At 37.6% G+C, this 144,179-nt stretch overlaps 6 protein-coding genes, 1 long non-coding RNA gene, 1 other non-coding gene and 2 pseudogenes across 10 annotated transcripts; 2 read left to right on the plus strand and 8 right to left on the minus strand.

Moving 5' to 3' along the window:
- Positions 1-20,712: 20,712 nt before the first annotated feature.
- Positions 20,713-22,071, minus strand: LOC104605401 (gamma-glutamyl peptidase 5-like). The gene is made up of 4 exons (XM_010270147.3): positions 21,647-22,071; positions 21,400-21,564; positions 21,162-21,329; positions 20,713-21,034 (listed from the first exon to the last, which is right to left on the minus strand). Exons 1-4 carry the CDS (start codon positions 22,043-22,045, stop codon positions 20,936-20,938), a joined length of 831 nt encoding a protein of 276 aa, XP_010268449.2. The 5' UTR covers positions 22,046-22,071; the 3' UTR covers positions 20,713-20,935.
- Positions 22,072-34,177: 12,106 nt separating this feature from the next.
- LOC104605400 (gamma-glutamyl peptidase 5-like) lies at positions 34,178-35,719 on the minus strand. Its single transcript, XM_010270145.2, has 4 exons — positions 35,214-35,719; positions 34,957-35,121; positions 34,681-34,848; positions 34,178-34,593 (listed from the first exon to the last, which is right to left on the minus strand). Exons 1-4 carry the CDS (start codon positions 35,529-35,531, stop codon positions 34,495-34,497), a joined length of 750 nt encoding a protein of 249 aa, XP_010268447.1. The 5' UTR covers positions 35,532-35,719; the 3' UTR covers positions 34,178-34,494.
- Positions 35,720-62,971: 27,252 nt separating this feature from the next.
- LOC104605399 (gamma-glutamyl peptidase 3-like) lies at positions 62,972-64,523 on the minus strand. Of its 2 annotated transcripts, none has more exons than XM_010270144.2 (4): positions 63,968-64,523; positions 63,707-63,871; positions 63,420-63,587; positions 62,972-63,328 (listed from the first exon to the last, which is right to left on the minus strand). In XM_010270144.2, the coding sequence occupies exons 1-4, from the start codon at positions 64,286-64,288 to the stop codon at positions 63,233-63,235; spliced, it is 750 nt and encodes a 249-aa protein (XP_010268446.2). In that variant the 5' UTR covers positions 64,289-64,523; the 3' UTR covers positions 62,972-63,232. The 2 variants fall into 2 exon arrangements, with proteins under 2 accessions (XP_010268446.2, XP_088749869.1); XM_088893743.1 differs by having other exon boundaries at positions 62,975-63,328; positions 63,972-64,187.
- Positions 64,524-75,193: 10,670 nt separating this feature from the next.
- On the minus strand, positions 75,194-76,558 carry LOC148789783 (gamma-glutamyl peptidase 3-like). Its single transcript, XM_088893855.1, has 4 exons — positions 76,094-76,558; positions 75,806-75,970; positions 75,553-75,720; positions 75,194-75,470 (listed from the first exon to the last, which is right to left on the minus strand). Exons 1-4 carry the CDS (start codon positions 76,409-76,411, stop codon positions 75,375-75,377), a joined length of 747 nt encoding a protein of 248 aa, XP_088749981.1. The 5' UTR covers positions 76,412-76,558; the 3' UTR covers positions 75,194-75,374.
- A 10,635-nt stretch (positions 76,559-87,193) lies between these two features.
- LOC104605398 (gamma-glutamyl peptidase 3 pseudogene) lies at positions 87,194-88,398 on the minus strand (annotated as a pseudogene). The gene is made up of 3 exons (XR_016079732.1): positions 87,930-88,398; positions 87,412-87,827; positions 87,194-87,327 (listed from the first exon to the last, which is right to left on the minus strand). The product of XR_016079732.1 is annotated as a gamma-glutamyl peptidase 3 pseudogene (transcript).
- A 7,014-nt stretch (positions 88,399-95,412) lies between these two features.
- Positions 95,413-96,318, minus strand: LOC104605474 (low affinity inorganic phosphate transporter 1 pseudogene; annotated as a pseudogene).
- Positions 96,319-97,321: 1,003 nt separating this feature from the next.
- LOC104605396 (gamma-glutamyl peptidase 5-like) lies at positions 97,322-98,789 on the minus strand. The gene is made up of 4 exons (XM_010270142.2): positions 98,286-98,789; positions 98,029-98,193; positions 97,750-97,917; positions 97,322-97,654 (listed from the first exon to the last, which is right to left on the minus strand). Exons 1-4 carry the CDS (start codon positions 98,601-98,603, stop codon positions 97,556-97,558), a joined length of 750 nt encoding a protein of 249 aa, XP_010268444.1. The 5' UTR covers positions 98,604-98,789; the 3' UTR covers positions 97,322-97,555.
- Positions 98,790-114,222: 15,433 nt separating this feature from the next.
- On the minus strand, positions 114,223-115,609 carry LOC104605395 (gamma-glutamyl peptidase 5-like). Its single transcript, XM_010270141.2, has 4 exons — positions 115,099-115,609; positions 114,841-115,005; positions 114,606-114,773; positions 114,223-114,504 (listed from the first exon to the last, which is right to left on the minus strand). Exons 1-4 carry the CDS (start codon positions 115,414-115,416, stop codon positions 114,382-114,384), a joined length of 774 nt encoding a protein of 257 aa, XP_010268443.1. The 5' UTR covers positions 115,417-115,609; the 3' UTR covers positions 114,223-114,381.
- A 6,559-nt stretch (positions 115,610-122,168) lies between these two features.
- TRNAK-CUU (transfer RNA lysine (anticodon CUU)) lies at positions 122,169-122,241 on the plus strand. The gene has a single exon. It is a non-coding gene; the product is annotated as a tRNA-Lys (tRNA).
- Positions 122,242-128,223: 5,982 nt separating this feature from the next.
- On the plus strand, positions 128,224-131,276 carry LOC104605394 (uncharacterized). Its single transcript, XR_736612.3, has 3 exons — positions 128,224-128,519; positions 129,010-129,103; positions 130,792-131,276. It is a non-coding gene; the product is annotated as an uncharacterized LOC104605394 (long non-coding RNA).
- The last annotated feature ends 12,903 nt before the right edge of the window (positions 131,277-144,179 follow it).

The raw sequence follows: 144,179 nt of genomic DNA on the forward strand, positions 1-144,179 counted from the left end.
TGGGAGGGAGGAGAATAAGAGATGGGCTACGGGTTAATTGTTTTTGATAATCTTTGGATTCCATACTGCTAACACCGTTAGTAGAGTAATAAATGGTTTTCAAAACTGGATCGGACCAGATGGTTGGACCAGAAAAACCAGGAACTGTGTCAGGTGATTGGTTTCGATTATCCCCAAAACTGGAAATTTGCCCAAAACTGTTGATTTTGGTCATCAAACTGCTGACTTGGGCAGTTAACTGTTCAAACTGTTCGAACGGTTTTGACTATTTTTTGTTTTTTAATTTTTTTGTTAGAACAGGCCGATCGTTTGACCCGGTAATCGGACCCCTGACCGGTTCGGTCTTTGGGTCATTTTTAAAAACCATGTACCATTTTACCTTTTATTATATTTGACCCACTTTTGAATATTTCAGAAATATCCCTGTTATTATTTGACCCAAGACCCATTTTTTAGCTTCGTTTGAATACTTTTGAGCAGCACAATGGCAGCAAAATGTCTCTCTATCTTATATATAAGGTAGTTGGATGCTTAAGGGCATTTTAGTCATAAAGTATGTTTAATAAGGCTGATTTTCCATTCAAGGAAAGTTTGGTCATGAAAATCACATTTATGCTGATGTGGATAACTTCTGTTAGTGTAAACAAATAGTGTTCTAATGGATGGTGAGTTTTGGAAAATAAAAACTTACTCACATGGGGTTTCCCGGACGTTTTGAAATGTTATTATGAGTTTAAGAAATGCTGAAAAGTCATGGTGAATTTTAGACAATTTTCCTATATAATATGTATACTTGCAATAAAGTTCTATTTTGATGAAGTCTATTTATGTGGCCCAATTCCAAACCGCCATGTAGCCCTGAACAAAGCATTCAAGGAACTTGTTGATGACTCAAATTGGTCCAGCCATCTACCTGATTAACCGGTTTTTATTAGACATCTCTATGTGCCAAGGTCTTGATATGGATGATCACCAAGAAGACTGGATTAGGCCCGAAGTCTCTCCTAACAAGATTAGGACTCCTCGGTGAGCATGGCGCCCCAAGAAAGGTATGCACATCATAGCTCTCTTTTTTTCTCTACACCTCATCATTGGAGAGTTCTAAGGGATTTTTGACTTTCTTGTAGACGTTTGAATGATGCTTACCTGTCAGCACATACATGAAAAACGGTGATGAGAATCACCTTACCAAACAGCATAGTGTTGCTCTCTACCTATGTGGCAGAAGCGTTTCTTTGTGAAAAACAGGTCTTCGAAGCATGGGCCTTTTTTTTTGAAAATCGGTCCCAAAAAGCGCCCACGTTTCCAAACACCATGTTAGATTGCAAAGATATATTTGACTAAGTCAGCTTTTCTAAGAACCGATAGTCAAACCATTTTGGTTGCCGGTCCTAGTTAAATGGTCCAACCCTCTGATCTGGTCCAAGTTTGACAATACAGGTTTGTCACAATATGCATTACTATCTTATATAAAACTAAAACAGAGGGTATCTTAGGTTCTTGATTGTGTGTTCCTATTAAGGTGCAATTTGGGCGGGTTTGGGTTGGAGTTTTGTCAAAATTTGAATGATGCTTGACCAAAAACCTAGTTTGATAAAGTACAAAATCTCAAAATCAAGCACCTCACTTGCACCCCTATTGGGATCTCTTGCCGTTGAAACACATTTCAACCATGGTTTTCAAACGGGCATTGATCTGGATGGTTGGACCGTTCGGCCTGAGAACCATTCAGACAACCGATTCCGTTTTATCCCAAAACTGGTCCCTGACCAAAAACCGTTGAATTAGTTAATGACCTGTTAACTCAGGTGATCGAGTTCAACAGTTTTTGGCCATTTTTTATTTTTAATTATTTTTTTAATTTTTGTCAGAATGGATCGTCCGTTCGAATCTAACGATCAAATTGTCAACTTAAAAACCAATGATCAAAACAGTTCCATTTCTGATCATTTTTTTAAAACCATGATTTCAACACTCTATGAACATGATCTAACACCCGCGCATCAAAATACCTTTTATCATAATGTTTTTACACAATAATGACTATAAGATTAAATATGTTAATAATGAAAGTACATGTATACATACTTACACATCATGGTTGAACAACCTCACCAAAATCATTCATATTGGTTCATCTAAATCTGACGTTGGGAGTTAGTTTTAGTTTTGAATCCAATCTCACATATTCAATTAGATATTTAACTAAATTGCCACAACAATATTGAAATAAAAAAGAAATATCCATTCAGTAATGGGTGAACTGGATGAACAGAATGACTTGTAGCTTTGTCTTTATATAGGATAGTCATACAATCAATCATTATATTTAGGGATACAGTGCTCATGAGTTATTCACTAAAATATTCTAGGCTTTCTAGCTATTTTTGCAACCAAATCTTAATCTAAGGCTATGCATGTTTGGTTTGATAGATAATGAGAGAGAAACAAAAAGTTGTTGAATTTTACAAAATTCTTTAGGCTTAGTTTGGAAGGAGTTATGTAAAATGCAAAACCTTATATTTTGTATTATTTTTTATGTATTTATATTGTATATATTTGTATTTATACTCCTTTCAATTTTCTATTATTGCTCTCTTAATTACTTTCTACGAAACCAAATTGGATTAATGAATAGATTGCTCTATGCTCACTTGTTGTTCTTCAATCAAAGGTCTTGATTGATGCTTCTCGAGTGTAAAATTTTTAAAGCTTATATAGACCATTCCTTTTGATCTTTTTTTCTCTCTACTTTTTCTTCTGTAACAGCGTGTTTGATCAGATAGAAAATAAAGGAGTAACAGAAAGTCGAGGGAAGGTTCTTAAAAGGATGTTTGTGAAACTACTTTAAGAATTTTCTCTCAACTTTCTCTGAATATTCTCTTTTATTTTCTGTCAAATCAAAAACAGCCTAAAGGTACAAAATGAATCTGGTTTTCATGCCTTCCAAATTAATATGAACATATCTCCACAATAGCAAGAACCGATATGAAAACATTGACAATAAAATAAATGGAGAATGAGTGATCAATTCTTTAGCCCCACTGTACAGGGGATGAGGGTAGTTAAACGAAGACTTGACTTCGATTCAAGTTTTTGTGGGTCTCTCAACCCGAGAGCTAGCCCGACTGACCCAGCCCGCAAATGGCAAGATATGAGCCAAGCCATTGCCTTTGCTCTTTGATATTTACTTACTTTTAGTCCTTCTCCAACGTCAACTTCTAAGGCTTGCCGAGTACAAGACTCATAAGCTATTCTCCAGTGGGTTTTCTGGGCAATTCTTGGCCCGAAAGCTTTTAATCTGGTTTTCATTTCTGGGGCAGGTGGTAACTGCGAAAAAATACATGATTAGGCCAAGAACCTGTACGTGCAAGAATGGTTAGGTTTAAGCGGTTTCAATAAAAGAATGTGTAATGGGTTGTGGTTATGATGTTCGTCATTCTTACTTTAACAAAATTGAGCAAACGATGTGATAATCGTCTCAGGCATTCGGTTCTCTGAAGCCTGAAGTGTTATCCCCTATTTTTCTTTCTGGTAGAGCTATTCAGTTAGTTGGAGAAAGAGGAGAAGCTGTTTTTTATTTGATAAAATTTACTGTCATTTTTAATATATAGAAAATGTGACTGGAGGAGGTTTGAAACGTCTATGTTAATATCACTTGCACAGGGTAGATTCACGCATGAGTAGGTGCTGACATAGCACCCTCTGATTTGATGTACAGGAAGATGTGTAGGAGATCCGGACTTGAATGTCCCTAGAATAAGTTACTCAAGCAGGATTTTAGTCATGAAGCTTCTGATGAATCAAAGGTGAGACTTAACTTAGTAGCCACATGATGTCTCAGATCAGATTGTTCAACTTAACTTTTGAATTTAGGGCCCATAAAAGCCGAGAGGATCCATGATTGGTGCAATGATAAGGAGTGGGAACAGAGAAGGATGCAGGTAAGGCTCAATTTGGAAAGAGGAGCGCAAAATATTGAGAGTGGGTTATTCTTGGGAATTCATTAAAATCCAAAGGTGGCTTCGAGTGACAAATTTGAAATAAATAAATAAAGTGAGAGTGGGTTGTTCTTGAATTCCATGAATTTAATGAATTATCGTTGATTAGTGTAAACTTAGAACAAAGCATTCGTACTACACTGAAATTTCTTATGATTTGTAACAGTTACACTCTCTCAAGATTTGTAAAATAAATGAGCTGCTCCGAATTTGAAATTTCTTATGATGATATGTCCCAAAGGTTTTTAAAATTGAATTGGACAGGAAATGGTTTTGGGGTCTAATTCCTAGGTTGAATAGTCTGACCATTTGAATTGAACGGACAGTTAGTTCTGACAAAAATATAATAAAAAGTTAAAAAGGTCACAAATTGTTATCCGGGTTGATGGACTGTTCAGGTCAGCAGTTTGCCGACCAAATCAACAGTTTTTTACCAAAAAACGATTTTGATTTAAAATGGAACTGATTCTTAAATTTTCTGATCCGACCACCCGGTCCGGTCTGGTCCGATTTTGAAAACATTGATAATGTCCCAAGAGAATGAGTCCATTATTCTATAGTTCTTTTATTTCCATAATCACCAGCAAGCTAATGCATGCAATAAGTAATTGTGCTTGGACGGATCAATATTTTTCGATGTGCTGTGAGTCCTTGTTGTATAAGGACACCAAAACCGACAGTATATTGATAGGGCATTATAGATCTCTTTCGAACTTTCTATAGAGAGATTGTTTGAGAACCCCGATAGTCACGATTCACGAACAGATTTGGACTCCTTTTTTGAATTCCGCAAACGGACTCAAGATTACAATATAAATACAAAATACAAGATTTTATACTTTACGTAAGGCTCAGTTTGGAAATAATACAAATATAAATATGTACAGACCAAATACAAGGTTTTGCACGGTACATATTTGTATTTGTGCTATTTCCAATCTAAGCTTATAAGGTTGTGTTTGGTTGCAATGCAAACAAATTTATACTGATGCAAAATCATAACGGCGCAAATGATTTGAGTGTAAATTCTGACCTATTTTTGTTTCAAACAAATTTAAGCTTATTTTGTTTGATTGTAACACAAATGAAGTAAACTAAGACATGAAGCAGGATAAAGTAAAATCCAAAACAAATTGATGTGAAAGCTTCTTGAAGGATTCATGATGACAATTATGTATATTTATCATAACAATTAACACCTTCGTAATAAATTAGATGGTGATGATGATGTATAACAAGGATTCTTCCTTTGTTTTTATTTTTTAAGTGATGAAAGTGATCTCATGAGATTGGCCCTCCTAAGTTATCAACGATTCTAGTGCTCTTTATGAATCCTGGTAGAGGCCGTCGATGATTTCATCTCATTCATCTCCGTGTCTTGGCATATATTCATCTTTTTAATCAATTAAATTTGTGTCTTGTTTTGATTAGACTTAAGCAGAGGGCCGATGGAATAGGGTTGGATTGCAGCAGTTGTGGTGCATCACAAATGGCTAACCAGTCCTGTTCTGGACCTTAGTGCAGTCACGAACTGACGGGTCACCATTTATACAAGAAGTTGCAAGTTGTCAGGCCATTGTGGATATTAACAGCTCAAGTACTTCAATTTCCTGATCAGTTGCTCCTTGGCTCTTTGAATAATGTATTTGTAAATTTTTGATGCATGGTTGGTCGGAAATAGGAAGATTTATGTGCTGAATAACCAGTATCCTCTCTTTCTTGCACTCTTTTTGCCTACGCCAGAGAATCATCACTTGGAGCCACTCTCCGAAATTCCTCATAACAATACTATAGGTACAAGTGTTGTTGAGAACATGGTTGATGCACTAGGGGATAAAATTGAAGATTTTTCTCTTCCTGATGAAGAGGCACTTGATCATGCATCTTCTAACATGCAAGGTGGAGATCAAACTAAAGATGTACAGTCTATTCCAATTCATCATTCTCCAGTGCCACCTCTTCCAACTATCATAATTCTTCTCCACTTTGTTCAAAAGGGGATTTCATAGATCAGGCAATGCCAGACTCTTTAACACATTCCTAGGGGTCTATCAATCCTGTTGGAGATTATATGGCATGTGCGCGCTTCATTAATATAGAAGGGATAAGAAGCTTGTTAAAAGATGAGTTGGAGTCTGTAGCCCAGAAAGGTTTCAACTACATGAACAGTTGGCGGATGTCTAAGTTTCCTATTGCGATAGAGGCCCTTGAAGAAGTGTTTCACCTTGATGCTTCTCCCTTGATCCAAGAGGTTGATTCAGTATTATCACGTGTAGAGAGGTAGCTTGCTTAGAGAGAGAGAATTAGTAGTGCTCGAAAGGCAAAAGGAGAAGAAATTATAAATTCTATCCATAAAGATGGTTGCACATGAGTTGAATACATTTTTAATTAATAATCAGAGAAATCAAGTCAAAACAGACATTGCTGCTATTGAAAATAGGAAGCACCAAGGATAAAAGCACTTGAAGATGAGAGACAAATGTTGGAGGAGAAAAAACAGAAGCTTATAGAGAGACATTATTCCTTGATGTCTCAAGAAAGTACTCTTACCCAAGTCCAGAAAGAATTTGATGTGGCACTTGCAACTACAAAAGCTCAATATGATGAGCTAAAGCAAGCAAAGGTGTGATGAGAGCTGAAGTTTTAGATGCATTCAAGGCCCTTTCCAAAGCAAATTGGGTTTACAGAGACCCCAAGAAATAGAATAAATAATTCCTTTCCGCATTGTAAATGATATACTTGAGCAATAAAATTGGATTTCCTTTTTTGTCTTTGAAAAATAAACCTTTATGCCGAACATTTCTTTTTAAGTTGTTTACAGTTTATGCTCATGTGGGCCAAGAGTATTACAATAAAAAGACTTTTTCTTGTTAGGGTTTTGATTGGTCCATACCATATATTTTCCACATCATAGATTTTCCCATTGCTAGTATATAACAAAATTTCGCCAATATAAAGTATAAACCCGAAAGGGCTGCTCTGGCAATCAACTAGAGCACCAGATTTGTGGGTGTCAATATTAGGTTATATTGACAATATTTGCCTATCACTACAACTATCGGTCAATATATATATATATATACATCAACGGTTTTTTCCATTAAGAGATATACAAATGGTTTTTTCCATTGGTATAGGTTTTGCTTTTAGTAGGGCTGCAACTTGGGCCAGGTTGGCCCAAACCCAACCTGAAAAAGTTGAGTTGGGTTGGGCCGGGTTGATGATCAGGTTAGGGTTAGGGTTGAAATTCTTGAACCCGACCTTAGTTCGGGTTGGGTTAGGGTTGACCCCCCGAGCAACCTGAACCCAACCCCTTATAGTACTAGACTACTAGTCTACTAGTCTATAACTCTACTACTACTATATATTTATATCACATACACTGATTTGTTTAGATGCATGATAGTTGTATAGCCCCTACATACTATCATGCCTTTCTTTAAGTTATTCACAGGTACTTGACTACTTGTCTTTTCCTTTTGTTTTGTAATTTTTATGTGTGACCTATTAAATAGATTCAAATTAGTTGCTTGATCCTATGAGTTGTTATTAGTGATTTTATTTCCATAATTTTATGTTTCATTATTGTTGATTTCATGAATTTATATTTTTGAGAAAAATTCTATCACAAGTCATAACTCATGATAAATAAATACTTATTTTTCTACTAGATTTTAAGGGATTGGATGGTTGGGTTGGGCCCAACCCGAGCCCAACCCGAGTTAGGGTTGAATGAATTAGTTAGGGTTAGGGTTAGGGTTGAGTAGGTCAGGTTGGGGGTTTAGAACATAGGGTTGGGCTAGTGTTGGCCTCAACCCAGCCTAACCCAACCTGACTTGCAGCTCTAGCTTTTAGTCTTTTCTCTTCCTTGCCAAGAATTTCATCAAACTATTACAAATAGTTCTATGCAAAATATGTTCATCCCTAGAAGTGTCAAGTGGATTGGATTTGGTCCAACCCAATCTAGTCCAATGTGAATGTGAGTCCACTTACAAATGATTGGACTAAATCCATTCCAAATCCAACCCAATCCATTAAAATGTAAATGGATTGGATTGGATTCAGTCCAAACCAAATGAAATGTAAAAAATTATATAAAAATCAGAACATATAAAAAATTATAAAAATATATTAAAATGAAGAAAATCTGAAAATTACAAAAAATATACCCTTTTGGCATTGAAAAAACACTTTTGTAAAAGTGATTACATAAAAGTACTTTTGTAAAAGTACTTCCCTACAAGTGCTTTTATAAAAGTACTTTAATAAAAGTGCTTTTATAAAAATGCTTTCATAAAATTACTTCTATAAAATGACTTTTGTAGAAGTGCTTTTATAAAAGTACTTTCGTAAAAGTGCTTTTGTAAAAGTGCTTTCTTAAAAGTACTGTAAAAATTCTTTTGTAAAAGTGATCACAAAAGTGCTTTTGTGTAAAAGTGCTTTCGTAAAAGTATTTTTGTAAAAGTGCTTTTCTAAAGGTATTTTTCATAAAATTACTTTTATAAAAGTGCTTTTTGTAAAAGTGTTTTCGTAGAAGTACTTTCATAAAAGTGATTTTGTGTTGGTTTCAGTTTTGTTTTGGCTTCATTAAAGTATTTTCATAAAAGTGATTTGGTTTAGGTCCAATTCAGACCAATAAAAATATGGATCAATTTATTTTGGATTGGCCCAATCCAATAACTATAATGGACCATCCAAATCCAATTTGATAAGGTTTGGATCAAATTGGATCCAACCCGAAACTAATCGATTGACACTCCTATTCATCCTTATTGTACAACATATAGAAAAACACTTGTACATTAAAACTAAAGAAACACAAACCATATTATAACCTAAATTCTCTGAAAAATCAATTAACACTATTCTTTTACATTCATTGAGATGGTAATACAAGTGACTAATTTTACTAAAGAAATGAAAAAAGCTTGGTTGACTTACCCACTCAAATCTAAATATTTGCATCTTATCAATCTAAGAGTAAGCGAACTAACATGAAAGAGATACATACAAGTGAACAATATTGTATTTTTGAATTAAAAGTAAGAGAACTAGCAACAATTGGCCGATTGTGTAAAAGGAAGTGGAGGAATTCATTTTCACATGGGAACCACCACAGAGTGGAGAGGCCATCAATTTATTTTCTCAAATATGATATGTTGCATGTAGCGGTGGCATACAACCAGTAGGTAGCATGCTCATGGCTTTGTCGTATTGCTCCATCTTTTTCTTTTATTTTCCTTAATATATAGGACTTTCTCTTCATGAAGTTCATTCTTTTCTATTTACAATTATAAATGCAAAGAGAGAAAATAAATAAAATAATGTGGAAAGAAATGTTTGCAAATCAAGGTTTCTGAAATGGTTTGGATGGCTGAAGTAGAGGATAAATTCCAACTTTTTGTTTTGACAAGGATAAACTCTAACTAATCAAATAAGTAAATGGAAAACTGAGAAATAATGAAATTAATGTCCACCAACAAAATAATGAAATGTTACTATCCTACTGTTAACAACACTATTGCTTAACACAACAAGCTGTGATAATCAAACTTTGATTGTTTCCATTTTTTTTGGGTACCCTAGGAGTCAGATTGCTAATATGTATTTGTCTCTTACTTATGGAAGGAATGGATATCAAAAGAAAAGTCAAAACTCAAAAAAGTAGGTATATGGTTCTTAATAGATGCCTATCTGAACATAGATCACTCTCTTATATACATAGATCTACTCATGGGTCGGGCTGAGCTTTTACTCTTCATTAATAGAGTTTTTTCAAACCTAAACCTGAGCCTGGCCTAACCAACGGGCCTACAACTTGGGATCATGCCCGACCCTCATAAAAAGGTCAAAACCCGACTTAACAAAATGATTGATTTTTTCCCTTTTATTAAAGACTCTTGAAAGTTAATAAACCTTTTGGAGCTCCAACAAAATCAAGTTCAGTCTAACTATTTTTGAAATTTCTTTTCTTTTTTCGTCAGAAGGAGAGAAGGGAGATGTTGCTGGCGACTTTTCAGCTCATGGTGATAACAATAGAGGCAGAATGCCTAGAATAAGTTCAGTAGATATAATGGAGATGTGGGCTAGTTAGCAGAAGCCAAAAAAGCTCTACATACAATTTAATGGTTTTTGGAAGTAAACTGCAAACTTGATATAACTACTGAAGATAAAGAGATAGATAGAGGAAGATAACGAGAGAGAGAGAGAGAGAGAGAGAGAGAACCTAGTCAGTGGTCACTACCAGAGAGAGAGGTTGGTGGCACCAGTGCCTAAGACTATGAAAGTGAGAATGAGAAGACAAAACTATGAAAAGAGGGAAATTGGGAAAGGTTAGTCGAGTTAGGGAATAGGGATTTAGAATTTAGAAACTATTCGGGTCAGGCTTTTTTGACAAATCCCGAGCCTATCCCTAAAAATAATCGATTTAGGCTTTTAGGCCCGAGGTCAAGCCTGCGACCTAAAAATCATGTTCAAGCCCATCAAGGGGTCAACTGGGCCGGACTAGGCCATTGGGCTACCCGGCCCATGAACAGGTCTATATATATATGATGAAGACCTAGTATTTTATGGAAAATCATTCTTTTAACATTACAAACCTCACTTAGGTATGTCAATAGACCGGTGACCCGATATTGGTCTTAACCCCACCCAGTCCAATATGAGTCCATTAGGATCAGGTCCAATGCAATCTGATGAATACTTTAGAACATTCTAGACTGGTCCAATTTAATTTTTGGACTGTCCAATCTGTTTAAATTGCTGAAAAAAATGGAAACTAAAGTCAATACATGATGCATAATGCAGAATTGCTAAAGAGGACAAACGTGAATGGATTTCTATAGTCTCAGTTTGGAAGGAGTATAAATACAAATTTGTACAGTGCAAATACATTAAAAATACAAGGTTTTGCACTCTATATATTTATATTTGTACTCCTTCCAAATTGAGCCATAAGGACAATAGTTTCATCATGGCTACCATCCACAAGTAAATACATATGGATTTTAACTTCAAGTTTAAGAAGGCAGGAGGAAAAAAAGGAACCAGCCATTAGACACCAATTCATTACGAAAATCTATGAAAAGGAGAAGAAAAAAAGATAAAAAGGAACCAGACATTATCATAAACCGTAATCCATTTGTAAAGCACTCACATCTCATGCATGAGATAGTACACTTTTCCAGTAATCAGTTATCATTTACTAGAAATGGGCTCATTAAAGATTTGGAAAGCATCTTGAATTCAAAATATGAGTGTCATCGGGAGATGTTGTCAATGCACGTTAAGATGTGCATGTGGGGCATTTGTGGTTAGGGGTGGATTCAAGCCAATCTGAGCTGAATAGTATCAGGCTCGAGCTCAGCTCACTAAGGTAGTATGAGGCTTGAGTATGAGCTTGAGTTCAGTTCGATCTAGAACTTTGAGCTCAATCTCGACTCGAGTAAAAAACTCATACTCAATTTGAAAAAAATGTTTTATAAAAATAAAAAATATTTTTATTTGATATTTAAAAAATTATGAATTATAATAATTAATTATTATTATATATATATACATATACTATTTTTATTATATATTATTTTCTATAATTTTATACTTCATTATTATTATTATTATTATTACTATTATTATATGTATGTATGTATGTATATATGTAGCTATTCAAGCTCGGCTTGAACCTCGATTGAAACCAAGCCGAGTTCAAATAACTCGTGAAGAACTTGGCTCATGGCCACCCTTACTTGTGGGGTGCTGATGTGAAATCAATACCACACTATTAATAGAAGATTGGGACCCAATCTGCTAATACACGGCATGGCACAAGGCGAACCCCACCTGGACAGCCTATTAGCCATGTTTGATAAAAAGCCTAAAAGGTAAAAAAGAAAAATGACTGTTAGAACGCCAAAAGCATGGCTTTCCATTGAAGCTTCAGGCTTCTCGCTCCAAAGCAATTGAACTAAGACTTCAACCCTCCCAATCCTAAGGTGACATCATAAAAGATCCTATGGTTTTCTTCTTCTTCTTCTTCTTTTGATTTTTTTTTTTTTTTATTGTCACCAAAACTCCTTATGTGCTCTATAGAACTTAAAGCAACTATCATCAAATAATAGTAATCAAGAATGACTTGTATTAATAAAGACGAAGATAAAACAACAGCACAAGGGGGGTTTTGTTGGAGCGAAGGTGAGCAAAGTGAGGTGATTGTGATTTATTTTTATAATATTTTGATCAATTATACATGAATTAGGGCATCGACAATTGTAAATAATAATTTAACAATATAAATACTAGCTTTTTGTTAGGATTGTACTGATTTGATTGAGAAATAGTGGAATTTCATAGGGATCCTCTGTGGAAATGGTAGGGGTGCAAGTCTGGCGGGCTGGGCTGGGTTTAAATTCAGGCCAAGCCCAACTGTAAGAATTGGGCCTAAGGCCCGACCTCGATACCAAGCACAAATTATCCAACCTGGGTCCAAACTCTGTGTATGCATTTATTTATAACTTATAAAAACTATGCATATATACATGCAAAAATCTGTCTATATATCAATATATGTATCTATAGTCAGGCCAGACTCGGGTTGGGATAAAGTCGGGCCGGTCCTGAAATGGGTTTGGGCTATCTAAGGGCCAGGCCTGAGCCCAGCCTGCAAAATAAAAAAAAAAAAAACACAAACTTTTGGGCCCAGGCCCAGCCTGTGTAAAATTATGGGCTGGGTGAGTCTGGACTAAAGTTGGGCCCGCCCACATTACACCCCTACTTTGTGTGGGCGTAGGCTCGGATCACATTAATTTGTATTTGTTCTTCTCTTTCACCTTTGATTACTTTGATATTCATATCATTTGTTCTCTTTACTCAGTACAAACAAATGAGTTATTGATGTTCCTCTTTAATTAACTACTATGAAATCTACAGCACTAAAAAGTCATGCCTCAATTGGAATTTTCCCCTCACAAATTGCAATGGTCCTCGTGGCAAATTGTGGACCAAAATAGGACCATTAGAATTCAATTTTTGACAAAATAAGGCCATTTTTCTTGATTATATTGGGACTTCATTCTTTCTAGATGGAGGCAAAGGCAAGAAATTTCAAGTTCTAAAGAACAATCTCAAGTCTCAAGAAATTATTCACATCTTCAGTGACTCCAATAAAGCAATTTGTTCGAATGTGGCAATGAAGCTGTTCATTTTCCAATCTCCAGTCTCTGTTGTGTTTCACTTGGAAGTCAATTTCATTTTCTTATGAGTAAAATAGACTGACCTTTGAGATATACTTCCGGTCGTGTTTCATGAAACGTACTTTTGGGGGCCCATTTCTTTCTTTGGGTTCAGTTTGTTTGTTTTTGTTTTTATTCTTTGAATGAATCTTTCAAGAAAACGTTTGTTTGTGGTTTTGAATTTCATTTGCATTAGCACAAATAAAAAGGAGCGAAAGTAGGTCAAAGTGAAAATTCTGGTTTGTTTTTGCTTTGGATTTGACTTGTATCTTGTTTGTTTGTAAAATAACGTGATCCCACTTTATACCAGAGATGATGTATACGAGTGCATATGAGGCAGAAAGTACAAATTTTGCAGTAGGTAAAAATATAATTATAGTCACAAATAAATAAATGCAAAGCTGAACTTTGTGTAAAATTTTTAGGGTGAATGACGGTCCAGCCCAGGGTCAGAATTTGTTATTCCAAAATACTGTTGGGGTAGTGCCAGTTCGGAATTAATGCCAATTTATGAGACAGCATTGGTGCATAGAATGTGGGTTATTGACATTTTGAATGTTTATAGCTCTGTAGTGAAAATAAAAATTTTACATTAGGCCTGTCAGTACTTTTCTAAAATTTTTATCTGATTCAGATTTGCACCACAAACAACTTAAAGGTGTATTGTGGGCCATACCGGGCACTGTCCACCTTTGTGGACTGTCTGCACTGTAGCAGGTCGTGCCTGCCTTGCTCGGAACCCCTCAAAAGGGACGTCCAGCATGAGCCCAGGTGTCTCCATACTGGGCTGTGGGTAACATGTTTTTTCTAAAAAAAAAAAATTTAAAAATGAAAGGTTAAAACAAATTAACAAGATAAACAATAAATTGAAAAAAAGAAAATATTAAAATTTATTCTATATGAATTTTGTTGCCATGCCATGATGGTCCATGGGCTTCAAAACCCAAGACCGGCAATAACATGGGGTTTGGGCTGGGTCTAGCATGGCCCGCTTGCTACAATAGGACCAGGCCATGTGGGCCTGCAGCGGCCCGACCCACTTTAGATCTCTAGATTGCGTTATTTTTCAAAGTACCTAACTCCACAATTCAATAGGCCTTTTCATCCAAACATGAGGCAACAATTGAGACATGAAGGACCCTGGTCCATATGTCCCAGACTCCCAATGGTTGTGGATCTTCACCACTTTTTGCGGTGAAAGTTTGTTTCCACTAGTATTTATATCCAACAGAGTATATGGCATAGTACCTTAATTTAATAATTCATAAAAAGGGAGAGTGAGAAAAATACCACCCAAAGAATTATGGCAAGTTGGGCCAAATGGAGGAGTGCATTTGGACTTTTGTGGATGGGAGAAAATCATTTATATTAAAAGGAAAATCCTATAAAAACGGTTACAAAGCCAGCTATGTTGGGATGTCAAGAAACAATATATACAAAAGAATGATTGTGGTAGAAATACAAATGTTTAGATGGATGAATGGAAAAACTAAAAAGACTAGGATCAGGGATGAAGACATTCGAAATATAGGAATAGTTCCAATAAGTGATAAAATCAGAGAGAGAGAGAGAGAGAGAGCTGCATAGAAGACCACCAACAACTCCAATTAGAAGTGATTTATTATAAAGTGCAAGGGGCTAGAAGAACTAGGGGTAGACTAAGCAACATGAATAGAAGTAGTAATAAATGATTTGTGCACTAATAATTTAATAGTGGATATGGCTTTAAATAGAATGAATTAATGAAATAGGATTCGTGTAGATAGTTGGGATAAGGCATAGATGATGATGATGATGCTATTTACATCGAGACAAAGTGGAAAGGCCGAAAAACAAAGGTTCTGTTGTAAAAGGGATAGAAATAATAAATGATGTATTCTTCGAACAAATTTAAATCCATTATAGGAAAAGCAAATACAACCTTAATCTGGAAAACGTGATTAGAGATTGCAAAGGAAATTTCATTGCTGGCTTCTCTTGTTTCTACAAGCATTGTACCTCCTTGGAGCAGAAGTTAAAGCTCTTCTAGATGGTCTTCAACTATGCTCAAATCTCAATTTGAATAATATTTTGGCTGAGAGTGATAACATTGTCTTAGTGAACCTCCTAAATTCAGGTTTGATGACTCCTTGTAGTGTGTATTATCAAGTTCAAGAAAATTTCCCAGTTGGCAGCTCGGCTTAGGATTTCCTTTAATCATATCTACACAGAGGCTAATTGTGTGGTAGATTATCTTGCGAATTTTGGAATAGATAGTTCCTCAAACGCAGTTTGCCTATTTTTATTCAATCAATCAAATATCCATACAAGGTAGATCTTTAATCCCCGTAGATAACTCTGGTTTACCAATTCTCAAGCACATGTAATGTTTTTTTCTTTTTTTTTTTTTTTGTGGGATGATTTTTTTTAGAGTTTAGAGAGTGTTCCTTGTACTTTGGGCTTGGGGCAAGGCAGGCTATGCCCTCCCCTTGTATCTTTTTGATAGTGATTTGCTTTTAATAAAATTTTAAGGTGCTTGTTCCTCCACCTGAAGTAAAATTGGGAGAACGATGATTCAGTCCAGGGTCAAAATTTGTAGGCTCAAAATATTATTGAGATAGATGCCAGATCGAAATTAATGTCAATTCACGGGCGGTCATTGATGCATAGAATGTGAATTATTAACCTTTTGAATGTTTATAGCTCTGCAGTAAAAATAAAAAATCTGCATTGAACAAATCCGTACATCTCCGCTTTGTATATCATATTAAGCAGGCGCTTAAGCAATCCAGTGGTTTAATGGTTTTGGCAAACTGTTAAAATAGCTTTATTTGGCCTTAACTATCAGAAGATGATTATTAAAGAAAACAGCCAAGGAAATGTTGGCACGTGGAGAGTTAGCTAACCGGATTAGATGGGGACAGGGAATGAAATGACGATTTCCTGTCATTCTCAGGAGTCGGTTGATCCACATTCTTGATTTCTTGAAAGAAATGTGAACTCAGCCCATGAAAAATTAAAAGTTAAAAGAGTGGGCTGGCCCACGTTTGAATCGCTGAAATTAGTTAGAAGACTTCAATTTCCTTTTGGGCTTGGTAAGGTCCAAGCCTAATAGTGATCGACCCAATAATCCACAGATGACCTGACCCCGAGTCCCCAACCATTGCTAGCCGTTGGTCAACAAGGCTCATTTGGACCATTGAAATATTCTCCGCTAGACTTTCTTAGGGCTTTGAACTATTTTTTGGCGGGACTGATCAATCCACCTGTTTCCCGGGCTTGAAGTTCCTAAGCCCAATCTGATTCCAATATCAAGGCTTGATTTGGGCCTCAGGCTCAGGGGATCGGTGGTCGCACTTTGGGTTCCACAAAATTTGTCATGTGTAATCAGGTATTTTATATTTAGAAGATCTAGACCGTCCAAAAAATGGGTCCCACTTAAGTGATTACCTGCCTACACAGCTTACCAATATTAGATATACCTATCAATTATAGCATTATTAAAAAGCTTTTTGTGTATATGTGTTTGTTTGGGCTAGGGTTAGTTATTCTAAACTCAGGTTCTAAACCTTGCAACTATGGGTGCTTTGCACCAAAATACATTATAAAACATGCATTCATTCAAAGATTTAGGTGTTGTTTGGTAAATCTTTTTAAGTATATCTTTTAATAATAGTACAGTAGTCTTGAAAGACGGATCGAGTTTTTTGGTCTTATCTTTTAAGATCAGGTTATTCTGTAAGTAATTTAATTTCTCGGGCATTTTTATGTACAGAAAGACCAAAATCTTCATTTGAGGCTTTCCAGTTTTTGGCTCTTTTGACCTTTTAACATGTTTTCCCTTTGGTCTTTTGAACTTCCCACAGACTGAATGATGTGTGGAAAAGATGACTAAACTTCCTCTTAGAATTTTTAAGGCAATATTCCGTCTATAAAGATCAGCATTACCCAAGCTGACAGGTGGCCAAGGAATAGAGTTTAAATGGAAAAACCAGGAACTGGTCACCTAAACGGTTCCATTTCACCCCAAAATCGTTGATTTGGTCAATAAACCATTGATCTAGACAGTCAAACCATTGACCCGGACAATAATTTTTGGTTGTTTTTTTATTTTTTATTATTTTTTGTCAGAACGAATCGTCCATTTGGATCAGACAGTCAGACTGTTCAACTCGATAACTGATCTCAAAATAGTTTCCTGTCCGGTCTGATTTTAAAAATCTTAGTTTAAATGGTTAACGGAAACACAACTAAGGTTAGATTAGATGTTGTTTGGTTTTACAAGTCAATTTGTATGAAAAAATTGCTCAGTTTTCTCTTCCACAGAAGACACACGTAGGAATCACTCTTCCCCACTTCAGTTATTTATTTTTTCCGGCCTTGAGGAGAAATCCATTTTAGGTGGAATTCATGTATCTTTTCTCTAAAGCTAAACTTAATTATTTTCTAATTAAGACAGTACGTAGTACAAATGCAACGCCATTCTCATTACGTTAACAGGAAGAAAAGCTATCAAGCTGAATATATATGGGCGATTCCTTGCAAGTCTGGTCTTCTGGGCAGCCGAACCATGTTTGTCTGAACAAGAAATTTTGGAGGGAGAAGACAAGACCTTCGATTCCGTGTGGATTAGGTTGTTTTTGTTTATGCCCTCAAGTATTTCTCAGTTCTCACGTTGGTAGAATTCTGTGCTATTATTCTGCATCCAAATATAATATATATTATATATATATATATGCCACGTGGCTAAAGAAGTTCTAATCACGTATTTTTCTGCATCCAAATGTATTTGATGGTTAATAAGCAACATTATCATCTTCCTCTTTCTTGTATTTTTTTTATTGGTTAGTGACATCATATAAATCAGGATGATGACCATGGGAATTTGGCAAAAGATTTAGTATCAGCTGCCAACCCTCCCAACTTATTAAAAATGAGAAAATGGAGAATTGGCCGAAAAGAACATAAATGAAAGTAATAAGAAATGATTTAAATACTTATAATTTAATAATAAATATGACACTCAACAAAATAAGATGGCTTAACAAAATTCATATCACTGATCCCAAATGGTTGGAAAAAGGCTTAGATGATGACGATTATTGACATCATACAAAAGTAGAATTGAACTTAGTCTGGTAGAAAATGAATCCAAATGAGTCCAAATTGATTTGACATGAAGAACTCTTGACAAAATTGAGATCAAATTTATAGTTTTCTAGAAATTCTCAATAGACCATATCTATTTGGGGATTGTTATACATCCATGCTCGTTTCTTTCTATGAAATCAAATGGCGTCTTTGAGAAGGGAATACTGGAAATTTAGTAGTGTGATGGATTTGTTCCTTACAAGGGCTGCTAGGAAATAAATTAAATGCTCATTTGGAAGTCTTTAATGCGGTGGCTTTTGGTGTTACATAATTGAAAAACCCGAAAAGTCATGAAGCCATATTTTGTAAAAGTTTGGAAGTGAGCTAAAAATTTGACTTAAACTCTTTAGGTAACTTATTTGAAGCATCCCAGTCAATGCACCTCAATCTATGCAGAAGCTAGTCCTCCGAAATACCCATTTAGGAGGGAGCTAGCCTAGCAGCTTCTAGCTTTCCAAGGTGGATCCCATATGAACAGCTAATAAGCCATGTTTAATGAAAAATCTCAAGAGCCCAAATCTGCCGTCAGTCCCCTACAACTTCTTCGAATGGTTTATTAGGAGAGCTCAAAGCAACTTAACTAGCTAGTTTTAACTAAATCTTCAACTCAACCCTTCTAAACAGCATGAAGAGCTTGTGTTCAAGAAAAAAGGCAGGCTTTCCATTGGCAATGGGGTTGATTCGAGGCGGGGATCATATTTTCCATCTCTGTTCCCGATTCTGAAATTAACTCCATCCCCATTCCCGATTCTCGCGGGGTATAAAATTTGTCCTCCATCCCTGATCTTCAACAGGAATGGGTCTTTTGCGGGGATCCAAATCCTCAAATTTCTTTTAGATAATAGTTTTTTTTGAAAATAAATAAAAATTTTAAATTATAAACAATATTTTAAATATATATATATAATCGGGATCGGGGCGGGGCCCCACCCCCCAATCCCCATCCTTAACCCCATCAGGTCAGGGAAATCGGGTCCCCGTCGAGGATGGGGAAAATTGCCATCCCTACTCGTGACAATTTTTTCTGACTTGTGGGAATGGGTCCACATATTTTTATTATTCTTCATCTTTTTAAGTTTCAGCCATTTTCAGACAAGCTGGGCCAGGTTTTAGATCAACCGAAACCCAACATAAGAATTAGGCCTCCTAAGTCCCAAGCCTGAGGTCAATCCTGAATTATTCAACCCGAACCTAATCTGCCTTAAAATTTGATGCACTCAAGTTGGGTTAAAATCAGGCTCAGGTTGATCAATTAGTCACACTAAAAATTAATTTACATGCAAGTGTAGTGGGTTGGGTTGGAAATCCAATCCCAGTCTATGTAAAATTGCAGGTTGGGTCTCCAAAATTGCACCCCTAAATAACATAAAGTAGGGTTAATTATTTATACATACCCTATATATTTGAATATATTTAAGAAACTACTTATATATCCTTAACTTTTAAAATCAACTTAAATGTACCTTATCAAGGTTTAGTCTGACAGATAAGATTTTAAAGCCAAAAATACCATTAACTGTTCATTAAATTTTCAAAATATGCCATTTTCTTCTTCTTCTTTTTTTTTTTTATTTTCTTCATTAAATGTTCAAAATGTACCATCCCGCTACCATGTTGCCATCACTTCAAATCCCAACCTAAATAATTGTCCATCCCACCAAGAAATCCAACCAGGCCCATCTGGGTATTCTTCAGTCCAGCATGTGTCTGTCCAAGGTTTTGATCCAGTCCCATCTGGACACCCTTCGTTCTAGCATGTCTTGCACCAGGTGAACCAGGGGTTGGACACACCTGAAATGCACCATGAAAGTCATCACCACTGGTGCGGTTTTTATACAACAATTGCAGTGTTCAAGAAACTAGAACTAATTAGATATTGTCATCTCTGTCACCTGCTTTCCGTTCTAGAAAGTTAATCACCAATAATGTAACATAATGAATACTGAACTTAATCACCAAATACAACACCGGAGGCCTTATTACGACAAAGTTAATACGAAGACTTTTAAGGCCTGGTATGTTTGCTGTGTGTGATTTCATTTGCACAGGTGTAAAATTATAGGAATGGAACTGATTTAAGTGTAAGTTGGGATTTATATTTCTTTAAGACTTTACCTTGTTTTGTTTGTTTGCATATTGCAGATGCAGTCAAATAAAATTTGAACGAAACGGAGCCTACGAAACATATCCGAAGGAATTTGACGTATAATTCTCAGAAAATTCATTGATAAATAAATATGGTAGATTTCATTTTATTCTTTTTCTATTTGGTGGGGTTTATTCGTTTGGATCATAACTCTGAGCATAAACACGTAAGTAAGAATTACGAAAATAAGCTTTCTTAGAAATATATTTACGTATTAGTAAGGCCCAGGTACAACAAAAATGTTATACAGTGGGTACATTATTAGTACAAAATATTCCATTTAATTTGGTCTTTATTGGAAGATCAAGATCGATCAATCCCTACTGCAGTAGGAATCTTCATCTGACCCAGACATGGTGCAAATAAGACATTTGCATGCACTTATCAATACAATTTATAACAGAGCCAAAGTCTGTGAAATCAAAATATATCTATCTTCCCTTGAGAAAACTCCTGCAAATCTTCTCCAAAGTCTTCCTGTCAGGTTCAGCCATCTCAACCCTTGATTTCGTAAGCTCAGAAAACTCCTTCTGGCAATTAGTTAGTTAGCAGAGGTTTAATTAATTAGATGACTAATTATTGAAAGGAAGTTTCTCAAGGAACTAATTAATTATGAAAAGCTATATATAAACATTGATCTATATAATAAGCAGTTACCTCTATACAGTTGTTGTTAGCAAGACGATCAATGAGGTTATACAAAATGTCTTTGGTGTACTCTGGGTGGCCTTGAATTCCTAGTATGTTGTTTCCAAGTGTGAACATCTCCACAGCTGTCTTGTCTGAGGAGGCAATCACCATTGCTCCAACAGGGACCTCCCATACCTGATGTTCATTTACAGTTTATAAGTTGATGAGAGAGATCTAGAGAGAGAGAGAGAGAGATGAAACATACTTCATCTTGATGGCACTCGATGATGGAAAGAGAAGGAGGGATTTCCTTCAGACCACCAAGAAGGCTACCCAGTTGCAAATCCTCCGCCAGTTTGACTTCCCTCAGCCCAATGTCCCAACCAGTATAAGCTCTTCCTACCTTACCACCCAAAGCTCGGCACAAAACCTAAAAGTAACGAAACAAAATTTTAAAAGAGGATAAACAATAAGACTCACAGAGAGTATAAGACATTTGGAAATTAACATACTTGGTGTCCAAAACATATCCCAAGGACATTCTTATGCATAGCGTACAGTGTTTGTATCAAGACACAAAGTCTCAAGACCCAGGAGTCATTTCCATGAGCATCACAAGGGCTCCCACTGATAACAAAACCATGGTACTTGGGAAGCTCATCAAAGTCAGGGAACTCTCCATCTACAACCCTGAATAAGTCCCACTGCTCTCCTTCTCCCCCAAATGCATCAACAAACACATTGAAGTACCCACCATACACCTTCTTCACGTAATCAGAATCCTTAGCTGCTAATAATAGAGCGTATCTCTTTTCCCCAATAACCTTCATTTTCAGTTTTGAAAGAGAAAGAGAAGTAAGAGTCTTTTGAAGATGATTGAGAACCTTGAACAAGGAGAAGAATAATGGCATATTTATATGAGATGATTTCAGGTCTGCAATAATGAAGTAATTGACCAGAAAATATACATTGAACTTGCTTTTCCCTTGGTTATAACCAACTTTTAATTGTTTAATATATGTTTCATTAACAAATTCATTAAGCTTATTTTAACTTGTGTAAAATAAGATATAATATCTTGTTTCTGGGTCGTCTAGGATTTGTAGAAACTGTCTTGTTAATTTCCAACATATATATTAACTGTTTATAACTCCAATTTTCGTTGGTCGTGTGGCTCCCATTGAATGGGTCCAACCTAACAGATTGACTGGACAATTAGCTTGATCATGAGCAGTCTTTTTACTGTAGACTTGATTGCTTGGGAAGGATGGATTAAATAAATGTCGTTTTGATGAGCAGGTTGTAACCTGCCGTATATGAAATTAAGTTTTGACTTTACTGAATATATGAAACTCTCTCTCTCTCTCTATCTATATATGTTTCACATATTATGGACTCTCCAAGTAATTTATTCCTTTTTCAGATTGCCAAACTACTCCAACTTTGGCAGGATATTGGATGGGGTTCAGTGAAGCTTGAAAATCGATCCTCTTCTTTGATCCAATTATTGTATTTTTTCTGGATGTGAAGAATGATGAAGTTACTACTAAAAAATTCTGAAAAAAGGGGAAATTTTTTTTTTGGCTTTTCAGACTGTAACTGGCCACAAATGCCCATCTGATGCCGTAGGCTCAGTTTGAAAGGAGTACAGATACAAATATGTAGGGTGCAAAACCTTGAATTTTGTATAATTTTGTATTGTATATATTTGTATTTGTACTGTTTCTAAACTGGGCCAAAAGAGTATAAATACAAATATATAGAGTGCAAAACATTATATTTTGTATGTATTTGCACCATACATAATTGTATCTATACTCCTTCCAAACTGAGCCTAAATTGAAAAGAAAAAATGGAGCAGTTCTATGGTGCAAAAACACATATTGAGTTGCAAATGTTGAACCATGGCCAATATTTTGCTGATTTTGCATCCAGCTTCCAGCCTGAGACTGTGTTTGGTTGCAATGCAAATAAATTTGCATTATGCAAAATCATGGCAGTGCAAATGATTTGAGTGTAAATTAAGACATGAAGCAGAATAAAGTAAAATCAAGAACAAAATTAAACAAGAATTTGCATTTTTTACAATTGCACTCCCATGCATTTATATTAATGCAAATAAGTTTTCGCTGCAACAACCAAATACAGCCTCAGGTGCAAAAGTTATAACATTGGTTTAGCAGGTATATGAGGTGCAATGCTATAGAGCTCATGGTGCATTTCACTGTAATAAAAAATGAAAAAAAGAACGAAAACTTGTTCCTATATATCATTGTGATAAAATAATTCATTTGACTAAATCCTACCCATCTTATTACGTATATATCTCTTAACAGAGATTAATTATTAAAAGCAAAAGGACTTTTACCAGCCCTATATTTGGATTATTATCATAACCCACCGTTCAGCGGGTACAACCATGGTGAAGATTAGTTGGTCTAAAGTCTCTTAATATAATTACTTGGAAAGTTGCATAACATTCTGTTAAAACTCTTTGAAAGTTCTAAAACATGAAGACTGAATCAGATGGCCAAAAAATCTAAAGTAATTTGGGCAATCCGTGGTCCATACCATGGTCTGAAAGCGTTGAAATCACCTTTTGATTTTCCGATGAACATGATGTTTACCATGTGTACATTGTCCCTTGAAATACCTCCATTGAAAAAAAATTAAAGACAACTTTTAACAGTTGTCAGAATATTTATAAAATGCTCATTGAATGTGCTTCTAAGGGTGTCAATGAACTGGCTTTGGATTGGATCCCGTCTAGTCCAAAATCAATTTGGACGGATTGGATGGACCAATAAGACATATTGGATTGGACCAATCTGGTCCAAAATATTTATTAGATTGGATTAGACCTGGTCCGTCCATAACAAATTTATATTGGATTGGGTTGGATTAAGTTAATATCTGGTCCATTAATATAAGACAAGAATATATGTGCCAATGAACCGAGTTTGGGTTGAAACCAATCTAAATCAAAATAAATTTGAACAGATTGGGCGGTCCAGACATTGAATTGGATCGATCCAAATTAGTCCAAATCATTCATGAGATTGGATTGGACCTGATCCATTTAAAAAAGATTCACATTGGACTGGATCAGGTTGGGCCAAATCCAGTCTAATTGAGACCCTTGTGTATTTCTTATGTTGTGCCTACTGGATCCAATCCCATCCAATGATGGGTCCTGAACTTCTCATATTTGCCACGTGCTAAGTTATGGGGACCCCAGATTGTCCATGCCTGAGCCAATCCCTTCAATAAATCGATCACTTGCTCTAGTGATAAATTAGTTAAATTTAATTTGTTTTTTTAGCTTTAGCTATATTAAACATCTACTACATTTGACAGGGACAAATTTGACCATAATCTTTTATGAATGTCAAACGACTCCAACCTATGTTTGAAACCGTGTCATGGATAGTTCTAGGCTTCTAGCTTATATTTATATATTTAAGACATTTAACTAGGTGGTCCTAATTGATGCTCTCTTCAGAGTTTGTAGTTAGAGAAGGTCAATACAAGCTTCTTCTTGTCTATAATTCTATATACTCTTCAGCCTTGTTGGGATTTCCTTAAAAGGACAACATAATTAATAATTTATTAAAGAATAAAATAGATTGTCAAAATTCCTCCAGTTATCGATATACATCTAACCGTCCAGGTGGAGAGAAGAAAAAAAATGAAAATTTAAAATAAAAAGCCATTGGCCGTATTAGGAACTGTGGCTGAACGTGAGTATATATATTCAAAGACTTTCTATTGATTATTAACAGTGAAAATAAAGACTTTGGAGTCCGGACTGATTTCTAAGTTCCATACTTCCATCCCATCAGTGATTAACACATTGCACAGCGAGTGTTTGGGGGATGTGACGTGCCAAATACTCATGTCTATTGAACAAAATTGCGGAAATTAATACCTAATTTCACTTTCAGAATGTATGGAACAAACACTGCTTACTTACTCTCTTTTATATTATTTTTTGATAAGTTTTATTTTAATATTAATTAAAGGGATGAAAAACAAATTGATTTTGGAATTTTTAGTGGTCATCCAACTAGACAACCAACAGGACTCGGCCCAACTACCCTCCTCCTTTCAACCCATAATAAAATAATAATTGACCATATTAAATACCCGACCCAGAAAGGATTAGACAAATTACTATTAACGGCCTAATTGTTGATGCCAAATACATGCATGTCGACCTTAGACTTCGTCTTAACCTTGACTGACTCTGGTTCACTATGTGACTTTTAATGTGGACAAAAACCTCTCCTTTTCTGCACCTTCTTCCATAGAAAATGTAAGAAGGAAAACGGGTCAGTGATTTGCCGATTGACATCATCTATTTGTCAGGCTAATTCCCCAATTTTCTTTTAGGCAAAATTTACAAAAACAATCCAAATGTAATCAATCCCATCCCAGAACATTCTGATTTTCTCATAAATGAATTGATAATGAACCCATCTATCTTCATCTTTCGGTAGAAAAAGAAAATGGAAAACTTAAAAAGATATCAGAACGGCCGTCTGGTTTCCGTGTAAAAGAACTGATAATTAGCCCATCTAACTTTGGTAAGAGAAACACAACAGTAATATAAACACCGCCAGTCAAGTTTTCACTAGGCAATGTTTTTTTTCTCTAAATTAACTAGAGGACCATTACCATTAGGTCCCAAATTTAATGTAGGGTTGTATTAGTAATTTTAATTCTTATGTTACAAAAAACCGTTTATGATTTTGACAGGGAAGGTTTAAGTCCAATAGGAACAATGAGGGGATGTTTCAGTATTTAAGAGAAACCTCAGGGGAGGGGAGGTTCAAGTCTTTTACTCTAAATAAAATGAATTGAAATAAATTTTTGATTTAAAACTAATTTCAATGAGTTTTGAATTTAGGACTCCTTAGTAAAATGCAATATTAAGTTGTCCTCATTGGTATAAGAAGTGATCTGTTAAAAGTTGAAAGGACCAAAAGAACCATTTTGAACTACCCACAAACTGTTTCCACATCCATACCCGCAAGGCACTACTATCGTGCATTCATGTAGACATGGATGTAAGAACTAAGAACAGATTGAAAAGGATTTGAATGGAATAATAAGAAATGAGTTAAGAACGATGAATATAACACTAGGATGGTGATAGGATTCATGTATTAATGGCGATGATGATCAATTGATATGATATGAAAATTTTATGTAGAAATATGAAAGTATATTTAAATGTTTTGCATGTGAGGTTCAAATTGCTTTAAGGTGGATTTTTAATCCGATCGACATTGACCCAATATGGAGCAAAAAGAAGTAAAATTTCAGGATGGTTTTATTGACCTATGACTAAGGTAATTAAGTATGGGGTGACCGTGAGATAACCTCTTTTCTTTTGAATGCTTTCAGTTCAAGCAAGCAAAAGCTTGAAAGCTAGCTCAAACCGTGGAGATTTCAATAGGCCAGTTATAAATGCCCCATTTAAATGTTTCTTGTTCTTCCATTAATACCTTCTAGATGACGGAAAACCCTAAGTAAACAAGTTCAGATATTGTTATAAAGATGGCACTACAGGTCAATATGGGAGGATTGGTGGTTACGGTTCAGAATAAATGAACTCAAGGCAAAATTCAGGTCAATATGGGAGTATGAAAGCTTTAAAGGCCGATCCGGCGGCATAATCGTTTTCGTCTCCAAGTTTATAAGTCAGCAATTTGACTGCCTGTATTGGATGGGTCAGATGGTCAGATCGTGACACACACAGGTGTACGTGTGCACTCATAAACTTGTATTATATTAATTAAATAATGTAAAATTATATATATACGGTTTATATTATGTATTTCAGTTTTTATTTTTTTTGACAAAAATAGTAGGATAAGGAGCCTAGGACCTTGGCAACATATAGATCTCAAATACATACCCAAATAAAAAATAAAAGCACCCCAATGGAACAACTTAGTGTTAAGTTTTGGCATGTAGAAATTTTAATACATTTTATTGTGTAACCCGTGATTCAGTTACTAGGTCGAATGTGTTAATGCCTCAACCATTTAGGTTAGACAATTTTTGTCAACTTTTGAATCTTAGAAAAATTGGACCCAAAAAACGAGATCAGGCGATGTCTCAAATTATTCCATAGTCTAGTCAACAACAGTTTTGAGAACATATTTGCCTTCTAGTAGTGAAGGCTATGTGGTAAGTGCATGACCATAAATGAATGTTGGAGGTATTTTTAGAGGTGTAAAGTGGGCTGTGTTGGGCTGGTATGGCACAGCCTGCGTAAAGTGCGGGCCAGTATGTCCTCTCTGATGAAAATTTTGGGGGTCAGCCCAACACTGCCCATGGAACGGGCCCACACCCGTGGGCCAAGCATTGGCCCAAGTCGGGCCATGGATCAGGCCAAAACTATTTTTGCCTATTTATTTAAAAAATTTGAAAAAAAACTTAAAATTTTAATTTTATATCTTTTAATGTATACAATTGCTTACATATACAATAATTAAGTAAATTAGTATAATAAAATTGAAAAAAAAAATTGTTTATTTTATTAATATATTATATACTATATATTATTATATAATTATAATTTATATAATATATTATATATTATATATATAAATATTATGTATATATATATGGGCTGGGCCGCAGGCCGCGGGTGGCATGGCTTTCTTGATTGTGTCGTGCCGTACCGACCTGTGGACTTCAAACCCCAGGACCAACACGACATGGACCATCGTGCTGGGCCTGGTACGGCCCTGGGCTATCGTGCTATGCTGTGCCGGGCCAGTCCAAAATCGTGCTGGGCCATGGGCAGACCAACTTGATTTACACCTCTAGGTATTTCCTTCAATTAATTTGGTAGTCTGTGTCAACACTATATTATCAGTGTAGACATTGACATGACCTTTAAGGTTGTGTTTGGTTTGTAAGAAAAGATAGAAACAAAAAGTAAAGGGATGGAAATGTGGAACCTTATACAGCTTTCCTACCTTTTCCTTAATTTCCCTACTTTTCATTTCAAACCAAACACAGCTTAAGGGTCAATGGTGGTTCGATCAATTGGTCTGAAACGTATAACATTGGTGTAACCCATTGGTGTCTATGAAGGTGAAAGTCGGTTCAGTTGGTGAACTCCGCAGATGTAGTTCTCACTGACCATCTCCTTCAAAGATCTAGTTAACCTTCCATTCAGACAAGAAAGGGTGATTAAATTTTAATTTAATTGATGTGGGTCTCGTTCATTAGGATATTGCTATGTTTTTTATAAGGAAAATTATAATATTACAAATTAAAGGGTGTATAGATAAATGAACTAAATTAATCAAAAAACCAATTTTCTTTGAATAAATAAATGAATAATTATATAAAACATATTTGTCACCCACAGCATATTTCAGCACTTTCCTTCATAGTCAACAATGTTTAAATCAAAATTAGGGCCACAATTAGAACCAGTCGAATTCCAACAAAGGGTATATCTGAATTTAAATATTCAACATGATTTTGATAAGGATAAACCAAATCCAAGATAGATAATGCCTAATTAGTTCATTTTCGATTTAGCAATAATAATTGGATAGATATATAATACAAGGTTTAAAACTTCGACATGATATTCAATGCGTATGAAATAGGGTGTCTTAATTTTTCCATTATATCACCCCATATCGGTAGTGGTGTATTGGTAAGTATCAGTAGTGTATCAATAGTGTATCACTCAATATGTTACAAATTCCTTAAGGGAAAGCTTCCTTTCACCTCAAAAAGACTTTAAAATAACAAATCCCATTTCTAGATTGTGAGATCTAGACAAACACACAAAAATAAAACAAGTATCAGTTATAGATTGTGATTTCTTATGATTAAATTATTTATGTTGGTGTATGCTTTTGTGTTAAAATCATAGATTTTTTAGTGTTATGAGAAGAGAAAAGAGTATATCTATGGATGATCTCATATCAACAAAATAATTGAAATTTCATATTCAATACTGCTTTTCTTTTCCTTTTTTAATTTTTTTTGTAAGTTTTGGAATTAAAAAATAATAAGCATTTATATTTTCTTATGATTTTTCCATAAAAACTAAGTATGTTATATATCTATGAATGAATCCGTAGAGAAATTGAAATTTCTTTCTCAATATTTTTTTGACTTTTTGTTATTTTTGAAATTAAAAAATAATTAATAATTATGTAAATAAGAAATAATTATGAATTGTATATTCACTAAGAAGTTATGCTGATGTATGTTTTATGGTTGGATAGGATATGTGGACTTTCCCCACATATCCCTTAGAACATACAAATTATAATTTACAAATAGTTAAGCATATGGTATTTTAATAAAATTTAAATACCAAAAAAAAAATTATCACTATCATACTAGGTAATGCTTTTTATTTTAGGGAACTAAAATATTAAATTCATTTATTGTAACATCTTAGAAGCAAGAAATATGAATTTGAATGTGAATTGTGAATTATGAAGTGTGAAGTGTGAACATGATAATTAGATACTTGGATAAATTTGAATGTGTTCTTGTACGTTGATTTTGATGTATTTTTCGTAAAGCCCACTAGGATATATGATTCTTATGTATGCATACCCCATCGAAGCTTTATGTTTAGTAGTGTCAAGGTTTCAAATTTCGATACGATACTCTTGATATGTATCTTTAGAGGTTCGATACAAGATACGGTGGAAAATCAGCGGTATTGTTTTTTTTTTCACTGTATCGGACCATATCGGGGGTATATCAAAGGTGTATTAAAGGGTGTATCAAGCATATTGACCAATACATTATGAAAAAGATATGACCAAAAACTAAAAAAAATAAATAAGATGTATCAAATGTATCGAACAGACGATCAAACTGCTGACCCAGAAACCGGTAGCCAAAGCAGTTCCGGTTCTGAATCAATTTTTAAAACATTATTCCAAACAATAAAAATAAGGGAAATTACCTGATTGAAGTTAACTAATAATAAGGTTGAATTTTGGCCCAACATAAACTAAACAGTGGGTTTTGATCTACTTTTACGGATGCGAATCAATAGCCTAGACCTTGAACTAATCGTCTTTCATCTTATCTCTATCTAATTATTGAAGCATTACTAAATTCAAATGCAGAGAAAGAAAGAAAGAAGGAAAAATTTAGTTTGAATGGATTTTGATGGTCTCCCAACTCGACAGGGGGTAATGATCCATTCTCATCCAAGGAAAATTAATAAAAAGACTTAACGGAGGGAGTATCCAATGCAGATACCACCTGTCCTGGACTAGACCTGTTTATGGGCCGGGTAGCCCGACGGCCCAGCCCAGCCCGGCCCGCACCCCAGCCGGGTTTGGTCATATAATTAGGCCCGCGGGCCTGACCTCGGGCTTAACACAGTAAGCCCGACTGTGTTTCGGGCCGGGTTCGGGATTTGTCAAAAAAGCCCGGCCCGGCCCGACTCAGTATTATATATTTTATAAAATATATAATATGTATTTTATATATTATATAAAATAGATAATATGTATTTTATATATTATATAAAATATATAAATAATATAATATTTATTAAAATATATATTTATAATTTAATATATATATATTTTATTTTTTTCTTTATAATTTCAATCTATCTCTCTCTTTATTCAGCTGCTTCAACATTAATAATAATAATAATATAGGCTAAATTTCGGGCCCGGGCCCAGGCTCGGGCTTCGGGCTTCGGGCTTTTTATGAGGGCCGGGCTCGGGCCCAAATTGTAGTCCCAATGGTCGGGCCGGGCTCGGGCTCGGGCCTTAAAAAAATTTGTTAATATAGTAAAAACCCGGCCCGGCCCGGCCCATGAACAGGTCTATCCTGGACAACTACACTCTCTACTAACCCTCTAATTGTTCACTACGTTTGGTTTAATGGATATGGAGGGTCGTCTTTGTTTTTATATGGGTCCCAACTCGTTTTTCTCTATATCTTGTTTTTTCTTTCTTTGTTATGATTAATTAAGAGCAAAGTGAAGGAATTAGACATAGTAAGGGTAGGTCTTTCTTTAATATTGTTGACTACAGTAACATCATAAAAGCTTCAATTGGAACTTCCAATGTTTCAATCCTTTTTCATCAATCCCAGTTGGATATTGAAGGATATATATTTTTTTTAATTTTTGTATTTTCAATTATAATTATGAAACTGAAAAGACAATACCAGAAAAACTTATATATAATCAATCAACCAAAATCATAAGTGATAAAATCATAGTTTGCAAAACTGGACCGGAAAAACCGGGAACCGAACTGGTGACCGGTTCCGGTTATCCCCAAAACCGAATTTTCCATAAAAACCGTTGATTTTAGTCAATAAACTGCAGATCCGGGCATTTAACCATTTGAACGGTTTTAACTGGTTTTTATTTTTTTTGTCAGAATGGGCCGACCATTCGGGTCAAATGGTCAGACCGTTCAACCCAGTAACGGGACCCCTGACCAGTTCAATCTCTTAATCGATTTTAAAAACCATGGATAAGCTCATGTAGATTTTAATTTTAAGATCAATTAGGCAATTCCATTCATTCCCTTGTCTTAGCAGTGTCGAAATGGGTCACCATTGGGTGAATCATCCATCCTCTGACATCATTGAAGGCATATGGTTTGAGGATTTATGCTTTACTCTCTCATAAATTTTTATTGTTTTTTGTTGAATGTATTGTCCCAAACCCCCAACTGTATAATAATCTTATAAAATTTGATGAGGTGATCGAAGGAATCAATAAAGAAAATCCCAAAACAAAAGCTCATTTTCCAAATACATAGGCCACCTATAAAATTAGGGCCCCACATTGCTAATGGGAGCGACTGATTCTCCTGAAATATTTATTAGGTTAGGCATATTTTGGGAGTTGAGGTTTCCTACAAATAAAACATGTTTCAACACCCTACCAACATGATCGATCCAATACCCTCGCCGTAAGACTGGAATCCGTCATAAAAGTTGGAGCCACTGTGTATAAGATGTGCAGCGTCAGATTGGTAGAATTAACTTTGGCTGTTGGCCCCAACAATGTATGCTGTTGGGAGCGTTTTTAGGCTGGACATGTTCACCAATTCATGCCCATGTCTATGACATCCTCAAAAATGTTCTCAACAGGGGCCAACAGCCAAAGTTTTTCCATTGAGAGATTCCTACTCACATCCTTCTTGCAAAGGTTTACATATGTCAACGCCAAATATTTGTTCATGTTGGATGAAACAAAGGTGACTCACCTTCGGTTCATGAGTTCTCATAATTTCTCTTAACAAATCCCCTTGACCAACTCTACCTGTTTGAAAGAGTCATGTCATGTCTCCGGACTTTCATCTTATGGGTGTTAAAACATAGAGCCAGCAAATTAATGTCGTATATTTTAATCAATTAAACTCTAGTTGATTAAACTACTTATTAACATGGTGTTTGGAAGTATAGCCATTTTTTGGGACTGATATTCAAGAAAAAATTCCTATGCTTTCAAGACTCATTTTTTACAAAAAAAAAAATGCTTTTGTTACGTAGGCAGTGAATAACACTATGCTGTTTGGTAAAATGATTTTTATCACCTTTTTCGTGTATGTGCTGACAAGTAAATACCACATAGGATACAATCAGTCAACCGTTGGGGAAACGATTCACTGATGCATAAAACTTAATGCATCGATAGGGTTCCAATTTTCAAGACATGCCTGATTTTTTAATAATCGATCGAACCAAACAATGAGATATATGGACGTTTGTTGAAATGCCTATGTAGGTTCGACGTGGCACCATTTTTTCAAAAAACGGCCACGGTTCAAAACATCCCCTAAACCATTTTAATGATTTTCGTAAAATTTGAGTTGTGATGCACACGTGAGTTCTTCTTCTGCCATGTCACCACGTGGCATACAATTTATCAAAATATAAAAAAGTTGGATCAGGAAATTAGTTTCATCCTGGTTTTTGGATAATTTTGACCATCCAAATCAACAATATTGATACATCACACATTACATTTTATTATTTATTAATATAATAATTATTTCTTTTCATAAGTTTGTATCCCTTTTTCAACGTAATAGAAAATTAAGGTCCTTTTTGCTAATATTTGATGGTGCTGTATTGAAAGTATAAAGCACATGTAATACTTTTACTCTATTTTCGCCAAAAGAAAGAAAGCCCTCTCAAGTCTCAACCAGCAAGGCACTTGGTAACCATTTGGGAGGGCTGTAACAGAGACAGCTTATAAGCTATTTTTGGTGAAAGATCCAGACAGCCGAATCAGCTGTTGATAGGGTTGAGCATTGTTAAAATCGAAAAACCGAATAAAAAATGTTGCTTTTGGTTTTTTAGTTTTTGGTTATTTTGGTTTTGATTTTCTGATTTAAAAATTCAGTTAATTGAATTAACGGAATCTTATTCTCTCTCTCTATATATATACTGTTGAAATTCAGTTTTAACCAAAAACTAAACTGAAAATTTAAATTTCAATTATTTTAAATTTATGATATTTCAATTTTTGTTCAATTTTTATTTAAAATTTTGATTTATTCAATTCGATTTTTAACAGAATAAACAGTTTATTCACCCCTAATTGTTGAGCGGCAGTTGAAGAATTTGAATCTACTAAGCACAAGCACAATAGATGGCTAGCCACTTCACCTAACCACACATTGAGAACATCTTTTATATTTTATATCACTGATACTCTCGATGTATGGCTAGATGAACGTGACCAACAATATGTTGGGCTCTTTGCTTCGGTTTCTTTGAATAGGATACAACCTGACCAAAATGGGCATGGACCGGATCTGTAACTATCTATGAAGATCCAACAAAGGTCCAAATCTGTTTTCCTTAGTTAGTTAGGAGTAGTCTTTATCATCATCACATTATCTCTCTACATATACACGTAAACATATTCATTCTTAGCAAACTTTATGTATTTTCTTTCTCCAACATACATCTTGGTCAATTATTTTCAATCTCCCAATTCAGGTACCACCATATTGCTATACAACGATTACACATTCTCATATCCCATTTATACAAAGCATTCGATTTGTGGGCCCTTATTAGAACACTGGCCCATCATTAGATTATTGAAACAGATCAGAGACTACATCAGATGTCACTCACTAGTCACCACCCCAATAAGATAGGCTACAATCTACTGGATAAGTCCATGATGATGGACTTATTAATGTTAAACATAATAACTTTATTGGTGATCATCTACGCAAAGAGCGTAAACAACGCATTTACAGCTTCTTGCATGAACTGTTGTGGGGATTTTATGGACACAAACATACCCAGAAACCTAGAACTCAAGAGGATTAATGTTGTGCAGGCGAAATATATTCTATCTCCCCTTGAGGAAGCTCCTGCAAATCTTCTCCCATGTCTTCCTGTCTGGTTCAGCAGACTCGAGTTTTGATTTTGTGAGCTCGGCGAACTCTTTCTGGTGATTGATTAACAACCCAAGATTAGAGATGACTTAGAATGAAAGATTGCTTGATATGAATTAAACAAGTAAACAGTTGCGTACCTCTATACAGCTGTTGTTGGCCAGACGGTCTATTATGTTATACAGAATGTCCTTGGTGTATTCAGGATGACCTTGAATACCCAATATATGGCTTCCAAGGGAGAACATCTCTACACCTGTCATGTCTGAGACGGCAATCACCTGAGCTCCAACTGGGACCTCCCATACCTGAATTAAGCTTACATGCAGCTGTATAAGTTGTTGATTAATTTGTATATGGAGAGAGAGAGAGAGACAGAGACAGAGAGAGAGACGGAGACAGAGAGAGAGAGAGACCTCATCTTGATGGCACTCAATGATGGAAAGGAAAGAAGGGAGTTCCTTGAGACCACCATCAAGGGTACTTGGGTGCAAATCCTCCACCAGCCTGACTTTCCTCAACCCAATATCCCAGCCACTGTTAGCTCTCCCAATCTTACCACCAAGTGCTCGGCATAAGACCTAAAAGAAAATGAAAAAATAAGTAAACCATTAACAGAAACTTACTGTGTTAATTGTATGGAATACTTGCACATCTGTATATTGTAACGTACTTGGTGCCCAAAACATATTCCGAGCACTTTCTTCTCCATGGCAAACAACGTCTGTATCAGAACGCAGAGTCTCAAGACCCATGGGTCATTTCCATGAGCATCATGAGGGCTGCCACTGATCACAAAACCATGATACTTGTGGAGCTCATCTACGTCTGGAAACTCTCCGTCCACAACCCTGAACAAGTCCCATTGCTCTCCTTCCTCCCCGAATGCAGCAACAAACACATTGAAATACCCACCATACACTTTCTTCACGTAATCAGAGTCCTTGGATGCCATTAATAGAGCATATTTCTTCTCCCCAACAACTTTCATTTTGTGTCGATATTGTCGGTATTGTCGATATTGTTGGAGAGAGAGAGAGAGAGGGGATAACTTTTGAAAACGAAAGACAGAGGATTGAGAATTCTGAAAGAGGAGAAATGATTCTGAGTATACGAGAGAATGCGTTAAGGGGAGGGAATTGGGGTATTTATAGGAGATGGATTCACGTCTGAGATCAACTAATTGACCAGAAAGCAATGACCATGCCCTTTCCTTCCAAGTTCGCCAATCAGCCAATTTTCTAATTCTTACTCATTTTCTATTGTTTATTACTCATTTTCTATTGTTTACCTCAGTGATGCTACGTAGGAAATCTTGATTCTGGGTCTCCTCAAGCTGCCTGAAAATTCACTGAGCCCACATAATTGTCCTTAAACTACCAATAGAAGGCCGTGACCCACGTTGGGTGGGTCCATCTTCAACCTCTAGCTATGGAGAAAGACTTAGAAAATATATCAGCCATAAATGTTTGTTTCATACTGGGTTAATCTGAAGAAGAAAGAAAGAAAGAAGAAAAAAATTGACAACTAATGCAAAGGTCAGATGGTCAAAAGTGATTTTGATCAATCTGGAATTTTTTTTTTTTTTATCCAAGAAGCAATTTCTTTAATTTTTACAACCCAGAGGGTAGAGACTAGAAACCAGAAAGAATTTGACTTCGTGAACATTAGCAGCTGATGGATGACTATTGAATAATGAATACTGGGGGGCCGTGGACCTAATAACTTTGCCAATTTTTTATAGTTTTTTTTTTTATTTGTACTATTTTAATAATAATTTGGAAAATTGGTTGAAATTCTGAAATTTTGCCAAAATAAATCTCCTCGAAATAATATGAAGTTGTACCAAAATATATATTCATGGTGGTATGAACTTGGTTCGGGGTTGAGTTTGGTTTCAAATTACCCTGGTTGGACCCACCAAATATTCACAGAAATTAATTATAAATTATTACCAAGAAAGGGGAAACACCATATTTCTTAACCAGTTGGGCACCGTTTGTTTAATTTTGTTGTGTTATTGAGGAAAATTTTTTCAAGTTGAAATGTTTGAGCTATGCCTTCTCTCCTTTTACAATGAAAACTTTTTGTTGGAAAAAAGAATTCTTTTTGTTGAAATATTTTACTCTAGCTAAGATGATTTTATGCCTTAGAGACAAACAAATGCAGCTTTAAGGATTTAATTAAGGTCTCCAACAACCAACCCAAGACTAGCAATATTTAACCCACACTTTCAGGATAGATTTGTTATCAAACTCTAGCTACTCTGCCAATAATCTTTTACTGAAATTTTCAAAAGAAGAATGTCAACTCTGAGTTTGAATTATAAATTGGGAATTCTTGTTGATTTGGTCATTCAATTTGTTAGCCTTGATTGATGTTCTACTAGAGTTTGATACTGGAGGGAGTCAGGACAAGCTTCAAGCTTATATTTATCTTCTATTTAAAGGTATAAAAGGTATTAATTAAAGAAAGTTGGTACAAATGAATTAAAGGAAAGACAAGGGTAAGCTACACTTAACCATCCCCTAAGTTGCATCCCTTGGGAGGCTCCGAATTGGCAGAAACAGCTCATTTGAGCTGCATAAACATTTGTTGAGACGTAGAATTCACCCTTTTATCTCATTAAATTTTCTTTCAAAACCCAGCCTTTGACCTATTCTTAGATGTCTACCCTATTTGCATTCAAAAATAACAAGCTCTCCTCTGGTTCATCCAAGTGGTGATGTACCCAAGATCAAATCAATGGTTTTTCCTTGTACCCTTTGCAATTCTCTCTCTAACAAGTTTTTCAAAAACCAAACCTGACCATCTCAGAGAACCCAATCAACCAAATACCCAGTTGAGAAATAGACACTACCTTAGTAATTACTATTTATTTAGTGATGGAGGGTGATTTGGCCCGACCTGTAGCACGGGGACACGTGGACATGACCTGGAATAAGTGACGACTCAGCGTGACAGTATGGCAGCATGGTCATAACTCGGCGTAACGAATTCGTCGGAGCCCAGCCTGGCAACTTGGTGAACGAGGCAACTCGCCGGGAAATAACACACAGCTCACCCTGAATCCTCTCAAGGGTGGGGCGCCCCGAGCTCCCCCCAAGCGAGGGGCCCCGAGCTCCTCCTAAGACCCGAGCTCTTTCCAACGAGCTCTGAGCCCTTCCTTCCCGAGAAGGGAACACCCCGATCTGCAGTTAAGTATCCCGAAGTGGAAACACTTCGGGTCAGCACCATTGGCTCTCCTAATTTGTCTCTAAGGGTTCGCCTCAAGTAGAAGCAGCTCGGTGCACCACCAGTACCTCGGTACAGGGTAGCTCGGTAGAAGATAGCTCGACTCAAGATAGCTTGGTGACTCAGAAAATATTAGCTTGACAATAGTACCTGCCGAATCTGGAGGCTACGCCCACGTCTCTCGTCAGGCGGTGTCGTGCTTGCCATCTTTGAAACATGTCTCACATCTGACAGGTCCGTACCCTGCAACGGCGGCCTGTGCACGCCACCTCAGCTCTGGCAGTAACGACTGCGGTAGGGAGACAGAGGCGGTTACGCCTGACTTGACAGAGGTGGTTACGCCTGATTTGACAGAGTTCCAATATAAAAGAGCCCCTATCCCCAAGGGGCGGAGGTAATCTTTGATTCCGCACTATCTGCACTCTTAGCCTTCTTTACATTCTCTAAAGCTCTCAGAGTTCTAACTTAAGCATCGGAGTGTTCTCGCCGGGCGAGCTCCCCGAGAATCCTTCACCTTCCTCTTCTTCTCAGGTACCGTCCGTCGCCAGCTAGGAGCCAGGTTTCCGCCAGCTAGGTGTGCTCGGATCGCGCTACATCATTTGGCGCCATCTGTGGGAAACGCTTCAAAAAGCCTTCCTCCAATCTCAGCAACCTTTAGAAAGACTTTAGCATCCATGGCTTCTTCCAGCAACGCTGGATGTAGCACGAAGATGAACACCACCGAAGAACAACCCTCAGTCCCTGCGGTGTGCATAGGACAGTTCATCGTCCCCCTTTCTGCCGATGGAATCCCTAGTCTGAATGTGCCGCAGACAGTGGCACCCGTAAATGCTCCCCTTCCTTTCTCAGTTGGGACAACTTTCACCGAACCCTCTATTGTCCCTTCGGCGACTAGCCAGAACCAGCTCGAGGACCTGGTGCAATGCATGCAGGCCATGCAAGCCCAAATGCAATAGTTCCAGCAGCTTCAGCTCTATCAGCAGCAAGTGCTGCACCAAGTTTCCCCCGCCGTCAGAACGAGCGCCTTCTCGCCAAGGAGAGACCTCCCAGACTTAGAACCCTCTCAAGAGTCAAGTCTCGTCCCACGACAGGAAGGAGAGACCAGCTACCCCTGCCTCACCGCGAGCAGTTAGGTCGGGAGGGTCCCAACCTACCAGACCCGCATCACCTCGGCTCTTGGAGTTCAGAGCCCCACTTGTGGAGAACCGATTCGAGGTCCTGGCCGCAGATTCCAGGCAAAACCCCTCTGTCCGTAGTCATCACCAGCAGTCCAAACCGATCCCTACAAAGACTATTCCTGACAACACAGAGGCGAGCAACACCAACGCGGAGCCCACAAGAAAGCAGAGGAGGCGCCGCCGAGCTCGCCGAACTGCCACTCACAACCTGCCCGAGCTCAAGGGCAAGGAAGAGGTAAGCTCGGGCAAAGTGAAAGCCACTCTGCTCCTCTCAGTTCCATCCCCCCTATCTCCAGAACTTCTTGCCCTCTCCATGCCTAAGAACTTTAAACTTCCGCCCCTGGACAAGTATGATGGGTCGTTCGACCCGAATGACCATGTTGACGCCTTCCATTCACAGATGCACCTGTCAAGTGCCAATGAGTCCTGCATGTGCGTGGCTTTCTCCACCACTTTCAAAGGGGTACCGCACATGGTACAAGAACCTCGCGCCTGAATCAATAAGAAGCTGGATGCAGTTCGTGCAAGTCTTCACTTCTCACTTTGTCACCAGCAAGCGGTGCCCGGGAACTCAGGAGAGCCTCCTTGGCATAGTCTAGTAGGAAGGGGAGTCCATCCGGAGTTATATCAAGCGGTTCAACGACGCATGTCTGTAGATACCGCGCCTGGACCCCGTAGTGCGGCTTGCAGTGGCCAAGAGAGGAGTGACACACAAGGAGTTTAAGTGGCACATAGTTGTCAACCAGCCCGCGACTGTAGCCGAGTTCCTTAAGCTCGTGGACAGGTTTATATGGACGGAGGAGGAAATCAACCAGAAAAAAGAAGACGTGCCCGAGAAAAGAAAGAGAGAAGGTGAGCCCTCAAACCAAGTGGACAGCAGGAAGAAAAAAGACTTAGCTCGGGGGGCAAAGCCAGGTCAGCCTTTCCGAGCTCTTGCAGCAGAGCGGACTGACTACACTCCCCTGAACGCGAAGCGGGCTGAGATCCTGATGGCGATCAAAGACGCCCCCGTATGTCAAGTGGTCACCCCGTCTGAGAGGGAACCCCAATGAAAGGAATAAAAATTTGTATTGTAGCTTTCATAAAGACCACGATCATAGTACCAAGAATTGTAAAAACCTCCACGACGAGATAGAGGAGTTCATCCGTCGCGGATACTTGAGAAATTTTGTACAGAATAATAATAATAATAATAATAAAGCAGGTCGGCAAAGGGAGCAGAGTAGGGATGCTCCCGAATCCAGCAGCAGGCAGGCAGAGTAGTCTCGGAGGCAGCCCCCGGAAGAGAGACCAGTTCGGGGGACTATCCATGTAATAGTCGGAGGTTCAATCGTTGCGGGCTGCGCCTCAGGCATCAGCTCGCGAAGCCGCCAGGGAAGAGCAGAATCCCCCGAAGCGGCCAAGGACAGAAGACCCAATCCGCTTCGTAGAGGACGATGCACGTGGGGTCCATGTTATGGGCATGCCAGCCGGAAGCACACTGCGGCGCAGTCATAAGGCAATAGCACGCACAGCGGGCCGCCCAGCCGCACACACCGCCTGGCAGCGTGCAACACGCACCTGTTATGGGCCACCGCCCGGCAGCGCGCACCGCACCACACGGCAGCAGCAGAGGCAGCAACACGTAGTCATAGGCAGCAGCACGCACAGCGGGCCGCCCAGCCGCACGCACCGCCCGGCAGCGTGCACCACACCACACGGTAGCAACAGAGGCAGCAGCGCGCACCGCACGACAGCACCGACCGCGCACACAGCCGGCACCGCATGGCAGCGGCACCATGAGCCGCGCGCACGCACTGCGCGGCAACGGCACCGCGCACACGCACCGCGCGGCGGCAGCACCATGAGCCGCGCGCACGCACCCGGGCAGCAACAGCAGAGCGGGGCCCACATGACAGCTCATAGGGGTGGGCCCACCCTTATCAGGACACATCAAAGAGAACTCGCCACCAGCTTTCCTTATCTTAACCTTTATCCTTATCTTATCTTATCTTTATCTTATCTTAAGTAAGAGTAAGTTACCATTAGGAGTAGGTAATTAGGAGTTTGAGTTCAAATTGGAGTTTGAGTTTAATTAGGAATTCCCTTCTGTAATCTCCTATTTAAGGAGCCACGAATTGAAATAAAGCATTCAGTTTTCCAGCCAAGAAAAGAGTGAGGAGAATTTGGGTGGTCTCTTGGACAAATCACCCCAAGGGAGAGTTCGGGTGGTCTCTTGGACAAATCACCCACTAGATAGGCAAAATAGGGTCAGTGCGTAAGACCAAAGGCAAGGGAAGATCAGGGGTTCCTGCCGTGGAACGACCCGTGACGCGATCCTACGCTCGGGCCCATAACATCTTGGTATCAGAGCCAAACGTCATGGGCGATATGGAGAAGTTGTCTTCCAAGGTCCACGAACTGGAACACCAACTTGCAGAAACCAGCATGGAGGTTCGTGAAGTCAGGGAAGACGTCCGGGAGATGCGACGCCTGCTGGAAGCATTCCTCTCCAATAAAGAAATGAGTCCGGAGGGAATCGCCAACACAAACAGACGCCGTTCGGACTGGGCAGAGGCATGCAGCGAACAACAGATCGCTGCCCCTACAGCCGTAGTTAATTCCAAGGATCAGCGCACAGAGGATGAAACTATAAAGTCTCCTCTTTTGGCCAGGGATGATGACACGAACATTATAGTAGAACCTGCTGAATGCGCTCCTTTGACGAAGGCAGGTGGGCTTGGCATTGTTGCTGGGGCTTTACCGAAGGCCTTGGCTCAGCGTGGACATAAAGTTATGGTTGCGGCACCACCGTATGGTAACTATACAGAAATCCAAGAAACAAGATTGCGCAAGAGAGGTAAGGTGGAGGGGCAGGATATAGAGGTAATTTTCTTCCAAGCTTATATTGATGGCATAGATTTTGTGTTCATGGACAGCCCTATGTTTCGTAATATTGAGGAAAATATATATGGGGAAGGCTGAGAGGATATTTTAAAATGCATGGTCCCCTTCGGTAAGGCCGCTTTTGAGGTCCTCTACTGTACGCATACCCGGTGCATTCTTATGATCCACAACATAGCACACCGGGGTTGTGGTTCAGTACGTGATTTCTGTTATGTGGACCTTCCACAAAACTACTTCAAACTATATGACCCAGGAGGTAGGGAACACTTCAATGTCCTTGCGGCTGGCCTGAGTGCAACAGAGCATGCAGTCACTGTAAGCCATGGCCACGCCTGGGAGCGGGAAATAAAAGAACGTGGCTGGGGTCTGCATCAAATAATCCAGCGTTATGCACTGAGAGACGGGGCAGTCCCTGTTGTTCATACTGTTGGTGGACTGAGAAATTGTGTGCAGCCGTTTGATCCATTCGCAGAATTCCAAGCCATGTATTCAGAACACGAGCTTGAGGACAAGCTCGTAGTCCGGGAGGGGTGTAATGTTATGGGCATGCCAGCCGGAAGCACACTGCGGCGCAGTCATAAGGCAATAGCACGCACAGCGGGCCGCCCAGCCGCACGCACCGCCTGGCAGCGTGCAACACGCACCTGTTATGGGCCACCGCCCAGCAGCGCGCACCGCACCACACGGCAGCAGCAGAGGCAGCAGCACGCACAGCGGGCCGCCCAGCCGCACGCACCGCCCGGCAGCGTGCACCACACCACACGGTAGCAACAGAGGCAGCAGCGCGCACCGCACGACAGCACCGACCGCGCACACAGCCGGCACCGCATGGCAGCGGCACCATGAGCCGCGCGCATGCACTGCACGGCAACGGCACCACGCACACGCACCGCGCGGCGGCAGCACCATGAGCCGCGCGCACGCACCCGGGCAGCAACAGCAGAGCGGGGCCCACATGACAGCTCATAGGGGTGGGCCCACCCTTATCAGGACACATCAAAGAGAACTCGCCACCAGCTTTCCTTATCTTAACCTTTATCCTTATCTTATCTTATCTTTATCTTATCTTAAGTAAGAGTAAGTTACCATTAGGAGTAGGTAATTAGGAGTTTGAGTTCAAATTGGAGTTTGAGTTTAATTAGGAATTCCCTTCTGTAATCTCCTATTTAAGGAGCCACGAATTGAAATAAAGCATTCAGTTTTCCAGCCAAGAAAAGAGTGAGGAGAGTTTGGGTGGTCTCTTGGACAAATCACCCCAAGGGAGAGTTCGGGTGGTCTCTTGGACAAATCACCCACTAGATAGGCAAAATAGGGTCAGTGCGTAAGACCAAAGGCAAGGGAAGATCAGGGGTTCCTGCCGTGGAACGACCCGTGACGCGATCCTACGCTCGGGCCCATAATAGTCCACTACCCCCACAATGATGCACTCGTCATAAAGGTGAAGATTAATGAATTTGAAGTCAGGCGTGTCCTCGTCGACTCTGGCAGCTCGACAGACATCCTTTTCAAGGCTGCATTCGACAAGTTCCAACTCCAAGAGAGCGACCTGAAGCCCGCAAATACTCTCTTGGTAGGCTTCAGTGGAGATGAAGTCAGGCCCTTGGGAAGAATTACAATACCTGTGGAAGTCGGCACCTGGCCCAGCATAGTAAGGCTCAACCACGATTTCTTAGTGGTCGCAACTCCCTCCCCGTACAATGCCATAGTAGGTCGGCCGATCACCCATGCTCTACGAGCAGTGGTCTCCACTTATTATTTGGCAATGAAGTTCCCCACGAACTTCGGGGTCGGGGTAGCGCGAGGTGACCAGCTTGAGTCTCGCAAGTGCTACGTCGCCGCCCTCAAAGGGAAAACCAAGATGGCCGACGACCTCAAGCTGGAGCGACCTACGGAGCAAGGCAAGGAGCGAGCTGCACCCACGGAGGAGACGGTCTTCGTTCCAACTTCGGCAGAGGACCCAGCCCGGACACTCCAGATCGGCGCCTCAGTCCAGGAGCCCCTACAATCTCAAATGGTAAGTTTTTTACTTAAAAATTTAGATGTTTTCGCATGGTCCACGGCAAAAATGCTCAACATTGACCCTGACATCATAACTCACAAGCTTAATAATGATCCTGTAGTTAGGCCCGTTAGACAGAAGAAATGCAACTTAGCCCCAGAGTGTTGGAGAGTAGTTGATGAGGAGGTCAGGAAGCTCTTCGCAGCCGACTTTATAAGAGAAGTCCATTACCCGAGCTGGGTGGCTAACCCCGTTCTGGTAAAAAAGGCTAACGGTAAATGGCACATGTGCATCGACTATACTGACCTGAACCGAGCTTGCCCAAGGGACTACTTCTCACTCCCCATGATCGACCGTCTGGTGGACGCGACCTTAGAGCATGAGTTGCTGAGCTTCTTGGATGCCTACTCAGGCTACAACAAGATTAGAATGGACCCAGCCGATGAAGAAAAAACAACTTTTGTAACTGAATTAGGCATGCCCTTTGGACTAAAAAATGTCGGGGCCACCTTTCAAAGACTAAAAAATAAATTATTTGAGCCATTAATTGGTAGAAAAGTGGAATGTTACGTAGACGACATGGTCGTCAAAACCCAAATCTCGCAAGATTTAATACAAGACTTGCATTATGTTTTTGAAATTTTGCGTAAGTTTAACATGAAGTTGAATCCAAAAAAGTGTGTTTTCGGTGCCACCTCGAGTAAATTCCTAGGGTACATCGTTAACTGGCGTGGCATTGAGGCCAACCCGGATAAAATTAAGGCCATCCTAGATATGAGACCACCCCGGAAATTGAAGGAGGTTCAGAGGCTGAATGGTCGTATAGCCGACCTGAGCCGCTTCATGTCCAAATCAGCAGACCGCTGCTTGCCTTTCTTTAAGGCAATTAAAAGCAAAGGCTTTGAATGGACCGAAGAGTGCCAGATCACGTTCGACGAGCTCAAAAAGTACCTCGCCAGTATACCGATCTTAACCCGACCCGAGGAGGGTGATGTTTTGGAGCTGTACCTCTCAGCAAATGACGAGGTAGTCAGCTCGGTACTAATAAAGGAGGTAGATCGGGTCCAGCGGCCTATCTACTATGTTAGCAAAGTGTTGTAGGGAGCTGAGACAAGGTATCCAGAGATCGAAAAGCTAGCCTATGCACTGGTCATTGCAGCTCGGAAACTCCGTCTGTACTTCCAAGCTCATACTGTCGTCGTCCTTACCAACAAACCATTGAGGAAAGTCTTACTCAAGCCCGAGGTCTCCGGTAGGTTGACGAAGTGGGCCATCGAGCTCAGCGAGTACGACCTCCAATACAAGCCGCGAACTGCTATCAAGGCTCAAGCCTTAGCAAACTTTGTCGCGGAATGCACTTTCAGCTTCGAAATCCCCAGGCTAGTTGAACACGAGGTCCCCAGTTCGGGCGAGCCCGAGGTTCCCAGGCCGGTTGAGCTCGAGCACCGTGAATTAGCAACTAGTGTGACATCTCTCCCTGTTAGACCAAGCGTGAACTGGGATGAGGAGCCCTGGATCCTTCACGTAGATGGCTCGTCGAACCAGCATGGCAGTGGAGCTGGGATCGTTCTGTACGGGCCAAGCGGTGTGAAACTGGAGTATGCACTACACTTTGAGTTCGCGGCATCCAACAATGAAGCGGAGTACGGGGCCCTACTATTCGGGCTGGCTCTAGTGAACGAAGTGAAAGCCAAACACATTGTCATCTGCAGTGATTCTCAGCTCATGGTCAACCAGGTTACGGGTGACTACGAAGCTCGCGAGCCAACCATGATTGCTTACTTGGCCAAAGCAAGAGGGGCTCTACTCAACTTCCAGTCACACTTCATCCAAAAGATCCCGAGACCAGAGAATGCTGAGGCCGATGCTCTATCTCGGTTAGCTAGCACCAGTGATAACACCATGAGAACCGTGTATATAGAGAACCTACCTCGGCCTAGCATTCTCGGGGGGGCAGAGGAGGTCGCTCCCGTCATTCAAGCAAAGTCGAGCTGGATCGATCCACTCGCGAGCTTCCTGCTACACGGAACCCTCCTTGCAGATCGTAATCCTGCCAGAAGGGTAGAGCGTCAGGCAGCCAAGTACGACATAATAGACGAGAGGTTGTACTGAAGATCTTACACGCTCCCCTATCTGTGCTGCTTGCGACCTTCCGAGGCCGAGCTCGTGCTCTGTGACACTCATGAGGACCTGTGTGGTGGACACTTGGGGTGCAGGGCTCTTGCCTAGAAAGCGCTACGACAGGGGTATTACTGGCCAACGATGAAGGCAAATGCAATCGAGCTCGTCAGAAGATGTGACAAATGTCAGAAGCATGCCAACATCCACCACCACCAGCCTGCCGCCGATCTAAAATATCTTACCAGCTCGTGACCCTTCGCACAGTGGGGGATTGACATACTCGGACCATTCCCGCCAGCAATAGGGCAGAGAAGGTTCTTAGTGGTGGCAGTTGACTATTTTACCAAGTGGGTAGAAGTTGAACCTCTCGCGACGATTACAGCTTGGAATGTGCAAAATTTCTTCTGGAAGAGTATAGTATGCCATTTCGGACTACCCCGAGTACTGATCTTCGACAATGGTAAGTAGTTCGAAGACATCAAATTCCAAAATTGGTGCAAAGACATGGGGATACAACAAAACTTCACCTCGGTAGCACATCCTCAAGCAAACGGCCAAGCAGAAGTCACGAATAGAGCCATTCTCCGTTGATTGAAAGCACGCCTGGATCGAGCTAAAGGACTATGGGCAGACGAGCTACCCAGTGTTCTATGGTCCTACCGGACCACGGTGAAGACTACGACAGGAGAGACTCCCTTCAACCTCACTTATGGCACCGAGGCAGTTATCCCGGCTAAGATCGAAGTTCCCACGCTACGACTAGAAGCGCATGACGACAAAGCAAACGAAGACGAGCTACGCACCAACCTCGATCTGCTTGATGAGGTACGGAACCTCGCATACATTAGGACTGCGGCCTACTAGCAGAGAGTAGCTCGGTACTATAACGCCAGGGTCAAAAGGCGGAACCTTCGCGTCGGAGACCTAGTCCTTCGTAAAGTTATGGTGCTTGAGCCCGGTGTTGGTAAGCTCGGGCCAAATTGGGAAGGACCCTACCGATTAAAACGGGTGCTCGGGGAAGGAACGTACGAGCTCGAAACCCTAGAAGGGAAACAAGTACCTCGGGCATGGAATATTGTCAATCTAAGGCAATATTACCTATAAATTACCGAACAAGTACCTCCTAGAGCCTAAGGGGCAATATGCCGAGCTAACGATGACCTCGGCACTATAAGACCTAGTCGCCTTTTCGGCATGGGCGGACCCTAGGAGAGTGAACTATAAGTCACTCCCCCTAGCCTAAGGGCTAAAACGCCGAGCTAACTAAGGACCTCGGCGCAATGTATGACTTAACCGTCGCATCATCATAGGCTTAGTATGCCAAGGACGTAGGCAGCTTAGGTGCAAACCCTACGACGCATAGCCCACCTCGGTGTACAACAGGTTGGACCCGCTAGGGACAACTATCAATCCAAGTAACCGAGTAGACAGGTCGGGCACATGCCTTACTATGTCGTTCACCTCAGTGTACATTATAAAATCACCCCTACCAAGCACTAGGAGACAGTTCGGGGTGACGACAGGTGAGAAACCCTACTTCGGACACTTAATAGTTCAGATAAAGTAGTCACTTTAGGGAAAGTATAAAACGTACAATACTTAGCAAAAAAGCAAACTTCATTGACTGAGAGTTCTATACAATGAGCTCGGTAATAGAAGAAGAAAAGAAACTAAAATTGAGCTCGCAGGCTCAAGGTACAAGGACTGCACAGACTATTTTGGGGGCTCGTCGTTTCTACTCGGGACCTCCTCAGGAGCTTCAGCTAGGTCGGTGGCATCTGCCTCTTCGTCGCTACTCTCTTCAGAATCCGAGTCCTCTATGGCCTGGCGGGATATGTCGTCCGTGATCCGCGAGGTGGTGATGGCGCTTGTGTCGAGATCGGGGTATGTGTGCCTTATCAACCACCTGCTAAGTTTGAAGCCCTTACAATAGGCCTCAGTCAGCACGACATCGAACTTGTCCGATCTGACATAGTCTATGGCGGTCTGAACCTTGGTCTCCTCAATGGCATGGTTGAAGATCTCAGTTTTTTCCTCAATGTCAGCCTTGAGGAACTCCACCTCATGCTTCAGGACCCCTTGGTCCTCAAGGCCTTTCACCTCGAGCTCTAAGGCCTCCTTGTCCGCCTTGAGGGCGTTCACCTCTCTCCTCAGCCCGTCCCTCTCGTGCATTGACTCTTCCTTCTCCGCCAGCAGTACTGCAATGAAATTCTTCTGAGCTGTAGCATCGCTCTCCAGCTGGTAGATTTGACCACGAGCTGCCCTCAGATCGGTGTGGGCCGTGTGAGATGAGTCCTCGGCAGCCAGAGCCCGCTTCAGGTGCCTTTCAGACTGAAGGGTCAGGGCGTGCACGGTAGAGTTCACCTAACAAGAGAAGGTCAGTTAGTACCGGAGAGGTAAAAAAAAAATTTGATGTGGTAGAACTTACCACCATAGAGTGGGTGGCAGCCCGGGCTTCGAGCAGAGCAGGAGTGAGCTCGGCCCAATCGGAGACCACTTCAGGGTAGACAACCCCCTTACTCTTCCGAAGGCTGCACTGTGGGATCAAGATGCTACATCCTCCCTCTTGACTCCCTGAGCTGGAAATTGTTGTCTTAACTGCGTTACCAGGCTCGATAGAGGCTTCAGTGGTAGCATCAGTGGCTTTAGTATCGACCTCGGGCTCCATAGCTGCCTTAGAAACAAGCTCTGCCGCCGTTTTGGGCCCCGGAGGTGGTAAATTCTCCTCCTCCAAGTCAATGATTGGAGGGGCATCAGGAAGCTCAGGCTCAGAAGTAGGAGCCTACGGAAGCTCGGGCTCAGAGGCGGGGGCCTGCGGAGGCTTGGCGCGAGCTTTCTTAGTAGTTCGCTTCTTTCTCTTCATTTGGCAGAAAAGCCTCTCCCCCTTGAGCTTCTCTTCTTCCATGGGTCCTGCAACAGAGCTCGGCATTAGTAAACTCGAAAGTACTAGCTATCTAAGCAAGGTACTAAGTAAGACAACCTACCCGGGCTCAAGCCGTCTTGTATGAGCTTGCTCTCGACGATATAATCCTTGTAATTAAACCTGAGCTCAGCCCATGACTGGAGTGTCTCCCTTGTCTTCTTGTCCAGTATAATGCCGGGGTCCTGAATAGCCACCCTCCATTGAGTGGGGAAGGGCCACCCCGCGGTGTTCCGGACTACGAAGTTTCATAGTCCGGCTTTCAAGCCGGGACTTTGCTAGGAAGCTTTTGTGTAGCAACTTGAAGCCTGAGCGAGGGGACAAGTAGTAGGCCCACCTGTGCTCGGGGAGAACGCTTGAAGCGCTCTTCTTTATTGACAGTATGGAGCAAAAAATGTCTAAGTCTAGAGAGAGAGCGTAGTCAAAGCAGAGGGAAATGGTCTTGACCACGTTACGGATGGAGTTCGGGTGGAGCTGATCTAGGGCGATGTTGAAGTGTTTTAAGACCTCTACAATGAGAGGGTGAAGAGGAAGGTGGAGCCCGGCTATAAGTTGCTCCCTAAAGATCACGATCTCATCAGGACCGTGCTCCCAAGGGTAGTTACCCAAGGGCAAGCTGTAGGTGTACTCCCTGGGGAGATTATACTGCTAGATAAGATACCGGAGTCTCTCCAGGGTCATGGTGGAAGGACCGAACTTATTCGACATTCGACCTTGGTGAGAGGTGGACACCAGGTTACCCGAGGCCTCTCACGCCTCGTGAAAAGGCTGGACTTCGGTAGGGACACCCTGAGCCGAGGTACCCACCTCGGGCTCATCTGAAAGACTATCTACACTAGACATGATAAACGAAATGAAAAGAAAAGGGAAGCTCGGGGGACTCACCAAAGAAACACAACCGGACTGGGAAAACTGGACGAACTGGAAGACTCAAGCTAGAGACCTCACACGCGAGCTCAAGGCAAATGCTAAGAACTTATGGCAAGGAAAAATGATCCGGGACCCCCACTATTTATAGTCGCTACGCTCGGGCACCAATGATCAAGATCAAGATGATCTGACGGCACTCAAGAAAACCGGCTACGCGACCCTCGAGACGAAATCGGTTTAGTGCATTTTTTTGACGTCCGCGGAGTCCATAAATCGTGTGACGTCCGTGCGTGAACCGTATGCGACCCGGGTTACTCTTGATTGAGCCGATCAGCGAACCGGTCCGACCGATGGGCTGCCTAACGAGATGGCCTAAGCTTCGAGCCAAATCCACCCGACACACCGTGAACTCCCCGCGCTGGGTCAGAACCCCCAGCACGGGGAGTGGGGGGCAATTGATGGAGGGTGATTTGGCCCGACCACGTAGCACTGGGATGCGTGGACATGACCTGGCATAAGTGACGACTCAGCGTGACAGCATGGCAGCATGGTCGTAACTCGGCATAACGAACTCGCCGGAGCCCAACCTGGCAACTCGGTGGACGAGGCAACTCGTCGGGAAACAACACCCAGCTCACCCTGAATCCTCTCAAGGGTGGGGCGCCCCGAGCTCCTCCCAACGAGCTCTGGGCCCTTCCTTCCCGAGAAGGGAACACCCCGATCTGCAGTTAAGTATCCCGAAGTAGAAACACTTCGGGTCAGCACCATTGGCTCTCCTAACTTGTCTCTAAGGGTTCGCCTCAAGTAGAATCAGCTCGGCGCACCACCAATACCTCGGTACAGGGTAGCTCGGCAGAAGACAGCTCGGCTCAAGATAGCTCGGTGACTCAAAAAATATCTGCCTGACAACAGTACCTGCCGAATCTGGAGGCTACGCCCACGTCTCTTGTCAGGCAACGTCGTGCCTGCCATCTCTGAAAGATGTCTCACATTTGACAGGTCCGTACCCTGCAATGGCGGCCTGCGCCCGCCACCTCAGCTCTGGCAGTAACGACTGCGGCAGGGAGACAGAGGCGGTTACATCTGACTTGACAGAGACGGTTACGCCTGATTTGACAGAGTTCCAATATAAAAGAGCCCCTATCCCCAAGGGGCGGAGGTAATCTTTGATTCTACGCTATCTGCACTCTTAGCCTTCTTTACATTCTCTACAGATCTCAGAGTTCTAACTTAAGCATCGGAGTGTTCCCGCCGAACGAACTCCCCGAGAATCCTTCACCTCTATCAGTTTTCATGCCCCACGGTCCACACGCATTAGTGAAACCAATGTTTGATAGCGCCCCTTGGCCCTAATCCAAGAGGCCATTTATTGAAAATCCATTGGATTTCAAATTGTTTTTACACATCACTATTAGACTTTGGGTCCTCGTTTTCTTGGTTGTTGCCTTGCTCTGATGAAAAAAATTACTGTAAAAGGGGAAGTTGTAGGAAAGTCTTTTAAGGTACTTTATGAAATCCCTTTAGGTTAAATTTGGTAGGAGTATAAATACAAATATGTACTGTGCAGATATATATAAAATAATATAAAATATGAGATTTTGTACTTTATAAATTTGTATGTTATATTCCTTCCAAACTGAGTCTTAAAACTTTCTGATGACTTTCTCCTTTTCATTTATTTTCTTATAAAGCAAAATAATTTATTAATCTAGAGATGACAATTTGACCCATCCATGTGGAGCCCCACTCCATCCTGCTCTAATTGGGGTGGACTTTTTGATTATTAATCAGGGTTCCGGGTGGGTTTCAGGAAAACCTCAAGGTTTGGGGATCGGGAACAGGGCAGAGCGGGGTAGGGGGCAAATTCAGAGATCCCCATTTCTCATAGGAACAGGGATGGGGTTATGATTTGTAGCCCTGATAGGGTTCAGGGCAGGGCATTTGAGTTCGGGATTAGAGAGGGGACATGCAAAACTAGGCCCCGATCCGTTGGCATTCCTGTGCTAACCTTCTAATTTCTTAATTATGAATACAAGCATACAAGACACAATGCATTAAGTGCAACATGCAGTTTATCCATTGAGGTTACATAATTGAAATTGGAAGGAAGTAATTTTCCATAGACTAGTCCTTGTTTATTCAATGATTTTAATAATTAATGCCATTGCAAGCAAATGGTCCAATTGGTGGTACGTGAACCGAAGGCAACACTTGACGCCATTAATACTGTCTATTTACATCCCAGTCTTGCAAACCATGCATGCATCAACAGCATTCATCACTCTTCAAAGAGATAAGGAGGAAAATCCCTACTTCTGAATAAGTTTTGTGTAATTTGTATATATCCAAGATTTCATTCTTTCGCTTAGAATATGTTTGGTTTGAAAGAAAAAGTAGGAAAAGAAAGGAAAACATAAGGAAACCTATCAAGGTTTATAAGGGTTTTCCTACATTTCCCTTTCTTTTCCTACTTTTTCCTTCGAACCAATTAAGCACAGCCTTAATTGATTCCCTTCCACATCAAAGCCAACTTGACTCATAAGTGATGGGATATTATGGATAACTTTTTGTGACTGCAATGAGCTGTATATGGGGGTGCAACTCGGGCCTGGTTGGTTTGGGTTGAGATCAATCAAAGCCCAACTTGATGTGCCAAAACCTCAACTCTAACCCTAATCCAACCTGATCATCAGTCCAAGGTTATCAACCCTAAACAAACCTAACAATTTTGTTAAGACATGCATAAAATACAAACTATCGTATTCATGCAATCACACGTTATATATAAAAATGATACATAGGCATCATTTAAAGTAATACTTTACAATCATCCTTCATGATCAATGTTCAAATTATTGATATGCACGATATGCAAAGATTGTGTATCGTGTGATTCAGAAAGGCATTACATTTCCATTTCGAAAGAAAAAAAGGCATTACATTTTGTTTAAAGAAATTATTTTGGTATTCAGTCTCTTTGTGTGTAGATTAATGGTCTTATTGGTTTATGATTGGTGTTTGTTTTTCTATTTTTGAGCCTTGTATTTGGTCAGGATGAGAGGGTTAGGTTGTGTTCTGTTGTTGGGTTTCGGGGCAAGGTGGGTTACGTCTTCTCTTGCATTGATTTACTTCTCTTTTGATAATGGTTATTAAAACTTTTAGGTGATTGGGTATTAAAAAAAAGGGGTTTTTACCGTTCAGCCCACCCCTAGGTGAAGCTACTAATAGACTAGGGGTGGACTTAATCCTGCCCGTGAATTGATGCCAAATTCACAGGCAGGATGTGGTTTAGGGGGGGGGGGGGTTACTAGTAGGATAGGAGGGCGCTGCAAATTAGATTTCTGAGGGTGATTGTAGTCCAAAAATTCCTAAAAAAACAAGTTTTTACACATTGAACTTAGACATCTCTAAGAAAACTCCAGATCTCCTGCCTATGAGAACTCTGCCCACATCTACCCACAACACACAACCCCCTGAATTGGCTTCGAAAGTGGTCACAAGTCCAAATTCCCAATATTTAATGCGTCTATAGGATCAAAAACAAATACATATAATACGATACACACTGCTACATATCAAGCCTTTTTTGGAAAGCCAGAAGGTGAATTAATTCATTCATCAACAATAGAATTTGCAGGGATAGATGCATACTCAACAGCCAACCCTAATTAGAATTTTGGGATCGATACTTAAAACCTTGTTCATGATCGGCTCAATTTAAAAGGAGTACAAATGCAAATTTATAGAGTGCAAAACCTTATATTTTGTATTATTTTATATGTATTTATACCATACATATTTATATTTATACTCTTTCTAAACTGAGCCTAAGTGTAAGACTTGAGGTTCAAAGTGCCCAAGGCATCAACCTAAACTAAACTGACTCTATCAGGTAGGCATTTCCAAGTTCCAACCCTAATCCTAATCCCATCCTATTTTTTGAGTTGGTTAATTTGGATAGGCCTAACCCATATTACACCCCTACAGATCAATCGCCAGTAAAATGTACTCCATGGTCATCCTAATATTAGATCATACAAATTCTTTATTAAGCAAGGTATTAGTTATAGGAAGCAATATTATTTATTTAGAAAATCTTGCAATTAATCTGCCATAATAACCTGACTACAGACACAAACAGGGTCCAAAATAATAACAATTCTCTTTTAAACATTGTTTTGGAACTAGATCGAACCATCTGCATCAATCAGAAAAAAGTGAGTTGCACATATTTCCAATTCAATGGCTTAGAGTGACTTTGACACAGCTATGTGGTTAAATTGCTCTATTAACTAATCATGAAACTTCGAACCAGATAGCTTTTCGGTAAAATATGTCTCCTCTAATTTTCTCAAAGTGGATTTTAACAAATCTTTTCATGGGCCATTAATGTCTTATAGTTAAATCCCTCCCATCTTTTTTTTTCAGAAATTCTATGAACTAAATCATATGGGTCAATGTATAATGAAAAGGTGGAATTTAAATCCCTCCATCTTTTCATGGGCCATTCTATGAACTAAATCATATGGGCCATTTTAAACTGTATTTTAAATAATGACTTGACTGTGATTTTAACCTAAACCCAAGCCTGAAAATTTGCGGGCTGAGTATAAACAATCACCCCTAGTAGACAGCCCAAAAATTTTCAGGCCACTTTTCATCATTAGACATGGTCCAAATGGATATTTGTCAAGCCCAAATTTACGGTACAAAGTCCAAGTCCATTATTTGAAGGTAAGGGCTCAAGGTGGACCAACCATTAATCCTTGATGTTTCCTAAACTATTCTCATGAGAAAGTATATATCTAGAGAGATTCTGGATAAAAGGATAAAACAAAGTTTAACACATAGAACTTAAGCTATACAAGTAGTCAATCTTCATGGTTAATTCTAGAGAGAAAAAAAAAGGAGAATCTTTATCTCCAAACCAAACAGGATCCACAAGTCTAAAGTGATTATTGGCTGAAGCTTCAAGTAAAAGTTTTCAACTTTTCATATAAACTTTCACCAAATTGGTTAATAGATCAAACATGCATGATTCTTACACCTTATATCTATAAAAAGGTTTCACTCCTAACCTCTTTTTCCTCCGACACACGCAATATATCTTTAGGAGAAGAAGAGAAAGCTCTAGCACCTCCATCATTTGAAGACCTTAAAAGAGTTCTTTCATTAGTAGAAGTTTTAGGGTGCAACTTGGGTTTAAGCAACACTTTTGCCTAGGGTTCAATTTGGGTTGAGTTGAGATGGGAATTTGTTAAATCTTCAATGGGCCCAAGTCCTAAACTGAGTTTGATGTTGTTGAAATTCTTCAAATCGGGCAACCCGACCGACTTGTAGCCCTAATTTTGACAAGATTTACAGGAACAAGCTCTGTGCCTTCAGCATTTTTTGCATATATTACAGTTACAGATGCAAGGTCTTCGATTTTTCAATGATCAAGCTCTTCAGGTATCCTACAAAGAAAAGAATCAGAGATATTCTCTGGTTAAAAAAAAGACTAAATCATGGAAATTTTCATCCCACTTTTTAAACATTAAAGTTAGTTTATATTTGTCCACATTTTCTCTCTTGGTTCTTGAGACAAAAACTTTATGTTGATACACATGTTATTAAGGGTGTCAATGGAGCGATTGGACCCCGTCCAGTTCAAAATCAATTTGGACGGATTAGATGGACTAATAAGAAATATTGGATTGGATCAATTTGGTCCAAAATATTTATTAGATTGGATTGAACCTGATTCATCCGTTACAAATTTATATTGGATTGGGTTGGATTAAGTCAATATCTGGTCCGTTGATATAAGATAAGAATATATGTGTCAATGGATCGCGTTTACGTTGAAACCAATCTAAATCAAAATAAATTTAAACAGATTGGACGGTCCAGACATTGAATTGGACGGATCCAAATTGGTCCAAAACATTCATTAGATTGAATTGGACCTGATCCATTTATAATGGATTCACATTGGACTGGATCGGATTGGACCAAATCCTATCCAATTGACACCCCTACATATTATAACCTCTTTTACAAATCCATTTCTATGGACTTCTTGATACAAAAAAGGAAAATGAATACAATTTTTTATGCTATAATGCAAAGGCGTAAACAACATGTTTACAATCTGTTGTATGACCCCAAATTGGGCTTATTCAGACCAAACATTATCTGTAAGAAGTAAAACAAAACGATGACTGCAAATTTAGAGAAATTCAATTCTAGCTATCTCCCCTTGAGAAATAAAACAAAAAGATGACAATTGTTGATAAGACGATCAATGAGATTATATAAAATGTCTTTGCTGTATTCAGGATGCATGGCCTTGAATCCCTAACATGAGGTTTCCAAGAGCAAACATCTCTACTCCTGAGTCCTGTCTTGTCTGAGAAGGCAAATACCTCAGCTCTAACAGGAACCTCCCATACCTGTTGCTTACAAACAATTAATGTATAACTTGATCACGTAGAGATACAGAGAGAGAGAGAGAGTGAGGAAATATGCCTCATCTTGATGACACTCAACAATGGAAAGGAAATGTGGGATTTCTTTCAGACCACCAACAAGGCTACTTGGGTGCAGAACATCAGTCAACCTGACTTTCCTCAACCCAATATGCGTCCCAACCACTAGATGCTCTTCCTACGTTGCCATCCAATGCCCGGCACAACACCTAAAAACAAATAAACAAAAGATTAGCAACAGTTAACTAAACTTGTATTTGGTACTATATATTGCTGTTAATTTGCACCAGAAATTAGCAATAGTTAACTAAAGATTAGCAACGTCTCTAGATGCGTCTAAGAGAGAAGGAGATTGGAATATTTATAGCTAGGACAAGGTTTCATATGCCAGATATCAACTAATTAATTGACCACAATATTCTAATCTTAGTCTTTCCCTCCGCGTTCCCTTGAGATCAAATGAAGTAATGAACTACTTTATTGAGCCAACAGGACTACTGCCTAATAACACCCATTTCGGGTATCCTGACCCATGATTGACTGGCTCCAACCCAAGAAATTTAGTGGTGTTTCATGTGTTTTTCTAATTGAATTCAGTCTGGAAAGAAAAGGCTCCACAACTAAACAATTCAAACAACTAATAGGGACAATTGTCAACTCATGCTTCTCAATTCTGTGTAGGCAATTACACAATTAAGTTGAAAGGGCTAGAAGGATTAGAGATAGAAGAAAAAGTGTAAAAATAACAAAGAAATGATTTAAACGCCATAAGATATGACATTGAATTGAACGGATTGACAAAATATATAGGATTCATATAACTGACCCATATATATATAGATAAGTTTGATCAAAATTTTCTTCTTGGATACAGTCAAATGGGTAATCATAGCTGGTTTGGTCTTTCAACTTAGCAGTCATTATTGATGTTCTCTTTAATTGATAATGGTAGAAATCTTAAATCCCCCCCCACCCCACCGCTCCAATAGACAAAACGGTTCGGGTCTGGTCCTGATCAAGGTAAACACAATCCCAGCCCAATAAATAAACGTGCAAAACCATAACCAGATCAGAACCGGTCCAATATTAATTAATAGATGGTTGGTTTGGGTCTTAATCCATTGACAAAACCAAAACCCACTTCTGATCCAATTCTAATCAACAGACATATATATAAATATTATATATATATATAATCGGGTCGTCAGTTGTTTCAGACTTGCCCTACCCATTGACGACGCCACCATTTTACTTGGCAGAAACATTTATTTGATCATTTAACACTCAAATGGGTTGTGGCAAATTCAAACCCATTATCTATAGGTCCTTATGAGGTGCCAAGATAAACGTCCAGATGGGGTTCCAAGCCCATAAATGGCCGTCAAGACCCAAATGTGAACTCAAAGACTTCCTCTTTTCCCCGTGAAAGATTTAACTAATTGGTTTCCTCGTTACTCACAACTTTGCCAAATACTCAATGATTTGAATTAAATTATGAAAATACCCTCATTCCTGTTGGACATGGACTGTACAAAGACTGTGACTTATCAGTAGAAAATCTCAAGGGGAGTGTTTGGGCACGTCCCATTCACTAAATACATCCTGTGAATCAGCAAGAAGATACAGAAACCACAGTTTCTTTCCACAGGCTTCCGTCAGAACTTGTTTTTGACTAATGATTTGGGGTGTTGCCCTGCCCAATTCATTCCTCAAGCTCTGATTGTTTGCGGTGTGAATTTGAATTAGATACAAATTTTGTACTCAGTTCAACTAATTTTGTATGTAATTATTTGTAATTATGATTAGGAGTGTTAATGGACCCATTTTGGATTAGACTCCATTCAAATTAAAGTCAATTTGAACAGATTAGACGGATCAACCAAACATATTGAATTGGACAAGTCCAGAATAAATGATTCAAACTATTTATTGGATTGGGTTGGATTGAGCCAATACGTGGTCGATTAATAAAAGATAAGAATATAGGTATCGACGGACCAGGTTTAGATTAGAATTAATCTAAATTAAAATAAAATTGAACAGATTGAATGGTCCAAACATTGAATTGAACCAGTCCAAAATATTCATTGGATTGAATTGAACCTGATTCATTTGTAATGGACTCACATTAGAGTGGATCGGATTGGACCAAATCCAATTCAACTGACAACCCTAATTATGATCTGCATTCCTATATATCTCATAAAAGAATTGTATTTTATATTTCATTTGCACCCAAATAAAACGCATTTCCATTCTCTTTCATATAAGATGGGAACTTCGTTATTTTATTCTATGTTTTACTTTTCACAAGAAAACTAGACAAAGTCAGATCGTCTGAAACCAAGGAAAACCAGAATTTACACTCATCCTACTTCCATGACCAATGCCAAAGAAACCTGCACCGTAAACAAATTAAGCCTCAATTTGTGTTCATTTCTTGATTTTCATTTTATAAGACAATATTAGTTTTGTTTAATATTCATTTAGTTTTATTGGTATAATTTATATGTTATGCTTTACCATCTTAGGGTAGACAACCCCAATGAACCTAACATCTTCTGCAAAATATATTCTCTTGACTAGAATGTGTTCGTATAGCTTGATAGAGTCATTCATTTGAATACTTCCCTAGTTCCTAGTTTATGTTAGTAATTGGTTATTTGATTTACTAAGGCTATGTTTGTTTGGGGTGGAAAATGGAACCGGGGTAAACTTTATACCCTGGTTCGATTTTACTAGTGTTTGGTAAACATGATATATTGATTTAAATTTACATCGATAATCAATGTTATAAATACATCAAAATTATCAATGTATTTATTACATCTTTCTCTCTCTCTCTCTCTTAGCAGTTGGTAGTGTCTATCGGCGGCATCAGAGCAAATCCAGCCACCCCTTCCCCTTTTCATTACCAGTTGCAACTCTGAGCAGGATCAATTCTCTTCCTCTTTCACCGCCACCACCTCCAATGGGGTTTGATTGGGGGAACTTGGAGGCCAATTCAGATGGGTGCTCTCTGCTTCTGGGGAGCGATCTCCATTTGGGTGCAACCCCCATTGTTTCTCTCTCTCCCTCCATGGTTGCAACATCTCGTTGTGCTTGGGCGTTTTGCTCCCATTGTGCCTCTGTTGATAGCATGGGGACTTGGGGATTTGGTAGACTGACGGAGCATAGGGAAGTGAAAGGCAGTGGCACAAATCGATTTTTGGTCCTCATCGATTCAGACAATTCGACGAATTGGTTTGGAGTGGACGAGGAGAAAAGAGGATAGACCGGCGGAGGGAAAAGATTTTGCAATTGGGGTTTCGGCAAAGGGAGAGAGAGGTGCAAATCCCCCAATAGATAGTTGAAAGCAATAGCAATAGGAGTCTCTCTTTCTCTCTCTTCAATGTTATCTTTCTCTCTCTTACTTTTATTTGTTGCAACAGGCTTTTGAAGATCATGCTCAATGTTGGAGTGAAAAAAATAGAAGAGGGATTGAGCAATCGAAGGCTAGCGTCGCTACCTTTTACATCGATCATCCAAACATACAAGAGTGTAAAATGAGTATAAAGTCGATTTGCTTTTTACACTCAGAAATCTAACCGTGGTTAAACTCCATCAGTGTAGTTTTGTATTTACACAACAAACAAATGCAGCCTAAGTGACAATCCGCTTTCGTTTTATTGCTTGTCATCATATATTGCAATTAGTAAGTTCACTGGGTTATATCTCTAAAAAAGAGAATCATTGATTTTTCTGTTAGGCTCAGTTTGGGAAGAGTACAAATGCAAATATGTACAGTGCAAGTACATACAAAATAATACAAAATATAAGGTTTTACACTCTACATATTTGCATTTATACTCCTTCTAAACTAAGCCGACTCAGTTTGGAAGGAGTACGAATGCAAACATGTAAAGTGCAAATTAGGGCTGTTCATAAGAATGCCCAACCCAATCAAACTGACCAACCCAGACCGACCCAACCCGAATCGGCCGGATTTTCATCAGTACCGGTCGGTTTCGGGTTGGGAAAATATATAAACCGATATATCGGGTCGGTTGTCGGTTTCAGTTTTCTTGTGTGAAAACCGAAACCAACCCGACCCGAACCGAACTAGTCTTCTACTAGTTCGGTAGTTCCTAATTTGAGTAGTTTCCTACTTAACTATAACTAGTCTTCTACTAAAACTAGAAGGTCCATTAGGCAATTACAATTAGAATAGGCAATCTATCCTAGTTTCTAACTTTCTATAATCTTTTACACCAAATAGGCAATTACAATTAGAATTCAATTAGGTGTCCTTTTGTACAGGAGAAAAATCAAAACCGACCCAAACCGACCCAACCCGACTTAAACCGACCAAGTCAATTTGGCCTATCAGTGGGTCGGTTTCGGTTTCCACCTCAGGTAACCCGACTAGGATGGGTCGGTTGGAAAAACCCCAATAAACCGACCCAACCCGACCTGTGAACACCCCTAGTGCAAATATTGGATTTTAATCTCATTAGAGATTAAATCCAATGGGGTTTGATTGGCAATTACATGAAAAATTACACCTGCACATATGTTTTAAAAAATAACTTTTTCTCTTACTAAAGCTAGTTTTTAACTTGTTCTACATTGCAAAATTACAAGACTTGTTTTGATTATTTAAATAGTAGCTTATTTACACTCCTTAGAAATAAAGAGGAGAGTATGGAGGTTTGCTACTGCACAACACGTGCGTAGGCGTGTACACGCATGTGTGCAGCGCAATGAGGCGCTTTAGAGGCGCACTTTTGGTGTGAGGCTGACCATTGATGTTTTCAACAACTACGGTTCAATCAGGTGTGATCAAGAAGCACAATTCAATGTTAACAGTCATTAACTATTAACTACCTTTTAACAGTCACAATGTTTAAAATTGTGACTGTTCAATGAGCCTTTTCTGAACCAACACCTTTCTCTACTCCATAACTCTTCAAAAATTATTTAAGAAGCGTGAATCAAGCTTTTGCACACACAAAGTTTTCAAAATCACTTTTGTCTCTCTCAATCTGATTTGCTACTGTCTCACAGAAGGTTTCTTCCGAGACTCTTCAACTTTGTTAGTTGCAGACTCTCACCCAAGGCTCTGTTGTATCCTGGGAACAGATTTGCCTGTGACACAACAACAAACTCAGTGGAACTGAGTGGGGCAAATAACATTTTAAAGACAGTGTCTTCAGATGCGCCTCAGAGCTTCTCCTCCAAGTTTCAGTGACCCCATTTCCCAACTGCAAATACATACAAAATACAAGATTTTGCACTCTACATATTTGTATTTGTACTCCTTGCAAAATGAGGCTTAGGTTTAGTTTGGAAAGAATACGAATGCAAATACATACAAAATAATACAAAATACAAGGTTTTGCTCTACATATTTGTATCTCAGTTTGGAAAGAGTACAAATACAAATATGTATAGTATAAAAAAGGGTGTCAATTTAATTTGTACAGATTGGATGGACAAATAAGACATTGAATTGGACCAGTCCAAACTTAATAGTCCAAAGTATTTATTGGATTGGATTGGATTGAGCCAATATTTGATCCATTGGTAGAAGATAAGAATATAGGTGTCAACAGACCAAGTTTGAGTTATAATTGATCTAAATTAAAATAAATTTGAACAGATTGGATGGTCCAAAGATGAAATTGGACCGGTCCAAAATGGTGTAAAATGTTCATTAGATTGGATTGACCTGGCCCATTTGTAATGGACTCACATTAGACTGGATCGGATTGGACCAAGTCCTTTCCAATTGATACCGATAAGTATAAATACATACAAAATAATATAAAATACAAGGTTTTGCACTCATTCCAAACTGAGCCTTGTATTTGTATTGTATACATTTGTATTTAACCTCTTCAATGAATATAGTTCGTTATACCTGTTGTTTACAACAGTGCATTATATAAGTTGTTGATTTCAGAGAGAGAAAGAGAGAGGCTTTTGAGACTATTTTATTAATCTTACCGTAGCTAACATAAAATATTTTCTAGCACGTTGATTACGTGAATTGGACCCATAGAACTGTCCATTAACTTCCATTTCCGGGTGTCCTGACCCATGATTGACTGACTCCAACCCAGCTAAGAGGTTGACTGGAAAATTTTCTAACCAATGGCTGCTTGCTGCAGGAAAGAGAAGGCTCCACACAAGCAGTATTCCAAACAACATACACAGATATCCATTTCAGTTTCACCCTCAAACATAGCTTTGGACAGTTTCAAAAAGAAAATTTTTGACCCTGGAAGATATCCAACCATTGTCCTTTTGGGTCATCCAAAGTGGTCTGCTAAAATCCCACAAGCAAACTCCAGACTAGAAGTAGCATAAGCCGAGGCCGTTAAGGACCAAATGTGAACTAGAAGACTTCCTTTCATGGTAAAAGGACTTACCAATAAGTTATTTTCATCATCAACCCACCAGAGCCAGCCAAGTATTCTCTCATTTGTAGACGCAGCTTAATTACTTATTAATTATTAGTTATTAAAACTTTAATGGAGTATACTAAAAGCACAGGGCCCGGCTGAATACAGCCTGATCAATAAAATGCCTTCATTCTTTCTTGAATTCCATTGAAGATTAGATAAACAGAATGACAGAAATTGTCAACTGTCCTCTACAGGTTCTTTGATATTGACACAAGTTGACTGGTAGTTATATTAGAAGAGAATTTCAGTTTCAGTTTCGTTTTGGTTGTCTTTCGTCAAAATCTATTAATTTTGCACTTGGCCCTGTAAACTCCTCAATGCAGTAGAAAAGGATTGATTCACTGAAACAGTTTAAACTACATTGCTAATTATCCAGTGGTATCACAGCAACTTCTGTTACAGTTCTTTTATAAGTCCATGAAGTTGGACTTCACCTATGCTAAACAAAACAACATTATTCAATTCAATTGTTCAGACAAAGGTGTAAACGACTCATTTACACCAGTATCTTTCTTAGCCTATTAAGCTACAACACAAATTCAATGTCAGTTAAGTCAATCAGCCCTCAGCCCTTGAGGAAGTTCCTGCAGATCTTCTCCCAAATCTTCCCGTCTGTTTCAGCCATCTCAAGTCTTGATTTTGTGTGTTCAGCAAACTCTTTCTGTAATTAGTTAGCCCGGGATAAGATACTAAGACAAAGTGTTCATTAATATATATGTTTGAATAATATAAAGAGATAAACTTAGACTTACCTCTATACAGTTGTTGCTGACAAGACGATCAATGAGATTATATAAAATGTCTTTGGTGTATTCAGGATGACCTTGAATGCCCATTATGTGCTTCCCAAGGGTGAACATCTCTACTCCTGTCTTGTCTGAGGAGGCAATCACCTCAGCTCCAATTGGGACCTCCCATACCTGATCATCTTTTATTAGATACAGTCTGTAATCTGTATTTTGTTGCCAAGATAGAGAGAAAGAGGAAGAAGAGGAGAGAGAGAGAGAGAGAGAGAGAGAAAGAGAGAGATGAAGTATACCTCATCTTGATGACACTCAATGTTGGGAAAAAAAGGTGGGACTTCCTTTAATCCACCAACAAGCCTACTTGGGCGCAAGTCCTCTGCCAGCTTGACTTTCCTCAACCCAATGTCCCAACCAGTATGAGACCTTCCTATCTTACCACCCAAAGCTCGGCACAAAACCTAAAAATAGGTAAATAAATAGATTATTAATAATTTCTCTTATTAATAAGATAACAACAAAAACTAATGAAAAAAAATCTTTTATTAATTAATTACGTACTTGTGCCCAAAACATATTCCAAGCACGTTCTTCTCCATGGCATAGAGTGTTTGTAGCAAAATGCAGAGACTCAAGACCCATGGTTCATTTCCATGAGCATCATGAGGGCTGCCACTAATCACAAATCCATGATACTTGTGAAGCTCATCCATGGCAGGAAACTCTCCATCCACAACCCTGAACAAGTCCCACTTCTCTCCTTCCTCCCCGAATGCCTTAACAAACACATTGAAATACCCACCATACACTTTCTTCACGTAATCAGAGTCCTTAACTGCCATTAATAGGGCATACCTCTTCTCCCCGATAAACTTCATTTTCAGATAGATTGAGAGAGAGAGAGAGAGAGAGATTAGAAGATCAAAAGGACAAAGGGTCACTTTTGAAAGGCCCACAAAGGTGGCAACCACTGGGGTTGCCAAACTAAGGAGGAGAAGAGCAGGAAGATTGGAGCCCGGATTGAGAGGTTGAGACCCTAAAGCAAGGAGAGATGATGTTACTATGGGTTTTGAGGGAAAGATAGTGGGGCATTTATATGAATTGTTGGGTGAATCAAATGACACGGTTTCTTGGGTCCAATCAACAAATTGCCTACAACTTGCATTTTCATTTTGGGTGGGTCGTGACTCACCATTGAATGAGTCCAGCCTAAGAGATTGACTGGAAAATCAGCTTGAACAAATCAGAAGCCACGTCTTGTTACAATATATAGAGTTTGATGGGGAACAGGAAATTGAACAAAGAAAAAAAAATGCAAAGAAACGGGTTGAAAATCATTTGATAGTTTTCATTGATACATTTGTACTAGAACAAATAAAATTGTACTAAAAATAAACAAGGGGTGTTTCCTGCATATACTTTGAGGGAGATAAATTTTGAATGCGTGAGAAGTCATAAGCCAGTAAATTAACACAAGCTAAGATTAGAGCATTCCAAGTTGAGAAAGTGTGGGTTAAATAGACAACACTAGCACGCTGCACGCTGCACAGGAGCAAGCTGATATCGGAAGTTGGGAACCAATTATAGAACTGGCAATTGGGTTGGGTGCGTCGGGGTCGGGTCAATACATTTCGGGTTGATTTTGGGGTTAGGGTTGATCCATGGATTAATTCGGGTCATCCTAAAAAATAACTGAAATTTAAAAAAATAAAGAAAAATTATATGAAAAATGTCAAAATTAAAAGAATTAACTTTAAAATTCTAAATATAAATAAAAAACTTGAACATTTAATAATTTAAAGAGTAAAGATTAAATAGAAAAAATTAAAGAGTAGAAACTTCTAATAATGCATAAATAGTCCCAATTAGAATTGGCAATCGGGTCAACGGGTTGACCCATGACCCAACCCAATGCAATTTTTCCGGGCTGGGTCATTCTCATGTTCAAATAACTAAATATGAGACCCTAACCCTATTTTTTCAGATTAGATTGGGTTGGGTTTACGAGTTGGATCAACTTTTTGCCAGGTCTAGAACCAAATGTGAAATAAGATCGGTCCATAATCAACATAGCACAGCTAGCACGTTGGCTGACCCAAGAGTTTTGAAGGAAATTATGAAAATACCCTCTTGCCGTGAGACTCGGATTAAGGAATCGCTCTGCAGTCGGCAATAAAATACTGAGGCCCAAGTCAACTTAATTATTTTTTAAGATGAGGCTTGACGTTAAGGCCCATGTCAACAAAGACCGGGTTCTAATTGAGCCCAGGAATGACTTTGCTCTCAGTCTCCACATTTCAACCATTTGTCGTAATGGGAATATTTGAAAGCTACACTGCACATTATTAAATTGGGACCCCTTGCATCTGCTTCAATTTGAAAGAAAATCCTAGTTACTACATTATCAACACATGATATATGGTCTGACTTGGACCTATTCATGTGCCAGCTAGTCGGATGGGCCAGTCCGGTCAAGCCCATTCTTGGTCAAGTTTCGACAAGATTTTAGACCCACAGGCTCGGGTTCAAGCCCAAAAAACCAGACCCATTCGACATTTTTTTAGTTGGGCTCAATCTTCTCAAAATAATCTGGCCCAAGCCTGAGCCTAAACCCAGTCCAAGAAAATATTATATAATAAAAATGCATATGATATATATTTTTTACTTTGTTTTTCTTCTCTTTTCTCAAGTCATGGTGAGATTTTTCAATATTTTTGGGTTTTGGACTCATTTAATATAAATAAATCACTTGTATTGCTTAATAAAAAAAAATCTTCTTATCCAATTTTTTGTTCAGGCTTTAGGCTTTTGAGGACCAGACCTGGGCTGAACATAAATATAGACACAAAGCCCAAATCAGCCCGACCCGGCTCATGAACAAGTCTACTCTGACTAATATCATGATTTCTCAGTTTCCACAATCATAACCCATCAAATCAATTCTCTGTCTCTCTTTCTTCGGGTAAATGAAAAAATGTTTGAAGAAGTTACATAGTGGAGGTACCTGCATTAATGCTTTCATATAGGGTTCATCAAAAGGCTAAATATTCTAACTTTTCAATACTTATGTTAAGTTACTAGTAAATGTGGGCATGTGTTTCACATGACAATTTCAAATGATCTTGACAACTATAATGACTATTGTGGGTGGGGTAGGGTAGGGCAATATACAGGCCTACCTGAAAGAGGAGTTATAGAGGGAGATTAAAGGAAACTGAGAACACAAAGTGGCAGAGCTTATGCAAAAGAGGTATAAGACTAAGGTAAGGAGAGCTTTATGTCAGGTAACAAGAAGAGAGGAAACTTCCCCCAAGTGATAAAGTTTTTTATTCAATTAGATCTAGAACAAATGAGCACAGGTAGGGTTTCTCTACATGTTCCTGTAGAGATCCCATGGTCTGGGTTCCCACCCTTTTCATCGGGATTTGCACAAGAGCATAAGTGTAGCTATTGCCTTCCTTATAGAAGCTTGTAGACAAGATATCATCGCAGTGCAAGGAAACGTTCACTACAACAAAAGGTACATATACCAACAGATATTTGTGCTGACAGCCCCAATCTGTTGGTATAAATGTTTTTACTGACGGATATGTACATCATCACTACATATCTTATCTTATACCGGCGAAGCTATTAATCTGTTGTTGAAATCCAATGACATCCTTTATTGATCGTCAAAATCCTTTGGTATATGTGCTTTTTACTTATGGATATTTGATCCATCATTAATGTAATGTATATAATTGACCGAAGCATTAGACCATTGCTAAAACCAAATGTAATCCATTGCTAGGTTTTGTATAGTATACCAATGGATATTAATCCATGGCTATAGGTTCCCACTCTACCGATAGAATATATAATCCGTCGCTATATAAGTTATATAATATATTGATGGTGAATTAGTCCGTCGCTAAAGTTAATGTTTACAATCATTATATCTTATAAAATACCAAATAAAACAGATATTATTATGTCACTATATAACTTTAATCTATTCCATCAAAATTTTATTTTAGATATATATCATACATATTTTTTATTTTTTATTATATATTGTACATATTTTGTATTTTAGGTTTACATTTTACGAAAAAAGGCTTTTTTTGAAAAAATAAAAAATCATAAAAGAACCCTGATTTTATGTTTTATTGTATATTTATATTTTACATATAATACATAAAACAAATTTTATATGCATACTATATTATATATATATATAACTATTTATACATAAATTACATAGGTCCACAATCAATCTTGGCTCGGCCCATGATTACCTTGTGTTTTTTTTTTCTTTTTGAGCAATGGAGTGGCTTGAAACCAATTTTTGAACTTGTCAACTCAACCCATTCAAACCATCACTTGACCATGATTATGGAGCCTAGTGTTTAGTAAAAGTCATTGACTTTGTAAAAACACCATTTGATTCGAGTGGTTAAACTATTGATCCATTCAACCCAAACAGGTAACATGTTGCACACTAAATGTATATGCAAACATTTAGAGGTCATAACTTTATATCAATTTAGATGATCTTTATATTGATTGGAGTAACTTTTAATTTGAGATCAATATTCTACAGGTAATATATGCATTATTTTATATTTAATTTACATTTTTAAATTCTAATTTTTATTTGTACTTATAAAAATACTAAAAATTGTGAATTGACGCCAAAAAGGGACATTTTGGTGAAAATAAGTAGGCAAGTGTGTAACAATGAGGATGATAAGCTAAAGCTAGTTGTGCTTTGTGTTGTGGCGGTGATTCAGTACTTCATGTCATGAGATCGATAAAAACTATGATAATGAGGTTCTTAAGTTGAAATTAGTTTGCTTTGAGATACGATGATGTTTTGTTGTTTCATGTTGTAGGGTAGAGTGCTCGTTGCAATTCAAGGATTGTTTCATTATGGGATTGTGTTGTGTGAGATTTAGGCTTAAGTTGCAATGTGAGTGCACCATGGCCACTTGTTTGAGTGTCTTCCAATGCAATTCTTATATTCTTATAGTGCCTAAATTTATATAAGTTCGACCACATGAACAAAGAAACACAACCTATTAAAGAATGTGAGACAACCAAATCTATGCAAGTCCAACAATCTTATTCAACCAAGTTGACCTCCCACTAAATAAGGACATCAGATCTGCTTCTCACACAGGGCGCTTCACACCGACCTCACATACACATCTTACCATGCATTGGGAATATCTCCCATACTTATAAGTTATTATTCATGGGAGATGTTCTCAATGCACGGTGGATGTGCTTGTGAGGTGCCCATGTGTGAGGAGAAGATCCCGTTCCCTAAATAAGTAGAAAGACAACGAAGTTGATCTCAAAAGTAGGGGGCAAGTGATGTAGCCCATCAGTACAATCCCATTAAGAGCTACCATGTGTCTTAGAATGAAACACTCAAGAAGCTCACCGATGATTCAGACCTACCTAGCTTGCTAACCAACCCAACTAACTAGTTCACCTGTACACCTACAACATGTTTAGATCCCAATAAGGATGACATCAAAAAGCTCCAGCCAAGCGCAACAACCAGCTCTTAACATGTTTATAACTCCTTAGCGGGCACTATACCTCCTCTAAAAATAGGCAAGGCATCCCTAAAGAAAGGTAACACGATATAGCGTTATCTTTGCTCTCACCTCGTCCTTGGCTTCCCTAATTGATTAGTCTCCTTAGTTCGGTCCAACAACCCGCTGCTCACTTATTGATTTAAGCATCAGAGAGTTCTCCCTCGTGAACACGCCGCAGGGGCCCTTTCTCTTGTAGGTGCCTTGGAAAGCAGCTCTATTCAACCTACCTCATCCTTGGCTTGTCTAGTTCCCAGCTACCCGGCTACCCCTCACCTCTCATATCTCTATTGCCTAGATTCAAACTGTAGCCATTCTATGTCATTATTGGCAAGAAAAAAAGGAGCAAATCCATTTGTTATTTGGGTTGTGCCAAAATCAAACCCATTATCTGAGGTGCCAAGATAAACGTCCAGATGGGGTTCCAAGCCCAAAAATGCCATATGTAAGCCGTTAAGACCCAAATGTAAACTCAGCAAAGACTTCCTCTTTTCCCTGTGAAAGATTTTACCAATTTGTTTCCTCGTTACTCAAAACTTTGCCAAATACTCAATGATTTGAATTAAATTATGAAACTACCCTCATTCCCGTTGGGCATGGACTCAAAGACTATGAGTTATCAGTAGAAAATACTAGAGGGAGTGATTTAGGCATATCCCATTTTTTATTGTTAGAGAATAAAACCTATTCAAGGACCTCACTTAACAACATTAGCTTTTAGGTTGAATGATTTGGGGTGTTGCCCTGCCCAAATCATTCCTCAAGCTCTGATTATTAGGGGTGTGAATTTGAATCAGATGCAAATTTTGTACTTGGTTCAGTTTTGCTTGCAATTATGTGTAATTATGATCTGCATTCCAATATATCTGATAAAAGAATTGCATGTATTTTATATTTCATTTGCACTCATATAAAGTGCAAATAAATAACCGTATTGCCAATTCCATTCTCTTTCATATAAGGTGGGGATTACATTATTTTATTCTATATTTTACTTCTCACAAACAAACTAGACAAAGTCAGATCCAAAACTAAGGTAAACCAGAATTTACACTCATCCTACTTCCATGCATTTACACCAATGCAAAAGAAACTTGCACTGTGAACAAACTAACCCTCAACTTGTGTTCATTTCTTGACTTCCATTTTTGTTAGGCAATATTAGTTTTGTTTAATATTCATTTCGTTTTATTGGGTATAATTTATATGTTAGGCTTTACCATCTTAGGGTAGACGACCGCAAAGAAAATAACATCTTCGGCGAAATACATTCTCTTGACTAGAAAGAGAATATACAAGTGCAGAGAAATACACCATGAGATATTCATACAAGATATTGGATTGGATTGGATTTAGTCAATTTTTGGTCCATTAATTGATATAAAATAAGAATATATGTATCAATGGACCAGGTTTGGGTTGAAACCAATCTAAATCAAAATAAATTTGAATATATTGAATGGTCCAAACATTAAATTGGACTGGTCCAAATTGGTCCAAAATATTCATTGGATTGGATTGGACCTGATCGATTTATATTGGACTCATATTGGACTGGATCATATTGGACCGAATCTAGTCCGATTGACACCCCTAACTGTAGAAAAGATAAAAGGCTACACAAGCAATATTCCAATAACACACATAGATATTCATTTCAGTTTCACCCTCAAATAGCTTTGGACAGTTTCAAAAGGAATAATTTTGACCATCCAACCATATTGCCCTTTTGGGTTATCTAAAGTAATTTGCCAAAATCTCACAAGCAAACTCCAGACCAAAAGTAGCATTGGTCGAGGCCCTTAAGGACCAAATGTGAACCAGAAGACTTCCTTTCATCTTACCAACTCATTTCCATCATCAACCCATGCACCAGAGCTGGCCAATTACTCTCTCATTTGACTTAACTGTACAAAGATAAAAAAAGAGCAAGAGAAAGACTTGACTTTCAATTTCGTTTTGGTGGGATCCCCAAATCCCAACTTGACAGGGATTAATCCACTTTCTAACAAATAAATTAGAAAAAGGAGATTGCTACAAAACAGCTGCATTGTTGTGACAACAAAAATAAAATAAATAAATATGTCTACTTTATTTAGACTCAAGGCCCATTTCGAACAAGATATCACCTAAAATGGTTGAGTTGATTTCATATATTGAGCCGCTTTGAAAAAGCCATTAAAAGAAACGTTTGAGAGGCTAGGCATTCATAGCTTTTGGCTATCCAAGGTGAATCGCATCATTTAGGTTATGTTTGGTTTGAAGGAAAAGGTAGGGAAAGGAAGGGAAAGTTAGGAAAATCTTTATAAACCTTGTATAGGTTTCCTTACCTTTCCCTTCCTTTCCCTACTTTTTCTTTCAAACCAAACACGGCTTTAATGGTTCATGCAGGCTCAGTTTGGAAGGAGTAAGAATACAAATATGTACAATGCAAATACATACAAAATAGTACAAAACACAAGGTTTTACAATGTACATATTTGTATTTGTACTCCTTCCAAACTAAGCCACAGGGTTCAAAATATGAATACATATTAGGGGTTTAAACAATACAACACTATTTTTCTATTTTTTTTTTCAAAATTTTAGGAGGGGGCGGGGAGGGGGCAGTCTTAACAAGGTCAATTAGATAGGTTATCAGTCATCCTCATAACCTATCTAATCTTTGTGTTTTTGGTTGCTTATGTTTTGTACATCTTCCCTCTTGTAAACAATTCAAATTGTTTGCTCAATCTGCTATGTGTGGATTTGTAGGATATAATCCAAATCACAAAGGTTTTCTATGTTATGATCTTACTATCTATCATATTCATAGATTGCTTGCACCCTCTAACTTTGTTTTCCAAAACTTTGATTCCAATGATGTTTTCCATCTCCAATTGTGAAGGACTTTCTTGTCTTCTCTCACAAGCACTTACGTTCCCTAGACCCTCAACCTACAACCCCCCTTCTTTCTAGTCCTGAATGTCATCCATCTACTCCTTTTGTAAGTGATTCCTTCCTTAGATACTAACTCTTCTATTTCTCTTTGTCATTATACTCATATTTTTCTACCACCTGACCACTATGGTTTCTTTCAAATCATAGTTCTTTCTTTGTTGTCTTATACTCCATAGATATTCCTTATTCATACCAGTAATCCATTAGTAGTCCACATTGGAAAGAGGCTACGGATGCAGAGATTCATGCTTAACATGAGAATAACACTTAGGATCTTGTGCCTACCCCTCCAGATGCCTCTATTGTTAGGAGTCATTGGATTTATACTATTAAACTAAAGTCAGATGGCTCTCTTAACCCGTGTAAGGCTCGGGTGGTTCCTTAGGCTCAGTTTGGAAAGAGAACAAATACAAATATGTACAGTACAAATACATACAAAATAATATAAAATGTAATATTTTGTACTCTACAAAATTGTATTTGTACTCCTTTCAAACTAAGCCTTAGGAATACAAGTAGGAATATGGAATTAATTATGATGAGACATTTGTTCCAATTGCTAAAATTACCATAGTCTGTGTCTTCTAAGCTTTGTCTATTGCCAGTCTTGGTCCATTCATTAGTTGGATGTGAAAATGCCTTTCTTTATGGCCAATTGAAGAAGAATGTTTATATGAAACCTCCTCTTAGATATTGTAGTGATCATTTTCTAATTTGTAAGCTAAAGAAGTCTTTATATGAGCTGAAGCAGGCTCCTCAAACATGGTTTGAAAGGTTTTAAGATGTTGTAGCAGGATACAATCAAAGATTCTTTGACTACTCATTTTTTGTCTGTAAGAGACCTCAGGGTATTACTATCCTCTTATTATATGTTGATGATATATTGTTGACTGGGAATGATGATGAGGGAATTCATGAGTTGAAGTCCCTTCCTCTTAATTCCCTTCATATGAAGGATTTGGATCCCCTTACTTATTTCATAGGTTTGGAAGTTCATCATAATGTTCAAGGATATTTCGTGTGTCAGCAAAAATATGCCACTGATCTTGTCTAACTAGCCAACATTACAAATGACAAGCATGTTGACACTCCTTTAGAGCTAAGAACTAAGTTGTTCAAATTAGAAGGCCCATTACTCCTAGATGCCACTCTATATAGATAGCTTGTAGGGTCTCTTATTTATCTCACTATGACCCAACCTAATATTTTTTATGTTGCTCAAGTTGCAAGTCAGTTTGTCTCTGCACCTCGTCAACTTCACTTGACTATGGTTCATCGAATCATTTGTTATGTTCATGGCACAATTACTCATAGTCTCTTCTCCTCTTCACCTATAAAATTGAGAGCATATGTAAATGCTAGTTGGATTGATTGCCCAGACACCCATTGCTTTACTATTGGGTGGTGTGTGTTTTTGGGTGATTCTCTCATCTCTTGGAAATGCAAGAAGAAACAGATTGTTTCCATGTCTTCTACTGAAGCAGAGAATAGGGCGGTGTCTTCTATGTGTACTGAGCTAGTCTGGCTACAATATAATCTTTATTTTTGGATCTTGGTGCTCCCATTCCTCTCTATGCAGATAATACTAGCACTATCAAGATTACATTGAATCCTGTTTTTCATGAGAGGACTAAGCATATAAAGGTGGATTAATTCCTTATCCGAGACATATTCCTTGTTGGGTCTATTATTCTTCCTCATGTAGCTTCCAACATGCAAATTACTAACATCTTCACAAGGGTATGTCTCATCCCTAACATCTCTTTCTTATAAGCAAGCTAACGCTTATACCCACACATTAGTTTGAGGGGAGATGTGAAGGAACATGATATAACATATTATGATAGCCCTTGTTGTACACTATATATCAGCTTTGTTGTTTTATTTTTTCCCTTTATTTTCTTTCAGCCCCATAAGGTCACATTTGTAAATATATATAATATGTTATGTTTAATATACAAGAGGCCTTTTGGGGTGACCTTGACTGATTTTAGTGACACCCCTAGAACTGTTTTCCACTTGCTCATACTAGGGTTGACACCAAACAACCGGGAGTAGATCACTCCAATTCCGGTTCCAATTCCAATTTAAATTTAGATTCCGATTGTAAACCAAACAGACGCTTAATTATTTTGTATACTTGTATCAAACTCTAATTAAATAATTTATCAAGGAGTTAGATTGTGAAAGCAAAAAAACATGATATCCAAAAAACTTGAGACCAATCCAATGGTATCATACAACTAGTGAGATGGTATTTATCAGAATTCACAGATGGGATTTGGTTGGTTAAAGCTATTCCAATACCATGTCTTTCTTACATCATAGATTTTCCCTTGATTAAATTATTCTTAACAAAGGGATCATTCAAGAGAGAGGTATAGAGAACGCACGGGCACTCATGGGAAGATGGAATTGGGATTTGCTCCTCACAGTTATAGACCACTCCTCACCCAACCTCACATCTATATCATTGTGTATTGGGGACATCTCTCCCCATGAATAATAGTATATAAGTACAGGAGATGTTCCGATGTGTGGCAGGGGTCGGTGTGAGGAGCACTGAGTGAGGAGCAGATCCCGACTGTGGGGAGCCTGGGGTGCCAATTGTGGGGAGCCAATCAAAACTCAAAATACATGCTAAAAAGCATTAATTAATGGATTCTCATATTCCAGGCCGAGCCAATCAAAACTCAAAATACATGCTAAAAAGCATTAATTAATGGATTCTCATATTCCAGGCCGAATTTGTAGAGTTAGCTTAATTAATTAGTTAGGTACCTGGAATCATCTTATCTACCAATAGCAAAAATTAATTATTAATTATTAGTTATTAAACTTGAGTATAATAAAAGCACAGAGCCTGGCTGAATACAACCTGATCAACAAAGTTCCTTCGTTTTTTCTTCAACCATTAAATCATGTTCGGTCTAGCCAATTTCCTAAATGAACCCATCATGGGTATGTTCTCATTATCTGGACGAAATCACATATTTCTTGAATTCCATTGAATATTGGATAAACAGAATGAGAGAAGTTGTCAATTATCCTCTGTAGCAGGTTCTTTGATATTGACGCAAGTTGACTGGTAGTTATTAATTGGAAGAGAATTTGAATTTCAGTTTCGTTTTGGTTTTGCTTTTCTTTCGTCAAAATCTACTAATTTTGTACTTGGCGCTGTAAACTCCTCAGTGCAGTAGAAATGGATTGATTCACTGAAACAGTTTAAACTACATTATTACATATCCAGTGGTATTACAGAAAAACATCTGTTACAGTTCTTTTATAAGTCCATGTAGTTGGACTTCACCTATGCTAAACAAAACAACATTATTCAATTGTTCAGACAAAGGTGTAAACGATTCATTTACACCAGTATCTTTCTGAACATATTAAGCTACAATGTAAATTCAATGTTGGTTAAGTCAATCAGCCCTCAGCCCTTCAAGAAGTTCCTGCAGATCTTCTCCCAAGTCTTCCTGTCTGGTTCAGCCATCTCAAGTCCTGATTTTGTGAGTTCAGCAAACTTTTTCTGTAAATTGATCCCAGGATCAGACAACTAAGAGGAAGTGTTCATCAATGTGCTAAAAGACTACAAACAGGTAAACACTTACCTCTATACAGTTGTTGTTGACAAGACGATCAATGAGGTTATATAAAATGTCTTTGGTGTATTCAGGATGACCTTGAATGCCCATTATGTGCTTTCCAAGGGTGAACATCTCTACTCCTGTCTTGTCTGAAGAGGCAATCACCTCAGCTCCAATTGGGACCTCCCATACCTGATCATCTTTTATTAGATACAGTCTGTAATCTGTATTTTGTTGCCTAGATAGATAGATAGAGAGAGAGAGAGATGAAGTAAACCTCATCTTGATGACACTCAATGATAGAAAGAAAAGGTGGGACTTCCTTTAAGCCACCAACAAGTGTACTTGGGTACTTGTCCTCTGCCAGACTGACTTTCCTCAACCCAATGTCCCAACCAGTATGAGACCTTCCTATATTACCATCCAAAGCTCGGCACAAAACCTAAAAATAAGTAAATAAATAACATATTAATAATATCTCTTACTAATAAGATAAGAACAAAAGCTAATGAAAAAAAAAATTCTTTTAGTAATTAATTCTAACATTATTTGATTAATTACGTACTTGGTGCCCAAAACATATTCCAAGTACTTTCTTCTCCATGGAAAAGAGCGTTTGTAGCAAAACGCAGAGGCTCAAGACCCAAGGGTCATTTCCATGAGCATCATGAGGGCTGCCACTGATCACAAATCCATGATACTTGTGAAGCTCATCCATGGCAGGAAACTCTCCATCCACAACCCTGAACAAGTCCCACTTCTCTCCTTCCTCCCCGAATGCCTTAACAAACACATTGAAATACCCACCATACACTTTCTTCACGTAGTCAGAATCCCTAGCTGCCATTAATAGGGCATACCTCTTCTCCCCAATAAACTTCATTTTCAGAGATATAGACAAATAGATAGAGAGAGAGAGAGGGGGGGGGAGAGAATTAGAAGATCAAAGGACAAAGGCTCACAAAGGAGGCAACCACCAGAGTTGTGAAACTTGAGAAGTGGAGGAGGATTGGGGCCCGGATTTGAGACCTTAAAGCAAGCAGATATGAGTTTTACTATGGGTTTTGTGGGAGAGATGTTGGGGCATTTATAGGAATTGTTGGGTGAATGAAATGACACGGTTTTGTGGGAGAGTCATATCCTCTTGCCGTGAGACTCGCATTTAACAAAGAACATGACTTATTTTTCATTTTTCTGAATTATTATTTAAGAAAAAAAAAAGGATATGACTTCCATTTGGATTCGGTAGTCTTCCAACCCGACCGGAGATTGACCCAACTAAAAAGTCACCCAACCTCATTTAAATAAATATTGAGGCCCAAGTCAACATAATCTTTTTTAGGAATGAGACCCCAGTCAACAAAGACCTGATTTAGTTAAGCCCAGGAATGACTTTGCTCTCAGTCGGAACATCATGGCCAATTGGCGCCCATTTCAACCATTTATGAGAGTGGGAATATTTTGAAAGCAACCCTTCAACTGAGGGCCCATTATTAAATTGGGACCCATTGGATCTGCTTCAATTTGACAGTAATGCTCCATAGACTTGGTCCATTATCAACCCATAATATCTGGTCGGACTGATATCATCGCTTGGTCCATTATTTGAAAGTAATTAATCATCTCTCTATCTCTCAAGAAGCTGCATATAGTGGTGGTACCCGCATTATGCTGTCACATAAGGTTCATGAAAATATAAACATAGTATAAGATTTTGAAAACCCACATCACATCATAATTTTAAATGATGGTGATGAAATTTAATGATGAAAAACAAATAATACCTAAAATATAGGATTTAATGAGAGAGAATGAGAATGAATATCTTAAATATTTTATTTAATGAAGGTGAATACAATGAAATGAAAATAGCATTTAAATTATTTTTGCTTATAAACTATTTCATGACATTACTAACAACGGCTTTCTAGACATAGAATTAAATCCACATCACAAAATTAGAAAATCTATAATTAATGCGGGAAAATCTATGATGTAAGAAAAACATGGTATGGAAAGAGTTTTGACCAATCAAACCCACCCATGAACTGTGATAAAGAGTTTTCGGACATCATATCTTTTTGATATCATAGTCAAACCCAATTAATGAATCTTTGTTTAATCTGAATTTTATGTGGTTCCACTTCCACATGGGTCATTTACGACTTTAATAAAAAGCTCTTCTATAGTTTTTGTAGGTACATAGTGGTCATTAAAACCGTTAGAGAGTACAAAGGGTGTCAAACCAACACTACACGGATGTCTACGATGAACTCATAACCCATCGCACGTTTACGATGAGCTCATAACTCATCGAAAATCTGCGATTAACTCATACCCGAAATAGGTTGCGATGAGCTTTGGCCTATGCAGATCTGCGATGAATCTTAGACATGCGTGAATTTGCGATGATCTCTAGACACACGCAAACCTGTGATGAACTTCGAACAGGTAAGGAATTACTAAAGATCGGAAATAAATATCATAAACAAGTGCGTTTTTAAATTGCACACGTGACGGGATGCCCCGTTGACCTAGTAAAATCAAGCAATGCAAATAATGGCGTCACCCATGCCACGTCAGTATAAAAGGGTCACAAAAGAAGTAGCATATGTAGAGAATCCTTAAGGGAAAGGAAACCCTATCTTCGAAGGATCTCACTGGACACGTGGCAAAACCCTAATAATACTCCCCTAATAGAAAGATCTCCTTCCCAAATAGAAAAGATCTCCTTTTAAGTCCTTATAGCCATGGTTTTCTCTCTATAAAAAGGGAAAGCAACTCTTCCCTAGGGACGAAAATAACTTTGACCTAGGGTTTCTCACAAATGGGCCATTCCCTTCTCTCCTCTCTTCTCCTCTCTTTCCCATCACCTTCTCCGGACCTTTGGAGACTTGACCAACCTCCACAGCCTTACCAATGGTGAAAATAGTTTTGAAAAGGGAAATTGTCTAAAACTCACTATGACTTTTCAGCATTTCTCTTAAACTCACCATGGCTTTTCAGCATTTCTCTTAAACTCACAAACTTTTCAAAATGTCTAGGCAACCCATATCAGTAACTTGACATTAAACACTAATGGGTATTAGTAGATTACCATTTTACCCTTTGTTACATTTAACCCATCTGTTAATATTCCAAAAATACCCTTATTATTATTTAACCCAAAACCCATTTTCCAACTTCCTTCGAATACCTTCAAACATCACAATTCGAGCAAAATGTCTCTCAACGAATAGAAATCTTATATATAATGCAGTTGGGTGTTTATGGGCATTTTAGTCATAAAAATATGTTTAGTAAGCTGGCTAACCATTCAGGGGAAGTTTGGTCGTCAAAATTGCATTTATGCTGATGTGGATAACTTATGTCAATGTACACTAACGGTGCTCTAATGGATAGAGTTTTGGAAAACAAAAACTTACTAACATAGGGTTCTCTAGACATTTTGAAAAGTTATGGTGAATTTAAGAGAAATGCTCAAAAAACCTGCAGTTACCTCTCTTTGGTCATTGTCTTGGTAACAAAGACATGAAAATTACAAAGTTGCCCTTGCTACTCATTAGGGCATCCTTCTACATAATTCAAAATGTCAGATTCGCCCTTTCAAACTTCACTATAGTTCATGGGTGTTGAGTAAAATTGCATTACTCTTTTGAATTTGATTTATGGAACCTTTTCAGTTAAAAGTTCTTTTGGGAGTATTCTAGTAAATCTTCATATGAATCGATAGGCACAGGGGAAAATGGGTATTTTAAAAAATGATGCATTAGACCAACATTTTCCACCTGGATGAAAGAGAAGGTAATTGCAGATTTTTTTTTTTTCAAAACTACAAGTGAATCAGGGGAAGTTTTATGATTGTCAGAAACCTCAAGAGAGATTTTATATTTTACCTTTTATAGTATTATATACTCCATACTTCAAATCCTGCTGTTGACACTGGCTTCTTTTAAATTCTTCAAAGCCTATACTACGCAAGGTATTTTTACATTATATTGGATTTTCATGAACCCCATCTAATAAGTAAAGGGTGTAATTTGGGCAGGCCTAACCCGAGCCTGAACTGACCCAATCCAAGTTTTTTGCATGGTTGGATCTGAACTATTTTTGGGTAGTTGGTTGGGCTAGGTCAGAAAATTCAGTTTTGACCTAAATTTGGATTGGGCCATTTGTTTTCTGTTTTAGATAGTTCCGTTCTCAATAGGTATCAACCAATCAAACCTTTGTGCAAATCAGCATGTTAAATATACATTTATTTTTCAGTGATGCAAACCCGTCTTACACCACATATGAGGTCAGTGATGCAAACCCGTCTTACACCACAGGGCGGATTCCCATGGGGACAAGGTTATCCCCATCCTCACTAACGGGGATAAGGTTATCCCCATCCCCACCCCCATGGAGATCCCATTCCCCACGATTTTTTATAATATTAACCATTTTGTTTTTGTTTTTTATTTTATTTAAAAAATAAAATTAAAATAATTAAAATTTACAATCGTATTAGAAAAGATTCAACCATATTTTTAAAAATATTAATATATTATATATATACATATATAATGTGTGCATACATATATACTAGTGGGGAGTGCTTTCCCCGTTCCCACTAACAGGGATGGAAATTTTCCCATCCCCATCCCCGTGGGGGGAAATCATCCCCATCCTTGCCCATTCGGGGCGGATCCCCATGGGGATCGAGGAAATGGGGAAAATTGCCATCCCTACCAACTGCTAGTTCTCGGGCAGGCTGAGCATGACCTACTACGAGCCGTGCCACCTGTCGTGCCGGCCCATGGACTTCAAACCCTAGGCCCAGCATGACCTGGACCATCGTGCCGAGCCAATCACGACCCTTATGCCGTTGGGCCGGGCCTTGCTAGGCCACAAGCAACACGGCCCGATTTACACCTCTATCAAAATGGTTTAGTTGATTTCATATATTGAGCCGCTTTGGAAACGCCACTAAAAGAAACATCATGGAAAAGCCCTTTATTGTTTTGACTTAAAATGGTTAATTTGGGCATTTTGGTTTTTTTACTAAACATAGCTTATAGATTTTTCTCATATGACCCACCAAAGACAAGTTTTTTCGGAGAAGTATGGACAGGCACAATGCAGATTTATGATTTCAACTACAAAACTATAAACATCCAAAAGGTCAAAACCCATACTCTATACACTCATACCTGGCCGTGAATTGGCATCAATTCTGATCTGGCACCTACCCAAAATGTACTTTGAGTCTACAAATTCTGACCCTGGGCTGAACCATCATTCTCCCAAGTTTTTTGGTTGTTTTCTGGACCCGCTTGAGTGGTCCAGGCTTTCATACAGTGGCTCCTGGCTTTCCAAGGTGAATCCGATGATTTAATGTGGGGGTGCAAATGGATCGGATTATAGGGACACCAATTTTCCCCATCCCTTCGCGCGGCTCGACTTCCCCGACCTGATGGGGCTAGGGATGGAGATTGAGGTCTCTGGCCCACCCCCACCCAATATATATATATATATAGATAAATATATATATATTTAAAATATTATTTACAATAAAAATTTTTATTTATTTAAAAAATACTGTTTGGGGTGAGCATTATTCGGTTAAAACCAAAAAACCGAACCGAAATTTTCAGTTTTGGTTTGTTTGGTTTGGTTTTTTTAGATTTTTGGTTCGGTTAATTTGGTTTTAAAAAAATTTCGATTTCTGTTTTCAGGATTGGAAATTTGGTTAACCGAAAAAACTGAATTAATTGAAATTTATTATACACATAATATAATATATATTATAATATGTATATAACATGTATTGTATATAATATTAAAATATATAAAATACATTAACATATACATATATTATAATATACATAAATATATTAATATATATAATATATAATATTTATTAGTATAATATTAATAAAAATCGGTTTTAATCGAAATAACCAAAAACCAAACTAAAAAATTTGGTATCGGTTCGGTTTTATATTTTATAAGTTCAGTTTTTAAAAATCCGGTTTATTCTGTTCGGTTTTTAACCGAATGTTCACCCCTAAATTATTGTTATTTGAAAAAATTTCGGGGATTCGGGTCCCTACGGCAAACCCATACTCATTAGGGGTCGGGGATGGAGGACATATTTTATCCCCAACAAGGATCGGGGACGGAGGACATATTTTATCCCCAGCGAGGATCGGGGATGGAGGACAAATTTTATCCCCGACGGGGATCAGGGATAGGGGTGGGGGTTAATTTCAAAATCAAGGTCGAGGACGGGGAATATGATCCCCGCTCCATTGCCATTCCTATCGGATTATGATCCGTTCCGACCCTATTTTGTTGGATTTGGATATCCCTACTTCAGATCTTCGGATTGGATAATTGGATCCAATTAGAATTCAGATCATATATATATGTTATTTATTTATTTTTATGTTATTCATATTGCACTTTTATAAATTTTTTATATTATTTATTTGGGAAAATTCTCGATTAGTACCCTGTATTTTAGACATGGTGCCACTTTAGTCCCCAAATTTTAAAACATGACAATTCAGTACCTCATGAACTTTTAAAACGTATCAATCTAATACCTTCGTTAACCAGCCACTAAGTGACATGCAAAAATAACAAATACCCTTCATGTGTCATCTAATTTTCTTCATCAACCATCCAAATGTTCAAATCTGGTAATGGACAATGATCTTTTCTTTGAATGTTGAGCACCAATTTACCAACTTCAATATGAAGTTGGAAAGAGTTTTACTATTCCCATAGGTGAAGTAGGAACGAAAATACCAGCTATGGCCTATGAGTTGTAAACCCCCCAATAAATTCAATCGACAAATCACATCAGCTTGGGCACATGCATCCTTTACTTTAAATCCATATACCTTCCAATAACAAGAGTTCGAAATCAGAAAGTGTAAACGACTATAACCAAGGAGAAGGGATTGCGCTTAGAGCTCGATGGCAATGGCCATGGTTTTGAAGCATATTCTATTGAACAGAAATACATTCTCAGTGCAACAGTTAGTTCCTGGATTCAACCCTTGGTTAGGGTTGAGATTCTAGAGTTCCTGAATAGGGTAGGGAGAGGAGTAAAAACCCACCTAGGCCCTATTTGAAAACACTTAAAAGAAGTATTTCTTTTAAGATATGGGACCACACATTAAATGGGTTTTAAGTATTTATGTGCGTTTGATAAAAAAGTTAAGGAAGAATTATTTCTTTGAAAAAGTGATTTCAAGTTGATTTGTTCTAATTACTTCTCCAAAAAAATAGGACAAACCAGTCCCTGATAAATTTTTATAATGCTTACAATACCCCCACGCCCAAAAAGTACTGTTCACCATCATCTTCCCCTCGAGTCCACTTCACACTCGGTCCCTTTCCTGCTTCCCTCCCAGAATCCACTTCACGCCCATACACCCTTACCTGTTCTACTCTTTTGTAACTTTCTTTTTCTCTCTCTCCTTTTTCCGAATTCCAAAAACACTTCAGAGGAAGGACGGCTGAAAGCCTGAAAATCTGTCAGAAAGGAGAGAAAAAAGGTTTTGCTTCCTGAGAAATGTAAAACTTTACCTGGTAAATCAGAGCCTCCGAGAAGGTGAGCTCCTTTGCTAGTTCGCTTAACTATTTGTACTTTCCAGATTTTACTTTGATTCCAGAAACGATGAAATTGTTCAGGTTTTACTTTGCTAGTTCGCTTAACTATTTTTACTTTGATCACTGCGAGACGGAGAGATCTCAGGACCAATAAAAAGCAACTCTCTCAGAAGAAAAGACCCAACACAGAGAAAAAGAAGAAAGGAAAACAAAGTTCCAAGGTTCTCAAATTTTTTATTATTATTATACAAATATTGTTTTCTATTGCTACTGTTTAATGGATTAATGGAGGGAGCTGGCTCGTGTTTACATCCTCTTGGCGTTGCACTACGTAGTAGTCCTTCAGGATTTGGGTCCACAGCTAGCACAGCTGAGGGAGCTTCTCTCACATGATGGGGAGAATAGGGTCAAACGACTTATCCCCGTTACAGGGTGGCCAAGTATTCTTCATTTGTTTTGTTTTTTGTAAGTAATTATGTCAATTTTGAGAGTCTTTTCTTCGCTTAACGAATTTAAAGTCGTTTTATAGATGATACAAAAAATTGGCGGGAACTATCTGTCTATTTTCTTTCTTCAAAAGGAAAGCGTACCAATATTTATTTATTTATTTATTTATTATTATTATTATTATTATTATTATTATTTGGATCTATATGACAGCTCATGTGGGTTCTCAATTGAAATATATAATATAACATGTGAACAGTTTTGTAGATATGTATGAGTGAAGTTAGGGCTTAAATTGTCATTTGAATAAATATAAGCATTTACGGGGAAAGTATGAGATGCTAATGTGAGATATCCCACATCAATATTATGGGATGCTATTGTGGGGTATATATATATGGCTTGGTTCCCTCTCTCTAACAGCTAGCTTCTAGGGGTGTGAGTTCCCAAGGCAAATACCAAATGACTAGATCTTAAGATTTTTTTACAAGTTATTGAGTAGATTGGACAACCCGTTGGGGAAGAATAGTGTTCTATTTTGAAGGGTAATTTTGACATTTCCAAAAGTCTTAAATCGCACATTATGTCAAGTGATGCACATAACTGACAGTATATTTTGACACATTTCGAAAGTTTGAGTACTGAATTGTTGTGTTTTAAAGTTTGGGGACTAAAGTGGCACTAGGCCTTAAAGTACAGGGTACTAATTGGGAATTTTCCCTATTTATTTTTTTATAAAAAACTGGTATATATATAATAAAAATAGTTGAAAAAATACTTATATTTTTTGTTTTTTATTTAAATTGTTATATTTTATTTTTCTTTTAATAATTTATTAATTTTTTAAAAAATGAAATCAAATTAGATCAGATTTAGATATCCAACATCCTGATTGGATTCGAATTCAAATAGCTATTTATGAGATATGATCAAATCTTTATATCAGATCAGATCTATAGTATATCGGATCAGATTCAGATATACCTTGATTCAAATCCGATCTGATCCATTTGCATCCCTAATTTAATGATTTATGCAAGATTCAGAATATTGATATGCCAGAACATGTGTATTGATATGCCAGAACATGTGTATCAGGGGTTTGAATAATATACTGCCATTTTTTTCTGTTTTTCTTTTTCAAAATTTATAAGGGGGCGGTCTTAAGTCTTAGCAATTCCCGCAACCTAAAAACATCAAAATTTAAAATACTTAGTATTTTATATATTGGGGTGGGAGCGATATGATAAGATAAACCCACATAGATGATGAATTTTGAAACTTGGATGACATATTGGTTGAGATCGGATCTAGTTGTTGAAGGCATCAACCCTGACCCAAATAGAAGTCAAGTCGGATTCATTTATTCAATTCTAACCCTAACCTTGACCCAACCATTAACTCGACCCGACCATTTTGGGTTGGGCTTAGACTTTATCAGCCCCATGTTTCACCCATAAAAATCGGAATCCAATGTCTTCAGAGCTGGGACATGTCACAGATCCTATATAATGGGTTCTCATTGGATAAGGTCTAGCTAGAAATCTAACCATCCCATTAGTAAAACTAATGCCAACTTTGTCTCCTTAAACTCGGTGTTTTCAAGCCGTCGTTGAGCTAGGGGGTTGATCCGATGAACCAGTGACACAAAACCGACTGGGTCCCGTGTATTTTATATATGGTCTTGACTGCGTCAATGGGCTAATTGTCCGGTTGAGCCGCCAACCCCGCCAGACATCCAGCTCGTTGGTGGGTGAATCAATAAAGGATCTGACCGTAAACTACTGATTAAACAAGTGTATGATGCTTCTTAACATTTTGGTTATGTTTGGTTTGTAGGAAGTAAGGCAAGGTAAGGAAATTTATGCAAGCTTTGTAAAAGTATCTTTATTTTTTTCTTCCTTTTTCTACTTTTTCCTTTAAATCAAACACAACCTTAGGCTCCATTTGGTTCATGGTAACAGTGGTCTAGAATCAAAATGGGAATGGCCTATTCTACTTTGAATAGTTTGATTGGGGAATCAAAATCCAATTCTTCTTATTAGTGGAATGGCATTTCCCATTTGAAGGAATATGATCATTCTCTCTCTCCCTCCCTTGGGAATGAGTATTCCATTTCAGCTGATTCTAATTTCAATTCAAACTCCTGTATGAACCAAACAGACAATTCAAACTCTGAATCTCTGGGTACAAAAGCTATCAAAGGGTTAGATTAAGATACCAAAAAGACATGATATCCAAAAAACTTGAGACCAATGCAATGGTATCATACCACTAGTCAGATGGTATTTATCAAAATTCACGGATGGGGTTTGATTGGTCAAAGCAATTCTGGTATCATGTCTTTCCGACATCATAGATTTTTTCTTTTATTAAATTATTCTTAAAAAAGGGATCATTCAAAAGAAAGGCCATCTGACATGACTAGTTTTGTTTTAATATATAATAATAGATATGAGAACACACGGGCACCCATGGGGAGATAGAATTGGGATCTGCTCCTCACAGAGCACTTCCCACCCCGACCTCAGATCCATATCCCACCGTGTATTGGGAATATCTCCTCATGAATAAGTACAGATGTTCCTCATGTGTGGCTGGAAAGGTTGGTGTGTGGAGCAGCCTGTGAAGAGCAGATCCAGGTTGTGGGGAGCGTGGGGCACATGTGTAGTGCCCATAGTGGGAAGCCAATCCAAACTCAAAATACAGGTTAAAAAGCATCAATGGATTCTCCTATTCTTGGCTGAATTTGTAAAGGCAGCTTAATTAATTAGCTAGATAAGAGAACAAATCAGCCCCCACAAGACTGCGCCCCACAATGTCCCACAGCACATCCCCATAGTGTATTGGGAACATCTTCCAAGATAGTCCTAGAAATGGTGATGTCATCATCTGGAGTTATTCCCAATACACGGCGGGGATGTGCTGTGAGACGTTGTGGGGCGCAGTCTTGTGGGGGGCTGATTTGAACTCGCTAGGTAACTTGTATCATCTTATCTTCAAACAGTAAATATTAATTATTAAACCTTTAATGGAGTATACTAAAACCACAGGCAAGGCTAAATACAACCTGATAAAAAAAATGCCTTCATTCTTTCTTCAACCATTAAATCATGTTCGATCTAGTCAATTTCCTAAATGAACCCATCATGGGTATGTTCACCTTATCTGGACAAAATCACTTCTTTTTTGAACTGCATTAAAGATTAGATAAACAGACTCAGAGAAATTGTCAATTATCCTCTATAGGTTCTTTGATATTGACACAAGTTGACTGGTAGTCATTAATTAGAAGAGAATTTCAATTTCAGTTTCGTTTTGGTGTTCTTTCGTCAAAATCTATTAATTTTGTACTTGGCCCTGTAAACTCCTTAATGCAGTAGAAATGGATTGATAATTCACTGAAACAGTTTAAACTACAATACATATCCAGTGGTATTACAGCAACATCTGTTACAATTCTTTTGTTAAGTCCATGTAGTTGGACTTCACCTATATATGCTAAACAAAACAACATTATTCAATTGTTCAGACAAAGGTGTAAACGACTCATTTACACCAGTATCTTTCTGAACATATTAAGCTACAATCTCTTTCCTGAGATCATGTTAGTCTTATTTAGAAACATAAAAGAACTAAGTCAATCAGCCCTCAGCCCTTAAGGAAGTTCCTGCAGATCTTCTCCCAAGTCCTCCTGTCTGGTTCAGCCATCTCAAGCCTTGATTTTGTGAGTTCAGCAAACTCTTTCTGTAATTAGTTAGCCCAGGATCAGATAACTAAGAGGAAGTGTTCATCAATGTGCTAAAAGACTACAAACAGGTAAACACTTACCTCTATACAGTTGTTGTTGACAAGACGATCAATGAGGTTATATAAAATGTCTTTGGTGTATTCAGGATGACCTTGAATGCCCATTATGTGCTTTCCAAGGGTGAACATCTCTACTCCTGTCTTGTCTGAGGAGGCAATCACCTCAGCTCCAATTGGGACCTCCCATACCTGATCATCTTTTATTAGATACAGTCTGTAATCTGTATTTTGTTGCCTAGATAGATAGAGAGAGAGAGAGAGATGAAGTAAACCTCATCTTGATGACACTCAATGATAGAAAGAAAAGGTGGGACTTCCTTTAAGCCACCAACAAGTGTACTTGGGTACTTGTCCTCTGCCAGACTGACTTTCCTCAACCCAATGTCCCAATCAGTATGAGCCCTTCCTATCTTACCACCCAAAGCTCGGCACAACACCTAAAAATAAGCAAATAATTAAAATATTAATAATTTCTCTTACAAAAACTAGTGAAAAAAAAATCTTTTATTAATAATAACATTATTCGATTAATTACGTACTTGGTGCCCAAAACATATTCCAAGCACTTTCTTCTCCATGACATAGAGCGTTTGTAGTAAAATGCAGAGACTCAAGACCCATGGTTCATTTCCATGAGCATCATGAGGGCTCCCACTGATCACAAATCCATGATACTTGTGAAGCTCATCCATGGCAGGAAATTCTCCATCCACAACCCTGAACAAGTCCCACTTCTCTCCTTCCTCCCCGAATGCGTTAACAAACACATTGAAATACCCACCATACACTTTCTTCACGTAGTCAGAATCCTTAGCTGCCATTAATAGGGCATACCTCTTCTCCCCAGTAAACTTCATTTTCTGATAGATTGATTGAGAGAGAGGAAGGGAGGGAGGAAGGATTAGAAGATCAAAAGGACAAAAGGTCGCTTCTTTTTTAAAAGGCCCACAAAGGTGGCAACCACCGGAGTTGCCAAACTAATGAGGAGGAGAAGGGCAGGAGGATTGGAGCCCGGATCCTAAAGCAAGAAGGAGAGATGAATGTTACTATGGGTTTTGAGGGAAAGATAATTGGGACATTTATATAGGAATTGTTGGGGTATCAAATGACACGGTTTCTTGGGTCCAATCAACCAATTGACCTCACCTCATTGTTGACAAATAAATAAATAATGCTATATCTAGGGTCTAGATCTACCTAGATGCATCATAAACTGATTATGGTGTTGCCCATATAACTGCTTATAACTTACGATCCATTTTCAATTTCGGTGGGTCGTGACTCACCACTGAATGGGTCCAGCCCAAGAGATTGACTGGAAAATCAGCTTGAACAAATCCGCAACCACGCTCATTACCTATATAGAGTTAGATGGTGGGAAGTGGCCGGGGACAGGAAAATTGCATAAAGAAAAAGAATGCAAAGAAGAGGCTGTAATTAACCAGTTTGGTTATTGAAACTCAACTCTTCAAAGGCAATTCAGCTACCTGACTTGACCATGAGTTTGAACCCGGAAACCCATGAAGGAAATGGTTTGGCGTTCAATGGGTCGGGTTATTTATTGCTGAGTCTAACTCGATATGCAATCGCTTCATTCTGGTATTTGGTTTTCCAAATAAAGCACACTAAATGTTGACCCGTCTGGTGTCAACTGTCAAGCCACTCAACCAATTACCCAGACAACTGGTTTTGAACTGTTCACAAATCACCACCCGCTGCTTTGAACATCCAGTTGGTTTTCAAAAAACTAGTTTATTTGGAAAGCTGATAACAATTGATTTTGAGGACTCATGTTGGGCCAAAATATCATTAAATTTCAATATTTATATAAGTATAAAATGAAGAAGGCATATAAAATAATACAAAATACAAGGTTTTATACTATATATTTGTATGTGCACTAATTCCAAACTGAGCCTTATGCTGTGTTTGGTTGTAATGCAATTTTATTTGCACTAGTATAAATACACGGGAGTGCAAATGAAAAACAAATGCTCCCATTTATTTCTGTTTTGGGTTTTCCTTTATTCTGCTTCATGTCTTAATTTATTTTATTTATATTGCAATCAAACAAAATAAGTTAAAATTTGAAACAAAAATAAGTCAAAATTTACATTCAATCATTTGCACTTCCATGATTTTGCATCAGTGTAACTTTCCCTTCATTTGATCTCATCTCATTTGCACTCCCATATTTTTGCACGGAAAGATACTTGACTTTAAACTAATAGTTTAATTTTTAACCTAGTGAAATTGATCATCCAAAGTTTCATCTTGAATTAGCTTAAAAATTGCACGTTGAGAAAAGCGTTTATCATCAATGTTTTAAAAAATAAGAAAAAACAGTTTGGCCTCTAGGTCATGATGGATCATTGATTCAATCGTTCGAGTCAAATGGGTCAGACAGTGCCACATCAGCAATGCATACATACATACATACATATGTGTGTAAGTATGTATAAACATGTATTTTATCAATAAATAATGTATAGTTATATTTATGTTTTCAATTCAATTTTTTATTTTTATTTGTAAAGAATATTAAAAATTGCGATTTGAAGCCAAAAAAAGGTATTTTTTTTGGCAAAACTAGCAAGGTGGTGCTTTACAATGCATAGATATCGAAAAATTACCCAAAAAAAAAGACTATCTCAATTGGACATCGGAGCACAAAGTTATCACCTCCCAGATTTTGCATACACATTTAGTGTGCAAACCGTGGCTTAGTCATCAGGTCAAATGGATCAACGATCCAACCACCTAGGTTGGACTTCTTTGACCAAATCAACAGCTTTTTACCATTGTATGGGTTTTACTAAAATCGGAACTATAATCTTAGTTGGTTCAATCAGCCAGGTCAATGCCAGGTTGAAAATACTGTTTATCATATATAAATTACAAAGGATTTGAAGTTATAATTTTGACCAATAAATTTAGGTATGAAAAGACTAAGTTTTTTTCATATTTTTTATCATATTTAATTTTAAATAAATTTTTATTATTCGTTTCCCATTTTTGAAACACGTATATCCATTTTGTTAGAAAAATGTAAATATTTTAATCTTTTGTAATTAAAGCTTTTTTTAATCATCTCTACATTTTAGCCTTCATTCTTGCTAATAAATATAAAAGGGGAGTTCCCTGCAAATATTCTAAGCAGGTAAATTCTGCACACGGAAGGAACGCGTGAGAAGTCGCAAGCTAGTAAATTAACAGAGGCTAAATATTAGACCAAATGTGGACTAATATTGTTCCATAATCAACCCAGCACAGCAGACGAAGTTGGCTGACCTAAGAGTTTTGAATGAAATTATGAAAATACCCTCTTGCCGTGAGACTCGGATTGAACAAAGACTATGACTTATTTTTCATTTTTGTTAATTATTATTTAAAAAAGTATATGACTTCCATTTTGGATTTGCTAGTCTTCCAACACGACAGGAGATTGACCCAACTAAGAAGTCACCCAACCTCAGTTAGATAAATATTGACGCCCAACTGCCTAAGTCAGTCTAATCTTTTTTAGGATGAGGCCCATGTCAACAAAGACAGGGTTTAGATGAACCCATTAATGACTTTGCTCTCAGTCAGCACATCATGGCAATAGGCGCCCATTTCAACCATTTATGAGAATGGAAATATTTTGAAAGCTACTCTTCAACTGAGAGCCCATTAATAAATTGGGACCCATTGGATCTTCTTCAATTTGAAAGCAATGGTCCATGGACTTGGATCTGCTTCAATTTCAAAGTAATCCTCCATAGACTTGGTCCATTCTCAACCCATAATTTCTGGTATGACTCACAGTCACAACCATCAAATCATCTCTCTCTCTGGGTGGACGAAGGCAAGTCTAAAGAAGCTGCACATAGTGGAGGTGCTGTGATTGCTATCACATAAGGTTCATGATAGGTTCTAAGATTTTGGCAACCGGTAAAAAGTATATGATAATTTCAAATGATATGATGGAAATAATAATAATAGTAATAATAATAATAATAATAATAATAATAATAATAATTTTAGTGTTTTTATTGCAAATAAAAACATAAAAAAAAGAAATGAAAGAATGATGTATTGGTAGATTTATTGCCTTTTAATCTAAAGATATAACTTCAAATCTTATTACTTATTGTTTGTATCATTGTTAGCAACTTGAGATTAAATTAGATAGCCGGAGAGATTGACATGTTTCCTAGACAAATTTCTAAATATATTTCTACTCAAACCATTTTGTTTCAAAAAAGCCATTGACTTGATCAACAACCAAATGATCTTATAGGTTGAAGCATCAACCTATTTGGTCATGCCAATAAGCCATAGATCGACATTAGTTTTCTTTTTTCTTTTATTTTGTATTCCATTTTTATCATTAACAAAAAAAATATATTTATCACATTTATTTTTTTAATATGACAAACATATAATATTAGAAATGTACCATTTTTCTTCAAAACATCTATATTTTACACAATTTACTATATTTTTGTCTTATTAAATTTTTATTATATCATGTGTACCTATTTGACTTAAATGGTTAATCATTGACCCACAACCTGGATGCAAAACCCATTTTGCTTTTGGGTTGGGTTTAAATAGGGGTGCAAGTCGAGTACCCAATTTTAAGATTTTACATTTCATCAGGCCCAGTTTTTGGGTCGGCCCTATTCAAATTTTGACAAAACCCCAATCTGAGCCTCCTAAGTTGCACCCCTAATTTTAAACATTGTCTTCCATTTGCATTATTAGTAAAAAAAAATAGTTTTCATTTATCACACTTATGGCATCATGAGTAGGCCCATTTGATCTAGAAGATTAGAATGTTGACCCACCACTTAGAAAAATGGTTTCATTTTTAGAGGTTCATTTTAAATTTTGTATTTCATTTATGTCATTAACAAAAATAGTTCTTGTTTATTACACTTAGTTGTGTTTAATATGGTTACCGTATAATATTAGAGTTGTGACTATTATTTTGTATTTTTCTATTTTAAATATTCTATTGTTTAAAAATAACACCATGGGTTGACCTATTTGACCTAGATGATTGAATTGCTTATTTTCTACACAAAAAAAAAAAACAATTTCATTTCTCAATAAGTTTTAAAAGTATAAGTTTTTAAAAGTATTAAAATTATGGATAAATTATAAATTGCCTCCTTGTACTTAGGGGTAGTAACACTTGGCCTTTAAAACTTTTATTTGTAACAAAGACTCACTTTGAACTTTTAGATTGCAATACTATCCGCCTCGTTAACAAGCTTTATGATAAGGATAAAATTAATAAAATGGTCATTTGATGTTTGATTGGTTGAGAAAAGAAAATATCAAAATAGTAAAAATAGGCATTCCAAAGCATAGTATTTCTTGTTGTACTTTTTGTTTCTTTCACAACTTTTAATGTTTTTTTCTTTTGCATTTTCCACTTTATCTTTGTTGCAGTTTACTCTCTTTCTTCATTGTTCGTTCACTTTGTTGCATTTCATGTATTATCTACAATTTCCTATTTTTCCTTTATTTTCCATTTTTATGTTGTATTTTATCAAATTTCTACAAATTAGTCTCATAAAATGACATAAGGGCAATTTGAGGTTTTAGAAATATTTAAACACACACATGACTGTAGCATGGGAATCTTTTCTAAAGTTAACTATAAGGGAATACTAATGGCAAGGGAATACAATCAGACAGACAAAACCGAAGCGGCTTTCCACGGGGGATCAGAGTCAACACGTCACTCTCCAGAAAGACGTTGTCAAGCTTCCAGGCAATCGCAAGCTTCAAACCCTCAAAGATAGCCACCGCCTCAGTCAGTTTCTTCAGGGGAGGAACAGTTAACAACCATAGCTCGACCCAAGATGAAATCACCGAGATGATCCCGAACAATACAATTATGAATGGATTCGAGCCAAGCGGAATAGTATGAGGTTTGAACTCAGTTTGCCAAGATAGTACAAGGTTCATACTCAAGCTTGGTTCGAATTAGAACTTTGACCTTGAGCTCAGCACAAATCAAAAACTCATAAGCTTGAGTTTGGTTTGGCTTGAGCTCGATTTGAGAAAAAATATTTTATAAAAATAAAAAATTATATATAAAAATATTTTTTATTTGATATTTAAAAAATTAAGAATTATAATAATTAGTTATTATTATATAAAAAATAAAAACATTATATATATAATATTTTTGTTATATATATTATTTTCTATAATTTTATATTTTATTATATATATGTAGCTATTCGAACTCGACTCGAAGTTCAATTAAAACCGAGTCGAACTGAGTTTTTCACAAGCCAAGCTCGTGAGGAATTCGGCTTGTGGCCACCCCTAAATACAATCACTAGAAGCTTTTTCATTAGAACTCGCCCCATTAGTGTTAAACTTTTAAAGAATTCCCTGGAGAGGGGGGGTTTGGATCAATGCATTGTAGAACACATAATAGAGGTTTTTTTTCTTTTTAATAGATGAAAGAAAATGAGGATTAATACCTTAAATATGAGATTTAATGAGATGAAACATAATAAATGTTTAAATTATTATTTTTCCTTAACAATACATAAAAACCAAATTCAAAGACAGGAATATTTTAGTCCAAAAAATCTAAAAGCCTTCAGGAACTATTCCCACTTTTTATAGTAGGATAGATAAATCCTTTTTGTCAAACTTGAAACAGTATTAAAAGTGGAGTTTCATGGATTCTTTGGAATTTATAGCATATCCCCATTGTCCCCAATTTCAAGATTCTTTAATGCTACAACTATTTGATGCTTCTATAGTTATAAACTATCTCATGACATTAATTACAACGACCTTCAACCCATAAAACTAGTCCACATCACAAAATTAGAAAATCTATAATTAATGCATCTTTGTTTGATCTGAATTTTGTGTGATTCCACCATGGACCATTTATTAGTGTAATTGAAGATAATGTTCGAGATCCACCGCTAGAGATGCATGAGCCAAAGGCCCCATGCATTAGCTACAAGTAATGTAATGTTAGTAGTGGATAAAATATAAAAATATAAAAATCTTCTCTAAAATCATAAAAACCTCTCCTGAGATTTCACTTTCCTTTGGTTTAAAAAACAAAAAAAAAACAGCAATTACCTCCCTTCGGTCATTATCTCAGTAACAGAGAATCGAATTACAAAATTCCCTTACTACTCATTAGGCATCCTTCAACATAATTCAAAATGTCAGATTTGCCGTTCAAACTTTATTATTGATGGGTATGAATAAAATTACTTTACTCTTTTCAATTTAACTTATAAAACCTTTTCAATTAAAAGTTAAAAGTTGTTTTGGGAGTATTTTAATAAATCTTTATATGAATTGATAGGTAGAAGGGTAAAATGGGAATTTAAAAAAATAATGCATTAGGATATAAAAGCCCAGTAAAAGATACCATAAAAAAATATAGGCATAAATTCTTTTAAAAAATAATGTATGCTTAGTATTGCTCAACCTTTTATTGACTTTTTTATCTATAGATCATTTCTCTAATTAAATCGAAAGTCCATTTTTCAGTTCTATGTGAAATAAGCTATACAGTTAAGCTATGCAATAGTGTATTAACACCTTTATAATGGGTTTGGATCTGCTCCCCACGAGTTGTTCCCATATCGCTACTTATGGGATATCATAGCTGTTTATTGGGAATATCCCCCTTGTCATTCATGAAGAGATGTTCTCAATACAAGGTAGTGGTGTTCTGTGAGTAGAGATGTGGAACAATTTGTGGACAGAAGATCCACAAATCAATGGGTCCCCACATCCAATAAAAGAAAGGAAATAAAAGAAGTCGATCATCAGGTTAAAATCATGGGGTTATAGCTGGTAAGGGCAACTTTTGGGCCCTAAAATCAATAAAAATAATCATTTTAATATAATTTCTAAAATAGGTTAATTTTTTTTTAAAAATATATCAAATAAGGGCAAAAATATTGTTCATCTTCTTTCTCATTCAAACCACCGAACAAATCTCTCTCAAGATTAATAAATATTGATTATAAATCTCTACTTTTTTTGTTCATCCTTGTAGTTGTTGGATTGTTTCAAGCAAAACAGATGCAAATAGGATTTCGATGGATTAAACACTGTATTGAAGAAGAAACCCACCAACTGAATTGCAAAATTTCTCACTCGATCAATGAAGGCCACCATGAACTAGTACCCTGGAGCAATATTGCATGAAGTGATGAGAGCCTATGCCCTTGCAATTCTGAAGACCTATTCAATGGTATTCATCGTCTTTGCAAGGGGGGTCCACCCCAATTGCGCTAAAGATGTCTTTTTTGGGACAAATTCTTGTTGTAAAACACAATGTCTAGCAAGAAGCATGAGCTGGTGGTTCCGAGCAGATAAAGGCCACGGCGACACCGATTAAGAAATTCCTTGGAGAATAGGCCAAATGAGTTGTCGTTGCCCTCCATAATGTGCTTGACCTTCTGTTTGGATATAATCTCAACCTGAAAGACCTTGGACATGTCGGATGCATCCTACTTCACATTCTTGGCGACAAGGGCTGTGTACCGAGCAGTCTTGGGCATTTTCATACACCAGTAGTAAGTCATAGCAGCAAGCAAACTAAACATCAGAATAAGGCATCATATGAAATCATCTTGTGAGACAGTTGAGGCATTGACGTCAATTTTGTAAGCTGGAGAGGAGTACTTGGCCTTGATTGCAGCAGATGATGATTGAAACTATCCCACCAACTAAGATCCCAAATCCTTGCATGGTGAAGACGGAAGCAATGAAGGTGCCATGAGTCTTCTTGTTGGCATACTCGGAAATAATCATGGTAGAAAGTGTGTTGTTACCACCGATGCCAAACCCGTGCCAGAAATGGGAAAAAGAGAGGGTTGCCATTTTCCCTTTTGGAGCACTTCCAAAAGAAAGCCTTGAAGCGAAGAACAACATTGAGAAGAAGAGTCGTTTTTTATTTGTTCTTCTAGTTCAATTGGGTTTCTTTCGAACGTCCATTAACGTTATCATAGATTCAAAATGCCAACGTGGTCCATTCTGGGTTCACACGTTCCATGAACTCATGGGTTTACATGATGCGAACTCAAGAAAGAGAAAGAAACTGGAGATGGGGACATTTGTTTGATGGTCTGAAAGAGAAAGGAGATGAAAAGTATTTCTACCCTTTTTTAATATTTTTTAAAAAAAAATTACCCAATTCTAAAAATTATGTTAAAAAAATTACTTTTATTGATAATAATAAGAACCAAAAATTGCCTTTATCAACTATAATGGTCCCCACATGTCTTTTAGCTCATCCCTCCACGGTCACAGCTCTACAATGTGCTATCTTTTTAATTCTCCTTATCAACTTAAGCTATACAAGAGTATGTTTAAAGAAAAAACGAAAGCTAAACAAAAGAGTACACTATATGCTTTTATTGAAAATTTATTCCATATATTAAAAAAATCTCTTTGTGCCATATCAGCACATCTCGTGTTCCAATCTCCATCCCAATTTTCTTCCTGCTGAACAGTTATTGCCTTCAATTAATCCTATTTTTCCCATTTTAAGAAAATTTTGTTTAATTTCTTCACGTAATACTGACAAGGGTTTTGTTTCCATATTATAATAGCTTGGATAAATAACAAATTAACTAAACTCTGCCACCTGGCAAAAAATATAAAAAGAGAATGATTTTCTATTCTTCTTTCCAGATATCTTAGCCCTGTTTCCATCTATAGTGACTAGACTAAAATACTGCATCCTTGTTAAAGCATCATCATCCAAATTTTGAGAGATGCAGTTACATGATCATTCTGATCTTTGACCTAGTCCATCTCTTACGTGAATGATTAAATGTTGTGCTCCGATCATCTGAGATTTAGAAGCATGTGTACCCACTTACCCAGGCAGAGTGTACTGAAGAAATTGCCAAGAAGTTAGATATCCATGATATTAATAAAAACAAAGCATTAAATTCTTGGGTCCTGAGAGTGATGTCCCAGCCAATCTTTAGTGCAGTCAGAATGGTCCCTTCATTGATTGAAACAATTAAAACTAGATAAAGTAACAAACTCCCAGTACGGATCATTACATGTTAATTGTAACTTGGGTTACAATCTCTTGCATGAGTTGATCTTTATTACATTTATTGTTACAGAGTTTATTGTATTAAAACGTGATATCTAGCTATTTTCCTTTAAGAAAGCTCCTGCAAATCTTCTCCCAAGTCTTCCTATCTGGTTCAGCAATCTCCAATCTCGATTTTGTTTGCTCAGCGAACTCTTTCTGGCAATAATTAGACAGCCCAATTAGATAATTTGATAGCTTTAGAGGGAACATTTTATAATCAAGTATCAAATTCCAAGCATATACTCAGTTACCTCTATAGAGTTGTTGTTGACGAGACGATCGATGAGATTATATAGAATGTCTTTGGTGTACTCAGGATGACCTTGGATGCCTAATATGTGGCCACTAAGGGTAAACATCTCCACTCTTGTCTTGTCTGAGAAGGCTATTATCTCAGCTCCAACAGGGACCTCCCATACCTGAAGTTAGATACAGACAATGCTAATTAAGTTGATGTTTTACTAGTCAGATAGATAGATAGATATATAAATATATATATATATATATATATAAAGAGAGAGAGAATATACTTCATCCTGATGACACTCAATGATGGAAAGGAAAGGAGGGATTTCAGTAAAGCCACCAACAGAGCTTCTTTTGTTGAAATCCTCCACCAGTCTGACTTTCCTCAACCCAATATCCCAACCACTGTAAGCTCTCCCTACCTTACCACCCAAAGCTCGGCACAACACCTAAAAATCAACAAACAAAAGTATTAACAAATATTAACTACAACTAATCAACTGAAATAATCTCTCTGAGTACATAGTTAACTGCGACATACTTGGTGACCAAAACATATTCCAATCACTTTCTTCTCCATTGCATACAGTGTTTGTATTAAGATGCAAAGTCTCAGAACCCAGGCATCATTGCCATGAGCATCATAAGGGCTGCCACTGATCACAAAGCCATGGTACTTGTGAAGCTCATCAATGTCAGGAAATTCTCCCTCCACAACCCTAAACAAATCCCACTGTTCTCCTTCTTCCCCAAATGCATCAACAAACACATTAAAATACCCACCATACACTTTCTTCACATAATCAGAATCTCTAGCTGCCAGTAAAAGAGCAAATCTCCTCTCTCCTACAAACTTCATTTTAGAAAGCTAGATAGATGGATAAAGAGATTTGAAGGACAAAACAGAGCTTCTAAAGAAAGTAATAAGGATGACACTCCAACTTTAATTGGTTGGAAGCTGAAGAGGAGAGACAGTAGGGGAGTTGGAGACTTCTGCAGTCGATCTGCACCAGATTTGAACCAGGAGGGGAGAGGAGATATGACTTACACTGTATTCTGAGGGTTGAGGGTTATGTATTTATAAGGATTGTGGGATCAGTGGAGCAAAATCCAAATGACCAAAACGTACGTAAAAACTGAGCCGTTAGCTTTCCTAGATGATATAATTCTTTTGTTGTTGTGCTTACCTGAATAATATAAAATATACAGGTCTTGGGTGCTCGTCTGGGTGACCCCTGAAAATGGTCTTGGGTCCGCGTAAATGTATATAACTTCCATTTTCAGTGGGTGGTTAACCAGCATTGAATGGGTCTAAATTAAGATATTGACTTATGAAATAATGTGTTTACCAGAATAAAAAGAAAGTTGGGTTACATTCTCAGGTCTAATTATTTGGGCCCTTTTACGTTTTTCTTTCTTTTAGCCATTTATTGGGAAAATACTTTTTATCTATGTTATTTTATTTCTCAGTTGAAAGATATAATGACCATTTTATCCTTAAGGTTGTGTTTGGTTTGAAGGAAAAAGTAGGAAATAGAAAGGAAATGTAGTGAAACCTTTACAAACCTTACCTAGGTTAATTTCCCTATATTTCCCTACCTTTTTCCTTCAAACCAAACATATATATTCTAAAAGACAAAATTAGAAAGTGTCTCATTTTACTTATCCACTTAGAAGAAGAGTATCACTTACCAAGATAAGTGATAGATACCTAGGGAAAATAACTCTTTTGTGGGCCCCACATGAACCCAAGAAAAGATGGTGGGGTTGTTGGTAAATGGGAACCATTATCTATGTTCCTTTATTTCTCACTTGAATGAGGTAATGACCATTAATCTTATTCTTAAAAGGCAAAATTGGAAAGTGTCTCATTTTACTTATCTATAAGGAGAAGAGTATCAATTACCTAGATAAGGGATATATACCCTGGGAAAATAACTCTTTTGTGGGCCTCACATAAATCCACAAAAAGAAGGGAACCATTTTCCCATTGACCAACTCTCCCCAAACTTTTAACTGAATCAAATACATTATGGGTTAAGGCAGTTAGAGCAAAATATTTGAAGCAAGAACCATATTTATTGTAAAACCAAAACAATATCATTCTTGCTGCCTTGCTGGTGGAGACAAATACTAGTGGTAGCAAAAGGAACGCAAAATTAGCAGATAAAAAATGGTGAGTTGCGTCATTACTTCATGACCCTTGGGTACCCTCAATTAGTGGAGGATACCCTAACCCCAAGCTTGATTCCATTTAAACAATGCAAAATCCTTAGGGGGTATTCTTTTTTTAGATTTTGAGGGGGGGGGGGGAAGTTGGTCAATGGGATTTTTGATTCCCATTGATCAAAAAATTCATATTCTTTTTTCAGATTTATGTGAGGAGCAGGGAAGGTTTACTTTCTTGGGTATCATTTACCCGGATAAGTGATACCCATCTCCTAGGTGGATAAGTAACTTTCTCACTTGTGAGAAAAATTACCAACACTTGAATACAAATATACCCCTTTTAATAATGGATTTTTATGGCTAAAATGGACATTACCTTAATTATTTGCATGGGAAATAAAAGAATATGGGTAAATGCACTTACTCGGGTAAATCTTTTCTGAAAAACACATACCCGGATAAATGCATTTACCTAGATAAATAACTTACCAAAAAACAAACAGGGCCTTAAGGATAAAAGATATGTTAAAGCCAAATGGACAGTGGAACTTACAAGCCCTTGTGGAGACATTCACAATGTCACAAGTATAGTGTTAAATAAATTCCTACTGACATCTCTTTCCCAGTTGTTGCCATTAGGCGGTGGAATAGAAATCAATATGGAAGTTAAAAATTCCATTCAGATTTCAAATTTTCTTCTGGGATTTTTTTTGTGAGGCTATCTATCCCTACAAGGGATAAATTATACAGAAAAGTATGGATTTGTCCAATGCAGATTTCTGATTTACACTGCAGGGCTATAAACATTTAAATGGACTGATACATACATTTTATACACCCACGTTCACCTGTAAATTAGCATCAATTCCGACCTAACACCTATCCCGGCCATACATTGAACCTACAAATTCTGACACTGGAGATATCGGTCATTCTCCCTAAATTATATCCTCTAAATGGGAAAGATAAAATTTGTCTTGTGTGTGGATCTCAAAGAGAACCTCTACTACACCCTTTTTTCTCCTCTTGTCATTTTGCAAGAGCTATTTGGGTTGTGCTACACTTTAACATCTTTTACCATGTTACTGATTCAAGAAGACCGCATGAAGTAATAAATGAATGGACCTTCAAGCATTTCAAATCTCTAACAAAGTTTGAACAAAGGCATGTGATGGAGAAGGTTGCTATTGTACTTCTGCTGATATGGGAAGCTAGAAATAGAAGAGCACATGAGAATGCAAAGTTGGACCCCAAGGTTGCAAACATTTTTTGCCATCCCCAAACATCAGCCCAAGGCACACAAGTATGTAAATAGACTAAAAAAATAATATGGCTCACAATATAGGCATATAGTAAGGATATGAATCTTCACTACCAACTTCCCTTTAGGGGCATGGATGTGAAAAAGCTTCATAAGTATCTTATAATAAATCGGTTATTGACAAAAAATAAAAAACAAAACCTCTCCCCCCTAACATTTACCATAAAATGAACATGCCCTTACTATAAACCACAAGACCACAACTTAGAAGCCCATAAAGTTGGGTACATGACCATCCAGTTTGAACGGATGGCTCGTTGCAATTTAAAAAATAAAATAATAATAATAATAATAATTAAAATAAAAAATAGCCAAAAATTATTGTTCAGAAAAAACAGTTCAACCGTCCAGGCTAGTGGATTCCTGACCAAGTCAAAGCTTTTTGGCAAAGGACCAGTTCAGGGGTGAAACGGAATTGGTTGCCTGGACAGTTTTCAAGCCGAATGATCTGACCATCTGGGTCAATGATGGTTCAAAAATTATAGTTTATATTAGAAATATTTGGCAGGTATTAAGGCTATGTTTGGTTTGAAAGAAAATAAGAGAGATTGTTCTCGATAAATTTGTGAAATTCCTTAATAATTTTCTCCTCATCCTCTCTTCAACCTTAATTGATGAATTAATTTCAATGCTCAAAAACTTAATCTTGTGTTTCTACATGCTGGATTTTCCTAAAGCGAAATATTAAAAATTTGGGTAGTTTTTATTTCTACAAATGGTCCACTACGCAGTATAGAAGTTTGGATGAACCGTAGACACTGTTTCATGTGACAGAAATGGCTGAGAGGTTGTCTTGTGAGCTTCCCTATCTGAGACAATTAAGAAACCTTTTCCTTACATCCAGAAATAAATTGATTAATTATTTAATTCAATAAAAATATTCATGACAAGGTGAATCAATAATCTGCTGAAGTTTTCTCAAGCTTGAACGAGTCGATTCAGTTAACCTATGATTTAAATTTATAGCAACCCTTACTGGAGTTTGAATAATCCAACTTTGTCATTTTGCTGAGCTAGCAGGTTGACTCAACCATGCTCCAGGTTGATTTGTTAAGCTTTAAAACCAGGTTTTAAATCTGTTAACAGAAAAACCATGTTCCAAGCTAAGGGTTGCAAATGGGAATGCCTGATTTGAAGAATTTAAATTACATCTCAGACTTTGGTTTTAGGCTCGGACTCATTCAAAATCTAACAAATGCTCAATGAAGCCCAACCCAGAAAATGGAATTCATAATGCTGAATAGGACATTACAGTCAGAGGCCGATGCCTGCAAGATGAGAACCTGGCTCATCAGTCTGAAATTAATTAAAAGCATGGATCTCCTGGACTGTAGCCAAAAAACTATTGCTAAAAGAAATCCAGATTGAGTTTCAGATACATAGGAAAGGAAGAATTAATAAAAAATGGAATTCATAATGTATCTTATAGAATGTTCTCTTTTGTCAAACACACGAGAAAAGAAAACCAACATTTTCAAATTGTTGTTCAATGAATCATTCAAGTGTCAATGTATCAGAAGCATATCCAATACCCAAGTAGCATTAATTATTTATCCAACTCACGGGCCCGCCATGAATGCACTCAACTTCTATTTGTTAAAATTGAAAAAGAGAAAAGAAATGCTTTAATTTCTTTTGCTATTAATCCAAGTAATTTTGCAAGTTCATAACAATGAGCTGAGCCTTCATTTACTTAGAGATTATTTAATAATGGGCAATTGGGCATCAATGAACAATTGACTTCTTCGTTTGCTCCTGTAATGACCCCTCCACTACAGGTCAAGTAATCATATATATTTTGTAAAACCTTTGGCGAGATTTCTCTAGTTTTGAAGAAACCCCTTTTAAAACCAAATCTATCTATCCAAAGAAAACGGGGGTACTGTTTGACAACTAATAAATAACGTGAAATAGAAGCATTAGAAGTTAGAACTGAAGTTGCAGCTGATTCTCTGAGTCAACCAGCTAGACTCTATGCTTTATTGGTTGTGGACGGTATACAAGCCAGGTTCATTCTCTTCTGTGTTGAGATCAATCTAGATTCTAGGGTTCTTTAATTTACAGGTGAAAGGTACGATTTGGTAAGTGGGGAGCTAATAAATAATGGCGAAGGAGGTTGGGAGAGCGACAACCAACAACTCACTAGTCACTACCCTATGTGAACTCAAAGACTCAAGCCATGCATTTTGCTTCTTTCTTCTGCCCTCAAGCCATTGTTAGAACAGTAATCAATTGCGGCACAGTGGAGGTCAGTGATGGATGCCGTACTGAATACTCTTGACAGATTGAACAGAGACTGAGACTGGGTCATTGCTTTTTTTTTTTTTCTTGATAGGATTGAGATTGAGTCGATTGACCCAACTCAGAAGGGGCCTGACCTGGGTATCTGTATACACTTAAGAAAGGCTTTACATTCTTGACTGGGATGTGGTTGAGTGGAGGGGGGACGACTTTACTTTGAGTTTACTTGGACGAGGCTTGGATCAGGTGCATGGTCAACACAGAGGCCCAAAGGTAAGACCTAGACCTTGGGTGGGCTTGGGCCTGGCCCAATCTGAGGTTAAAACTGAGTTTACCGAAAAAAGCTTAATCCGACATAGTTTGGACTAAACTTGGGCTTGGGCAGGTTGATCAAGTTTGAAAAGTTTTTAGTATGGGTTGGACTATGATATTGGAAAGACATTATAGCAAAGTAAATTTTTTAACCAATCAACTGATATAATAAAAGTGATAACATAGATTGTATTCATCAAGGCGTAACCCATAACCCATCAATTCTCCTGGAAGGTAGGATTCCATCCCAAGTCTCTGATTCTCTGCTACAATCAGCCAGAGGCCTTACGAACCGAGGAGCCCAAGTAACTGGATATAGTTCACTGTTTGTTCTTTCACGCAGTGACTTCTGGCATTGCAACATAAGCTCCACACAGAAAACCGTAAAGTTATGTATGGTGGGAAAATCAGAAAGTTTAAAAATGCTTATATTGAGCTCAGAAATTGACTTTGCGGTGAAGCTACTTTTGGAAGTTCTAACAATCAAAATATAATGTGAATTTTTGTACCAAAATCTTAACAGCTTGAAGATCGTTTAGTTAAGGTGTGTTTATTTATGCGTCTTTTTGCATGAAGACAATTTGAAAAAAGGCAAAAAACTCCATTTGGAATTTCCAAAAAATAGTCCAAAACAGGCTTTCCACGCCATTTCGGGGCTATGGCTTTCGGTAGCTAAAACTTTTCCCAGCCAAATAGGAAAAGACCAAACATGGACTGCTAAGCTTCTAAAAAGCCGACAGCCTGCGTGAAAAGACAATGCATGGGAAAATCCAAAATCTAACAATAAGATCATACGGAAATTATCATTAATTATCATAAATAATTATTAATTTAATGAAATTATGGATTTCTAGTGAAATTTATAGTTAATGACATTTATGGTTAATTTACAGAATTTCAATTCATGGTTAATTTCTGCTAATTAACAATGAATTAAAAATGTGATAAATTTATGTTTAACTCCTCTTTTGTTAATTAAATTATCCAATCCATTAACTGAGTACCCAATTTGCGGCCCAAACTAGCACACATGGGCCCTATCGAGCAAAATAACCATTTCCCAAGTTGGGTGAGCCAATCCAAACACAACCCAACCATTATTTTATTAATGGGTAACATTATTGAACTTTAGTTCGCATTTAAGTTGATGAAAATATAAAAAATTACTGAAATTTCAAAAATTAAAAATACTGAAAATGGAAAAAAGAAATTGATTTTTCACTGAAATTTATTTTTCCCCAAAAATTACTGAAATTATTAAAATAATTGATATTACTAAAAATTAAATTTATTAAAATAAACTGATGTTACCAAAAATATTTCATAAATTGATATGATAAAAAATATCAGTAATTATTCAATAATTCTTAACTATTAATTTTCTAGTAATTATTTGATCCAATTAATTAATTTTCAACATTTTCAATATAAATTTTTAGTAATTATATTGAAAAATATACAATAATTCAGTAATTTATCAGTAATTATTCATTAATTATACAATAACAATGTAATTGTTATTAAAAATATAAAATATTATTGTTAGTTAATTACTAATATTCAGATATGATATCATTTAATTAAGAAACAATTATTCAAAAATAATAATTACCAAAATTATTATCCAAGAGTTGTCAAACAGTCGAGACCCATTATCCATAAATTGGGTATTTTAACTAAGGCCTTATTCGTTTGTAACAGTGCAGTTTACCTAGGGGTGTCAATGAACCGGTTTTGGGTTGGACTTCGTCCAAATCAAAATCAATTTGGATGGATTGGGCGAACTAATAAGACATATTGAATTTGGACGAACTAGATGGGCCAATATGACATATTGGATTGGACTTGGTCCGTTCATAGTGAATTTATATTGGATTGAGCCAATATCTGGTCATTAATAGAAACTAAGAACATAAATGTCAATTGAGGTTTGAGTTGGAACCAATCTAAATTAACAGGAATTTGAACAAATTGGACAATCTCTAGACTGGTCCAAAATGGTCCAAAATATTTATTGGACTGGATTGGACCAGGTCCATTTGTAATGGGCTCACATTGGACTGGATTGAATTGGACCAAATCCAGTCCCACTTGCCCATGTTCTTTTGACTTTTAGGATTCCCAAGTAAATAATAAAATGACATTTCTACCCACAAAAAGCAAATATTAAAACGGGCAAAATGGTTCCATTATGTTTTGTAAAAATTTTTCCAAGGTGGGAAATGGGTAAGTTTTACCTAGGAAAGCAAGGGTAACTTTATCATGGGATCCGCTACTTAATATAAAAAGAACATGAAAAAATTGGTTAATGAATAACTTTTTCCCATTGACCAACTTTCCCATACATATTTATCTACAAACAAACAGGACCTAACAATTATTCTCAATGGGTTAATAAAGTAAAAAAAAAAAATACGAGTAGCCTATTAATAGTATATTCGGGTTGACCTAGGAAATAAAGAAAAGTGGGTCACAGTACCCGAATACACTTTCCTCCTCACCCATTTGATGATATAATACAATGTACGGACCAACAAACACCATAGCATCATAGTGTCATAGAAGCTTGCCCCGTTCAGGTTGGCACACTCTCTTTTTAGCTCCACCCTTCACTTTTTGTTATCTTTCTTCAATAACTTTCCTTTGTTATTAAACACCCTTTCAATTAACTTTTACACTTAAACAGGTCACCATTCATGTGAATTTTTAAGTCAAATAAGTGAGCTTAAATTATATGGAAGCCTTCACAAGTTAATATGGGCCTCTATGGGCCCAAGGCCCAAGTCTATATAAATATGACTTAATGGCCCAAATATCCAAGTGTACTAAGTTCAATATGGCCCATGTCCCATTGTAATAGGGTGGTCCTATTGATAATACCACTAACTCCTACATAATATTGCATGTATGGGAGTTTGTCCTAACCCAACACCCTACTCATGTGGGATTGGTTAGCAAAGTGGGCTGAGGTGGCAGCCCTAATCCATGGCTATAAATAGCCTTGCTTAGAAAGAAAAAGTCTCTTTTTCTCAATAATTGCATTGCAAGAAGCTCTCACACACCAAGAGGATGTTTGGAAGCGTGGTTGTTTTTCTGAAAAATGGTGCCACATTGGATCCATGTAGGTGATTCCACAAACACCCACATATATAATTGTTGGGTTCAAGCGTTTTTTGAAGAAATGCTGAAAAACGGTTGTGCATTATAAATCGGGACACAGTCGTTTCATGAAACATCAAATTGCATCGGTGAACTGTTGCCCCCAACGGTTGTTTGATATGGCAATTATGTGTATCCTATGTGGTGCTTACTTGTCAAATGAGTTGTCACTAGTTAGAATGATCCAATGCTTCTCAGCCCACCAGAACATTCTAACCCAATGAGTGGTAGGGTTTTACCTCTACTCATTTTCTTCTTACCGTTGAAAGTTTTTTCTCCTCTTACAATTAATGCTCTGTAACCTCTAGTCATTTTCTTCATCACTATCGTCAGAGGAGGAGGTTGGTCGTCACTGGAGGAGGTTTGTTTCTATACTTTTTTTTTCCTCTCACGGTTGATGCTCTGTGATCTCTAAGTAAAATCGTTTTATCATTTATGTTGTTTGGTGGATTATCATTCAAAAGGAAATAGATGTAAGAAAAATATTTCAGGGAATAGAAGCATTTCATTTATGTTGTTTTATCATTTAAGTTGTTTGGTGGATTATCATTTTTGTGTAAACTTGTTTTATCATTTTTGGATTAATGCTCTGGATTGTAAATATCATTTCTAGATTGTAAACTCATTTTATCATTCAAGCATTTGTTTTCACTTGTAAAAGGAGTTTAGGTTGTCCTTATTACTATATAATCAGTCAATAGTAACTTGGTTTACAGACATAAAGAATAAAAATGAAATAACTGAGTAAAAGAAACTACCTTGTGTAGTTGTTGAAACTGGGACCTAGGTATCGTAAGAGGTGGTCTGTGTAAATTTGTTTTACTTCCATGAAGTTTTCTGCAAATGGGTTTTCAATCTCAAGTTCTCGTTTTAATGGGGCAATGGGGTTACAAGTAGTTGCAGAAGAAGTATTGGAGGAGGTAGAGGAAGAAGGCCTCGGAATGCCTGGTACCGATTTTGGTAGGAAAACCCATTATGATAGGAATGTTGTAGCAGGTGATGTTGATATTGATATTGATTAGGTTTTGTGCTCCCTCTAAACCTCCTAGCCTTAGAAGAACATTTCCTGTCATTTTTCAGCTCTTCCATTATTTGGTCGAGAAAGAAACAAAATGAGAGTAGCAGGGATGATGACCATGAGAGATAAAAAGAGAAATGGGGTTTAAGCTGTTGATCTTGTTTGTGGAAGAGGCTTCTGAGTTCTAAGGCTGAGCAGCAGGATAGTAGTAATTGAAGCACAGAGAAAGAAAGTTGGTTTGAGTTTTAGAGGTTGAGTTTTCCTTCTATCCAGTTCTGTAAAGTGGGTTGATGTTGTCAAAAAAAATGGAGCAACAACAACCGATCACAAGAAAAGAAGCAATTTGTTCATCGCCTCACTATTGTTGTATCAAGAAATATGCATTTTCAATTTCATGAAATAAAACATTTGAAAATTACATACTTCTTTTAATATAGATCATTAATATCAAAACACCTTAACCAAAAGGTAGAATGAGGCATTGGTTCAATCAAGTGCAGTTTGATTCACAAAAAGAATGAATGAAAGAATTCAAAAAGTTGTTAAGACCTCAGATTAATTTGTTCTCACAAAGGCATTGTTATTCATGATAACATTTATACTATGAGAGAAGATAGCTGATACTCCCCAACTAAATGGCACATTTAGTTCTATAAACATATCACTAATTTAATGCTATCATAATTATTGTTTTTCTAAGATCCATACCGCAATGGATAATTAATTCTATTTTAGAAGATAAATTTTCAAAAAAATATATTTCATGAATTCAGTTAATACATGTTTGAAGGAGTAATCGGTATTTGGGAATCACCATTTAGGAATCAACTAATTGATTGAATAGTAGCAATAAATTGGATTTAAGAATTTTAAGGTCATAAGGCCAATTTTCAATATCAAATCCTCCCATGAGTAAGTTTTCTAAATCCAAGTTGTCTTTTAGGGGTTTTGAGTCATTAGACTTCAGTTTAAATGCATGTCAGAGTTTCATACTTTCGGCTTATCATATATTTAAGCTATGATTCCCTGATTAATATAGGGTGTGTTATAGTCTGCACACAGATTATTATAATGTGTGTTATTTTCCTTTCCCATGAAATCAAATACCAAGTTGTCCAAAGTCTAAACTGTTTTTTTTCGAAAAAGCGAATACTTGTCCACTTCTATTTATTATGTTTATATTTATAGTTATCAGTAGCAATTTGTATATATTATGTTTGTTATGTGATTTAGCTATGATAAATTATATCAGTAGAAAGATCATATAGTTACCTTTGACAAACAGTGCCTGATAGCATAAACACATTAGATATGACACAAATAAGTAGAGAAACACATCTTCTTTGTCTTGATAGCCAAAAATTTGATATTGTGATATTTTAATTGAGGACTTATTTGTTATGTTAGCATTATTAAATGATTGGTTGATAAATTTCATAACCCCATTAAAGTCTTTAGAGCACTATTCACAATAACAAAATTAAGCTTAGTGGGTTTGATAGCAGGATGGCAACCGAGTTAGATAGTGAAGAACTCAAATTAGGTCCCAACAATGCACAATGGTCTGATGCAGAGGAGGAGACCTTCATTAATCTTATGGTGGACCAAATTAGGGAAAACAAAAGGCCTACATCTTCCTTTAACATGGAAGGGTGGAAGTACATACATCAGAAATTTAATGAGAAACATAACAAGAGTTATGTCCATGCTCATTTTAAAAACAAGTATAATGCACTTAGACAGCGTTGAAAGTTGTACTTAACGCTCCTTAACCACACAAGTGTGATTGTAGATCCATTGATGAAAAATCCTACCGCAAATGAAGAAGTCTGGCAAAGCTTAATGAAGGTAATTTGCCTTAAACCCACTCATTTACTTTTGATTTAGAATGGTATAAAACATAATCAATTTCTTATATAGTGCAGACTCATCATTGGGCACGATCATTTAAGACACAAGTTTATTGTCATTGGGATGAGTTAGAATACATTTTCGGAGGAACACAGGCAACCGGAGACATGGGATACTATCTTGAAATGGGTCTTGATGATCATGTCCCAATTTCAGATAGCCCACCACCACTTGTCAAGTTAGATGATCAAGGAACACTAGAAACTAGGGAATCTCTTGCTAATACATACACTATTGACCCCACCGATGATGTATTAGAAATGTCAGACCGTAAGAGGAGAGTTGGCAACCCACCCACTAGCATGAAGAAAGGGAAGAAATAATACCTTCCACCCGGACTTGATTTAATGATTAATTCATGGGAAGAGTCCAACAAGAAGAAACTTGAACTATTAGAAAAGGAAAGCTTACAGGATATCAATAAGCAGCAGGAAATGGAAATGGAGGAGATTACAGTACAAAAGGAAAGATTAATAGAATTAAAGAGGTCAAAGATTTGAGAAATAGAAAAGAAAAGAAATCTAAAAAGGGATAGACTTGACAAGGCTCATGAGAAGGAGGAAATAGAGGAATGCATTGAAATCTTTAATTCTAGATTTCAGGTTGAAAAATTATCTCCAACATGTTATTTCAGGGCAATCAAGTTGTTTATGGAAGAGAAATGGAGGAACACTTTCCTTGTTATGCCTACAAATGTTGAGTTTTTTGCTCTATGGAATGAACGAGGAGCCATCAAATCCATGATTTCTAAAAGACTTTTCCTTTCTTTTTGTGCTTGGTTGAACCTGAACACTTTTTGGAATGATGGTATTTTTTTATTTATTTTTTTCGGTAATGAGTAATGACCTCTAATGCTTATATGCACTCACATTTGGATTGGTGAAACTTTTTGTTACATGTTGGTATTTACATGATTATATGCTAGTTATGACCATGGTGTCTGATGTGCACTTTGATTTCACTAATTATAATGTTGTAGTTTTTCATACAACAATATTCTATGGATCCTCATCAATATCGACAAAAAAGGCATAGCATTGATTCAGATGATGATGATGAGAAAATGATAAACTTCATTATGACTTCTTACATACTACACTTGTATTGTCCACAAACAAGAAGGCAACATTGCATGACTTCTTCTTTGACTGGACATACTTATGTGTGGATAAAAGTCCTCAATGACTTAGAACACGCAGATAGATGCTACAAATCATTTAGGATGGAACATGTCTTCAAAAACCTGGCCTCCTTGCTTACGATGAGAGGAGTTTTGAATAACACTAGGAATACCACCATCAATGAATCACTTGCACTCTTCCTCCTCACAATTGGTCATAATGAGAGGAACCACATGATGGATGAGCGATTCCAGAATTCCTCATGGACCATTAATATACATGTATGAAAAATTGTGTATACAATTGGAAAAATAAGGAAGGAGCTCATAAGGCCACTTGCATTCACTAAAGTTCAACCATTTATTAAGAAATCTAAGAAATATTATCCAATGATCAATGTAACTACACTTCATAGTCTATAGTAACTCTCTCTACATTTGTTGTTCTAACTATGTTCATAATTGTGATTAGAAATGTATGGGGGTTATAGTAACTCTTACTTAAAAATGATGTATAGATAGTGCTAAGTGGAGGCTTTGTTGGCTTGATTAAAATCCTTTTCTTTTTGTTATAGAATTCTCTTCACTAAATTATCATCCTCTCACTTTATTTTTGTTGCATGTAATTTATATTAACAACAAGAGTTGCATACAGTTGGGTATAGACTGGTATAGGTTTTGCAGGCACTCAAAATTAACCTAACCTAACCCTAAATAAAATGGATCTCTTATAAGTTTTTCTTTTAAATCTAGCTATTAGGGTTTTAAGATCTATCTTCACTGCCCCAGTCCAATATTCAAATAATACATGTCTGATTTGCAAAACCATGGCAATGGCATAGAGCCCTAGGGCTAGGAAACATTAGCAACTTCTTAGTGATTTCCTCTTTTGAATTCATCTCTTATAGATCCAACCAACGAAATAGGTTGCTTACAAAGATACCTTGGTTTCCAGAATCTAATAGGGGGTTCCTTGATCTAATCTGGTCTTTTATCTCTTATTATAGATTTGATGGATTTTTGAAATGGACTATTTGTAGATATGACTGACTTTTTGTATAGAACGATTGATATATATATTTTAGAGGTTCATTCTCAGTTCAATGTTACCTATGCAAATGAGCAATTTTTCAAATGTCAATAAACTTAAGTAGATGAAGGCCTTGGTTGGTGAAATGCAAAGGAGACTTGGGGGTTGAATGACAATATTCAATGTGCTGCATGATCTAGGTTGCCCAGGTTTTATCTCCTCTACTAGGTTGTCCAGTAAATAAAGATTTTGGTAGACCCACTTTCACTCTGAGACGTATCATCCTTCCTCTACTAGGTTGCCAGGTTTTATCTCCTCATTTTCCTTTAACACTTCACCCGCAGTGCTTGCAAACAGCCTACAACAATGATTCGAAATGAATCTTCTAGGAATGTTCAGCATCTGTACCCACAGGCCACAGATTTTGGTGCCACATTTTCACTTTCTCCCCAGCTTTAGCATCTCACCACTACTCCACAAGCATCCATCTTGAGCATATGAACCATGGCCCACCATTAAGGGTGTCAATGGATAGGTTTTGGATTGGACCCCATCCAGTCCAAAATCAATTTGGACGGATTAGATGGACCTACAAGATATATTGGATTGGACTAATCCAGTTCAAAATATTTATTAGATTGGATTGGACCTGATCCGTTCATAACAAATTTATATTGGATTAAGTTAGATTAAACCAATATTTGGTCCATTAATATAAGATAAGAATATATGTGTCAATGGACTGGATTTGGATTAAAATCAATCTAAATCAAAATAAATTTGAATAGATTGAATGGTCGACATTGAATTGGACCAATCTAGCCTAGTTGATAAATTTTTTGGTAAAGAGATAAGCATTGGAGGGCTCATAAAGAAGACATAGGAAGTATGAAAGCCTTCTGCTAATATTATGATTCCTTGCATTTACGAATTGAGATGACTAGGTTTAAACTTGTTGGATTGAGTGGCCTTGAGCCCTCAATGTTTATAACAAATTATAGATGGACGAGGTTATAATTATAAATACATTACAATCAGTTTTATCTTAATAATTATTATTTATATTTTGAAATTTATAAATGGTGATCACCATTTTTTTAAACTAGATTTGAATCACTTGTTACAACTTACACAAATTAATATCATGTGGAATGGATTAATATCATCCAACACTCAGTTTGTTTGCAGTGTAAATTTAATTTGCAATGGTGTAAATGCTCGACAGTGTAAATAGGTTGAGTTCATATTCTGGTATACTTTTGTTTCGGATTTGGCTTTGCCTTATTTTTTTGTGATGAATAAAATATGAAGTAAAATGATAGGAATAGGGTTATTTGTTTGTGAATAAGGTATAAAACCAAGATGATGTAATTCTCACTTTAAATGAAAGAGAATGGAGGTAGGAGTACAGTTAGCTAGTTATTTGTATCAGATAGGAGTGCAATTCATGTTACCAAATGGAAGCAAAATTGACCCAGTGCAAATTTTGTTTCTGGTTCAGTTTTGCACTGCAAATAAACAGAACCTTGATTAGGAAAAATAAAACTCAGTTTGAATAGTTGAGAAAGAATTAGTAGAACCTCACTAAGTGACACGTCCCTTATAGGGATGTCAATTGGTCAGATCTTGGTAGAATTAGTCCTAAACTGATTATTAATCAGGATAAAATCATAAACCCATAACCATCCCAGTAAATAGTCGGGTTAATTGGGTCCAAACCCGATAGATCCAATTATACTAAAAGCTATATTTTTTATTTAAACAATAACTTAAAATTTAAACTTTGAACATTAATAAAATTGATTGAAAAATACTAACCTGAATTGATATGTTAATATATTAAACATTTTTAACTAATATTGTCATCTATAAAATTTATCATTTTAAACAGAAAATATGATAGAAATTATAAGAAAATCATGAAATCAGAAATGTTATAATTAGTTCGGTATATTTGGATCCATCGAGTAAGCCCGACCCATTGTCAGCCCTGGTCCCTCATTTTGATGGGCTGAGTGGTGAACATGAGAAGCATATCGTAGTTGCAGGGAGTTTACCCATTAGTGAGGCTTGCCATTCCCGATCGTAGATTCATCATTCATGTAAAGGGTACATATTCCCATCCGTACAGAGCAGTGAATTCGTGGGCCCTTGTGAGAATATTAGCCCATTCAGTCCAAAATGTAGTCAGAACTCAGAAGGATTCGATTCAGTAAAACAATTAAAATTCATATTCCCGTTTCAGCTTTTACACTACCATTACAACTTAGGTTACAAACTCTTGTACAAATCCCATCTTCTTGGGCTTATTATACTGAACAGAACTAAAAAGCTGGACAACAGAAAGCACTAGCTATTACATATCCAAAGTTGGTGAAATATTTCTCCCCTTAAGGAAGCTTTTGCAAATTTTCCCCCAAGCCATCCTGTCTGGTTCAGCAGTCTCCAGTACTGATTTTGTTTGTTCAGCGAACTCTCTCTGACATTAGTTAGCCCAGGCCTCAGGGTTAGATGACGAACGATGGAGAAAATCTTTGTTTCTTAATGAACTAATGAACTATAAGAAAAGCAATTGGTTACCTCTATAGAGTTGTTGTTCACCAGACGATCAATGAGATTGAATAGAATGTCCTTGGTGTATTCAGGATGACCCTGAATTCCCATTATGTGGTCTCCAAGGGCAAACATCTCTACACCTGTCTTGTCTGAGAAGGCAATCACTTCAGCTCCAAGAGGGACCTCCCATACCTGTTCCATTGATCATTCTATTGCTTAGTTACAGCAGTATAATTAGAGAGATAGAGAGATGATGTACCTCATCTTGATGACACTCAATTATGGAAAGAAAAGATGGGGTTTCATTCAAGTCAGCAACAAGGCTAGGTGGGAAGAAATCCTCCACCAGCCAGACTTTTCTCAACCCAATGTCCCAGCCACTATCAGCTCTTCCTGTCTTGCCACCCAACGCCCGGCACAACAGCTGAAAACAATTAATTTAATGTTAACAAAGAATCAACAAAACCTCAATAAAACCCTAATTTTTCTACATGATAGATAATTAGATGGAACATACTTGGTGCCCAAAACATATCCCAAGCACTTTCTTCTCCATGGCATCCAATACTTGTATCAAAAAGCAAAGCCTCAGGACCCATGGATCATTCCCATGAGCATCATAAGGACTACCACTGATGACAAAACCACTGTAATTCTGAAGCTGATCCATGTCAGGAAACTCTCCATCTACAACCCTAAACAAGTCCCACACCTCTCCTTCTTCCCCAAACGCATCAACAAACACATTGAAATACCCACCATACACTTTCTTCACATAATCAGAGTCCTTACATGCTAGAAATAAAGCATATCTCTTCTCTCCAATAACCTTCATTTCAGGGAAAGATGGTCTGCTAATGGATCAGAACACTATTTGCAGCACAAAGAATCACTTTTCAGAATGCAAGAATGGACCTAACTTGATTTCTTGGACCTAACAAAGATAAAAAGGAGTGATGGGTTGGAGCCTTTTTCAGTGGATTGGGAACCTTAAACAAGGGATCAACTGAGCTGAGTTTGACTATGCATTAAAGAAGAGATGGGTGAGGGTATTTATAGGCTTGTGAGAACTCCCATCAACCAACTGACCATAACGTATCAGTTAAGCTATTTATTTTCCCCTAGCCCAACTCTCATTGAGCCTTTTTATTCTTCTTCCCTTTCTGATTCATTAGATTCTGTATGTGTAATTAAATGGAATTGGAATATTAGGAAGAGTTTTTAGTTCGGAATCATTTTATAGAATCATCTTTGGCTTATTACTCAGTTGGTTAATCCAAAATGAGATGGTATCATGGACATGGACTCCAAGATGCATACATGAATCAGTTTTGGGCCCATATAGCTTTAAGTAAACCGGATATTAGGTAGATTGTGGCCCACAAATTAATAAGTGAACCAACAATCAGCTTCTCTGAACATTATTATCTGTTGATGGGGGGAGGATACTTGAATTCGAACCCGGTTCTTACTGTGCTGGATCCACTCAGATCCGCCTACCTACTTTGCACCCTATGTCATCGACTGCCTAAAAAGATTTCTAGAAAGCTGCCAAAAAAAAAATAAGGCTCAGTTTGCAAAGAGTACAATTAATGTAAATATGTACAATGCAAATACATACAAAATATAAGGTTTTGCATGGTTTTTGAACCACCGTTGACTCGGATAGTCAGACTATTTGGTCCGGGAACTGTCTAGGCAACCAGTTTCATTTTACTCCAAACCTAGTCTTTGGCCAAAAACTGTTAAAAAGTCAACAACCTATTGACCAGGCAGTCGAACTGTCGACCCGTTCAACAGTTATGGCCGTATTTTATTTTTTATTATTTTTCTTATTTTTTATTTTTTATTTTTTGTCAAAACAGGCCATCCATTAATTGGACTGTCGACCCAAAAAATGGTGGCCAAAATGGCTCCATTTCTAAGTCGTTTTTTAAAATGTTGAGGTTTTGCACTCTACATGTTTGCATTTGTACTCCTTCCATTTTGAGCATGGTACCCAACTAAACTTCTGGGTTCTGAATATGCAAAGAAAAAAGTCATATATATATTTCAAAATTTTAATGCAAATTTGGTACCAAAAGAATGTATTTCAATTTTTAATACAATATGATTAAAAAATGCAATGCCAAAATATATGATTTATTAAGAGCATGTTTAGTGTTGTGGGTTTTTATATCTTGAAAATCGTTTAAAATGGTATTGTATATTCACTTTTTATTAGGGTAAAATATAAAAAACCTTCCCTAAAGTGTCTAACGATAATAAAAACCTCTCTTATAGTTTCATTAACAAACACCTCCCCTGAACTTTTGAGAAACGCAACAAAACCCCCCTTCCGTCATCATCCCAGATGGAAAACGTTAGACTGATGCATCAGTTTGTTCCAAATACCCATTCTACCCTTTTGTAAATTATTTTACATACAAAATTAATAATCTCTTTTGTATATAAAATCATTTATAAAAGGGTAGAATGGATATTTGGAAAAAAACTGGTGCATCAGTTTAACGTTTTCCGTCTGAGATGGTGACAAAAGGGAGGTTTGTATCGAATTTTTGAAAAGTTTAAGGAAGATATTTATTAAAATGAAACTATAAGAGAGGCTTTTGTGGTTGTCAGAAATTTCAGGGGAGACTTTTTTGTATTTTACCCTTTTTCTTATTTATTCAAGGCAGTTAAGCAGTATTAGGTGCCACATAGACCTAAAAAAATAAAAAGCATCTATATAAGAATAGCTTTGACATAATCCAATGCATTTAAAGTGCTTAACATCCTAACCAAACAGAGTAAGTAGATGGTGAAATCACCATGCTTATTTGGCATTGGTGTAGCTCATTTATAAAAATAAACGGTAATAATAATATACATATATATATAAGAATTAAAATACATAATTTCCCATATTTATGGCATATATGTTTTCTTTAATGATTTGTGTATGTATTTATTAAGTTTAGAAATTGGGGAAGAAAATTACAATTTTACCCTGAAATAGGACATGAAGAATATATGGTTGTAGATTGTGGACGTCATTTAGGTTACTGCTAAAGTCTGCTGCTAGTTGTAATGGGGACGTGAGATTGAATCCTGCCTCCAATTAGGGTTAGGAGGACAGGCTGCTACATCATACATGCCTACATGTTGTGAATCCTTTCTCACTTTTCTATTCTATGGTATCCATTGGATTCTATTCGTCCATCGGGGAGTTGCCTGTATTGATTTCCGGACCAGATTCATTCTCACCCCCGGGGAGTGGGGACCATGGGTTCTATTCTAACACCACTGCATGAACAGTTCCTACACGCGTGACGCGCGTGCAGTGGCAAATCCGCAAATATTAGTATCGAACTACTAGTCGTCTAGTTGAGTATTGGTGGCGACTGTCCGATGTGAAAGCCACAAAAACATTCCCTCCACATCTCTCGGGAGTGGGGACAACTCCTGCTTTTACGAGTGGGCCCCACTTGAACAGCCCATAAGTTTTGTTTGGTTAAAACCCCGGAAAGCCTCGTTGCTAATGTGGGTGGGGTGGGGTGGGGTGGGGTGGGGTGGGGTGGGGTGGGGCCACTTAAGTTTCTTCAAGTGGTTTCTCCAACAGCTCAATCAAAACTTCAGCCCCCTTGGAACCTGTTTGGGATGTTTTTCACATGTGGGTTTTTTGGGCTTTCTTAGATGGACCCTACCTAGAGGCTAGAGACTATTAACAATGTTTGGTTAAGAAACTCGGAAATCTCAGAGTAGCTGTCTTTCAGCTATAAAAAATTGGTTTTTCCATAAAGCTTCTTTTAGTGCCCATTTGAGAAGGTTGAAGTGCAACAATGTTCTCGCTGTCCATATATAGGGCCCACACAGATAGGCTTGCCAACGGGTTAGGTCTGGGCCAGAGCCAACCCGATATGAAATATTGAGGACCCAAAATCAAACTGAACCTGATAGGTCTGTAATTGTCAAACCCAAAAATGAATCGATTGGTTTTCAGGATAATCGAGTCTGAACCGATGAACCCGATTATAATGAATAAATAAATATGTTTAATATATTAAATATTATATTTGTGTGTGTGTATATATATATATATATATATATATATATATATATATTATTGTGGCTCAGGTTAGGTCTGAATCGGTTCAGGACTGCGTGGAATTGGTTCTGAATCGATAATTATCAGGACCCAGAACCGACTTTTCGGTTACAATTCCTAGAACCAAAACTGGCTAAATTTGTTCGAGTTCATCAGGTCTAACCCGATCCATTGACAGCCCTACCTACAAGCTATGTTTGGTGAAAAATCTGGATAGCTAAGTTGGCTGGATCAACTAGTTGAAGTTTCTAGAGTGCATTGGCAACAAGGGTGAATTCGAGCTAAGCTGAATCGAATATCTGCCCAAGTTTAGTTTAGTAGAAAAACATGGCTTGAGTTCAACCTCGACCGTAATTTGAGCTAAAAATATAAGCTCGAATTCAGCTCAACTCAAAAGCTTATATATTCAATCTTAGCTCAAGCTCAAACTCAACTCAACTAAAAGCTTATATTCAATCTTCACTCAAAGCTTAATTTAGATCGAGCTAAATCAAATTTTTTACAAACCAAGCTCAAATAACTAGTGAAAATCCCAGATTGTATCCATCCCTACTTGGCAAGATTATTTAACTTCTTTGTTCACTTAAAACCCTTTGAATACCTCTTTCATTAACCAAGTTCTCAACAAACATATCTCATGTTATTTATGCAGCTAAATCAAAGTGCCTTCAAAGTAGTTGAAAACCAAAGCTTATCTTCAGCTTCAACCTTCTCAAAAAGGCCCTAAACTCCCATGGGCTTCAGAACAAGTGAATGACTCCAAATCACCAGTAAGGGGACTATTTTGAATTTGGTTCTTCAATGCCAGATTTACCCGCCACAATTATGGCATGAAGTGGAACGGGGTTCATTTAAGAACTAACACTTTTGTATATCTTTATTTATGTAGCAGGTATTTATCTCTACAAAATCCACCTCACAATTATTTTTTATTTTTATCATTATTTCCTTTTTTTTTTTCAAAACCCCCCACTTATCACCCACCTACCCTATCTTGAATTGTGTTAGATCCCCCCACTTGTCACTATCTGTAACAGTGACAATTTGGGAAGTAAGGCAATCAATAATTTGCCCTAAAAATAAACCCAACCCAATTTCAACAACAAGTATCTAATCAAAATTTGTTTGGCATAGATTCGACTATGTATGCATCTTCATTTAGGATTGAGCCCTCAATGCCTATTTCGAAAGGTTTTCATAAGCTTTTTCCAGTCATCTTTTATTGGTGGGCTTAAGAGTGTTACAAAGAACTTTTATATATTGGGTTTTGGGTAAGACAATTTCTTTTTTGTTGATAAACTTTGGGCCCATGATAAAGTTAATTTCCCTATAAATCATGCCCATCTTCCAGGTGAAAAAGTTTACAAAACATAATGGGATAAATTTGTTCATTCTAATATTGGCTTTTTATGGGTAAAAAAAAATCATTATTGGACTTACCTAAGAATCAAAAGAACAAGGTAAGTGACATTTTGAAACGCTAACAAGGCCTTAAAGTAAAGTTTGGGGCTAAAAAAAACCTCTTTTATTGGGCTTTATAGTACAATCTATACATACATACATACATAGATATATGAATATGTATGTAATTAGATAAAGGTTTTTTATATAAATAAAATGCATATATGCAATCCACCCATGCTTCAATTACCCAAGTGCAACTTGAGCTTATGCCAAGTCCAACTTTTTTAGCTTAGACTCAACCTGAAGTTTGAAAACTCAAACCCAACCCATACTCTACCATACAAAAGCTTGAATTGGGTGGGGTCAGGCTCGGATTAGGTCCACCCAAATTGTAATCCTAATTGTAAATATATTTTAGGGCTGAAGCTTTGATTGAACTGCTTTCACTCAACTGCTTTGAAGAAGCCCCTAAAAGAAGCTTCAACAACAAAAAATACTATCTCTAGCTGAAAGACAGTTATTTTTAGGCCTTGTTCGCATTTCGGTAAGTTATTTACCCGTGTTCTTTTTATTTCCCATATTAATAAAGCAATGACCATTTTATTCATAAAAATCCATTATTACAAGGGGCATTTTTATCCCTTTCAAGTGTCGGCAACTTTCCTCCAAGGTGGGAAAGTTATTTACCCACCTAGGAGATGGGTACCCAGGAAAATAAACTTTCCCTAGTCCCCACATAAATCTAAAAAAAGAACATGGGATTTGGTCAGTGGGAATCAAAATCCCATTGGCCAATTTCCCCCCTCTCAAAATCCAGAAAAAGAACGCCCCCATAGGCTTATTTGAGAAGCCTTCAGCATTGATTGAGCCGCTTCAAAGAAGCTATAAAAACTAGCTTCACCAAAGAGTCAATTTCTCATCTCACGTATACCATTTTTTGGTTTTATGAGTTTTACACCAAACACAGCTTCCCAATTGTCCATGTGGGGCTACCTTGTAACACCAAAAACCATTGCACGAAAGCCCCCTCCAAAGGGGCATTGAGCAGCTATTGACGTTGCAAGTAGGGTTGTTAATGGGTCGAGTCTGCATTGAGTCCAAGTGGAATCGAAACAAATCCAACAAGAAATACTAAAGACTCAGAATTGAACTGGACCCAATAGGGCCTATAATTTTAGACCCAGAATCAAACTGATCAGTTCTTGAGACAATCGGGTCTGGCCCAATGGACCTAATTATAATAAACCTACTGAAAATATTATATAAATAATATATATTTAATATACATACATACATATATATATTAAATATGTTCTATACATTTAATATATATAGCTTGGGTCAGGTTTGAATAAGTTCAAGACTAGGTGGAACCAGTTCCAAACCAATAAGATTTGAAACAAGACATCAAGAACCGGAACCAAATCAACCCAATCGGTTATCAATAAGATTTGAAACAAGACATCAAGAACCGGAATCAAATCAACCCAATCGGTTCAAGTCCATTAAGTCCACCAGGTCCAATCCAACCCATTGACAGGCCTAATTGCAAGGTGACAAACCTGTAAACTCAAAAATAGACTTTCATGAGCCAGGAAATCGACTTTTCTGTAAATCTGTTCTTGATAGCTTATCGAAAATGGCTCAGTCAACGCTTAAGCACTCCCAAACGGGCCCTGAGTTCGGGCCTAAGTAAAGATGGCGAAGTGTGATTCCCTCCAACTGTTTGAAGAATCGCCTCCAAGTGGAAGATGCAAATAAAGATTCTTGGCTGTTACAGCCGCCTTAACATTCGGTTCCACAGCCCACAGAAATGTTCTTGTTGTTGCTGTCTTTGTGGGCATCAAACTGACAGCCTATTCTTTCAGGAATATGTGGGTGATGCTAATCAAGCAACAATTCATCTAGGAATATATTTGTTCTCTTCCCTTTTCCTCTCTTAATCTGGTCGGGTTCGAGGTTTGGTGAGTAACTTCCAAGCATCATTAAGGTTGGCATGTGACTAACGTTGGTTCGGTTCTTTGTCAGAGTATCAAGCAAGTTGTCTTATGGTGTATTACGTTTATATAAGAATACCTAAGACTTTCCATCAGGATGCCCGTCTAGCTCAGTTGGTAGAGCGCAAGGCTCTTAACCTTGTGGTCGTGGGTTCGAGCCCCACGGTGGGCGTTCTCTTTTTAAAGAAGACTTCTGTGTATACCTTTTTGCTCCCCTGCTACTTATTTATGATTTATTTCCTCCTCTTTTTCTATTCCTTTCTCCTATTAATCTGGGCAACTACATTTCTTTCTTGATATCAAAACTTTTTTATTTGAGTAAATTGAGGGGTATAGAATTAGAACCAGAGGAGTGGGCACTGCATCTTGCTACTATGGACCGGACTGACTTTAGATGGATCTCATGGTCGGCCCAAGCCAAGTATTACCGGTGGGTATAATAATCATCAACAGTGTTTGTTGGAAGGGTTGAAGTTTGTGTCGGAATTTGAAGTTGATTAGGTTAGTTTTAACACCCTGTTCGTTTTGGGTAAGCAATTTTTTCACATGGGGGAAAAATTTATAAAACATAATGAGACAAATGTATCTATTATAATATTAATATTTTATAGGTAAAAAAGTCATTATTGAACTTACATAGAAATCAAAAGAATATCGGTAAATAAATTTATAGAAAACACTTAACTAGGTAAGTGACATTTTGAAAAACGAGCAAGGCCTAAAGGGGATGCATTGGAGATTATACAAGCATTATTGGAGAGGAACTTCTCTCCTAGGTAAACTAGGCAACTTCTCCCAAGTTTGGATTTCCCACCCATGAACTCTTTCCACATCCTTACCCTTAGGACACTATGGGTGTGCATTAAGCTGCATTTGGAAACGATGCACATGGACTGTAAATCCCGGTTCAGGGTAAATTTGCACTCTAATTCACTTTTGCCTGTGTTTGGCAATATTACATTTATGCATTGACAAATGATAGATCAATTCATATTTACATTGATAATAAGATGTAAAAGTACATCAATAAAAAAGAAGTAAATTTGCATTTAAGTGGGCTTTTGATAAAAAGGCATATGCTTTATTGGAATTCATGTTTGCATCCATTACAGCTAAAAATCTATTTGGTAAGAAAGTACATTTGTCAGTGCAAAACTAACCCAATTTTACAATTTATATGAACCGTTTTACACTCTACATATTTGCATTAACACTTATTTGCATCATTTCCAAACGCAGCCTTAAAAATATCTGAGTTATTGTTTATGGGGAGATGTTCCCCATGTGTGCCTGTAGTGCCCTATGGGTTGGGATGTGGGAAGAGTTTGGGCAGGAGGTCAGAGTGATTTCTTATGAATGCAAAAGAGATTAGAAAAAAAAAAACAAACAAGGTGCAAATTTTATATCAGCCAAGCAAAACTAAACCGAGTACAAATTTTGCACCCAATCATGATTTGCACTGCAACCAAACACAGCCAGAGGTTCAATTTCTGGAGGGAATGGCATTGGATTATTAGTAACAAGCTTGAAACAAATAAATACTACAAGGTAATAAAGAGCTACTAATATCATAGGAACGGTTTTAACACCTAGGTTTGGGTTGCAGTCTGATGCTCAGACCGTCCTGTCCGGCCCAAGCCAGATAAGACTGGACTCAACTGCCCTACTCATGTGATACTGTGGTGGGTCCGTCCAGCAGGGTCTGCATCCAACTTGATTCCATGTTCATCTACAAGTGTTCACATAGGATATGGGTCTGGCTTGGACTAGAAAACTACTGATAAAGCAAATTCAGAGAGCCCTCAATAAGATAAGACAGATTTGGCTGGTTAACTCCTACAATCCATGTAATATAACATCTTTCTACACAGAACCTGTAATTTCCTAAATTCCAGTCTCCATGCACCCAGGAAAACTACTGTTTGGCTACAATAGAAAATTTTCACAAGAAAAAATAAAGAGAAAGAACTGAAAATGATACAATCAGAAAAGGCTTCACTTGATATGCGACCATTCAAAGCTCAATAGTTCAAGCACGTTCATCTGTCCTTGCAAAAGACCCTAGTGATTGGTAAGACCACTATGTTGAATTAACTCAATGGGTTCAAGATCAGTGATGGGCTTTCAGCCCAACAATAAAAATAACAAAGGCCCAAACCAGGTTTTGCACTTTGTTTTCAGGCCATTACTGACCGGACCCAGATTCCCTGCTCACTTTTCCTACCCACTCTCTAACCTCCGTGAATTGCAGCCACACATGTAGGAAAAGTGAAATGGTTGAAACATAGAACCAGTGAGAGATATCCAACCAGGTCCTGAGTCAGTGAGTCTTTTACGGTTTGACTCGGTCAATGGGAACTAACCACCTGCTTGAACTGCCAAAGCCATCACCTGGCCAGCTTTCCAGGTCGATAGATGGCCCAGGTTTTTTACACTTACAGCAGAGCTTAATCTCTATGCTTGCTTTTGTCATTGAACAGTCTTGTTGAAGTACAAAAAAGAACCTAAAGGGCTTCTCCTGTTTCTGGGTGTGCATATTTGGTGGGCCAGAGTGATTGTATGCCCAGCCCAAAAGGAGATTTTTATTTTCCCTATCCGAGGCCCAACCTGACCATCGATGACAAGGCCTGTGACCCTAATAAGGGTAGCCTGAGAAACTGATTAATACAACACTTCTCCATCCATCACTTGTCTGAACTCTGAAACGTGCATTGATCTCACGGGCACCTTTGGCAGCGTCCCTGTTTCATCATCTTTTCCTCTCATATATCTCCCCAACTCTGATTTCTGAGCAGTCCCCCATTGATAGTGTACGACAGAGATCAATCAAACTCGTCTATGTGGACCAACAGTGCCATTGTTGTGCTTTGCTCGGCACAGACCCGAATTTAAAACTCAAAGGAAGAAATCATCAACATCTTATCCATACAAACCCTTTTCTACTTAAATCCTCATCTCGAATATAAGGGCCTGTACTGATAGTTGTGGGGCCCACTTGAAACAGTGATGCAGATGTATGGTGTAAGATGGTTTGTAAGATACACAAAGTAAAAGCAGGCACAGACTGAATCATAGCTATCCGACTACTGCCAGTGAATCCCAAGTTCAAACTTAGGATTTAATTGAGAGTGTCATATGTGGGATGTTTTATAAATAGTATATTAAAATTTTGGGCTGACATGAGAATACGGATTCCCCCATATATTGGCTTGGGAGGGAGGGACCATTACTTTGGTATAATAAGTAAAATCGAAGTCCAACAAGCGTGACAATATGGGTTTGAGTCTGAGGGTAATCTCTTCGTATGAAAAAAGAATGCCAAAAGTTAAGACTGTATAAGATTATCCCTCCCTAGACCCCAGATTGCTGGGACCAGCATTGAGTAATGGCCTTTCTTTTTATATTGATTTGGAAAATGATTAAAGAGCTGAAGCCGAAGCACTGAACCATGCCAGTTTTTTAAATGGATAGGAGAGAGAGAGAGAATGATTCAACACCTCACGAGTTCAACATAAACTCAAAAGATATAATGGACAATCCCTTCAAATGTTGATCCAGCCTAGCCCATGGACTTTGATGTGGGCCAAAGCCCACTAAAAAACATAGAGAGGCCCATTTGACAGGATGTTCATTCAATCCATGACAAAATATTAAGTATCAAAATTCAAGATATCTTGAATCAGATACTTATAATTATTCAATCAGGTGGAATCATGTGAAGACGAGGCATGAGTAGACTATGATACCTTTATGGGCTTTTTTGGCTAAGACCCAAGTGGGTGGAGACATGAGTAGATCCCAAACCCATCAAGATGACACCAAGCCCAGAGTCCAGACACACCCAAACGCTGTCTTGTCCTCACGTGAAAAAAGTGGGAAGAAGATTAGGTGGGGGGAGAAAAAAGGGGAAGGAGCCCGCATCCAACGTGGTCTCATCATAACAGAATCATCCCTCCCACACTTTTCTTTTCTTGGCCACAGACCCCATCAACGGCCAGGATGCCTTCATCGTCAGAAAAAACGGCGCCGTGGATAGCGAGGTTGGCTGGTGGTGGAATCGGAAAGCGTTCCACAAAACAAAAGAGGGAAAAAGAGAACATCCATATATCATCCTTTTGGTCCCAACTCCCAATTCCCTCTCTCTCCCTTTTTCTTCTTATCCCCATAAGATATCTCCATTCCTTTCTCTCCTCTCACTCTTCTTATAAAGCCTACTTGGGTTTAACTTAACAGTCTTTAACTCACCTTCTTCAACCCTAGTTCTCTTTTCAATATAGAAATTCCTCTCACTTTTCCCTTGAATTACATTGTTTTGGGTACTTCTCGTTAAGGGTGTGTTTGGGAAAATGCATTCATTGTTTCAAATTCAGGTTTATTTGTGGTCCCCTTTTTTCTCATCCCCCATAAGACATCCACGACCACTACCCCTCTCTCTCTCTCTCTCTCTAACGGCTTAACCCACGCCCCCTAAGTCCCTAACCCTACTTCTCTTGTTATATGATGGTCCCCCAATCTTCTCTTAAATTACATTGATAAGATAAATATTGGTGTATCAGTGGCAAGTTTAAAGTATTGATACAATACGCCCGATATAGGGTATATCGTATTGTGTCTTCGGATCCTAATACACCTGTTCACATGTGTTTTTACAAAATCCTTTTTATATCATATATATATATATAATTTGAGAAAGAAAAACACTAGGAAAAAAAAAGATGTATTGGTTAAAGTAGTATTGATACACATCTACCAATACACTGTATATTTGTCATATTTAAAAATGTTAAAGAAAAAGAGTATTGAAGTGATTTTTGTATTGAGTGTATCAATACTTTAAACCTTGATCATTACAATTCATGATTATAGTTTAATAATATATAAACCATCTTCACCTAAGCCTTATCCCAATGGTATGGCATCAACTACATGAATCCTATTTCACCATTAGTTTGCATATTCAAATTTTGGATCCATGACTAAAAGAGTTTAGCATAAGTTTTAATACCAGCTGCCAACCCAAAACAACAAAGTTGAGATCACCTACCAATAAAATATGTTTCAACATCCTCCCATCATGATCAGACACTGCACATCTTACTATAAGACAACAACCCACCATAAAATGAGATCCTCCATGTATGAGGTGCATAGTGTTAGATCATGTTGGGTGGGTGTTGAAACGTATTTTTATTGGCAGGTGATCTCGATTCGAAATAATCCTACTCATTTATAGGGACTGCAATGTAATAAGAGACCAGATATATTCCTTACATAGCATTCCTCATACCAATCTCACAACACATTGCAGCCACACATTGGAGACATCTTTTATACTTGTGTGTTGCTATTCATGGAGAGATGTTACCAATTAATACCGTGAAGAGAATCCTTGGATCATGTAATAAAAGCCTATGTTGACAGAGTTAATAATTGTACAATTAAAATTTACTAAGTTAATAATATAATTAAAATTTTGTCCATTCATTTGGTCCAAAAAAATCTCACACACTATTAAAACTATAAACATGACATACCATGAAAATATTAATAAAACAATTAAAATATAACAAAAAACATTCAAAATATTAAAATTTTGAAAAAAAAAAGCACACTGCACACTAATCAACAGTCCAAAACAACCAATATTTTTTTCTTTCTAATTGAAACCCTTAATGCTATCGTATCTTGAAATGCTACGCTATATGGAATTCATACCGGCCCTAAGGCCTAAAAGGCTAAGAATCAAATCAATAATCTTTTGGTTAACGGAGCTTCCCCAAATCAAATAATCTTTGACCTTAAAAAAAAATCAAATAATCTTTTGCATGGTTTTCACGTAAAAATTGGTTCCTTGGTTCACTCGACAAGCAAAGCATGACAAATCGATAGTTTAAACGGTTCAACCGCCGGCTAGGTTTTCAATACAAATGGTTTGGGCTTGGGGGAGCACATAGCCCAATTTTTGAGCGTTGCGAAGAACGCGATCAGTAGCGTGCCTCAATGCAGCGCCCACTATGTGCCTCGCAAGTTGCACCACTTGTGAAAAGCCACCACCTCAACTACCAACTAAAAGTGGCATATTCGTAATTCCATCAAAACACAAGCCCCATTAAGGAACATCCAATCCAGATTTACATAAAGCGGCTCTCGGATTAACCCAACTAAACACAGTCATAAATGGAGCTTCATTAACACCGGACAGAGCTTTCATGGCGTCTCAGAATCCCATACAGTCTCTGCCTCTCTGCTAAGCCCAGACAAAATTACAAATTATGAACCGAAAGGTGTTCGTTAGGGTTTTCATGGAACCGAGACCGTATTTCACCTCCAGTCCTCGACCAGCATTGCCTCCGTTTGCGAGCTTCTTCTGAAGCTCCCTCATGAGTTCTAGTTCCAACTCGTCTGGTTCACCAGGAGTTGCAGAAATTAGGGTTGCAAACCGACGCTCAGGTACGATAACTTGGCCTTCTTTTTAATGTTCAAAACTTCAAATCTTTGTTCTTTCTCTTCTCTTCTATCTATAAAGACATAAGAAACGGAATCGAACTAAATGAGCTTGAGTTCGGCTTGCTTTCTCTTCGGTACTCGAATCGTTTGTTATTCTGGCAAGGTTACAGCGCGTGACGATCTTTGAAGATCTGGAGCGAAAACGATTGGCATCCTTTGCCTCTCTGTCTCTGCGTTTCTTTTTTATCCGTCTCCATCAGATCTAAACGTTCATTTCTCTTCCAAAGCAAAAAGATTTCCTTTTAGGGTTTCTCTTATGAAAGAAAGGATTACTAATTACTGAGATTATTATTTCTTTGAGGCATTTAGGTTGAAAGCACCAGCGGAGCTTCTTCGATGCAAACACCGCTTTCTCACCTGGTGCGAGAGATTACGAATCTCGCCATTAGCGATCTTTCCATTGTAATCTGATTTAACCTTTTCATTTCTGTAGTTTCCCAGATTGGAGGTTTAACGGGAGCCGTTCGATCTGGATATTCCTGAACCGGTCTTGCTTTGGATTAGGCGCCTCCATCTCCAGACTTCAGGTACTACTCTCTCTCCTTGCTCTGTCTGTCAAATCCATTTCTCTTTCCTGTTTCCCTGACTTTTCCTCAGACATTCCGTGTTTCGTACTGTTCTCTTGCTTCGATCATCTCGAACCTCAATTTCCTATTCAGTATTATCACAGCACTGTGTAGCTGCACTATCAGTGATGCTCTCCCTGCATCCATCACCATTGACGTGGCTGAATGTGGACCGGATCCAACGGTTTCTAGACCATAAACTTTCTTAGGACCATGCTACCCTTGTACTATCACTGGTCGATTTCTTCGTGTATACGTTGTTAGAGGGCAGAATGATCATTTCGGTTTGGGAGTCTGTGGCTGTCTGGGGTTCCTCTGGCTGCACGTTAAATGGGCTTCAGAGGATTGGAAATAACGGTCTTGCCCTTGTTAGATGGGACCTGGAGTGTTAGATTTGGAAATGGTACCCCACCTCCTGGTGTAAGTTAGCAGGGACCCAAATAAGGAAGTTGTCTTCACATGTTCCTTGGACACTCTCTGATATTTTAGATACGTAAAATCCGGGGTGCTTTTGTAGCTCTCCTCCCAATGACCAAAATGCCCTTTTCCCTCATGCTCCTCTAATCTTTGTTATACGTCGCGGTCCCCACATAACGCGTAAAGGTGAACAAGATCTCAGCCGTCCAATCCTTAAACACTCTTCAAACAATTTCTGTTCCTTGACCTTAGCATGTCGTAAAAGGCTACTGAACGGTCTAGATTTAATGTTTCTGATTGCTGCCATGAATGTGGGACCACGTGGGTAGTGATGTTGTATTACTATCCACTGTTGACCAACTTTTCAGTGTTCATTTTCTATAAATCTGCGATAGAGAGCGTGGTGGTGTCATATGTGATAGATAAGATAGTTAAACCGTTGAAATCATCCATTAAAGCCCATCCCATTGATCTGATTGCGGAGGGTTTTATTATATTATTTTGCACTTGATTGTAGGACAGCTATTCTATTTTTGTTATAAAAATTTGAGGGGAAATATTCATTCACGGCTCACGGGTTGTCATTCATTCATCTTTTTAAATATCTTTTCACTTGAAGAAGTTGATTTAAGTATAGTTTTATTGGCCGTCTCGAAAAAGCCTCGGCATTGGTGCTTCTTCAGTCAGAGAGAAAATAGATTTTAAACAAAAAAATGTGAAGTTTTGAGGCATGGTGAGATTGGGGGTGTCCCTGATTTGAATCTTAAAGAAGGGTAAGCTGGGAAGAAGACAGGGATTGCTTGCACAAATCTAGCTAAACTGGAGCTCTGTCTCTGGCTGAGTATGGGATGGGGAGAAGCCATTCGATGCCGAAACTGTACGGCATGCACTCCTTTTCCCCTTGCTTGCTTTGCCGATGCTGCAAACAAAAGGTTTATTTCTGCTCTTGTTCTCATAGCTTTTTTTGGTTCAAAATAGGACAAAAGAAAACTCATCAAATCCTCTGAAAGGAAACGAAAAAATAGAAGAAAAATGTACCCTACCCTCATGTTTCTTCTTTGGTTAATCTACAATTTGACGAGGAATGCCCCTCCCTATAACCACCTACCAGAGAGGGAGAGGGAAAGAAAGAGAGTTGTATGGGTTCTTTTATGAGTCGAAGAAAGTGAAAATTGAGAAGACAAACATTCTCTCATTGTTTGAATAATGGGTTTGTGATGTTGTTGTGGCAGGGGGAGAGACGCCAAGGAGTGGAGAGAAATATGGAGAAGAATGAAGCTGCTACTGCGTTGCCTGCCACAGCCACCGCTACTCCTTCAGCATGGGTTGATATGAAAGTGGTTTCTAAGCAAATGCTCGTCTTTGGCTTTTCTGAGAGGTGGGTTGGTATTGGTAGCAGATATCCGCTTCACCCTGTCGATATCATCCAGCTCTTCTTTATCCTCTTCTTCTTGTTCTTCTGTTTCTGTTTCTTGGGAATTTAATGGTGGTGGTGTTAAGGTGGAATCTGGTGTGATATTGGCGGGACCGGCTCAATCTATTTTTCTTTTTCTCTTTTCGTTTCTTCTTTTTGTCTTTTTGTTTTTCCATTCTTGTAGCTAATGTGTATATGGATGAGTAAGAATATCAGATTCTTCTCCAACAGGATTGGCTCATGCTACATCCTTTTTGTTTTGAGAATAACTTGGTCTGTAGTTATGCTTGCATCTTGTGCTTATTTGTGACTCTTTGAAAGAAATCCAGTTCTCGTGGAAAGAGAGAAATGGGAGAACCATCTCATGGCTGACCCTATTGTGCTGCAAACAGGTCAGCTATACTCTTGACAAGAATGGCAGGTGCGTTCATGCATATCCACTGGGTTTAATTTAAGAGTCTCCCCTTTATTTTACGTTGATTTTGCACAGCTTATTCAAACACATTTCTCCTTCTAATTCTCGAATGCTCGATATGAAGTTAATACATTAGATCACAATCACCATGCATTTGGATTATGAAGGACCAAGAGCCAGAAGAAGGAATTTCAATTGTTTCTACTTCTGCTTTTAAATATTTTGCATAAGCGGGCTTTGGAGTAGCTTAGTTTCAGTTTGACTTTAGGAAATCCCTGAAGTAGCTGGGTTGGGTGGGTTTCAATTTTCAACACTGTTCACATATAAAATGATTAAAGATTAAATAATCGGTTAATGGGTTATTGGTTTGGGTGGGTTTCAAATTTCAATCATTACTAATTAATAGAGTAAAAAGTAGTTATTAATTTTATTAATTAATCTTGTTGATTAGTTTTTATCAGCTTCACCTTTGTTAATTAAGGCTCGTTTTGTTTCGGTGGGTGGAAACCGGAAAGTGTTTGGGGCACGGGTGGTCTAATCAGCTACTTATTAGTCCAAGAAACTAGAAATAAGCGTTTTGCATGTGAATGATTTCAAGGAAAAAAAAACAATAGAAAAGACAGAACAACAGGTAACTTGAATGTATGTGTATGTCTTCGCAAAACTCAAAAAGAGTAAAACGGAGTCCAAAATAATGGAGCTTTTCTTGAAGTAGTTGTGGTTCGGGCCTCTCAAGGACAATTATTCTTGTTGATCGCTTCTGCAACGCCCAAGGAGCCATTATAATTCACGAATGTGGAAATCTACTTCTGATGCACCAATTGGAGTGCACCCAGCGTAGCTTTCACTTACGTCGCCTCTTCTCACACCCAACCCTCGCCAACATTTGGCTTGTGTCTCGTGTACAGTTCCAGTAGATGGGACTACACTGAATGGGCCCCGCTTAGAGGGGCTCTCTGATAATATTGTCTACGTGCATGATTACTTGCTTTCTTCAACTTGGATCGATTTTTCACCCTCTCTTTTATTAGTAATTAGTAATTGGACGGGCATGCATATTTATTATTCCCTGCTAGCAGTCAAAAAGGCACTATTTTCAGGGACAAAACTAGCCTTTCTGAGTAGTATGGTTGGTAGAATCTGTCTTTTTTTTTCTCCAATTATCAACCACTGTGCCCAAATTGTGAGGCTTGGAAGTTGGAGACAGAATCATTTCATTTTATTTTCTTATAAAATTTCAACCCACCACATTATAATCTCAGTTTGAATCTCTGACTGTGACACACAAATATTTAGTGCCGAGCCATACTCATCAGCATTGAGCTTGATTGAAGTTTGGAGTAGATATATCAACACTCAACCGTACTGTGATATTAATTCTCACCAGACGGGGTACAGGATCATAAATGATCCTCGTAGATGAGCCAAGGTAGCAGCAGCAGCAGCAGCAGCTGTTGCCTGTTGGTGGTTCGTGTCAATCTTTCTTTCAAGGAAAAAGCTTGGGTCTGGGTCTAATTAAAGCACCTCTAAAAGTTGCCTGGGAGCTTTTTTATGGCTGGGGAAGTGGCCTAGGAATTTGTGTTGTGTTTTCCGATGATCGGGGCATGGCATTTAATGGATCGCCAGGCCAAAATCTGTGCACAAGAAAAATGTAAGCTTCTTGAGTTGCGGTCTGGGTGCACAATTTTGATCTAACCATTGCCCAGAGCCCCAGACATGTATATTTCTTTTCACAAAGGAGTTTATATCCAGTTTGAGCAGTGTTGCTCCTAAGATCACCAACTTCACTTCTACAAACAAGGGTCGTGCAGGAAAACACAGGTTTATCCAGGGTTCAGTTTGCATTTTTTTTTTTTTTTTTGAGAACGCACTATATGTCAGTTACATCTCAGTGTTTACGGAGCTTTGCTGTCTAATAATAACAGCTGAAGTGGCTAAACTAAATGACCGATTGTTACTGTCCTCTCTCTTTACTTCTTTTATTGTGTATAAATAACTATAATTAAATGGTATAATATTATCAATAAACTCTAAGTAACAATCCGCTTAATAACTTAGTTTGGGAAAAGTGCAAATACAAGGACTAGAAATACGTGTATAAGGTTTTGATCTCTTCCTAAAAAGACAAAGCCTTGTATTTTGTACTCTACACATTTGTTATTTGTGTTTGCACTCCTTTCCAAACTGAACCTAACAGACAAAGCAATAAGTAGCTATTATCAAATGGCATGATCTGTAACAAGCTGGAAATATCAAATTGAATAGATGAGATTGATCTTTCCAAGAACTAGTTAGTAGAAGTTCAGGGAAAAATAGGAACTAATCAGATCATTAGAGATTAGAAAGCAGCGCCTGCTCACCAAATATTCTGACCAGAATGGCTATAATATCATTTGGTTTGATATAAGGTTTATCTTCGACTAAGGAATGGAAGAAGATAGAAACAGAAATTCAGGCAAGGTATATTCTCCACTGCAGATCTGCTGATATGATCAAGCTGTTCAAGTTTTAACTACAGTTCCCTGGTAGACGACCATTCCAAACATTCTGCCCAGGGTGGGCCTCTTGCAAGCTTGATGGATACAAGGGGCACTGCCCAATGCTGATCTTGGCTACCCGAGCTCTTGGAGGGAATGGACTGGATTAAGGCAATTCAAATTCAATCTGTTTATAAGTGGATCCAATATGAGTAATGGGTCTACTATGATCTCATCCATTTAATGTTGTGTGATCTAATCCATTTGTAGCATTCGTTAGATATGAACCTAATCTTTGGCATTTTCTTTAGCAAAGTGACCTATTGCTCACAGTCTCAAATCCGCGTTCTCATGCTTGTCAGCCCAAGATTTTGTCATTGCACCAAGCAATGGCCCAGTTCTTTTCAACAGATCAACATTACTGTTGTGTAGGATGGTCCACCATCAAGTGTCTCCTCCCTGAGCAAAAAACAAGGATCTACCCTGTAAATTGCTGGCTCTCCGCGTACCGTGCCATCCGACGAATAGGTCCCATGTGCCCTTCTCTGTCTCCCCCTCCCTGAAGCTACGCTGCCCTAACAACTGACCATGCTAGTACTAATCAAGCACCAGAAGATCCACGGTTAATTCAAAACCCCTTCTTGTTGGTGAGGGGTATGGTACTGATGCTTGAACAAAAAGCAGCTTCTGTAATTCTGGGGTTCTCACTTTGAGGCACAATCTGGTAGACTTTATTCATCTTGTCATGTAAATTGTTCCTCTGGTAAGGCTGTCCTTTTAACCCCCAGAGGAAACAGGAAACAAGGACCAGAAAACCAAATAGGAAAAATAGCATATAGACAAATATATGTAATTCTGTTAATTCTCTCAGCTATGTCCTTCATTATGGCTCTTATCTAATGGTTTCAACATCTTGACACTGTTAAGTTTTTTATTAAGCATGAAAGTGGAGAAATTCACTCAGCCCCCCAAATTGATTGAAGTTCTTAATCCTAAAGGGGTACTATAACCATGGCACACTGGTCAGACCATTTAAACCAGACAGTTGAACCATGAACCAGAAACCACCATACACACTGGCTTGATGTTCCGTATAGTTGAATCTTTCTAAAGCCATTGTTTAGAAGGTGACATCTCCCTGCAAATAAAAATTCTTCCCTCCTGAAAGCATGGGAATCCAGCCACACATTAAGAATATCTCTCCATGAATTTAACATACATGTACAGAAGATATTCCCAACGTGTGGCTGGATGCTATGTGAGAAGAGTTTTGCTTGCAGAAGAACCTGTCTTGCTTATAAGAATTGTTGTACTATCAAATGTAATGTTCTAATGAACCAAACATCTAGGTTGTTTTTAGTACCATTGCTGTTTTTATCTAAAATGTTTTGGGTTGATCAATACAAATTTGGAAGAAAAATATTTTTCAACTTAAAACATTTTGGATTGATTAATATAATTTATTGTTTTTACCCGAAACGTCAAATTTGACATGCATTTTTTTCAGTTAAAGTGACTCATGTGTGATTTAGGGAAAAAAGCTGTTGTGCTGGAAAGACATGGAAGGGCATTGAGCAATCAAACCCTCCCCCCTCCCCCCTCCCCCCTCCCCCCTCCCCCACTGAATTTATTAAATTACCATCTTCTGATTGGTTACCACTTTTAACTCTGAAAAGTAATAGTAAATATTTTTTCACTAATTTATAGTGATCAATCTTAAATATATTTCAGGTAAAAACAACAATTATATCAAACACAACCCTAATTTAATGACAGAGAACAGATTCACCCCATTCCAGATCTTTGTGTGACTTTTCAGTTGATTGTGTTAAGAGTCTCAAAGGTCAAAAGGGTTGGTTTGACATATTTCATCATAGTCGATCATATTTCTCTGTCTTGAATGTCAATCAGGAAAACGAGATACCCTAGGGGGACTATCCAGTGCAAAGTAAAAGCCATATTGTTGACATGTCAAATACTCAAATGCAACGCGTAATGTCCTAAAGATCAAACAACTTAAATTGATGTCTGATGGTATGTTACGTACAAAAGTTTAAATAGCTCAGCTTAATGTGTTAAATCAGTCCTATGGCTTTTTGGCATATTAGTGGGGTACGTAATAGATCAACTGAGGGTCTCCATAATTTCGGTTTTAGATCTATCACATGACCCATGGTTTTCAAAACCGAATGGGATCGGACGGTCCGATTGGAAAAATTGGGAACTGGTGAGGTGATCGGTTCTGATTTTCTCTAAAATCGGATTTTTGTCAAAAAAATGTTGATTTGGTCAATAAACCGTTGATTCAGGCTGTTGAACTGTTTGAACCATTCAATGGTTTTGACCGTTTTTATTTTTATTTTTTCTGAATTAGGGCTGTTCACGGGTCGGGTCGGGTCGGTTTACTGGGGTTTTCCCAACTGACCCGACCTGGTCGGGTTGCCTGAGATGGAAATCGAAACCTACCCAGTGTTAAGCAAAACCGACCTGGTTGGTTTGAGTCGGGTTGGGTCGGTTTCGGTTTTGCTCTTGTACAAAAATGACATAAAAGCCTAGAAGGAAATATCTATTCTGAAAACTGAAGTTTTTAAGATATTTTCTGAAAATATATTTAAAAAGTTAGAATTAAAATAGAAGACAAAAGTTATCAAGAAAATAGAAAGTCAATTTGTTTTATAGAAAGAAGGCTGAAATTTGTTTATTTCAATAAACTTTCTAAGTTCTAATCTACGTAAAAAGGACACCTAATTCTAATTGTAATTGCCTAATTGGTTACCTATTTGGTGTAAAAGACTATAGAAACTAGGATAGAGACAACTTAGTTAAATAGGAACTAGAAGACTAGGTTATGTTGTAATTAGGAATTAGGATAGAAGCAACTTAGTTAAGTAGGAACTAAGTCGGTTCGGTTCGGGTCGGTTTCGGTTTCGGTTTCACACAAGAAAACTGAAACCGACCTGAACCATTGGTTTATAAATTTGTACAACCCGAAACCGACCGGTACTTATGAAAACCCAGCCAAGTCGGGTTGGTCGGTTTGGTCAGATTGGGTCTTCTTATGAACAACCCTAGTCAAAATGGCCCCCTGATCGGTTTGTCCTCTAGGTTGGTTTTAAAAACCTTGACATGACCTAATTAGGCTTGGAAAGAGTTCAAATACAAATATATAGAGTGCAAAACCTTGTATTTTGTATTATTTTATATTTCTTTGTATTGTACATATTGATATTTGTATTCTTTTCAAACTGAGCTTAAGGCTGTGTTTGGTTACAATGTAATTTTAGTTGCACTAGTACAAATGCATGAAAGTGCAAATGAAAAAAAAATATATAAATTCTCATTTAATTTTGTTTTGGGTTTTACTTTATTCTGTTTCATGTCTTAATTTATTATATTTGTACTGCAATCGAACAAAATAAGTTAAAATTTAATACAAAAATAGATCAGAATTTATACTCAAATCATTTGTACTGCCATAGTTTTGCATCAGTACAAATTTATTTGCATTGCAACTAACACAGCTAAAACACTAAACCTATATATTTAATATTCACTTAACAATTATAATTATAATTAAAACTATAAATACGATCATACTAGCACTAATGTACCAAATCCCATTAAACTTGTAATATTTCACCTGGGCAAATCGACAAGCATAAAATATATTTGAACTTGATCTCAAGATCTTCTTGGGTCCAACTCCAGGAGCACTAATGTAATGTGGGTGTCATAACTGATTATGGAAGTTGGGATTGGTTGCCATGCATCCTCAAGACTTGTAGAATATGTAACTCTACAACATATATCAAGTTGGCAAATTAATGCCCCAACTCCTCAGACCCATGCATCTAATTTAATATCATCCAATGTTCAGATCATCAGTACTCTCGATATGCAAAGCCAAAGCGATTCCTGTCTATCACCTATTAATGTTTCAAAATGTTGAAAATAGCTAACTACTCCATTTTAGCATATTGATGACCATAAAAAAATACATCGCGATATTTTAAACCTTGATACGTAACTGTCCTTTAAGCCCTGTTTCAGCTATATAGAAATGGGTATATCTCACATTCCAATCTATTGGATGTTGTATTCATATTTATATTATGATTCCTTATTATCTACTCCTAGCTCTTACATCAAATCTATTATGATACGGTGTAAATGGTAGATAGATGTGTACATGGCTCTCTTTATGGTTTTCTATAATTTCCACTGCATACACACTTTCGGTTCTTAAAACTCTACTTTCTTCCTTCCACCCTAAGGCTATGTTTGGTTTGAAGGAAAAAGTAGGGAAAGGAAGAGAAATGTAGGGAAATCTATATAAGGTTTGTAGACCTTTTCATAGGCCGGGTAGTTCGACGGCCCGTCCCGACCCGCACCCCAATCAGGTTTGGACATGTAATTAGGCCTGTGGGCCTGACCTTGGGCCCAAAACATCAAGCCCAATTGTGCTTTGGGCCGGGCTTGGGATTTGTCAAAAAAAACTGAGCCTAGACCTGGCCCAACTAAATTATATAATATAAGATATATAATATTTATTATAATATATATATATATTAATAATTCAATATATACATTTTTTATTTTTTTCTTTATAATCTCTCTCTCTCTCTATTCAACTACTTAAGCGATAGTAGCGGCATGAGCTTTAGGCTTCGGTCTCAGGCCCAGGCCCAGGTTTCGGGCTTTTTATCAGGGTCAGGCTCAGTCCCAAGTTGTAGGCCCAATGGTTGAGCCAGGCTTGGGCTCAGACCTTAAAAAAAAATCTACTAATGAAGAGTGAAAGTCCGGCCCGACCCAACCCATGAACAGGTCTAAAGTTTTGTAAAGATTTCCCCACCTTTCCCTACTTTTTCCTTCAAACCAAACACAGCCTAAAGGCTTTCTTCCTAAAAATTCTCTCTCAAGGCAAAGCCTTCATGCAAGATATTTTCTTCTTCGAAGCACAAAAATGTGACTTTTCACTCAGAAAAGATGAATAAATAATTTCTAATTCAAATTAGAAATATATATATATATATATATATATGTATGTATATGTATATACCCGGGCCTGGGCCTGAGACCGAAGCCTAAAGCTCATGCCGCTACTATCGCTTAAGTAGTTGAATAGAGAGAGAGAGAGAGAGAGAGATTATAAAGAAAAAATAAAAAATGTATATATTGAATTATTAATATATATATATATTATAATAAATATTATATAATTTAGTTGGGCCAGGCCCGAACCCAGCTTTTTTGACAAATCCTGAGCCCGGCCCAAAACACAATTGAGCTTGGTGTTTTGGGCCCAAGGTCAGGCCCGCGGGCCTAATTACATGTCCAAGTCTGATTGGGGTGCGGGTCGGGATGGTCCATTGGGCTACCCGGCCCATGAAAAGGTCTACAAATCTTGTATAGATTTCCCTACATTTTTCTTCCTTTCCCTACTTTTTCCTTCAAATCAAACACAGCCTAAAGGCTTTTCTTCCTAAAAATTCTCTCTCAAGGCAAAGCCTTCATGCAAGATATTTTCTTCTTCGAAGCACAAAAATGTGACTTCTCACTCAGAAAAGATGGATAAATAATTTCTAATTCAAATTATATATATATATATATGGCTTCCAAATCATGTTCTTTCAAATTAAAAAGTTGGTTCAAACCCTTGAGAAATCAGATCTAGGTTTAGCTTACTAACTACGGTTTAAAAAACCAAAACTGAACAAAAGACTTTCAATAAGTCATACCGGTATGTGTCCCATTCTTATAAATAATGTGGATTATTTAATGGGTAAATTGCTGCAACCTTCCTTGAAGTTTCCAACCATTTCTGAAACTTCCCTGAACTTTGATAATTGTAATCACTTCCCCTGAACTTTTTGATATAGTTGCAAGAAGGCCTATTCATGGGCCGAGTAGTCCAACAGCCTAGCTTGGCCCGACTCATTATTTTTCGGGCTTGGACAAAACTTCAGGCCCACAGGCTTGGGCTCAAGTTTTAAATACCTGGCCCGATCATTTTTCGGTCAGGCTTGGGCTTTCTCAAATAAGTCCGGCTTGATACTATTACATATATAAAAAAGCATTTATGTTATATAATAAATATATAATATATATTTATTTCTTAAATTATTAATAAATATTAATTTACTATTACAAAATATAAATTAATTTATTAATTTATTAAATTATTACTAAATTAATATAATATTAATTTATAAAAGTACACTAGAAATAAGACATTTTGCGTACAGGTCAGGCTTCAGGCTTTATATAAGGGTCGGCAGCTCAGGCTCAAGATCTAGGTCCAATGGTTGGGCCAGGCTTGGGCCTACACATTTTCTATTGATAAAGAGGCAAAGACTGGCCCAAGCCTGGCCTGGCCCGGCCCATGCACAAAAATGTCCAAAAGTACCCATAAAATTACTATTTAGGCTGGTTTCTACAAAAAAAAAAAAAAACAAACAAAAAAAAAACAAAACATACAAACTTTATAAACAACAAAAAATAGAGAATTTAAAGTTGCAACTTTGAGTGATTGACATGATGGGATAATTTGAAAATAAATCAATTTCAGAAAAGAGATTGGAGTGGTTCGGGCTAATGATTCATATGAAGAGAAAATTTGGAAATAAATATTTTGGTCATGAGTATTTGGACATTTGCATGCCTGTTTTTAGAGGATTCTAACAAAGGAGATCTACTTGCAATTATGTCAAAAAGTTCAGGAGAGGTGATTGCAATTATTAAACTTTAGAGAAGGTTTCAGCAACAATTAGAAACTTGAAGGGAGATTTCAGGAATTTTACCCTTATTTAATTAAATGTTGTGCAGCAACACACCAAAATCTAAAACCGATTGTCAACTAGAAAAAACAGAAAGAAAACCAAAAAAATAGAGCAACTCAAAGAAAATATAAAGATTTACCATGATTCGGCCTTTTGGCTACATTCATGGGAGGAAGAACAGAAATCCACTATAATCAACAATGAAATACAAGTATGAAGAGCCTCACTCAAACCCTACCACCGTTTGCACACAAACCCCTCACTCTCTTGATTTGTTTGTCCTCTTTCTTGTTTCTTGTTGTAGAACCTTAGGATGTGTTTGATTTGAAGCAAAAAATAGGGAAAGAAAAGGAAAGGCAGGGAAATCTTTACAAACCTTTTATAAATTTCCCTACCTTTTCCTTCTAACCAAACATAGCCTTAGGGATAAGATAAATTATATACCGGACCCAAATATGGGAAAACAGTTGAATTCTCCAAAATTGTGGGTTGATCATGGAACAAGATGCAACCAGGATTTCAAGGCAAATACACAACAAATCATAGCTAATTAATTTGATGTCCTGTATTGAACAAAAAACTTTAGTGTAATTCCTTTTCATTCAAATGCAAATATCCCTATTAGTTTATACACCTAAACCCAATTGAACTTGACAAATCCTTTGAAGTTTGGGGTCTGTAAATTGCTCTCCAATTGATCAAACCAATCTTTTTTAACTCACCACATTATGAAAAGCCATTATGGGGTAAAAGACCTAAACATACCCTGAGTTTTTACAAATTGACTTAAACATCTTTTTAGACAATTTGAACAAAAAGATGATTTTGCCATTTCACTAAGATGCGAAACAAAGTTATCATCTACCTTGAGACAACCACCCTGCAAATCCTAGTCCATAGAATCAGCAATGAGAAGAATTGGTATCTCCAATGCCTCATTTACCTCGGCTTAACTGTTGTAGACAAAGTAGCAAAGCTCTGCCATATTTTGGAAAGCTCCTATAATTCCTTTTTCCTTTCCTGTTCCAACTGGAAGAGGATTAAGGAATCGTTGTTGGCTTCCTTCATTCCTTCCTTCTGCCAAAGTAAAAGCACAAGAAAGAAGGGGAAAAAAACGAAAAGATTGATTATTACATTCGCATGGTTCTGTACAATGAACAGATTATTAGTCTCCATTAATTAAAATTATAGACTTCAATAATCTAATTAATGAAGAAGGCAGTTGATTTTTAGCTCATTCTTTCAGATTTTCAGCAACCAATTTCAGTCTTCAGCTTTTGATTGCTTCGCTTTTATACGGTATAGCAGACCAGTTATCAACTTGCAGTTACATCTATACTCCACCCATGAAGGTGATGGAATGGATTATACCTTAGAGACCCATATACACCGAGGTAGAGTATAGATAGACTCCCATTTTTTAAAAGAAATATAAGTACTCTCTCTACCAGTATACAAATTGACTTAAACATCTTTTTAGACAATTTGAACAAAAAGATGATTTTGCCATTTCACTAAGATGCGAAACAAAGTTATCATCTACCTTGAGACAACCACCCTGCAAATCCTAGTCCATAGAATCAGCAATGAGAAGAATTGGTATCTCCAATGCCTCATTTACCTCGGCTTAACTGTTGTAGACAAAGTAGCAAAGCTCTGCCATATTTTGGAAAGCTCCTATAATTCCTTTTTCCTTTCCTGTTCCAACTGGAAGAGGATTAAGGAATCGTTGTTGGCTTCCTTCATTCCTTCCTTCTGCCAAAGTAAAAGCACAAGAAAGAAGGGGAAAAAAACGAAAAGATTGATTATTACATTCGCATGGTTCTGTACAATGAACAGATTATTAGTCTCCATTAATTAAAATTATAGACTTCAATAATCTAATTAATGAAGAAGGCAGTTGATTTTTAGCTCATTCTTTCAGATTTTCAGCAACCAATTTCAGTCTTCAGCTTTTGATTGCTTCGCTTTTATACGGTATAGCAGACCAGTTATCAACTTGCAGTTACATCTATACTCCACCCATGAAGGTGATGGAATGGATTATACCTTAGAGACCCATATACACCGAGGTAGAGTATAGATAGACTCCCATTTTTTAAAAGAAATATAAGTACTCTCTCTACCAGTATAGAAGACCAGTTCCAACTTCTTCATGACTTCATGTATATAAGATTTGAAATTGTATCAATATACTTTTTTATGTGATTATAGTCTAATTTCATGGTGTATATATGAATTATGCTCCCTATTGGTTCATTTGGTACATTGATAAATTTGAGATATTATGTTGATCTGCTCAAAAGAATCACAATTTGAAGAATGAATTATGAATTAACGGAAGTTAAAATTGTTTGATTTCAAAAAATGATGGGTGGGGAGGGGCGATTTTCTGGACTGACCTATTCGTACATTTCGTCAAACAGGTGGAGGTCAGCTGTTTTCTTCAAACCCAAATGGGTTAATTTATATACATTACCAACCATTAGGATTTTTAAAAATTTAAATTGGTCAAGTGACATAAAATAGAGGGTATGCTTAAGTCTAATGAGATCAACCTACATAAAAATTTTAAAAACTCAGCATATGTTTAAGCCAATTGATGAAAACTCATAACCTATTATTCCTAAATTTTTATATTCTGTACCGAACAGAGATTCGTATCAAGGGTCGACTTGGGAGAAAGTGTGGTTCAAACCCTAAGCCGAGGGTTTAGTTTATGCCAATTTTGTGAAGCAATTGTTTGGATCATGGGTCGACCCATGACTAGGCTTGAGGCCCATAACTATCCAACAAAGGTTTTCTTTTTTACCTGTAGAGATGAGAGAATACTGCTCATTGGTAACAACTAAAACCATCATGTCCAAGATGCACAGATGGTTTTAGTTAGTGAATGCTCATTTTGTCCAGCAAGAAAAAATTTATCCCAAACATGTTAATTTATTGTGAGATGAAAACATGGCACGAAAATTATTTTTATGCTTAAACTTTTCATGATACTTAAAATTTTGTTCCAATTACTTAATGATGTTTGGCATCGATGATGATATTTCAGAAACCAGTGCCACGTAGGATTCACATCAGAATTTGAAGAATCAGCGACTTTTTCTTGTTTCGTTGGCCCATAATGTCGATTTTTAGAAAATCAATCAAAAATCGATTATTGAAATAAGCCATTTTCAGGGATTACCATTTCTGGTGATTTCCTGATTTGTAACTGATTCTAATTTTTTGAGGATGACATGGCATCCAACATGACATTGAATAATAACTCTAATACAAAAATAATCAGCTCTTAAAAATAGTACCAAACAGATTCAAAGCCAATTTCTCAAAAATCAGGTTACATGGCATAAATGACACTAAACAACAATTTTTTATGATTTTTTCAAAATTCAGTGATTTCAAAAATCACCAATTTCTGGATAATTGACAAGGAAAAATCATCATCAATGCCAAACATCACCTTAATTAATTCCAACAAGTAACAAATGAAACCAACAAATTATATAGGAAAACTGTTGATGCGATGTGG

This window comes from Nelumbo nucifera, chromosome 8 (genome assembly GCF_055504915.1).
Source record: "Nelumbo nucifera cultivar China Antique chromosome 8, China Antique-T2T, whole genome shotgun sequence".
Classification (NCBI taxonomy): domain Eukaryota; kingdom Viridiplantae; phylum Streptophyta; class Magnoliopsida; order Proteales; family Nelumbonaceae; genus Nelumbo; species Nelumbo nucifera.

Bases quoted from the DNA above. Each gene is read 5' to 3' on its own strand.
- LOC104605399 (XM_010270144.2), bottom strand. From the start codon at position 64,288: ATGAAGTTTATCGGGGAGAAGAGGTATGCCCTATTAATGGCAGTTAAG. The intron at 63,588-63,706 runs GTATACTTCATC...AAAGATGATCAG, and splicing joins TTGAGTGTCATCAAGATGAG to GTATGGGAGGTCCCAATTGG. The intron at 63,329-63,419 runs GTAAGTCTAAGT...AACTAATTACAG, and splicing joins TCAGCAACAACTGTATAGAG to AAAGAGTTTGCTGAACACAC.
- LOC104605396 (XM_010270142.2), bottom strand. From the start codon at position 98,603: ATGAAGTTTGTAGGAGAGAGGAGATTTGCTCTTTTACTGGCAGCTAGA. The intron at 98,194-98,285 runs GTATGTCGCAGT...GTTGATTTTTAG, and splicing joins GAATATGTTTTGGTCACCAA to GTGTTGTGCCGAGCTTTGGG. The intron at 97,918-98,028 runs GTATATTCTCTC...ATCTAACTTCAG, and splicing joins TTGAGTGTCATCAGGATGAA to GTATGGGAGGTCCCTGTTGG.
- LOC104605395 (XM_010270141.2), bottom strand. From the start codon at position 115,416: ATGAAGGTTATTGGAGAGAAGAGATATGCTTTATTTCTAGCATGTAAG. The intron at 115,006-115,098 runs GTATGTTCCATC...AATTGTTTTCAG, and splicing joins GGATATGTTTTGGGCACCAA to CTGTTGTGCCGGGCGTTGGG. The intron at 114,505-114,605 runs GTAACCAATTGC...AACTAATGTCAG, and splicing joins TGAACAACAACTCTATAGAG to AGAGAGTTCGCTGAACAAAC.
- LOC104605401 (XM_010270147.3), bottom strand. From the start codon at position 22,045: ATGCCATTATTCTTCTCCTTGTTCAAGGTTCTCAATCATCTTCAAAAG. The intron at 21,330-21,399 runs GTATGTTTCATC...AATGAACATCAG, and splicing joins TCGAGTGCCATCAAGATGAA to GTATGGGAGGTCCCTGTTGG. The intron at 21,035-21,161 runs GTAACTGCTTAT...ACTAATTGCCAG, and splicing joins CTAACAACAACTGTATAGAG to AAGGAGTTTTCTGAGCTTAC.
- LOC104605400 (XM_010270145.2), bottom strand. From the start codon at position 35,531: ATGAAAGTTGTTGGGGAGAAGAAATATGCTCTATTAATGGCATCCAAG. The intron at 34,849-34,956 runs GTCTCTCTCTCT...AGCTTAATTCAG, and splicing joins TTGAGTGCCATCAAGATGAG to GTATGGGAGGTCCCAGTTGG. The intron at 34,594-34,680 runs GTACGCAACTGT...ATCAATCACCAG, and splicing joins CCAACAACAGCTGTATAGAG to AAAGAGTTCGCCGAGCTCAC.
- LOC148789783 (XM_088893855.1), bottom strand. From the start codon at position 76,411: ATGAAGTTTATTGGGGAGAAGAGGTATGCCCTATTAATGGCAGCTAGG. The intron at 75,721-75,805 runs GTTTACTTCATC...AAAGATGATCAG, and splicing joins TTGAGTGTCATCAAGATGAG to GTATGGGAGGTCCCAATTGG. The intron at 75,471-75,552 runs GTAAGTGTTTAC...ATCAATTTACAG, and splicing joins TCAACAACAACTGTATAGAG to AAAAAGTTTGCTGAACTCAC.